The sequence below is a fragment of the Protopterus annectens genome, chromosome 1.part2 (genome assembly GCF_019279795.1).
Source record: "Protopterus annectens isolate FY-2018-M chromosome 1.part2, PAN1.0, whole genome shotgun sequence".
NCBI lineage: Eukaryota > Metazoa > Chordata > Ceratodontiformes > Protopteridae > Protopterus > Protopterus annectens.
Window position 1 is genome coordinate 562,898,815 of NC_056727.1, and position 144,179 is coordinate 563,042,993.

Sequence of the window (144,179 nt, forward strand, 5' to 3'; positions counted from 1 at the left end):
ACAGCATTTAGTTAATCTCAGTATATTTTTAACTGACTGAAGAATTACTGTTCCCTAGTTACTTACTAAAGCAAGGCAAGAAGAAAGTGGATGAATGTCTTGTCAGGTCCAAAAACAGAGTGCACCCCTCACATATCTCATCAGTATTCAAATACATTTTCGGTGCTGGCTACAGAATGACATCGCATCTGGTCACCTGACTCTGTGGTTACCACACTACCCGCTGACTAGAAAATGACCCAGGATTAGGCACTGATGTGTCACAATACATACACAGGACTTTAGCTAAGATTTATTGCAGCATCTAGAAACTGTAAAACAATTCTGGCACTCCACCCTTTCTGTAGAAACTAACACACCATTCTCTGGCACCCCAGGGTAGCAGTTAGTTCACCACTAAGGACAATAGACCAGAAACCCAGCCCAGGCTTTTCACAGACATTGTGTCTCTGGCTGCATTCAGACCTGTGAGATAAAACCTCTATGACCTAAACCAAGTCATTTAATTTCAGGCTGTCTTTCTTAAGGTTAGCTGGGCTGAACTTAAACCCTTCCCTTCCAGTATGCTCTGTTAAAATATATACATTTCATTAGTTACAACAATACAATCTGACATACATGTGTATTTCTTTTTTGTCCATCAGGACCCACTGTTGATACATTTTTAATACAAGCAACTTCACAAATTACATTTTTAACACACACATGTGTACAAATCAGTTTGATATTCAAATGACATATAATTCTTTACAAAATTCCAGCTAGCTGTGCTGGCATATATTACACACTCACTGCCCTACTCCCCCTGGCATAGCTGGCACTACCTCACATCATCACACCAACTACCAAGACAGGCTTTAATCTCCATCCCTTTACTCTGTCTCTTATAGAGCTCTTTACAGTGATTTATGTTTAACTTGATCTCCTATACCTCCACAAATGTAACTGCTAAAGTCCTGACTCTCCATTGACATATAAATAGGGCATGCTGTAGGGAGAGATTTAGAACTCAGTGCTTCCCCATTTCTAGAATATTTTTCAGTTATATAAAAAACATAGCAATACCATTGCTTTCTTTAAGGCAAACACTGAACATTGGATGGAAACCCATACATTAATCTCATCCATGACTTGTTTTGCCTTCCTGAAGTCAGGAAGTGCCTTATAATGTTGGGCATTGGCAAGGTGCTTACAGTCCATGGACATACTCTGTCTTGTAAGCTCTAGGAATCTACAAATTTATTTATGTGATAGCTGGAATATTACTGTGTTATAGTATGAAATTCATCCTTGCAAGGTTTACTGTAGATACTGCAGATATTGATAAATCTTAGTTTTACACAAAGTTCAAGCAGCCACTGAGTGGATATGAAAGTATGACTGTATAGCTGTGGGCCAGGCTTAGGTATACATTTGTATCTACTTCAAAAATAATGTTATAATAAAATATTGTATAATAAAAGAAAAGCAAGCAATATAAGAAAGTAACAAGGATGGCTAGAAGTACACTAAAATGCATAGGAAGAGGCAATGCTTTTAGAAAACAAGACGTTATGATTTCTTTATTCAAACAGGTGGGATACTACATGTAGTTATATAGATTCCTTTTTTGCAAGAACATATAGAAAGTAGAAGCAGTTCAGAAGACAGTGACAAAAATGGCACACAGCCAGCATCAAGAATAATAGATGGACAGAGAATACTTGAGCCACAATACCTCATAATGCTAAATGAAGGTATGCTTTTAATTATGGACCTGCATACTCCTGTAAGATTGTCTCAGGTCTCAGCTTGGAATTAAGGCAACAGCAAGATGATACACTTTCTCCTAGAGAAAGAGAGTTATTTAGTAAGAGGTTTGCCCTTACCTTCTTAAATGATCCTTCAGTTTCCCATAAATACTTCTGAAGCCAAGTGACTGGTGGTATAGGCTAATCCCTTGCTATTTCTGTTGGGAATGATAATAAGGCCTTCATCTTAAACTGTCATTACAAACATTTCTTTATACTAGACTAGGGTTTGAGATATTTTATCCCGAAAAGACTGAATATCAATCAACCCTAGAGTTAGCTACTCTCAGGTACCTTGGAGAGTATTTAAGATTCAAGACAAATGCGTATTTTTTAGTTTTCTTTAGTACTCCAGGTGGGATTTTAGTTAGTTGCTGGAGATTCCAAATGCCTGCAGCCATATTCTAGGATTTACTTTGTGCAAAATATAAGATATTTTAGATCAGAAAGTTCAGCTCTAGGTCAACTTTCTTATTTGAAAATTGTACTCTGATCTTGGCAGAATCAACCCTCTTCAGCTGCTCATTTATTTTAACATATTGTTTTGGTTACAAGCATATCTCTCAACTGTCCCAAATTTCTCAGAATGTCCAGATTTTTGTCTTATTTTTTTGTGTGTTCCTCATCCTTGAGGATTAAAGTCACAAAATAATGACAGACATTTGAGTTTCCGACTTTACATCCTTCAAAAAATTCTTGCTAATGCAAAACTTGTTATTCTTTCAACATTTTAAATGTATAAGAAAAATGTTTAAAATATGTCCATAATTTAAGGCCTTTGTCCCTGTGTAATGTTTGGCTTTGTTCAGAATTCTTGTGTTAAGACTGAGATTTATGGTTACAGCTCCGATAAAAAAGAATATGTAGTGGCTTATCCACTATTAGAATCACCTGTCACTGCATAAAGTCTGGGTATGTTGCTGCAGTTGTGAGTACGGCATAGAAAAAGTTTCATTAATGTAGATTTGTGTACACTCTCCTTTACATGGAAAAAGGTCTGCTGTCAAGGAGGTTGATATGTGACACTGATTTCCCATAATGCCCAAGGTGAACTCAGTTTTCTTTTCAGGAAGACTGACAAACCCTATAATAGCTTTCTGAAAAAAGCCAGTTATGCTGTCCTGTGCCAAAGGGAACCAAATGAATATTGTAGCAATTCAGTCCCTGTTTTGTGCCTACTGTTCTTCCTAGCAGTTCATCAAGTTAATTTTCATTATCCCAGGCATCAAAATGTAGGTATTAAATATTTTCTTACAGTACTATTAAAAAAATCTCCTTTTCATCAGTTTTATTCCCAAAATGTGTGTTTGGAGATACTGCCTAACTTACCAGAATGTTTCACCTCAGACCTTAGAATTCATGAATTACCAAATGTCATGACACTTGAATGAAGAAATGAAGTGTGGTTCAAGGCTGTTGAGAGCACTCATCCATACTGGGCTACATCTCCTTCCACATGTGCAGACCACAAACTGAAGACGTGCAAACCAAAGGAGGCAGTGGTATCAATATTCATTAAAGATACATACACCTCTGGATTGGTTAGACAGCATAATTCCCTAGAGGTACCTCAGGTGCAATTAACTGCTGGTAGGACACCTGTTCAAGTCATTGCCAGCTACAGGACCCCCTTTATGAATCAGGACACCCACTCTGCCTACTTGGATCTACTTGAGTGTATCAAGATACATCCGAGCACCATGCTTTTGGGCGACTTTAACTACCCTTCCATTGACTGGGTAAATTACTCATGTGTAAACTTACTTGTCTAAAGGTTCCTCAACTTCATTAACTCCAATGCCCTGGAACAGCTGGTTGACACCCCACAAGGGTTGCCAACATCCTGGATCTGGTGTTTGCCAATATAGGGGACCACTGTAGCACCCCCCCCCCCGCTGTGAGGTATTCCCTGTTGAGATCAAATCAGTCTCATTTGAAGTAACTAACACCCCTGACCCCCATCCTAGCAACAACTAAACTAAAAAACTTCTCCAAAGCACATTATAACCTCTTACGGGATGGTATAAATAGCTTCACTGCACCTCCCTCCTCAGATGGAACTGGAATCTATGCTGAGTTCAACACAAATGCATTATACAAACACCTGTATAACTGTATTGGCTCAGCCTTACCTGATAGGACCAAAACAAGCTCCTCAAGGAAGAGCAAACCTGCCGGGTGGGCAACTGCCATTAACAGGTTTTACAATAAGAGGAAGAAATTGATGTCTAAGAGTAAGAGGGAGCTAGCCCAAAACTGGGAACACTCTCTCCTCAGCTTAAACAAGCAAATACGACTTCTTGTGAAGTCTTCCAAAGCTAACTATGAATCCAAATTAGCTTGCTTAACTAAGAACAACCATAAGGTGTTCTTTAGTTACATCCATAACCTAAAAGGAAAGGTCCAGATTTGTGCTGAACTGGTAGTTAATGATACCACATATAATCTGCCTGTGGACATTGCTAACCTGTTAGCTGACAGGTTCTGTGAAAACTTCACTCCCCTGTCCCTGCCACATGTATCCCATGACATCCCTACCTCTACCTTGTATCTCTAAACAGCAGGTTGTGAACGCCTTCTCTAAGGTCAAAAACACAGCATCTATGAGAACTGATAACATCCCAGGCTACATCTTAAATGGGCTCAAACAAGAATTAGCAACACCATTGGGTACTCCTTTCAATCATAGTCTAAACACCGACTTCATCCCAGCTGAATGGAAAAAGGCCACCATTACCCCCATGCACAAAGGTGGTGCTTCCACTAACACTGGGAACTATAGACCTATTAGCCTGACTAGCCTTATCTACAAGGCCATGGAGCGTATCATCATGAACCTTATCAACAAAGATATAGGTAGTCTCCAGACACCTGATCCTACTAAATTTTGATTTGTCAAAGGGAGATCATGCCTGTTAAACCCGGTGGACTTCTTCAAGACAGTCACCAAGGCTCTTGAGGAGGGGAAATCTGTGCATACAGCCTACCTAAACATAGCCAAGGCTTTTGAGACTATGGCCCACTCAGGCATCATTGACAAACTCAACCCTTATATCATTAGATGGATTGCTAATTGACTCACTGATAGAACCCATATAGTCAAAATAAGAGAATCCACCTTTAACAACAGATCTGTAACCAGTGGTGTTCCACAGGGATCAGTCCTGGGACCTCTACTGTTTGGAATCTATTTCTCCGAAGTACAAGCTGAATCTAAAGGTCTGTGGCTGACAAAGTTTGCTGATGACTGCAAACTGAGAGTGGTCATAGAATCTCCAAACAATATCAACATCCTACAAGAGGGTCTTACACAAACAAATGATTGGTGCCAAAGTCATGACCTTAAACTCAATGCAAAAAATGTATTATCAGCCCTTTCAGTAAGAATGATGTTCCTGCTAACTACCACATCAATAACAACATGCTAAGTACACAGTCAGTGGTAAGAGACTTGGGCACACAGGTTGACAGCAACCTTTTGTTTGATCACCATGTCTCCACAGTGGTAAGAAGGGCATTCTGTATTGCTCATCTCATAAGTAATGGCATTGCCTCCAGAAAAAAAAGAAGTTCTAGTCTCCCTGCATGCTTCCCTCATCAGGCCAATAATTGAGTACAATGCCCCTTTTGGTATGTACCTTTTCAAGCACCTACAGCAATTGAAGAGACCACAAAGGTTCTTCACAAGGAAACCTCAAGCTCTTTAGCATCTGTCCTATGAGGATCGTCTGAAATCACTGTCACTTTATTCTGTTTCATACAGACTTCTCAGAGGTGATCTCTGCCTTGCACATAAGGCAATCTTTGACCCTGCTTTATTGGAAATGCTGCATATCCGTAAGTCAAATGTTACACGGATTACAAGTTGGAGGGAAAGATTTGTCTCCCAGAGGTTACCTCACCTTTGGAACAGACTCCCGCTTCATGTCAATCAGAGCACCTCATTGGCCCTCTTCAAATGCAATCTGGACGATTGGATGGGTAACTGTAAATTCACCCTGGGGGTTCTACCTGTGTCCCTCTTGGAAAGGGGTGATATATGCTGATCGTGAAAATAAGGGTAAAACATAGCTAGACTTGAAAGGACCCCAAGCCCATTAGCCTAGTAACCTCCTATGATCCTTTCATGATCCTATGATCCAAAGAAGTCAGGCATTTATTACTAAACACCATATGCAGGACTTCATGGACACATTCTGAATTTTACTTCTCTAATGTCATTATTGCTTTTTTGTGTTTGTCAATACTCTATGACAATATGCTTGTTTCTGTGAAAGATCATTTTGTATGACCACACTCTGCCACATTATTTCTATTTCTCAGAGAGATCACTTTGAATACCCACACATTGGCACAATATTCCTATTTTCCAGACTGATCGCTGTGTGTGCCCAGACTCTGTCACTCTATTCCTATTTCCTAGGGAACCACTGTGTATGCCTGCCAATGCTACTGTATTCCTGTTTCCCAGAAAGCTTACTGTGTATGTATGCACTCTGCCACAGAAAGATCATTGTGTAAACATATACTGTGCCACAATCTTCCTGTTTCTTAAATACTGTATACTCTGTCGTGATATTCTTATTTCCTGGAGAGACAATGTCCTGAGTAGAAATGTGGCCATTTTCATCTTCAAGTCAAAAAGCATTTTTACTTCCCTAATCAAAAAGCACATATCCATGAGTAATCCATTAGTTAGTCATATTTTTACACTTATCTGATATCATAAGACCATCACTCGCAATGCATGTGGACTTGGGTATGTGAATGTTATCCACGGTCTAATGTTGGATAGCCTTAACTCTCCTGTTCTGTGGGTCTTTAGTGAGCTATTAGTTCAGTAATAAGGTAGTTCCATGGACATGTTTAGATAACATTTTTCAGCCATGTCCTAATTTACTTAGGTTTAAATAGTCTTAATAGAGCTTAGCACAGTACAAAATCAGTAACCTTTTTCTCATCATGCGCAAGTTAAACTTTTGTACATTTCCTATTAAAGGCAAAGTAAAGATATAATGTTAAAAGCCATGCATTGTAGCTTAACCTGTCTTCTGCATGTGGATTAAGTTAGCTTATAGCAGGCAATTCTGTTTTTCTAGTAATATGATTCTTATTTACTTTCAGGCAGAAATCAGTTTGGCTTCATTTGTGTTGAAGTCCTAGTGATTCTCTTGACCACAATGAAAGTGTGTTTAATAGCATCATGGTTCTTAAACTTTCCAACCACAGGAAACCTGCAGCCTCTTTATCCAGTAGGCTGGATGAGGCAGAAATATAATCTAAAAAAAAAAAAAAAAAAACTATTGAGCTCAGTTAATGTTCTGTGCATGTTCTAAAATATCCACATTTCACATACAATAGGAGGTTTTGTGCGATGAAGCTTTCTGACAAGGTGCTGTATAAAGTCCTTTCTTAATAATGTACATTCCATGGATTCCCCAGGCATCCCATGTAAATGGCTTAAAGTGTAGTTTAGAAATGGCTCCTTATATTAAATAAATTGAATTAAATAAAATGCCTCATCTATTTTATAGCATTCAGTACAAACAGGCTTACTACCTAAAGTTAAGAGGAGTGCCTTGTTCTAGGAGTAGAAAAAAACCCATCAGTTCCATTCCATTCATCATCATTAAAAACCATCCCAGAAATTATAAGAAGTAACACTCTTTTCTGATCTCACTAGCTAAGTTAATGTAGAGCAGATCAAAGCTAAGCTACAAATAACAGACACAGGCATGTGTTTTACCCACAAATCATTGTAACACATCAGTATGCGTGTATCTGGCACTCCTAATTCAAGTTCAAAAATGCTTCTCGAACAGACAATACCTCAAAGTATCATAATATCTCCAAGCAGGACTCTCAGCAAGAAACAAAGAGGACAGATCCACATAAAGCAAATGGCAAGGGAGGGTACCAAGAAATGTAAACTAGGCTATTAAACATACGTGACTTAATAGCAAAACATTTATGCACATGGTAAAAACTAAAGAAAGCAGTGAGGAAATGTTTTCTACCACGTTTTTCCTAAATCAGTGCAAATACAGTCAACTAATACGCAGACATTCAATTTATGCAAACCACATGGTCACAACAATCTAATCAGTTCATAATTGCTTCATGGTTACATTTTTAATGTGCTATTCATATTTTACTTAAAAAAATGCATATATAAAATACATAGAACGATATATATATATATATATATATATATATATATATATATATATATATATATATATATATATATATATATTAATTTCATATTAAGTACACATAAAATATATATACAAAACATATAAATAAATAAATCATTAATTAAAAAACTTAGAGACTACAATTTCATCTGTTTAAATTTAAGTATGAGTTTAATACTAACTGTCGATTTTGTGTTAGGACATGAATAAACGAGTCTTTGTGGGTTCTGTTCAAGCAGCTTTATTATATACAAACACATTACTATTGTTGACTATAGACTATAACTTGAGTAACTTGTATACAATTAATGGCTATGATCATGCATGCTTACTCCCTAGCTGCTCCTTCAAAATGGCACGAAAGTTGTGCATGTGTCCGGTTTATTTATACGTGCACGTACAGCCTCTCCTGCTTCTTAAAGTTACAAGCACTCACACACTTTACACTCTGATCTACACTAACTGATAGATTAAGCCCTGGTGGTTTATCTGCTTGTAACCTCTCTATCCGTTTACACTCTGCAACTTCTGTTTTTGTTCATGACATCACCTCCTGTTATAGATAAAAATTTAAGCATGAAGCAAGTATAAACTGATTGGATTGTTGTGACCATGTGGTTTGCATAAATTGAATGGCTGTGTATTAGTTATTGTATTTGCACCGAATATAAAGGGTTTATCCTGAAAGCCTTGTGTTTTTATGAATAAACTGGAGTTTGAGATCCAGCATGGTGACTTGTGGTTTTCATTGTGTGTTCGCTGTCTGATCTCATATATCCAGCCCTGTTCCTTTGGACTATTAAGTTTTTCTAAATCAGGACAGATGCAGCACGTCAAATATTTTATGAAACAGTTATGTAAAAACAATATGATGAAATAACTTTCCTTCCTTAATTAAACATTTACAGTTGTCCTTTTATTAGAAAATAATATCAATAGACATAAAGAATGAACACACAGAAAAGCATATCCATGTTCGAAAAGGCAGCTCTGTCTGTTACTAAACATTTAATGCAATTGCATATTGCAAATAGTGTGCTATAAAACCATAGTTAAAAATATGCAACAATTATTTTTATTTATAAAAAGAATACTGCTGAATTTAAAAAATATAACTAGCTGGCACAATGAGGAAACCTTGAAACAACATGTCTGAATGTGCATATAGGGGGAATGCATGTTATCTTTAAAATGTCAGTTTCTCAGCATGTTCTCCCTCCTCTCTGGCACTGCAATCCTGGAAGTAGTGGTGAGGAGATTAGAGTTACAGTTACCCATGACAGAGGTGTAGAGGGCAAAGCCGCCCTGAAAAAATATTTTACAGATGTGCTTATGTGTTTCAAACCTCTTAGTTTCTTTGTTTGAACCACAGTTTAAATTTTGAAGCACCAAAATGTAAAGGATCAGGTGCCCCTGCATCTCTCAAAGTGGTTAGAAATATGTTATCATTGTTTTTTTCTTCTTCCTGAACCTTCCAAACATCAGCCTTTGTGCATCAAAACAAAGAGACAGTCATTGGTCTTTGGAGACCATCATCCAGGCATCCCACATGGTTTTTGTACTTTATAGCCCTAACCCCTCCCTTAGAAGCTATGTGCTTAAGGAGGTGCATGTTCCCACTCATGCTCCATGACGGTTAACATGCATATACCTTAGCAAGATATATAGCACATATCTCTACTGTTGCTACTTGCTAGATGCCTTTCCTCCAGTAGATGTTTGCAATGGAGAGGGTTTGACTGCCCAGGATAGATGAGGTGACATCAGTCACTCAGTCCTATCTTCCTTTTCCTGGCTCATTCTTGCCCCGTAGAGTAATAAAGTTTTAACTGTTTGTAGTTGTACTTTCAGATACTTGAGTGATGAACTACACAATTTTAAATCATCCCCAAAAAGTAGATGAGATGTCTTTAAACAAGGCTGGCTTCTGGAAGTTAAACTGTAACCAAAGCCAGATTCATTACATAAGGAAGCAGCAGCACTGACAAACAATTTTCTTTGTAGATGGTTATCACACATGCTTAAATTAATGTGTTTCGTATACGTCTGTGTGAGTAACTGTAGAAGCTGTAGCAGGTGGACCATTTATTGCAAGGCATCATTAGTCCATTGGTGTACAGTTTTCTTAGGAACCCCAATACAGTTACTCCCACTATATTTTGAAATTCCAAGCGTACATACAGATATCCTGCTCCTGCACTCCCTTTCAGGCCAATTCCAGCTGCATATAATTCTAAGACTTACCCTTTTGCCATCTCCTCAGACAGAATTCTCAAACCTATTTATGATGGGGTTTCTCATATTATAAAAGACTCTTTGGATTTTTTAGGCAAGTTAAAGGATGGATTATGAGAAAGAAACATTTTTTTAACCATCAATGTCATCAATCTTTTCTCATGTATTCCTGAAGACAATGGTAAAACATTTTTTTTTATAAAATGAACTGTGATTTCTTATCTTCTATTGAATTTATTTTTGTTATGAATTGTGCTGAAATTGTTTTGCAAAATAACTTTATATTTTTTTGAAGGGGAATTGTACCAATAAACCAAGGGTTTTGCCATGTGTGTGGCTTTTGCCCCTATGTTTACAAACTTGGTATTGATCAGTTGGGAAAAGAAATTTGTTTTTTCCTCTGAATATTTTGATATTGTAAGGATTATTTTAGATGTTTGGACAATGCCTTTATTTTATGGAATGGCCCACAAGAGATTATTAATAATTTTGTAATGTTCTTAAATCACACTATTGAATTTCTTAAATTCACTTACAAATTTCAAAGGGAAGGAATTAATTACCTGGATACACACATTTCCATTTACAATGGTGGGTTTATAATATATGCAGGAAAACCAAATTTAGCAACTCATGTTTGCATTTCAACAGTTCACATCCTTTAACGTTAAAGAAAGGATTGGTAAAGGGTCAGTTTATTTGTTTGGTCTTGTGGTATCCAATGATGGCATGTTTGTTATTGAGAGAACTACGTTAGAACAAATGTTTTTAGAAAGGGGATTCCCTAGTGATTTGGTGTAAACATTAGCACCCAAATTTCTAGGCTAAGGAAAACCAAATTTAGATCCCTGTTGGGAAATGGCCTCAATGGGAATCTTAGGAACAATGCAGAGCCCTCAGGTACTATTGGTGATACAGGTGCAAATATAAATTTCAACAAAACACTTGTTGTAGAGTATAATGTAGGTAGCCACAAAGTTAAGAGCATAGTTGAAGCAAACTGTAAAATATTTATGGCTAATGAAGACATTTTGCAATCAGTAGGACAAAAGTCAACGTTTGGTTACAAAACTGGGAATAATGTAAAACAAATTTTGAAAAGTAACAGCAAAATTGGATCTAAAGGGTCCAAGAAGCATACCCATAAATGTAGAGCCTGTACTCCAAAGTAAGTATATTTTAGATGGTGACAAGGTGAACATAGAGAACAAGCAATACAATTTTGTGACCCTACAAAACAGCAATTGTGGAAGTAAAGGCTTTGTATGCATAGCTAGATATACATTTTGCATTGCATTTTATGTGGAGAAAACAGAGTGTCTATTTAGGAAAAGAATATACAAACATTATTATTATACCGGGGGGGGGGGATATAATAAATGCACTGTATAAACATAGTCTTCTATGTCAGAAATCTGAGAAGTTCCTATTTGGGATTTTAGAAATTGTGGCTCCAGATTTTAGGGGTGGGGTGTGGGAGCATAAGTTAGAATATAAGGAACTACTATGGCAAATAAGACTTGATGGCACCATGCCACCATGACTAAATGAGAATGTATCTATAACCCCATTCCTTCAATTAAGAGCAGTTAGCTTATAAGTTCTAAATATAATATTTAAATATTGGTTGACACTTAAATTTGGAGTGTTTTATAGAACCATATTAATGGTATTAGAGTATGACAGAGTACTAATTAATGAAATTAATTTTTTTTATTCGATTTTTTTTTTAACAATTTCATACTTTGAAGTATATTTTTAAACAAATTATTTTAAAGCCAAAGCTTCATATATTTTTATATCTATTTTTGTATGACAAATAAAAATTTTAAATAATGAAAATTACATTTTTGGTAGGGATTTGAGCATTCATTTTATAGACCGGATAATGATTAACTATACATACACCTTTAACTCATTCACTGCAAAGGAGCTCAGAAAGTTTGCACTGTAACTTCCAATGGGTGGGGCCTAAGCCATTTGACAGAATCAAATCATGTCCTCACATTTCAAACAAATGTTCATATCTCTGGAACCAAAGGGGTTATGAAAAAGTATAAATAACAAACCCTTCAGCACAAACTATTTTTTAGTGGTAGTATTCTTTAGGTTCTAGGTCTTAAACTGAATTTTATAAATTACAGTAAATACTGTTATGTTTGTAATATTTTGTAAACAACTTACAGTATACTTACAATATCTCAGCAACCCCTCAAGTTACACACATACTGTCAGCAGCATTTTATACATCTAGCTGAGAGCTTTTATATGAGGCTAAGGAGTTCTGCCTATGTTACTTAGTTGAGATATTTAGAAAAATGTGAAAATTATATCTATAGAAATTAATATCTTAAAAACAACAGTTAATATTTCATTACTTGCAGTAGACAGAGGTCAAATATTAATGCAGTTGAATTTGCCATTGTGTAAGGTTTAAGAAGAAATCTTTTAAAACCTTGTACATAGCATGGTTTTGGAATTCTTCATGCAAATATGGACAAGCAATATTTGACACCTAGAGGTGTCAGAGTTAACTGCATATGCACATGGAGACGTCACTCAGATGTAATGAGTTAAGAAATGAGGTACTTTGTGGCTTCAATAGTATTTATTTTCATTATTTCAAACTCTTTCAGTTCTGATAAAGTCCCAATTGAAGTAGGGGATATAAGTGCTTAACTGATAATGATTTATGTTAACAGTATTGCTTGTTTTTTGTCTTTTTGGAGTGAAGATTTTATCTATTAATTTGTTGTGACTTTTAACCATTAATCCTGGCAGAGAAGAAATGTTTTGTGTGCTGAGTCCTTTTGGTTACTACGCTCTTTTGCCATACAAGTCATTTTTTCTTGGTTGCTACAATTTACAATCAAGTCTTTTTGTTTTACCCTTTTTAAGTCTGGAAGAACTTGGGCTTTTTTTTGTCTTAACTTCATGTTGAGTGAGCACGCTGTTTTTGGGCCATCTGCCATGATTTGTAAAGGCAGACACTGAGTTTCAATGTTTAGGTGTCGAGAGGTGCAAGGCAGACACTACAATTTTTAATGTTTAGATGTTGAGAGGTATAAGAACAACAGTATGATCTTTAATATTTAGATGTTGAGAGGTATAAGTCCGATACTACGATTTTTAATGTTTAGAGGTTGAGGTTGAGGGATATAGGGTCATCTGCTATCTGACAATGTGGTTGTTACTGGCATTCTCTTGTGCATGAGTACATTATGACCTTTCATAGTACCTGGCTAGTGTTCCATAATATCTTAAGCAACTGGTAAACTACAATCGTGAATCTGGCTTGTTTTTTTTTTTTTTTTGGATAAACCTTGTACGCCTTTCATGGTCTGTGTGTAACACTATGTGTATCTGTTATATACTCTCTGATAGCCTGAAGATCACACTCACATACTCTATGATGGCCTGATAGTGATACATGCTGTGCATTCCTATGTCACACCCAGCTTGTGGTATCCTGTACAGTGAGCCCAGCTTAATGTGGACCTTTTTGACAGTTAGAGCTAAGTGTTTGTCAGATTTTAGACTGCTGTCAGTTGTGACTCCAAGGAGTTTGGTGTTATCGACAGGTTCAATTTTAGTTTTATTGGAAGAGTAGATGGTGAAAGTGGGAGGGTGATCAGGTGTTTTGCTATTAGTGAAAAGCATGAGCTTTGTTTTATTTAGATTGAGTACAAGTTGAGAGACTGAGAAGTAGTTTTCGAAAGATTGTTGGATTATTTGTAGGAGCTCTGGTAGGCTGGGTGCTGAATATATGAGGGAGGAGTCATCTGTGTATTGAACAATGGTTGCATGTTGGGTGGCTGTGCTGAGTTTGTTGGTGAAAATGGTGAAGAGCAGCAGACTGAGAATTTAGCCTTGAGTTATACCTACAGCGACTGGTAATAGGGTAGAAAGTTCATTTTGCCACTTAACTGCCTGCTGGTGGTCTGATAAGTAGCTGAGAAACCAGGTGAGGGATGGTTGGGTAAGGTTTAAGGAGGTTAGCTCATTGTGTAGTTTTTTGGTAGGATCCTGTATTGAAAGCCTTTGAGATATCAAGAAAGATAAAAGAGACTTACTGGCTGTTATTTCTAAGCTGGTAAACTGTATCTGTAAAACTGACCAGAGCAGTTGTGGTACTGTGTTTTGGTCTAAAACCATGTTGGGATGTGGACAGGAGATTGTTACTTAGTAGATAGTCGAGGAGTTGTGTGTGTATACATGTCTCAACAATCTTATCTATGGGAGGGAGAATAGCAGTTGGCCAGTAGTTTGAGAACTCAGTTGACATGTCGCCTTTGTGCAGAGGGAATGATATAAGAAACTTTCCAGAGCTTGGGGTATATTGCTCAACAATGGACCAGTTGATTAGGATATAGTGTAGCAGATGGCACTAGCTACTTTTTGTTGTGGCTTTCGGCTTTTTCCTGGTTAGGGGTCGCCACAGCGGAACTCCGGTCCGCTAATGATTGTCAGTAGATTTTTACATGCCGAGTTGCCGGTCCTGATGCACAACCTTCAACGAAGGTATGCCCATTCACGCATGTCTCCACACAGAAGATGCTCAAGCTGAGAATCAAACAGGACAACGTCGTACTGTGAGGCGACAACGCTACCGCTGCTGAGAAAATCATTAGGGAGTTGGTCACCAGCTAGGGATGAGGGTTTTAGTTTGGAAAGAAGTCTTTTTGATGGTGTTAGTTTGAATTGGTTTGACTCGGAAGGAATTTAGATTTCCTTCTGATCATGTGGAGACAGATAGAGAGGTATTGCTGTCATTTTTTTACTAGGGATAATATAAAGTTGATGAAGTACGAATTAAATTGCAAGGCAGTGCAATCTGTGGAATTTGTTGTGGATGGAGCTGGAGTTGTGTTCTCTCCAGGTTTTAGCAATAGGTTAATGGTTCTCCAAAATTTTGGGGGATTATTTTGGTGCTTTTGTTGCATTGTTGTATAGTATAATTTTTTGGCATGCACAATTTATTTTTCAGCTTGGTTACGTATTTGATTGTAGGTGTGAAGGGAAGCTTGGTTTTGGTCTCATGGTAAAGGGTCCAGGCTCTGTCTCTTTGAGGAGCTGCTTGGTGTCATTAGTAAGCCATAGTGTATGTTTACATTTAGTATGGATCTTTCTAAGGGGAGCTAGGCTATTTAGGATGTTGAGGAATTTTCCATTTAAGTACTGAACAGCCGAATCTAGGTGAAGATGTTTTAAAGGGGACCATTCACATTTTGCAGGAGGGAATTGAAGTCATCGGGGGAGAAATTTCTTTTGTTGCGGACATATTTGAGAATGATGTTTTTTGGAGGGCATATACAGTGTCTTAGTAGGTAAATGGGTAAATAATCATGGTGACAGGGAGGGTTTATTTGTCAGAGTCCAGTCTAAGATTGATTGTTTTTTACTGTGTTTGTCAATTCTGGTAGGGGATTGTATTATTTGACTGAAGCCATGTAGGTTAATAAAGTAGAAGGGATTGTCTGTAGAACAGGTGGTCTAATCCATGTTGAAATCTCCCATTATTATGGTTTCCTGACTAAACGTCGAGGTACACCAACAAAGGAGGTCTTCAACAATGGATGGGCTGTTACCTGGGGGGATGTAAATGGCTATAATAATGATGTTTTTATTAGAGTTTAGTTTTAGGCTGGAGATTAATATTTCAGAATTCATGAGGTCTGAGGGGGTTGATTTCTAGATGTTCCAGTTTGATAGAGTCTTTGTATATTATAGCAATATCACCACCTCATTTATGAGTCCTGTCAAGTTTGTGGATATCATATCCATAAGTTAGGATTTCACTATCTTGTGTGTGAGATTTGAGCCATGTTTCTGTTAGTATTATTATTTCAGGAGAATACTGGGCAAGGGTTACTTGAAATTGATGAGTTTTATTATTTAGGATGCTTCTCAGATTCATTTTTAAGATTAGGAGATCAAAGTTACTGCGTGGGAGATTAGTGATGTTTGTAGTGAATGGATTACTTGGGGGGGGTTGTTCTGAGGTTTGAGGGCCTGGATTAGGATATATATCACCACTAAGTTTGATCTGAGTTGAACTGAACAGAAATTGATATGAGAGTTTGATAAATAGTCTAGCATATTTGCACAGTAAGTATGGGGACACTTGAGAGTGTATCTATTTAAATAAGAAGAGTTCTGCATTGGAGCTGTTGTAGAGGTGTGGTGATATAACAATATTATTTAAAGATGTATAGGCTGGGGAGATGAATGGGTTAGTGGGAAGTAGATATTAGTGACTTGTAGGTAATGGAAGGACATAGTAAGGGTTGTTGTAATGAGTAAACAGTATCAGTAAGTGTGTAGTGGACTTATAACATGTAAGGATATAACAAAGGCAACTAGGAATCTGTAACATGCAATGACACTAGACTTCTCATGTCTGTCCTCTGAGTATCTCTCCCACCTCTTCTTACTTAAGAATCATTGCATCATGACTGATGTTCCAGTACAAGCCATTAACTCATGTTAACTGTTTAATACCGTAACATTAATGGCCACTGACTTTGCCCCTTACATGTTGTATTCTAGTTAATACATAAAAAGGGTTACTCCCAGTAGTGGCATTTAGACACAAATAATGAAATAGTATACTGTCATGCTTCTGATCAAGGCACTTTTACTTTGTGCTAACATTAATTTAGGACAGCATATTGTGCATCAGCAGCTACAGTATACATCTTAAGGTGCTATTTATTCTATAACCAATATATTGTTCTGCTGCTGTATAAAGCTTGAATTTGGTAGATTACTAAATAGCAGTCTTATCACATTCATAAGCCTGGTCTTCTACCTGAAGTGCATGTGCTCTTACCAAGTAGCCAACAGGTACAGAAAAAAAACAATAACATCCATTTGCCTGTACATTTGTGCAAATATCCAGAGCCAGTGTTAGCAAAATTACACTGATATGTAAGGAATAACAGCAAGAAGCTGAAGAAATGCAGCACTGACCTCTCTATAGTGGGTTGTCTAAAACTGAGATTTAGGCTAGTATTCATACTCAGCTTGCATAGTACACAGCAAACTGTTGTGTGGGAAACTGTCAGCATATTGCAAATCATTGTAGCCATTAACACAACTAGGCAAGAAGAGAAACAGTTCAGAAACAGGTGCATGAAACTGACGATACAATGATATGCAGTTACATGAGTGCAAAGTGGGACTGTTTCTGAAAAGCAGGTTATAATTCCTAGATGCTGGGAGCCATAGGTGTTCGCCAAGTTGTGTTTCATTGTAAAGAATAAAAACATGTAATAATTTGTGGAGTGCAGCAAACAGTGATGCTCAGAGCAGCTGTGTTGTGCAGCAGCACTTATTACCTGTAAGTACTGATGTCTCTCACCTGGTAGTGTGATGATGTGGTGCACAGCATGAATGAAAATGGTCTTCTCAACCACAAAACTGTAGAACCAAAAAAGTACAGCATACAACCTTTAATAACAGTTTAGCACTTTCTTCCCACTTTGTAGGGGCTTCCTCAGAGCAATCTATACACCCCCTCACATCATCTGTACTATATGAGAAGTAAAGTTGGAACAGTACTTTTAAGCTACAGAAAAAAAAAAATAAACAAGGGTCTGAAATAAAGCTACAGAAAAAATAAACAACAAGGGTCTGAAATAAAGCTACAGAAAAAATAAACAAGGGTCAGAAATAAAGCTACAAGAAAAAAAAAATATTTCATTCCTTCTTGACAATACTCTTTTAGGGGGAAGGAAAAAACAGGTATTAGTGTATTAGACATACTGGTAAACTGGATTAAACCTTACAGAATAAGATATTTTATAAGTTGTTAATAGCTATCATAATGGTTATTATTGTATTGTTTAGTATTAAATTATATTTACAACCTGTTAAACTGTAAAGCTATACAAAAGATGGTTTAAAAAACAAGAGATGGCTTAAAACTGATTAAAGATATACAAGAGAAAGTAAAGATATGTATAAATTGAGCAAGAATGGTCACTATTTTTTAATATGTTTTTGACAAAGCAATGTTGGTATAAAAAAGAAAATAACAGGACATATGGATTTGGTATCAATTCCACTGGATATTTCTAAAGAGACATAAACATTTTCCAAGATTTGCTTAATATTAATGCTATTAAATTTGTAAGATTAGACTAAATGTACTTTATAGTCTTTGTATGCACAAATACAGAAGAATTCAGTACAAATTAAATTAATGTCTAGCAATGAATATGTGTGAAAAACCATGTTTTAAAAAAATTGGGTTCAGGATAGCTGCTAGGTTGAAATGCATGAATAACAAACAGTCTGTGTAAATACATACTGTACAGAATATTTTGTAATAAGTTTAAAAGTAATTTGTCAAGTTGTAATATCACTGGTTTTACCCCAGTAAAATAATTGCTTTCAAATATTTATTATATAAGCCCAGTTCAGCGCTTTACCAAGATGTTAATGGGCAGTTCAAAGACATGACCACAATGTTATAAATGTTTACAGTAGCACATGATTCTTGTCTCTTACAGTTAATTCAACAAGTTGCAAAGAGTTAATGAAACAGTTCTAAGTCATAAATTAAATTCTGTAATTGCAAAGGAATACATTAATCAAGTTAAACTAAAGCAGAGACAGCTCATAACTGATAAAATAATTTCACAGAATGGTCTACAAAAGAAAAAGTTGTTAAATACATTCAGTTTGGTAGTAATACTTTAATATCATTGTATTAACTATGTAAAATTGCATTTTGATTTGTTGTATCAAAAGACTATATAATGTGATAAAAAAATACATATCAGTATAAAATGTTTTGAGTATGTTTAAAAACAGAGGGAATTGTTAGATATTATGAATTTAAGGTTGAAATTAATTCTGTTGTAAATATGCTGAAAGAAAAAGCTTGCTTAAATGCAGAAATAGAGTTTAGTAATATGTGATCAGCAACCATACTAAATGACTGTGGCTTAAAAAAATAAGGAACTTGCTTATAAGTGTATTACACACACATCAAGAAAGCTGAACTTCTTACAGACATGATAAGAATGTAATCTGCTTTCACTGGACAACAGGACATGCTTTTCTAAGAAAGTTTAAAAATGTGCTTTTCTAATCCACAAGGCGTTTTCTTGAAGACAGTTTACTTATCAGCATTTGCACAAGAACAGATGTGTTAGCATTTGCGTCATCAAGGCAGTATCTTTCCAAAACCAAGAGGGTGTGTGTTTAACTAAAATATGTATAAAAAGTCTGTATTAAATCTAGTTATTACGCAACAACAATGTCTGAGAATCATAAAATATAGCAACAACTAAAGAATACCAGTGAGTAACAGCTCTACTTTCATAAAATTTAATAATAATAAACTACATAAATTATATGTGAAAAAACCAAAGGCAGATACAATTGGACGACCAGGAGGTCTTTCTAAATTCTTATGCACCTTAGGTAAGCAGAAGAATTTTGCTACCTTACTGTTTTTAATAATAATTTTACGATCTACATCTGGTTTAGTAAAGTAATGTAATCTAACACCCTTATTAAGTAAGGCTTTAAAATCTTGTTCCACTTTTAAAAGGGGAGCGGCATCTACCTTTAAGTAAACTTCCTTATTATTGAGATGGTTCATACACATGTCATAATAATCACATGAATTAAGGACAACTAATTTCCCTCCTTTGTCAGAGGGTTTAAAAATAATATCATTATTCCTACTTAATGATTGCAATTTATCCCATTGTTCTTTGGTTAAATTAAAACATTGTTTTTTACTTAAAAAGTCTTCAAGTTCTTTTTCTAACAAAATATTGAGCATAGCATCAAATCTTTGAATGTTAACATTTTACATACAGGCACAAAACAGCTGTTATTTTTTAAACTGTTAGTATCTAACCAGCTATATGCATTGTTATCACCCTCATTATCTGACATACAGGAATAATATGCATCCTCGCTATCTATGTCACTTTCTATGAATGCTTGTTTTTTCACATATAATTTATGTAGTTTATTACATGAATATCTGTTAAAAGAAGTCATTAAGCTGCCCTCATATATCAAAGACTCTTATGATTTTCTTTACAAAATACAGGATATTTGTTGGTTAGAAGGAATGTGTTTTATTACTACTGATGTTGTGAGTCTTTATACTAACATAGCTTATAAATTTGGTTTAGAAGCTATGTTATTCTTTATGGGTGATAGTCCGAAAACACATTATATATTGGAGCTTACTGAATTTTGCTTAACCCATAATATTTTTGAATTCAATGGTATTTTATACCAACAGTTGAAGGGAACAGCTATGGGGGCTGCTTTTGCCCCTGCTTACGCAAATTTATTTATGGTTTTTTTGAAAACGAATATATATATATATATAGACATCAATTTTTTAGGAAGCATGTAAATGGATATTATAGATTTATAGATGACTTAGTCTTTATTTAATATGGAGGTCATGATTTATCTATTAATTTCATTAATGAATTAAATAATAATAATTTAGGTATTAAATTTGATGATACTCATATAGGAGAAAAAGTAAATTTTTTAGACATTGCTCTGACTGGGGTGAATGGTAAAAAAATACAAACTAGTATACATAGGAAATTTGATCAAATGAATTGGAAAATGTGTGGAAGTAGTTGTCACCCTATTCATACTCTAACATATATTCCATATGGTGAATTTGTTAGAATTAAAAGACTTAGCAGCAATGTTAAACTGGCTTTTGATGAGGCTTTAAGGGCAGCTACCATGTTTATTGATAGAGGGTATAATGAATTTACTGTCATGGCAACTTTTAATGAAGTATTTAACTAAGACAAAGAAATTAGTTAATAAATATAAATTTATGAGTTATAATAATAATGAATTGGATTCAGATAAATTATTTTTTGTTACAAAATACACTAATTTTTCTCCTATTATTAATAACATAATAAAAAAATATTGGGACTTTGCAAAAAAGGAAATTATTTCACTTAGAAATGTGGAATTGGTTATTTCATACAAAAGAGGTAAAAATATACAGGATTTTTTAGTACATAGTATATATAAAGAAAAGAAAAATATTATGTTAACTAATGTTAATGTTAATGAGATAGGAACTTTTCCTTGCAATAATTGCTCTATTTGTAAATATATAAACATGGAGATAAAGGAAATTAATGGTAAAAATTCCCTAATAGAGCTAGATATTCCTGCTTGAGTACTGGAGTTATTTATGTCATTTTTTGTTCTTGCAAGAAATATTATATTGGTGAAACGAAAAGGACTTTATCTCATAGAATAAAAGAACATGTTAGAGATGTAAGAAACAAAAAAATGAGCAGCCCTATTTCTGAACATTTTAATAATAAACACCATGGCAACATGGAGTGTATGAAAGTTTCTGTATTGGAACATGTACCAGTGTATTTTAATAACGTTGATTTTCAAAAAAGTGTGTCAAGACAAAAAGAATCACTTCTTATTATGAAGTATAATACCTTGTGTCCATATGGACTTAATAAGGAGTGTAACTGGCATAGTTTTATTTGACTAGTATAGCTTTAACATTTTGAATTTTTTATGTAATTAATTGTTTAATTGTTTAATCACATTTGATCTGTTATATATATTGCTTAGAGTGAGTCTTGTATTTTTTTACTCTGTAAAGGCTGTGAGAAGTTGAACTGAAGAGTTGAACTGTTCATTAAATTTTATGAAAGTAGAGCTGTTACTCACTGGTATTCTTTAGTTGTTGCTATATTAAATCTAGTTATGTTAGAGGTATGGTAGGGACACAAGTCCTGAGGTAAATGTTATATCTCATATCATCTGTACTATATGAGAAGTAAAGTTGGAACAGTACTTTAAGCTGCAACGTTTGTCCAGTTTGGTTTATTATAAAAAGTTATTGGTTACTGCTCTCTAAAGTTGATGCTGCAAAGTATATTCTCTCATCAGTGTATATTCTGCAAGTTTCTGTCACAGACTGTGAATGCAAATATAACTAGACTTTGAATTTTAGCAGAATCCAGCCAGCAAATCCCACAGTAAGAGCAAGAAGCAGTAAGAAGCAGTAAGCAGAGAGATCTAAATATTTTTTCAAATAACACATCATTTAATCAATCAACAACTTAATTATATAAAGCAGAATTAATTAACATCATTTAAAACATAATTAATACATTGAAAATATATTTAAAACAAATACATAATATACATATATATATATATATATATATATATATATATACTGTAAAAATGTATGTGTGTATAGATATTTTATCCTAAAAGATTTTTCAATTTTAAAACACATGTAATAGCAGTGGCCTCATTGATATCCGGGTACTCAGTTGGGTTTAAATACAACTGCCATTTTAACTCACTTATGTCTATGTGTATATCCAAACTTCTTCCCTGAGAAGCCTTAATAATCTGCTGAATTACCAAAAACTTAAATTCATGGTCAGTTTATTCTCTAATGTGCCTACATAAAGCATTAGTCATCCTATCATGTCTAATGTCTAGTAAATGTTCACCAATTCTGTTCTTAAAATACCTACTAGTTTTTCCTACATAAAATATAGGACATTGTTGACACTTTGCTACATATAATACATTAAGACTGCAACAATTATAATGCCCATTAATAAATATAGGTGTACCATTTAACTTATAACAGTCGCCTGTTTCCAAAATGTGTGGACAAAATGTGCACATCCTACACATAAAATTCCCTTTGATTCTTCTTCTTCTTCTTCTTCTTTTGGCTGCTCCCGTTAGGGGTCGCCGCAGCAGATCATCTGTTTCCATTTCTTCCTGTCCTCTGCATCTTGCTGTGTCACACCAACCACCTGCATGTCCTCTCTCACCACATCCATAAACCTTATCTTAGGCCTTTCTCTTTTCCTGTTACCTGGTAGCTTCATCCTTAGCATCTTTCTCCCCATTATACTCTGCATCCCTCCTCAGCACATCCAAACCAATGTAATCATGCCTCTCTGGCTTTGTCTCCAAACCTTCCAACCTGGGCCGACCCTCTAATATACTTATTCCTAATCCTGTCCACCCTCGTCACACCCAGTGCACATCTTAACATCTTTAACTCTGCCACATCCAGCTCAAACTCCTGCCTTTTTATCAATGCCACTGTCTCCAACCCATATAACATAACTGGTTAAGGTATATATGATCAAGATGAAATAAATAAGTATGTTACCCTTATGGAGGTTGTGCTAAAAACAACTACATTTATTTCGAAGGACAATATTACAAACAGCTAACAGGAGTTGCAATGGGGGCAGCTTGTGCCCCCATTTTGCTAACTATGTTATGTCCTGTTGGGAACAGCAGTATATAATGGAAGGGGTGTATTCAAGTAAGATCCAATATTACACCAGGTTTTTGGACAACCTGTTTGTTGTATGGAAGGGTACTGAATTAGAGCTCAAACAATTCTTTGAGTATATAAATAATACAATGAATTTTTTGAAATTCACATATACTTATAGTGGAACACACATTACCTATATAGATGTGGACTTGACATTAAATATAGGGAAAAAAAAGTTGATGCCAGCCATTTATAGAAAGCCCACCTTCCCAAATTCATATTTGGAATATAATAGCTGGCACCCGCCCTATCAGAAAATAATCAATAGCAAAAGGGCAAATGGTTTGGGCTGCCAGGATGGTCACTTCTGGCAATGAATTTGTTGATGAGTTGTACTTTGTCAAACAGCTCTTTAGTAAAAGAGGGTACCCACATGAATTGTTGAGCCAAATCAGTGAAGAAGTAAAACAGAAGGGTATGATGGGCATATAAAAAACAATTTTGGCAGGTGGGGATGGTTTAGGTGTAATATCACACATTATAAGGTAAGGTGGTTTAAATAATGATTTTTGTCTGAGCTTTATTACAACATTCAACTTGGATACAAGTAATATAGTTGATATTATTAAAAATAACTGGGAAATTTTGAAATATGACCAAAATGTAGGGCCAGAGAGTAGGTAATCTACCAAAGATAGTTTACAGAAAGGATAGATCATTTAAGAATATTTTGGAGACAGCTGCCCATGGAAGTAATATTTACAATCATAGAATCAAAGGGAATTTTAAGTGTAGGATATGCACATTTTGTCCACACATTTTGGAAACAGGTGACTGTTATAAGTTAAATGGTACACGTATATTTATTAATGGGCATTATAATTGTTGCAGTCTTAATGTATTATATGTAGCAAAGTGTCAACAATGTCCTATATTTTATGTAGGGAAAAACTAGTAGGTATTTTAAGAACAGAATTGGTGAACATTTACTAGACATTAGACATGATAGGATGACTAATGCTTTATGTAGACACATTAGAGAATACACTGACCATGAATTTAAGTTTTTGGTAATTCAGCAGATTATTAAGGATTCTCAGGGAAGAAGTTTGGATATACACATAGACATAAGTGAGTTAAAATGGCAGTTGTGTTTAAACCCAACTGAGTACCCGGATATCAATGAGGCCACTGCTATTACATGTGTTTTAAAATTGAAAAATCTTTTAGGATAAATATGTATACACATATACATGTCATACAGTATATATACATATATATATATATATATATATATATATATATATATATATAACATATATAAATATATATATATATATATATTATGTATTTGTTTTAAATATATTTTCAATGTATTAATTATGTTTTAAATGATGTTAATTAATTAATTGTTTTGTATAATTAAGTGGTTGATTGATTAAATGATGTGTTATTTAAAGGCTGGGTGGGGGGTGTATAGATTGTTCTGAGGAAGCCCTATGAAGTGGGAGAAAAGCGCTAAGCTGTTATTAAAGGCTGTATTCTTTCAGTTGCTGTGCTGTACTTTTCTGGTTCTACTTGAATGAAAATGGTACCGGTACCCTGTCACTGACCTACTAACCAGCCAGCAACGTATAGACCAGTTTGGACTTGACAAAGATGGTTGACATGTACTGGCTGATGCTTTTTGCCTATTAACAGAATTAGTAGGAATACACGGACTTCATATACTGGCAGGCACTAACTATACTTAGCTACAGGAACCTTCTAGAAAGAAACAAAGGACACACTGGACGAATCACAGGCAAGGCCAGCAGAATACTCAATAAATTTCTTGATATGCTAGTTTTGCATGTCGATGAACATATGTGTTTCCCCAACACTCCAGGGGAGAGATCTACTAGCATGAATAGCTTCTATAATATCACCCACTTCTCTGAAGTACTAGGTGCCATAAATCATTTACTTGTGGCAATAAAGGCCTCACCTGGTGTTGAGTGCAATATTTCAGTAAGATGGATAGCCATTTTATCAACTGACAAGTAGTGTGCCATGATATAGCCATGTGTATGCCAGATGCAAATGCCAAATACCCTGGGAGTACCCTTAATTCTCACATTTGGCATACAAGTCACTATATCATGTCTTTCTCAACAGAGAAAGTCCACATGGCCCCCTAGTTGGTAAGTGCATGCATTGGACTAATGACACACATACAGTGCCAAAGGTAGTGTGCACAAATATCCCACTACCCATAAGTTCCCACTGTCTTTCAGGTGATGCCAGATACCCACTTGAGTCTGGTATGGAACCCATACAACATGGACAAAAAGCAGCATAACGCAACCCATGTGCAGAAACATTGTAGAATACATGGTCAGTCTGCTGAAGGCCCAGCCCCACTGCATGTGAACATCTGGGGAAGCTGTGCAGTATATTCTCCCACAGCCTGCAAGCATAACTCATCTGTCCATATTTTTAGGGACGTCTTTAATTTTGTATCAAAACTTTGTTGTCTCCATCCTAAAATCTGACATCTTTTGAGAAATTCTAAGTTAATAGTACCAGTGTTTCAAATGTGTCTCTAATCTGGGGTCTTTTCCCTTAATTATTAGTTGATTTGCCCCTGTTCCTCAATGTAAAGGTTGGGATCTATGTCTACAAGCTGATTACAACTTGCTGTATGCTGTCTAATATGAGTTATAGGATACATGCAAAGCACCATCCATCCCAGAACCTCTGGACCTACTACTGAAGCTACAGAAACCCATGTCACACCAGTCTCATCCAGGGATGACAGTAAGACCAAGAGAAGTGAGCATCAGGCTGCACCACACCTCAGGCAGAGATGGGCACATTACAGAGGAGCACAGGTGCAGCAGTGGTATCTAGTCCAGCTATATGACCCCATGACATGCACACAGTGGTACTGTAATATCACACAGCATAAACGTGATGCCTGTATTGTTAATTAAGGGCTATCCTGCATCATTCATAAATGAGTCATACTGTGCATCAGACATATCCAGATACACCACAAAGGAGGAAAAGTGGGTCATAATTTTAATCATATGCACATATGCCAAGAGACACAATGACGTGTGACTGACTTCACAACCTGTGTGGATGGCCATTGCACCAGAGGCAGAGATGGAGGTATATTGTGCCCAAGGGTTTTCTGTGTCATAAATAATATCTGCTGGTGACAGAGAGAGGGTGACCCTAGTAGGCTGTGACTGGCGGGGGCTGCCACTATGTACCCATGATGTGGCACCTCTGGGTGGACTTGATATGGTAGGATTAAAGACCCCTGATGTATTACTATTAGACCAGAACCTCTATCAGTCCTCTGGGTAAGTGTCCTGTCCTTGAAGACTGGCAGGCATCTACACGCAAGACTTGGGGTGATGGAGTGAAATAATTCTAGACCTGCAGGATCAGACTGTACAGCCTGTCATGACCACCCAATGTGACCATCCTGTAAACATATTTGTCAGGGACAGCAGGCAGTGTTGTTGGACAGGGCAGTGATGATAGCACTTGCTGTCCTTTGCACAGAGGTGAATATGGCAGTCATATGTGCCACTATAGCCATTATGAGACAAAGCTGGCCTCACCAAAGCATTGGCAATGTTGGGTGACATTCACATAGAAGCCACACATCACACCTGTTATGTCCATCTTGGCAGGAGCAGCATGATTACTCTGAATATCCACTGGTTGAGCCCTAGTTGTGCCTGCATATCTGGGACTGGCTGTGACATATGATGGTACCAATAACCCCTGCTAGGCTTCCATCCCTTCAACCTAAACAATGGGTAGAGAATCACCCAGGAGGGAGACAGACAGTGCCTGTATGTCATCTGACTGTTACTCAATTAGTGTCTCAGCATCACTGTCAAACCCTGTGCATGTGCTGACATTAACATGTTGTCCTGACCCAGCCTGCAGAGCTGTCACTCGAGCAGTAGCCTGACCTCTGAATACACAAGACAGAAGAGGGTGAATCTCAATACTCATGGGTGGTTACCTATTAAATTCGTTGGCTTATATATTTATTATAGCTTTTCCATAAAAGTTTGATTGCACAGCATTTAGTGGTACTGGATTTTGTTTTGTGGACTGATCGATCTGTTAACCTACATTTGAAGTTGGGTTAAATGTCCTTTCTTTCCCACAAGTAGGATGTCACTACTTACAGGAGATACAAATCTTTCAGGTAACAAGTACTCTTACTCAGTGCTAACATAAACTCCAAATAACATAATTTAAATAGGGCATAACTAGTTATATAGCCAATAAAAATTAAACAAATATAAATTTAAAAAGTCAGTACAAAACATTAAGGAACATGTAAGAAATATATAAGAAATATATATATATATATATATATATATATATATATATATATATATAATTTTAAAACAGTATGTTTCATCCTAAGTACAAGTTTGATCAATACAGTTTGATTCAAACCAGGTAAACGATCAGCCTGCAATTGTAAAATCCATTTATATTCTTTATTTTCTAACCTATTATTTGTCATCCCTCCTAATTGATTTGTTTATCCTTTCCATTACCCTAAATTTAAATTGATGTGAAGCATCAGTTTCAAAAACATGATTTGCTAAAGAATTGCTCATAACACATCTCCTAATATCGGAATTATGTTCAATTAGCCTGTCTTTCAAATGTCGTGTTAACTTAGCAACATAAAAGCTTGAGCATTTTCTACAGGTAGCAAGATATATAATAATGCCAGTACTGCAAGTGGCAAAACGTTTAAACGAAAAAACAATGTTAGTTAGGGGATGTGTAAAAACAGTATTTTTTCTCAACAGCACTCACTCACATATACACACACACACACACACACACACACACACACACACACACACACACACACACACACACACACACACACACACACACACACACACACACCATACCTCTTAACAATCCCTTATTGACTAAAACCTCATGATATTGTCTCTTGCGTTTTGCAGTTTGCAGTCAATAGTGCAAACATTGCAATTTCTTATTTCACTTCTGCATGTGCTATTAACTTATGTGCTTTAAAGAAATATTGAAAATGTTTTCCTGGTGTCTAGTGCCCCCCCCCCAATATTATGTCTAGGGGAAATTCAGAGGTATGGAAGCACCCCACACTGAACACACACACACACACACACACACACACACACACACACACACACACACACACACACACACACACACACACACACACACATTGTCACTGGACACCACTCATACCATTGTATATACTTGCATACACATTCACACACATTCACAAATGCACACATCCCCCAGTACTACCTGTCTGCTAAAGTCCTTGGCATCTACCTCTAATGTAGTCTCACCCACTGAAACAAATGGCTGAACACAAGTTTTGACTAAATTAATTAATGTGACTGTAGTGATTCAGGCAGCTGAGCAGTTCTATTAATTGCTATGATGCATAAGGCACTTAGAGCTGGCACTTCCGGGGGGAGCACATTGCTAATTATCATATGTGGTCCCCCTGTAATACCTCATTTACAGCTGTGGCAGGCCAGAGAGACAGCCCACTGTGGTGCTGTACATCTTTGAGGCAATTGTTCAAGTAGGGCTGTTTCTGAATTGGACATGGCTACTGCTAGCAATAAAAAATGCCTTACTGCTGGGTTTCACCGTGGGCAATAAGGTTTCTGAATTCCAGTGATAGTTGAGAAGCACTGACCAATTTTATCTAAGAGAATTTCAGAAACGTTAGGAGACAAACCAAATGTATTTTATAGGCAGAGCTGCAATTTAGATGATATAGTAGTCAACAAAAAATGGATCACAGAAAGCAATGTTTAAAATCTGAAATTCTTGCTGTAGTCATGTATTATACAATCATATGAGCAAAACCACTTTTTTTGCATATAACTACAGGGAGGTATTAAAAGTTTTGATTACTCTAGCACTATTGATTTGGTTTGCATAACAGTAGACTAATGTTCCAACTTTTATGCCGGAGACCAAACAAAACTACACCACTTAGGAAAATATACCACTTGCTAGTTAAAACATTTTGGCTAGTAAGTGGTGTGATTTTTTTTTGTGCATCACATTAAACATAAAATAGGCTCAATTAAAGAAAAAGCCTAGTCATATGATAAAATAGGCTAAATTTAAAGAAAAATAAAGCTCTACAGAAATTCTAAGAAAGTCAATATTTTAACCCTTTTCTTTTTAAGTACATAATGAATTCCTCTCTATTATTGAGACCAGGGTAAAAACATGCATTTAGTTTAACTTGCCAACAGTACTCTAGCCATCCCAGTTCTTCCACTATGTTAATAATATTATTGGTGTTACTCAATGCTTCTAATACTAAGCATTTAAAGTTAACTTTGCATTTACTTTCTTTGTAGTGTTTACACATAGCATTCTTTTCATCTCCATTGGCAATAGCATACTTATGCTCATAGATTCTTCTGTTGAGCTCCCTGGTATTTCTTCCCACATAAAAAGCATGACAATCAATGCACATTAATAAATAAACTATATTACATGAAAAGCTTCCTGGTATTCTGACTACATAGTTTCCCACTTCAATTTCACTAGAGTCAGTATACAAATAATTGCAGATGTTACATTTGAAACACTTATTCATTCCTTTTTTTTACCTTCAACTTGTATTTTTCTATTTAATTTACTCTGAAAAAATCTTTAATTTCTGGCTCTCTTTTGTACAAACCTGCGCCCTGTACCTATATTTTTGATAATTTCATTATTAGCTTTGAAAATGCCCCAATTTCTACTAATACTTTTTATAGCTTTAGAATCAACACTATTTTGCACTGCTAGTGCTGTCTTGTGCGTATATTCTCTTGTTTTTGTATTATCACATTTAGATACTTTTTTTTCTATTTCTTTCTCTAACAACTTATTCATATCCTTGTTAGGATACTCTCTACATTCCATTCTTTTACAGAAATATTCAGCTTCTTGTATGAAAACATTGTCATCTTTAATAAGATTGCTTATCCTTTTTAACTGGCCCTTAACAATATTAGATTTTGTTTTCTTGGGATGTAGACTAGAATAATGTAAGTACATATTGTTCTGAAAATCTTTCTTATAAATCTTAAATATCAGCCTATTGTCTTCCTTATAAATAATAAGATCTAAATAGTTAATTCTGTGCATGTCATAATTATAAGTAAATTTAAGATATGAACATACATATTAATATATTTCAGGAAATCATTAAAGATATCAATAGGCCCTCTCCAAATTAAAAATACATCATCAATTAAGCAGACCATCTTTAATATATAGTCATTATATTCACTATTGATGATGTTAGCTGTCTCCCAACCTTGCATAAATACATTGGCATAACTGGGAGCTAAAGCTGCTCCCATAGCCACTCCATTGGTTTGAACATACAGTTGTTCATATAATTCCAAATAATTGTAACTTAATACCAGATCAATCATTTCCATAAGCAATCTTACCATATCAGAAGAAAACATTATAGATCATTTCTGACTGTTTCCATACCATCTATGTTAGGAATCATAGTATAGAGGGAATTAATATCCAATGTAACTAACACATCTGTTTCATTCACAACTATAGTCTCAGTTTTACTCAAAAAGTCAAAGCCATCTCTTATATATGTAATGTTTTTAGGTACCACTCTTTGTAACATTTTGTCCACAAAAACAGATATCAGCCTGACTTTTAGCACTTGCAACAATAGGCCTTAGCGTAGGGGGGGGGGATCTTCTAAGGTTTTGTGGATCTTTGGTATACCAAAGATCGTACTTACTTTTGGGTTAGTATTACTTAGCTTCTTTCTTGTTTTTTCATCTATTCTGCCAGTGCAGAACCATTCTTCTATACAAGAATCTATAAGAGCATATCCCTTTTTTACATCTGAAAATGTCACTTTTTTATAGAATGTTTGTCTTTTAACAATTCTCTCATTTTATACTCATATTCTCCCCCATCTAGTACTACCAAAGATCCCCCTTTATCAGTCTTAGATATCGGTACTTCTTCATTTTTATATAATTTCTCAAAACATTCCTCATTTTTAGTCAAGTTGTAATACTTATATCCAGCTCTATTGTCCAATGTTTCAACTATTTATGCTTCACATCCATTTAAAAACATTTCTAACTCTTTACATAATGGTGTGTTAAAGCAACTAGGCTTATAAAATTCACTTTTTACTTCATTGCATTTGTTAAACATTATGTCAAAATTAAGGCTTCTAACATATCCTCTTAGTTCATTTATAGCAACTAATTTATCTGCTCTCTGAGCTGGAGCAAAATTCCAGCCTTTGCTTAATACACAACATTCCTCTCTAGGTAATTCATAATTAGAGAGGTTAACTATTTTAAAGTTTACAGTACCGATGTCATCCTTGGTTGATTTGATTTTTTCCAATGTCTCGTGTTGTGGTTCACTTGTGCATATCCATTTTTTGATTTGCTTGCTATAATTTTTGAACCTTCCGTTTCTGCTGCTTGCTGTTACTTGAGCCCATGCTCTCTCCTGGTTATTAACCCTCTGATATACTTCGACCACTTGTTGGCATTCGTTGTTGTGATGGGTAACTATTTCTTTAGTGTGAGCTGAGTTTGTGCAGGCATTCGCCTCCTTCATTTTAGGTCGGACTACTTGTTCAGCATTTTTTATTGCTGAAACTTATTGTTTCTCACTCACTTTTACTGTCTCATTTGAGCTCATAGCACCCTGATTTCCAGGCTTGCTATGTAGTCTCTCCAACCTTCTTAGTGAATTTACTTCTGCCTCACTTTTTAAAGTTGCATCTTCTCTCATCACGCTCGCTATATTCGCACTGTGCAGTTTCAACCCATATGCTCCGGCCACACCTCCTGCATAGTCATTCTTGTCTCTCAAGAATTTTTTGACTTTTCTTTGACATAAAGTATCATTGAGTTTGATTAGATTATCTTGACTTAAGTACATTTTGCTGGCAAAATTATCATTAGAAGTCACTTCTTTAAGTCTCGCATAGTGATTTTTCACGTTTTTAGTAATAGACTCAAGTTTGGCATTATTGAACTCACGTAATACTTCCATATATTGCAGACCGGCTCTTTGATTTATCTCGAGCTATTTATCTACCAGATTTTTGGGTAGATCATTGCCAGCAGGCAATTTAATTACTCTAAGTCCCTTTGGGCCTGTTGATTCAGTAAGCAGTTTTCAAAAAATAAGTTGTCCCATTGCAAGAGTTTGAGTGACACAAGATCATTTTCTATGTTCTTAAACAGTTCATCATGGTTAACCACTATATTTACAGGCACTGTTACACTATTGTTGTTGGTATTGAACAGATTAAAAGGTGTGGCAAGACATCCGTTCAAAATCTCTTCCCTGAATTTCCATTCAGGCTCGTCCTCCTTTGGCTCCCGGCTAAAACACTGCTAGTACCTTCAGAGTTAACTATAAATGATCCAGTGGGTGTGTCATTCAGCATACACCCAGTTGGTAAAGCTGTGAAGCTAGTTATCATATGACTAGGCTTTTTCTTTAATTGAAACTATGGGCTTAAGCTTTGATGGTATACAGCTTGGCCCACAAATTAATTTTTTAGACATAAGCTTAGATGGATTTACAACTAGTCTCCATAGGAAATTTGAATATAGAAATGTATTTTTACATGGGAGTAGTTGTCACCCCAAACATTTGGTCAAGGTACTGCCTTATAATGAATTCTTATGAATTCATAGGCTATGCAGCCTTGATATGAGTTTTGACAGAGAGATAGCAGAAGCAGAAGATATGTTCATTAAAAGAGGCTATGATGTCCAACTGGTTAGGGCAGCTAAACATAAAATTATGGACATGAGGTACCCTGTTATCTCTCAGGGAGATTCTTATGATGCCTGAGTTGGTGGGAAACATAAGGTCTGTACAAGTAGAAATAAATCCACTAATACATCTGTGAATAATGGAGACCAAAAGAAAGTTTTTTTAGTGATGACTTATAATGTCATCACCGAGAAAATAGTTAAAAAGCACGTATCTTGTGGCCTATGCTCCTAAGGAACAAAATTTTTAATTCCATACTACGTGATTTTGTTAGTATTGCTTATAAAAGAGCTAGGAATGTGTCTGATATTCTGGTACATAATCAGTTTTGTTTATCAGATATTAATGTTAGTCATAATTTAAGTACAAATAAGGGCACTGTTCCATGTGATGGTTGTTCCATCTGCCAATATGTAGTGAGCTCTTTTTCTTATATTAATGGTGTTAAATTTACAGATAGGTATGGATATAGTTGCAATACAGAGGGGTTGGTTTATGTGCTGAGATGTGGATGTAATACGTTTTACATAGGGGAAACTTACAGGGGTTTTAGGGTCTGTTTGCAGGAACATATTAGGGACATAAAAAAAAAATTAGAGAGTCGTCTTGGTAGCCACTTCTTTATAACACATAACTCCAACCCTGATTCCCTTAGGGGTTGTGTCCTAGAAAAATTGCAAGTTGGCATAGGTGAATGTGTGTCTTTAAAAAATAAACTTAAAAAAAAAATCCTCCTGATTTTAAAGTATGGTACTTTGGAGCCTTTGGGACTCAACAAGGAATGTAATTGGAAGTATGCAATTTGATTTACATGCTTAATTGATTAATTGTTGTATGCAGTATCCTGTATTTAAGCAAACAGTGTTTTGTAGTGTTTTTACTCTTGGAAGGCTGTGTAAGCCGAGGCACTAAGTGTTTCATTAAATCTGTTCATTTTCTGGATCGGTGGTCTTTATAGTATTTTTAAAATTTATTTTTTATTTTATTCTTTTCTTTTCTTATTTTTTTTAAGTTGTATTTGTTTTTCTTTAATTGAGCCTATTTTATCATGTGACTAGGCTTCTTAACTTAGATTGGATGCTGTTGGGTGATGTATCCCAGGTTTGGGTATTTAATGTACGTAACGAACAATGCATTTTAGTCTGAAGAAGTCTCTGAGAGTGAAGGGAGATGAAAGCGCTAACTGAAGTAATTTTCTTGTTAATAAAGTGCTGCTAATCCTACAGATACTGAAATTTATTTTTTATTCTGTTTTCTGACAGTTATTTGCTTTTGCTGTGCTGATTTTTGTTGGTTTATTTGACTTTATGGTATTCCTCATTACAATTATTTAAACAGTAGTTGGGTTTTATTTTTAAACTCTGATGAAACACTTTTCACTAGTTTGAAATGTACTTTGGTATGGTTTTGTTGATGATAAATTTATTTTAATTGACTGTTATTTTGTTGACTATAGTACTACATATACCTCACTGTGAAATTCCACAGGCTGGGTATAGTTAGTGAGCATCTGAAAATAGTTGTCTTGACATGAAGTTGAACCCAGACCATCAGATCACTCTGGACTTTAGGGCATAGGGTTTGCATGGACACCACTGAAGTATGGGGATCCAAATTCCTTTCATTACTTGCCTTGATGATATCTTCTCCAAGAGACTGGAGAGGGGGCTAAGGGCCAGCGGGCACGAGAGGGAAAGTATCCGTGAGAAGCAGCGTTGCTTCACAGCAGGAGAGTCAATAACTGTATGAAAATAAGAACAGCAACTTATACATGATATCTCTAAATATGGATGGATCACCAAAACATATTTCTCAGCTGTTTGGAGTTGTTTTTTTTAATCATTGAGTTGTTTTTTATCATTCTCACTCCAAAAAGATACAACTCTCTCTGGGCATATTTTTTTCTATTGTTTGTAAGACTGACCTATAAGCTTGTGTTGAAGGCTACAAGTTTATTAGGAGCCTGTGATTTTTTTCTGATGTATTAATTTGTAACTCACTTGCAGTATTCATATTCAAAAAAACTCCTCTTTTTGTCATTTAGTTTTTCAAAATTACTATTAATACTCTTATGTTCTCCTTATTATGTTGAATTGTGATATGGAAATATAGAATATGGTATGCTTCTGATAAATAATGGATTCCCAAAGCAAATAACAAACATTCTACCCAAATATGCAAAATGATAGACAAAGGATCACATGTGGACATGAATATAAAATTAATGGTTTATGTGAAGGTAAGCTCCCTTCACCCCATGTGAGGACAGGGTTTTTATTATTTTATTAAATAATATTTGATACTTTTCATGCAGAAATAAATTGATAGAAAATATGCAAGATGAATTCCACCAACCATGATACATTTTAGAACAGAAAGAGTAATGCCCTATTAGCCATATCCCTTTTCTGAAAATATATCATTCACCACATACAAAAATGCTTGTAGAAAACCCATAGCTTTCATAATAAATTATTAAGGAACTGCCTCTGTTCTATGGTAATGTAAAATATTTTAAAAAGCCATAAATCCAAAGCTGCAATTAACAGAAGTACATGTGAGTCTGTACCTGGAGTAACTGCATGCAGGGTCAATCTGAAGCTTAAAGAAGATGGCACACAAATGATTTACACTTTGGAGATGTGACTGAGTTTCATTGCTTTTCCCACAGCTCAGCTTCATTTCCAATGAAGCTTTTTTTTTCTTGTGTTTGGGAGATACATTCCAGTTTGCCAAGAATCACTGTACTGAGCTGTATCATACCTTTCATATGGCAAGACTCGGCATCTGTAATTCTCATAGATTGCTTCATAGATTCACACAAGGCTAACTACCCTAAAGGGCCTTTTTAAGCCTACCCAATAACCCAAGGTCAGAATCAAACTCTGCATTTTGTATCTAAGAGGTGAAGACTTTGATCATTATACCAATCAGCCACACCATGAAGTGATGACTCCTTCCAAAGTGTTTACTAATTTCTGCATCTGACATATTCTGTCCAATGCCCCTACAGAGCTCCAAATCCAAGATTTCCTGTCATCTGAGACCTAACATGAACAGTATGGGTTTTGCTACTAGTGAGATGATGAGAATTCCTCACTCCTTCTTGAACTGGGCCATGAACAGCACCTTTAGAAATCCCTGCTTCTGCATAACTGAGACAGATCCTACTGGGTTTTGAAATGTGTAATACAAAGAAAGGGCATTCAAGGCTTTAAAGTAAAGCATTCGGCTAGAAATGAATGCTGACCAGAGCCACGGCGTGCAACTACATTACCACTAGTGACCCAGATTTCATTAGTATACCTACAAACCACAGATATGTCTTGGTTAGGGAAATAGAACAGATACAGGCCTGCTATCCTATTCAAAGGTAGAGGAAGTCATGATCTGCTCAGCAACCCCACTCCCAGCCAAAACCAAAATAACAATACACAGAGGATGATGGTAATGTAACCTGCAGGCTTGGATTGTGCATCTTTTGAAATTGCTCGTTGCCACTTTTTCCGTAAGTGGTTTGTTTATTTCTTTGTTTGCTTTTCCATCGTAAATGCTGAAACCTTAACCCACTTCTGTGTAAATGTAGGCTGCAATGTGCACATTTCAGCAAGATGTTAGTTTAAGTCATGTCTTAGGTAATGGTTACTGACCTTTAACCTCAAGGTATGACAGATGAAACCTCAGGACATTTCTCATCTTCCCACTGCAGGGTCTGCATTCTTTTGTTAAAGTATACCAGTTAAGGAGTTAGACCAGCTAGGGATGGGTCATGTCATAGCAATGCAATAGTATACATTTGGAAGTATATAAGTGAATCTGTCAAAACATGGAGAAAAGTGAGACATGGAAAACAAGCAAAGCTTGGAATGAAGTCACGATGACAAGTCACTAGTAAAATGCTTGTGGTGAAGTACATGCTGTCCATGATTTTGCAATGACAAGTGAGAGCTGATAGGTTCAATTTATTTATTTATTTTTACAGAATTCAAGCAGTGAGATGTCTATTTTCAGCTGCAGTGAGCTGCATGGATGCAATTTAAATGTTCTGAAAATGAATCCAGAAAAAAAAAAATCTGTCAGCTATACCCAAAAATTCTGAAGACTTGTTTATTTTTCACTTAGAGCATGAGCACATTAAACTAGCAGCTTAGCAAGTGTTTCCTTACTGTTAAAAACAAAAGTATATCTTCTGTGCAAATTCATAAGCTTGTGTTTGTGTGTGTGTGTGTGTGTGTGTGTGTGTGTGTGTGTGTGTGTGTGTGTGTGTGTGTGTGTAGCTAATGTGGATTTACAAACATTTTGTAAGCACTTCTATTTATACTCTACAGCTTTGTAACTATTGGTTGATTTGAAATATGCACAAGTACATTTCTTAAGGTTTGTAAAATATGTATGGTTTCCTTACATCTTCCTCAATAAATGAGCAAATCACCAAATTAAATGCTTTCATTTTAAATTCCCTTTGATAAGAGAAATCTTGCACTTCTGTTAAAAAGGTCATTAGTAATCATTACTCAGTCCCTAGAAATCTGAACACTGGTATTTCAGAAAAGTTATAAAGGGTTTTGTGGCTGGTGGCTTCTAGAAAATGAAAACACACAAGAGTTTGAAAGTATGAGAACATTCATATTTTCCATGTGCCATATAAAATTTAAGAAACATATATCCATAGCATATATTCATGGTCATACTAAATGCACCCTAAAGACATTTTATATTTTTCCCACAAAAAGCTTTATCCACAATTTGCCCTCTACAATGCTTTAACATCAACATACATATGCAAACTGTACAAAACATGACAACCTCAGTTCTTAAAATGCTGCATAGTTCCAGAGAACTAGAGGTTGTTATTCTAATTTTCAAATTATTGAGATGCAAGTGATGCACAACACATGGCTGAATTTTATGTACATGACATCAAATTTTAAAAACAAAATAGTCCCAAAATATGTTAATACATTTCTTTTCACAAGTATAGATAGAGCTATACAGCTAGACATACACAGATAACTGGATAGAGATAGATAGATAGATAGATAGATAGATAGATAGATAGATAGATAGATAGATAGATAGTTATGAATGGGACATGCCTCCAGGTCTCTCAACTGATATTAATATTTACCTGTGGAAAATGAGGTGTCAGAATGTGGCAGTGATAAGTTGAATGCGCACTCAACTAATTTTTGTGCTTGTTGATACTGGAATTTGATGCATGTGAATGTCCCTCCTTATCAAGGTGTGCAGCTTTAATGCAGCCAGCCAATGTCCTAAATAGCTTTAATGTGCTTATAAAATTAATCTTTGTAATTTATGTTATTGACTTGATATTTTTAAAGTCATAAGTTTTAGAAATGGGTTGACCAAATGTAGACCTTCAGTGCCTTTAAGAAATCTATGACATTTCTTTTTGTAGCTACTCTTTTAGTATTAGTTTGAGTACATTACCAGAACCTCATATCTAAACATACCCAAGACTGACATGGACCCTAAAGATAATGTGAAGCATTATATTCATAACTGAGTTTTACATACCCATGTGCAAATGGGTGTACTTCTAATGAACAAAACTCCACTTACCCAACTTTCTTAACACAGAGACAACACCACCGAATCCACAGTTGAATGAACTCTCAGATCACCAATAAGGAACTACACGTAAGTAACCACTTGGCCTCCATGGTGAACTTTGCCCCTTTCCCCACTGTAGTGCGATCTCGAAGTTGGTATATTTAGTTAGTGAGTGTGTGTGTGTTGAGGGTGGGGGGGGCACAGCCCATGTGGGGGTGGGTTTAATTTGCTTCAGTTTTTATTTTATTTTGTGGTGTGGACAAGTGGTTACTTACCTGGAGTTTTCAGGTGGTGATCCAAGTGTTCATTCAAATGCGGTTTCTGCAAAGTTGTCTCAGTCTTAAAAAAGACAGGTAAGTTGGTTTTCGTTCATTAAAAGTTGACCTTTGCAAATGTAGTAGTATGTTGGAGGATTAATTTCATGTTTTAAGAATTAATCAAAGCAGATGGAAAAGATAACCTGAATAAATTAGCTGTATTTGGAAAACTAAGAGTTTTGATGCTAACAGACATATCAGCATTCACAGGAAAATCTTTTATAATCATGTCCTGTAAAATGTTCCAGTTTTAAGTTAAATGGGAGTCATGAATAAGTTCCCGTTACATATACTTATGTAACTGAGCAGGTTGACTGCTTGTATCAATATACCCTGTACCAGAATACATCTGAAGTATGATATAAACAGAGTTTAACATTTTAGTTACCATATGAGGTGTGGGGTTGCATCTGCAACTGGCATGTTCCTTTCAGAGTAAATCTATCCTTTGTTTCCTCAGTGAAGTAATGAGTCATTGCACCCAGGCAGTCGTGTTGTATTATTTTCCCATTTAAAAGTTACAACTGCCACATCCTTTCCTTGATGCTGTTCTCTGAGGAACACTCCTTGTGAATAAAACTTTGGGTGGTATTCATAGTCATTATGTGGATGCAGTAAGGCTATCCACGTTGTACCTGAATGAGCCCAGCTAAAAGGTGATTCATAGAGGCCACTTATATTAACGCCTAATGGCAACAAATGAACCTAAACAAATGAAATAATAATGATATATAAGTGGGAAATGATGTAAAATGACATATGCTAATGAAGCATTATCTCACGTATTTGGGATTTATGCTATTTCCAAGTGTGAATTGCTTGCCTTGGCTGAGCCAAAACCACTCGTATGCAGCAGCGCTCGCTGTCCAGCAAGGTGAAGATATAGGCTGAGGATAACTTATTATAACTTTGATAATCAGTCGATACTTGGTAGGTTCAGAGTGGACAGGGACATTATAAGGATCTTGGTGAGTATGTATGACCCCCATAGGGGTATTGGAGGAATGTGTGGACTTCCTATCCCTGTGGATATTAAGCTATGTAAAACCCTCACAATACTTGCCACAGAGACTTTCCAGAAAGTGATTGTGGACATGTTAAGTATCTCACAGGCTTCTGCTTTGAGGATACTGCAACATTTCCTGGATGTACTGTAAGCACTTGTGAATCAATGCATCTGTTTCCCAATGTCACCTCAGGACTTAGCCAGGACTGTGGGTGCATTTTATGGGGTGACATGTTTCCCTGAGGTACTCAGTCTGATACATTGCACCTATGTTGCAATTATGGCCCCTTCTGGTCCACAAGGGGAGCAGTACCACAATAGGAAGGACTACCATTCCATAAATTGCCAAGTAGTCTGTGATACATGGAGAGTGCATCACCAGCTTCTCTGCCCAGCATCCTAGCAGTGCACAGAATTTCCAAACATAGTACACTAGCTTACTCTACCATATGGCAGGATACCCAGTAGACATCTTGTTGGTACATGATTTTTTTTCTTTTTTCTGTTGTATTTAAGTAGCTATTCATGGTAAAATGTATTGCTGCATACTAAACCACTTTTCCTTTGTTTTTTTCTCCCCCTCCTATTCTTTTTCTTTTTTTCTCTCTATCTGTTTTTATATTTCAGGTGATGCTGGATACCCACTGGAGCCATGGTTCATGACACCAGTGACAAGTCTGAGTGAGGATGCAGAAGACACCTACAACACATCCCTGTCTTACACCTGTATTATCATTGAGAAGGTCTTCAGCCTCCTGAATGGTTAGATTAGCTGCCTTGATGAGTCTGGGAAGCCCTTCAGTATGACCCATTTACTGCTTGCAGGATATTTACTGCATGTTGCATTCTGCACCACATGATCATATGCCAGGCTGGTGGTGATGTGACCCATGATGTCACTCTAGCTTCCAGTTCCAGTCCCACTATGACTAATGATGACTAGAGGCCAGCAGCAGTAAGGGACCTCATGCAGCAGGCTCATGCATGGCATATGGCTGCAGAGATAAACAAGAAGTGTCTACTCTTGACTGATGGACCATGATATTTAGGGTAGTGCTTTCTTTGTTGTAAAAAGTACAGAGTATAATTGATGCATGCATCTATCTATGGGCTATGCTGTGTGGTGCATTGTCTGCTGTCACTGTTCATCTAACATTCCTTCTCATCTTTAAATAATTCTTTTTTTATTTTAGAACAGGTACTCATCATGCTTGGGTGCTAATTGACTCCTGTTCAGTGATGTCATAGGTAATAATCACATTTTTAACTGTTCTACACAATAACTTCTAGTGATGTGGTTTACCTAGGTATGCACATACTGAATGTCCTCAAGTGGCACAATTAGTAAAACCTGTTAAAACAGTATTTAACACAACTTCCTACCTTGCATTTGAGTTAAAATTTAGCATATTATTTTTTTCATATTATGCACTGCTTTCTCAGTTTAAATTACACTGTCTGTTGAGGTATTGCACATCAGATTATTTTATTTTCTCTTACATAATAATTTGTGACTTCAGAGACAAAAATAAATTATCATTTGTGCAGTGATGAGGGTGAAGAGACAGCAGTGTTTGTTTACATGACAGGATACTCATTTTAATCTTTAATATTTTTAACCATGTTTCCCTGAATACTTGTGTTTCACAACTTTTACGTTGTAGGTAATTGCCAGCTGTAGCAATGATAATGCATAGAGCATTAATGATGTTAATGACTGCAATCTTCTATTATGACATACAGCTTTCTTAACAACGTGCCCTGAGGTTTTAAGCAGTTCCTTTACAGCAATGAAATGCATACAGTTGACAAGTGTCTTAAGCACTCTCCATCCTCTTTTATTTATTTAATAATATATTCCCTTTTAAGTTAAATATTGACCTACATTTGTGAAGGTCATATTATAAGTAACAGAAATGTCACACTTGAATCACTGTTGGTCAACATCAAATGTGTCATATACATCTCTTAAAGATAGGGTAGGTGATTGTGGAAGTGAGTTTGAAGAGCTTCTGTCATGAAAGTTGGAGGATGAGTTGGACAGAAGTCATGATCTACTTGATGCAGGTGATCCTGCTGACACTGATCTGACAGTGCTGTGGGAATGTGAATCGATCACTTGTAGTGCCATTTGATCTCTCTCATGTGTCTGGATAGTACCCCATCCTCTTCCCCTTCCAAGAATGATTCCTGCTTGAGTCTGGTAAGTCCAACCTAGTGTAGGAATGGAGGTGGCCACTGATGCATGGTGTGTCACCATACTTCACATCAGTGATACCATAGCTTTATCCCTATTCTCTGTCATTTTGAGGTAGTGCTGGAAATCCTCATGTATACCCTGGAGGATTCTGACCATTTCCAGCTGACTCTCTTTGACAGTTCTCTGAGCCCTAACAATGTCACAGTACATCTGCTGCTGGGCAGCCAAAGCTTTTCGTGTTTCTTGGGGTAGCTGTAACAAATTCCTGCACCTGGCTTCCCTTTGTAAAGGTGCCTCTGTGGACACTGTTACCTCTGAATGTCTGCCATCATCTTGAAAATGTTCATCTGGGTTTGGAGATAGTGAAAAGGTGCAGGGGTTTTCTCTGTTTACAAGCTGGTGTGTAATGTCAGCATGTGTTTGACTTTGTGATACACTGTCACTTCCTGCAGAGTTACTAACTTACTGCGGGGTGAGAGATCCTGACATTAAACATGCAGAAACAAGAGCGATGTAGAAGAAAGATACCCAGACAGTTTCAACAGTGGTAGGTTCAATGTTTCTAATAAAAAATAATCTACAGTCCTGTTTAGGTATGCTACCAATACATGTAACTGTGTATGAATTGCAGGAGTCATTTCTGGGCACATTGTAGGTGCTGTGAAGAGCACTTTTGGCTAACATCAAAGATGGAAACAATACTAATTTCATGAACTTTAATTACACTCCGACTTAGAATCTGGTCCATTCCTGACTTGGTATTAAAATCCCAAAGGATATGGAGAAATTTAAAAAGATAGGAGGTATTCCTCATCTGGTGTTAATGGGATAATTGTTGGAGACTTCCCCTGCTTCTGGTATGGGCAATTGCATTCTGCCTTACCTTTCTTCTAGTAAATCCTATCATATAATTTGTCATATTCTTGTACTGTATTAATGTGTGGTTTCTGCCACCCATATCATTAATGACCAGAACAACTTGATTCCAGGCTTTTGTCCTCTCAGCTTGTTTGGGCCCTTTTTAATAAGCATACATTTTCCATTTGTCGTAAGGGCTGCCATGAAAATGTGATTTTCTGCATGGCTGAAATTGTCCTTTCTCTGCCTTGATCCCTTGTTTTGCATCATTACTATACATGAAAAAAAATCCACAGTCATACACTCCTATTAAAAAAATTAACACATAAGTAAATAGATATGCAAAATCTCAGTCCAACCAAGTAAAATTGTGGTACAGTAATGTGTGCAGTATCATAAATACATTCAGAACAGTAAAACAATCACCTTTTTAACAGCTTCATCCTTCCTCTAACCCCTGCCATTATTATGTATTCATGATACTGTCATGTTTCATTATTCAGTGACGGTTATAGGGATCTTCACATAAGGATACATGTATGTTTGGCCAACAAGGCATTCTTACTTCTTCAGTACTTCACAACTAAAACACAAATATATGCACAATCACTAAAGGACACCAGAGTAAATGATTTTCTCAGTGGTCACTTATCACTTCCCACTGCTGCTGTACTGAATTTCCACTTACAAATGACTGCTTTACACCATTCACTAATTTTACATCATTTTGAAGTGTTTCATATTAAATTTCAGTATTTGTATTATTTTTCTTACTTATTGAAGTCTGCAGTTTCCTAAGTCATTTGTTGACTAACTCTTAATAACAAGTTAATATGGTGGTGTTAAACTATTTCAAGTAAATTCAGGTCCATGTACATGTGCTGTATGCAATTTAGCCCCTTTATACTTAGCTCTATGAATCACAGTTATATGCACATGTGTAAAGCCACTAAGCATATTAGTAATTCTCTACTACTCAGGAACGCCACCTTGGGTTCACGTGAATGTGCTGTAGAAAGCGACAGGGTCCACAGCTGTCCTCAGCAGTCCCCAGCATGCCACAGGAATGCATGGATAGCCCCAGATATGCAAACATAAATAAAATGTAGTACTATGTATGGCAGTTTGCACAGCCATGACGTGTAACCTCTGTCTATCTAACATCATCTGGCACACATTCTCACCTCAGCCACTCAACACTTAGTAAAAGTTGGTAATCGCACACATAGCAATATGTATTTCTGCAACCCCCCCCCTACAAAAAATCTTACTGCTGCTGTACTGCAGCAGTAGATGTCATTCAGGTGTAATACTTCAAAAAAGTAGCTAAGGCAATAAACAGCAGCAGTAGCAATTGTAGGTAATGCTAAGAAAAATGATGATGGCATACTGTTTTTAATGCATCATACAAATTAAATGCGAATGTATTCCATTAACAAACATGTATGGGACAGAGCAGTTTGGTTAAACCAAAGCTGCCAATAATAACAGTACCTGGTGTAAGGCCCTTGCAGGTTATCTGGGTTTGGACAAGGTGGTGACACACCTCAAAGGTGGTGGTTCTTAACATGTGAACCACAGCCCTAAGCCCTATGTTCTTCATTCTGGTTTTGTCACTTCAAATTATGGCAGCACCTGTGAAGGCTCACCTTCAAGCTGGTCAGACGAGACCATGATACTTGTCCACCTTCTTAAGGAGTAGTATCTGGATAAGATCCAGGCATACACAAGAGGAAGTGAATGGAGAAAAACTGACATCTGGTAAGAGTTGGGTGAGCACCTGTCATCCCTGACAGGGATCACCCACTCCAGTCAATAGTGCCTGCACAGATGCAATGACCCACAGAAGCGTAGACACGACCAGCTGACTGAGCGGGTTGACCAGGTAGCGGTGAAAAGGCCAGTGTTCTATAGTAAGTATAATTTTTCTTAGGAGGGGGGTCATATTAAACATAGGTTTAAAAAAATGAACTAAAGAAAGTTGCATAATTGAAGGTATTTGCTAGAAGAAATATGTTTACCTGCAAACATGTCTCTGTAATGTCAATAAAATAATGCAAAAAAAGCATAAACATATCTGTACACAGAACTGCATCTGTATACAAATATATGGAATGTTTATATGCTACCAAAGTTGTCTATATGAGTACAAATGTAAGATATATATGAGTAAATTAATAATCTGCATATATATATATATGGCTGTAAATCACGGCTATACATCAGCATGAATACACTTACAGCTACTGGCTCATGTATTTATGCAGAAAGCAAAGGATGCTTGCATTTCTCATATTTTCATTTAGAATTGTATTACCTTATGTAGTAGATACAATGCATTCAGTTTGTGTAGTCCAGAAAATTATTTATTACTGTATTTATTGTAAAAAATAATAATTTGTTCTACAATATTAATTGATTGTACAAGATGGCTGAAGTCAGTCAGGCACCACCAGAGCTAGACCACTGTCAAATGGGGCCCTAGGCAAGATGATGGGTCAAGGCCCTCTCCTCTCTGGGCCCACACCCACCCTCAGTATTTGAGCCTGAGGAAAGTTACTTAACCAGAAATCCCCCTAACTGGGGCATTTTAGACACACACACACACACACACACACACACACACACACACACACACACACACACACACACACACACACACACACAATGTCTGTCTCTGAAGTATAATTGTCATAGTTTCAAATTCCACAAATTTTCTTCACTAGTATTTTGGTCCAATAAAATATATACAACATGAGCCCTGCATTCCACTGGGGGTCGTTTTGCTAGTGGATCAGCATAACACAGAACTGAATTTCTTCTTTTTTTCCTACCATTATTTCAACAAATGCAGACTGGATTGCTTCAGGTTCAGTATCATATGTAATAATCTGTGAGTGTGCATGAGCTCAGCTGTGCAATAAAGAACCATATAAAACATCTGCCCCATGATTTCTAGTTAAAGTATACATTTTGGATTTCACTGTATGAACATTGGTAATGGAAGGATGCTGCACTGTGAAACTCAACAGGACATACTGAAAGGAATGTGTTTTTTATTAATAATATAACATGCACTCAACACAGACAGTGTTTTTTTCTTGTTTTGAACATATTAACTTGCGAGACATAGTATTAATGAGTGAAAACTAAATTGGTATTTAGTGTTGAGCTTTCTGAAAAAATATTAATAACTATAAATATCAATGTAAATGTGTGATCTATAAACTAATGTCCAAGATAATTGAATCATAAAATACTACAGACTCTGTGAACATGATTTAAGTCCTAGTCCAGTGCTCAACACTTGTTTCTGGTAAATGAACAAGCCACAAAAGGATATGAACTGTCCAACTCACCCCAGTGCAGAAGTCCTTCAAAATGGAAATGCTCTGCTTGGCTGCTCTGTGTCTCTCATGAGGTCCTAAAGCCCTGTTGTGTTTATAGAAGTCTTCCACACTGGAGCTTTTATTTTATTTAGGGAAATCTTTTTTTTAAATAAATCCAGGCTCCCCCAGAAAACAAAGACCAGCCCAGCAAACACAAGTCCCAGGCAGCTGCCTAGGTTGCTTAGTGCTAGATCTGGCTCTACTAACAAGGTTCTCTGGACAGATAATGATGGTGTCATAGGGTTCTAGTTCTATCCAGGCTTGCCGGGCTTTCATCGAACAAGTTAGCCTATGGGATGCAGATAGAAGAACTACTGGGCAAATTCCTCATATAAGAGAATTAGGAAAAGTTGTACACTTGTTGCATCACTCAAAACCATATATAGGTAACAGAGCTGAGCCATCTAAGGATTTAATCCCTACACTTTAGGCCCATCTTTCCTCATCACCTGATGGCTGCTATTAGTAAACCAAGTTTTGGGCTGTGTTTGAATAAACAGAATATTACTGAGAGCTGGAAATATCCAGGCATTTCAGGACAGAGGTCTTTGTTGGTGGGAGCATGTGAAGAAGTAAGAAAACACATGTCAAAAATATGGCGGACAGAGAGCAGGTGATAATGTTACTATGGTTACCCAGTAGTTTTATGGTGAAAGCATTTGTATGATAAACACTAGGGATATATGCACTCGTAAAATCCTTAACAAATTTAAACTTCTAAATCAGGTAGCACCTGAAATATTGAATATCCTAACCTACACCATCAGATAATAATTTTAAATCTGACACTGCTGGTATATAAATGTACTGACTGAACCTATTTCAAAATCTATGGCTTACGCAGTGGCATTAGCTACTGTACTGTTCATAGGAACATAGGATCATAGGAGGTTACTAGTCCATTGGCCCTGAAGCCCTTATAAGCCTAGCCAAGAGTTTAGCCCATATTAGGCAAGTCAGCACCCAAAGCCCCTGTCCAGCAGGTACACAGGTGGAATCCCAGAGGTGTACTTTCTGTTTCCCATCCAGTTATCCAGGTTGCACTTAAAAAGGGATAATGAAGTACTCTGCTTGACGTGAAGAGGGAGTATATTCCACAGATGGGGGGTCTCTGGGACACAAATCTGTTCCTCCAATGAGTCCACAGACTAAGCTGAGGTCACGTGTATGGGTTACTCGAGTGGAGCTTTTCTTGCGGATATGCAGCAGTCCCATCAAGGCAGGGTCTGAGCTTGCTTTGTATGCCAGACAGAGGTCACCTCTGAGGAGTCTGTATGAAACTGAGTGAAGGGACAGGGCTTTTAGCCTGTCTGTGTAGGGTAGATGTTTGAGGCCCTGGATGTTTCTGGTGAGGAACCTCTGTGGTCTCTCCAGCTGCTACATGTGCTTTGCGAGGTACATGCTGAAGGGGGCATTGTACTCAATTGGCCTTATAAGGGAAGAATACAGGGATGTTAAGACCTCTTTGTCCCTGGATGAGATACACTTACTTATGAGGGGGGCCATGTAGAAAGATTTCCGTACAATGGAAGCAACATGGTGGTCAAAAGTCATGTTGCTATCAACCTGGGTGCCAAAATCCCTCACTACTGATTGTGTACTTAGCACATTGTTATTAATGTGATAATATGTGGGGACATCACTCTCGCCAAAGGGGATGATGATGCATTTTTTAGCATTCAGCTTGAGGCCATGTTTCTGGTACCAGTCATTTGCTTGGGTGAGACTCTCTTTTAGGATATCCATATCACTTGGGGAATTGATGAATGCACCCAGCTTGCAGTCATCTGCAAACTTGGTCAGCCATAGCCCACTGGTTCTGGCCTGCACCTCAGAGAAGTATATCCCGAATAACAGAGGCCCCAAGACTGATCCCTGGGTATGCCGCTCATTATGGGTCTACTGCTTGAGGTGGCTTCCCCTATTTGATTAGGTGGGTTCTATCAATGAGCCAGTTTGCTACCCATCTGGTAAGATATGGATTGATGCCTAGTTGAGAGAGTTTATCTATTATGCCCGAGTGGAGAATAGTGCAGAAGGCACTGGCCAAGTTAAGGTAGGTGGTGTGTACCATCTTCCCCTCGTCCATGGCTTTGGTGACTGTCTTAAAGATGTCAACCAGATTTAACAGATACGACTTCCCCTTGTCAATGCCAAACTGTGTGAGGTCAAGTGTTTGGAGGTTGCCAATGTCCCTGTTAATGAGGTCCATGATAATCCGTTCCATGGCCTTGCAGATCAGGCAAGTTAGGCTGATGGGTCTATAATTTCCCGGATTGGTGGATGATCCACCTTTGTGTAAAGGGATGACAGTGGCTGTCCTCCACTCAGCTGGGACAAAACCAGTAATCTGGCTTTAGTTGAATAGGGTGCCAAATGGTGCTGCAAGTTTGTGCCTGAGTCCATGTAGGAATTTAACAATTGGCTTAGTTTCTGCTGTCATTGCAGGGGGATCCAGTACCTGACAGCCTGGGAAAATATGATCGACAGACCACAATGCTTTGCTAGAGATGGCCTGCATCTGTCTTACTTGGACTTCAGGCATGTGGCAAAGGCCCTTGCCTCCCCCATAGTGCCTTTTTTAGGAAAAGTAATGAGATTGATACTACCAACATAAAAATTTCAACAAAATGCAAATTAAAGGTTATGCTGCTAAACTCTAGGAGTCTGAACATGAAACTGCACTCATTGCAAGCATTCTTAACCCTGGAAGATGCTGACATCTGTGAAGTCACAAAAACCTGTTTCAAAGCTGCAGAGAGCATTCCAGTCTTACCTGGTTACTCATCCTATCATACATTTAGACACCAAACTATGGGCAGCAAAGCCAAAGGAGGTGGAGTATCAATATATATTAAAGACACATACACCTTCAGGCTGTCAAACAGTATGATGCACAGGAGACACTCCAGGTGCAGTTAACCATTGACAAGACCCCTACTGAAATTATAGCTAGCTACAGGCCCCCAAATTTGACTCAAGATGCCCACTCCACCTATCTAGGCCTCTTGATATCTATCAAGAGTCAACCCTTTACCCTGATCCTGGGTGACTTTAATTACTCAACCACAGAATGGAAAAACTACTCATACCAGAATACAAATGCCCAGAGATTCCTCGATTTTATCAATGCAAATGCCTTGGAACAGCTAGTCGATACCCCCAAAAGAGGTGATAATATCTTGGACTTGGTATTAACCAACATGAGTAACCACTGCAGCATCCCTACAGTATCATCCTCCCTTGTAAGATCTGGCCATAAAGTGGTCACTTTCAAAGTCACCATCTCTCCTGGTCCCCCTCTAGCTAGGTTCAAACAAAAAAACTTCTCCAGAGCTGATTACAACCTCCTAAGGGATGGTATAAACAGCTTCACAACCCACTCCCCCTCTGTAGGAACTGGCACCAATGTCCAAATCTACACCAAAGTACTATATGAGCATTTATATAGATCCATGGAATCAGGAATACCTGACAGGACAAAATCATCCTCTGCAAGGAAGAGTAAACCTGTCTGGTGGACATCTGCAATAAATAACCTATATAACAAAAGGAAAAAATTGCTGTCCAGGACCAGGAAGGAGCCTGAACAAGCAAATAAAAGCACTAGTGAAATCCTCTAAAGCCAACTTTGAGTCCACATTGGCCATATCTACTACAGACAATCATAAGGCCTTCTTCACATATATTCGCAAGCTCAAAGGAAGCACCCACATCTGTTCAGAACTGATGGTCAAGGACACCACATACACAAATGCTGTAGATATAGCCAATCTACTAGCTGACAGATTCAGTGAAAACTTCTCCCCTCTGTCCCCCCATCAGTAAATCAGGACATCCCCAGTACCTGCCCCCCAACCCTTATCTCTAGGGAACAGGTCATCACTGCCCTCTCAAAGGCAAAAAATACAGCCTCCATGGTACCTGATAATATCCCAGGCTGCATCCTACATGAACTCAGTCAGGAACCTGCAGCACCATTAGGCACCCTATTCACCCTAAGCCTGAGTACCAGCTTCTTCCCAACCGAGTGGATGACAGCTACTGTCATCCCTTTGCACAAAGGTGTAGCATCCACTGATCCAGGAAATTATAGTCCCATCAGCCTAACTAGTCTGATCTGAAAGGCCATGGAGCGGATTATCATGGACCTCATTAACAAGGACATTGGCAACCCCTAGACACTTGATCTGACAAAGTTTGGTTTTGTCAAGGGGAGATCATGCCTGCTAAATTTGCTTGACTTCTTTGAGAAAGTCACCAAGGTCATAGATGAGGGGAAGATGGTGCACACCACCTACCTTAACCTGGCCAAGGCCTTCAATACTATTCCCCACTCAGGTATAATAGATAAACTCTCTCAACTAGGCATCAATCCATATGTTACCAGATGGGTAGCAAACTGGCTTACTGACAGAACCCACCTAGTCAAAATAGGGGAAGCCACCTCAGGTAGTAGACCCGTAACAAGCGGTGTACCCCAGGGATCAGTCTTGGCGCCTCTGCTGTTTGGGATATACTTCTCAAAGGTGCAGGCCAAATCTAGTGGGCTATGGCTGACCAAGTTTGCAGATGACTGCAAGCTGGGTGCTGTCATCAATTCCCCTAGTGATGTGGACATCATCCAAGAGGGTCTCACCCAAACAAATGACTGGTGCTAGAAACATAGCCTCAAACTGAATACCAAAAAATGCATTATCATCCCTTTTGGGGAGAATGACGTCCCCACAAATTATTACATTGATAATAAGGTACTAAGCATGCAATCAGTCATGAGGGACTTGGAAACCCCTGTTGATAGCAAACTGACATTTGACCAACATATTGCCTCCATTGTACAGAAAGGTTTCTACATGACCCACCTTATTAGTAAGAGTATCTCATCCAGGGACAAGGTGGTCATAACATCCCTGCATTCTTCCCTTATAAGACCGATTATTGAATGCAAAGTACCTCGCAAAGCACATGCAGCAGCTGGATGGACCACAGAGATTTCTCACCTGGATAATCCAGGGCCTCAAACATCTACCCTACACAGATAGGCTAAAAGCCCTGTCCCTCTATTCAGTCTCCTACAGACTCCTCAGAGGTGAGCTCTGTCTGGCATAGAAAGCAATCTCAGACCCCCCCCCCCGATGGGACTGCTGCACATCCGCAAGTCAAGCTCCACTCTAGTAACCTGCACGTGAGACCTCAACCTGGTCTGTGACATCAATATGACTTGTTGGCAGGACAGATTTGTGTCCCAGAGACTCTCTCTTTTGTGGAATAGACTCTAAAGTTCATAGTTCATAGGTTAGTACTAAGCTAACTGCCCTTGCAAGCCATTTTAAGCCTAGTCAATTATCCCTTGTGAGACTCAAAACCTGCACCTTGTGTTTGTAAGGCAAACACCTTAACCATTAGGCCACCCTCCCAACCCTCTCCTTCTCCATGTAAAGCAGAGTACCTCATTACACCTTTTTAAGTACAACCTGGATAACTGGATGGGGAACATAAAATACACCCCTAGGATTCTACCTATGTCCCTGCTGGACAGTGGTATAGGGTGCTGACTTGTTGGAACATGGGCTAAATTCTTGGCTAGGCTTGTAAGGGCCTCAGGGCCAATAGTCTAGAAACTTCCTATGATCATATGAACAAATCAGTTATATGATACACTCCTTGGCAGGAAATCAGAGCAAACAAACAGATGCTTAGCAAATGGAGAAAATTTCTAGTTAATACCTTTCACACAGTGAAACTAGCTAGAAAATAAATGGATACAGGTTTAAATCAGAAATTTAATATACTTCACATAAACCTGTAAGGTAAAATGCTTCTCTACTCTGGTATGTGAGGCAGACAAGATTCCAGAGTGCTGCTGTTGTTTTATATGTTCGAATGTCCAGTGAAGAGTAAACTGTATTTGCTGAGTGGCAGAGAATAACATTATTTAAGCAAGCATAAGCTGTCACATAAAATATGAAAGAATACAACTATTAAAGGGCAATATACTGCAATACAGGATATACTAATGTGCGACTTCTAGAAGACATTTTCTTCAATATAACTTTTTCAGTGTTACAAAATTAGTATCATGGAAGAGAATGGCAGGGGCATGTATGTTAAATAGCACACACACACACACACACACACACACACACACACACACACACACACAAATATTTTAATATAGACAACACACACACACACACGCACACACACACACACACACACACACACACACACACACACACACACACACACACACACACACACACACACACACACACACACACAGTCTATGTCCTAGTTTGAAATAGCAGGAGTATGACATATTAGAATCCACAGCACAGAGTTTTGGCTCTGACTACACCCAGGGTGACCCAGGTTCAAGTAGTGTTCTCAGGGCTGGTGCAGAAAGCTGGGAGAGATGCAGGTAACCAGATAATTTTAGTTTGCTTACCTTGGGGGATGTAGCAGATTCCTTTCCAAGTGCATCATCTGGGTTGAGTCCCTGAAGTGTACCAGCTGTGGTAGGGACTTCTAGGGGGCTTAATTTCACTTTCATCAAAGGGGTAATATCACATAACTGTTGCTAGGTAGTAGTCCCCTAATGGCATATATTGAGATCTTACTGGCATACCTACAGCTTTCACAGAATCTGGTGACTCATTTAACACCAAGATCTATTTTCTCCTACTCTGTGCTTTTTAAGGTTGCTCCTCCCATGTGGTAGTCCACTTTCAGGTCAGGTCATTAAGACTGATGTGAAGCCACCTACACTTTCCTTCAGAAAACCTCCTTTGTCATTTCCTGGTTCACTTTGTCATTGACCTCAGCTCTCCTTGAAGACATGTTCCCACTTCCTACATCCTCCACTGTCTCTTCTGTCTTAATGTCATCTGCAAATAGGCAGATCCTGTTTTCAGTGTCCCTGATGATTCATAGCATTAAAGATGCTACAGAGCAGTTTTCCCAGGATTAATCCCTGTGAAATCCCAGTAACCACTTCTTCTTCTTATAGGTTCATAAGTTGGTAGCCTAGCCATAACAATTCCCTGACTATTTACTTCCCTGGAACCCTGTCTATCAGGGCGACTGACATGATCCCTAGGGTGAATTTCCTTTCTCCCATCCAATTGTCAAGGTTCCTTTTGAAAAGGGCTAAAGAGGCACTCTGCTTGACATGTATGGGCAGTCTATTCCAGAGTCTGGGGAGTCTCTGGGTCAGGTACCTATCCCTTCAGCATGTTTTGTTTATTGTGATGACAAGGTTTAGATTCATGGAGCATGTGGCTCTGAGGGATTAGGATTTCTTTAAGTGTAGCATGTCCAACAGCTCTGGGTTTGATATGGCCTTGTATGTTAAGTAGAGATCGCCTCTGAGTAGCCGATATGTCTCAGAGTATAGATGGATTTTTTTAAGGCAGTCAGCATAGAGCATCTGCTTTAGGCCTGTGATTCTTTTAGTGAGGTATTTCTGCGGCCTTTCCAGTTGTTGCAGATGTCTTGAGAGGTACATACCAAATGGGGCATTGTATTCTATAATGGGTCTAATGAGGGATGAGAACAGTGGGACAATGACCTTCTTTTTTCTGGATGAAAAGCTCTTAGTGATGAGGTGTGCCACATAGAAGGATTTCCTGACTGTTGTGGCGATGTGGTTATCAAAGCTGAGACCACTGTCCACCTGTGTCCCTAAGTCCCTTATCACACTTTCGGTGTTTAGTGTACTGCCACTTATGTGGTAATTCATGGGTACATGTTTTTTCCCAAAGGGGATAACTATACATTTCTTGGCATTGAGCTTGAGCCCATGGCTCTGGCACCAAGCATCTGTTTCTGTAAGGCCCTTTTGAAGAGTATCCACATCATTTGGGGATTCAGTAATGGCTCCCAGTTTGCAGTCATCTGCGAACTTTGTTAGCCAGAATCCCATAGTGTTGGCCTGTACTTCAGAGAAGTAGATGCCAAACAAGAGCAGTCCCAGGACTGAACCCTAAGGTACTCCACTTGTCACTTGTCTGGAGCTGGATTTGCAGTCAGCTACGTTTACAGTGTGGATTCTGTCAGTAAGCCAGTTGGCAACCCATCAAGTGACGTAGAGATTAATTCCCAGCTTAGCAAGTTTATCTATGATTCCAGAGTGGGGATGGTGTCAAAGGCCTTGGCGAGGTCCAGATAGGCTGTGTGGACTGTCTTACCCTCGTCCATGGCTCTGGAGACTGATTCAAAGAAGTCAATCAGGTTCAGGCGACAAGATTGGACTTCACAAACCCAAACTGGGTGGGGTCCAGTGTTTGAAGGTTGCCAATGTCTTTGTTTATAAGTTCCATGATAAAACATTCCATGGCCTTGCAGATCAGGCTTGTTAGACTGATGGGGTGGGAGTTCTCAGGATCCAAGTTGAATCCCCCCTTGTGGAGTGGGGTAACTGTACCTGTGCACCACTCAGTGGGCATGAAGCCTGAGGTGAGGGTATGATTAAACATGACATTTAGCTGAGGTGCCAGTTAATTTTGTAGTTCATATAGTACACAGCCCGGGATGTCATCTGGTACGGGTTCCTATTACGTTGTCGAATCCTTGAAACTTCGAACCTGTGAACATTGAACTCAGATGTTCAAAGTTTCAAGAATTCGAACATAAAAAAAACAAAAAACAAACTCCCCCAAAACCTACCTAACTGTTGCAAGCAGGGGGGCAAGCACCACTGCACCCCCACACCCCCCTCTCTTTAAATATACTAACTCTGAGATTGCAATACAGTGTGGAAAGGGACGATTTCCCTTTACCACACTGTAGTGCGATCTCAGAGGTGGTATATTAAAAGAGCGGGGTGTGTCGGGGCTGCAGGGCGGCGTGCCCCCCTGCTTGCAAGACTTTATTCTTAGCTTTTTGTTTTTATTTTTTTTAGAGTTATTGAAGTTCTGACACTTCAAACATAAGGGTTCGATCTTATGGTGTTCGAAGTTTCAGAACTTCGATAACATAATAAAAACCCATCTGGTCCCATGGATGCTGTATTCTTAGCTTTGGAGAGTGCGTTTTTTACCTGTGTGGCCATTATTACCAGAATTTGGCAATCTTCCGGTATTGAGATGGGCCGTTTAGGGGGTGAGAGGGGGGTGAAGTTGGCACTGAATTGATCTGCCAGGATATTGGCAATATCCTTGGGATCAGTATATTTAATGTCATTCTGTTGTAGCTCAGAGCAGATCTGAGTATTGCCATTTAGATTCTTGACATAGTTATAGAATGCCTTGTGGTTGTCTTTGGAATCTTTGGCAATTTTATTTATTGGAGGATTTTATGAGGGATCTCAGCTTCTTACTGAGGCTGGTAAGGGAGTTTTTTTGCATCCTGGGATTTTCCTCTTTTCTGCAACAGTTTCTTCCTTTTGTTGAAAAGTTTGTTTATAGCAGGGGACCACCAGATTGGCTTCCTTTATTTGGAGGAGAGCATCTTGGTTCTATTTGGGATGGCACTAATCATGCATGAGTGGATGTGCTCGTACAGTGTCTTAGTGTAGGACTCAGCAGTTGAACTTTCAGTTCCCGTCTGCATGGGTGTTGTGAAGTTTGTCACTTCTGACTTGAGTAGCATGAAGTTGGCTTTGGAGAAGTTTTTTTATGGAGGTTTCCTTACTAGGGGGTGGGGGTGGGATGTGGATGTTAAGGGTGATTGGCTTATGGTCTGACCTAACCAATGAGGGGATGACCATAGGTGTGGAGCATTAATTTCCCATGTTTTTAATGACCAGGTCTAGGATATTGGAGCCCCTGGTGGGACTATGGATTAGTTGATCCAGGGCATTGGAATTTATGAATTCCAAGAACCATTGGGCAAAGGTGTTGGTACATGAGTAGTTTTCCCAGTTAATGGCAGGGTAGTTGGAATCACCCAGTATTAGGGTGTTTGGTTGTATCTTAATATTTTCCAATATGTTTAGAAAGGTGTAGTGAGAATCTTGGGGCATGGTGGGGGATCTGTAGCAAGCTACAATTTGGATTGCAGTCTTACCTAGTGTTGGTCGCACCTGGAGCATTTCAGACACATTGTGTTGGGCAATTAGCCTGGTGTTGTGAATATCCTTGGTGAATATGGACACTGCTCCACCTTTAGTGTTTCGATTCTGGTTTGGCGGCCAAAACGTGTGGTAAGAGTTGTAGCCTGGTATTGCAGGTGGGCTCTCTGGAACCTTGAACCCCAGGTCTCAGTTACTGCACAGATATCAATGTTCTCCATTTTTAGGAGTGCCTTGAGAGAGTGCATTTTGAGGTTTAGACTTCTACAATTGAGTAGCATTACCTTCAGATTTTGCATGCTTATACCTGTTACAGTGGTAGTTTTGTCCTTTGAACTTTGCCTAAAAAAGGCACTATAGGGTTGGCAAGAGCTTTAGCCAGTAACCTGAATCCCAGGGGTGACAGGTGCAGACCATCTCTGGCAAAGCATCGTTGTCTGTCAATCATGTCATCACAGGCAGACAGATACTGGATCCCCTTTGAATGACACCAGAAGCTTAGCCAATTGTTGAAGTCAATCTTTTTGTCCTTATATTGTGGTATCATTCTGGGCAAAGGCAGGATGCTACTCAGAGCTAGGGTCATACCTGCCTGGGCCACATGATCCGAGAGCTCTTCCATGTCTCTTTTCATGTAGTCCAGGGAGGTACGTCTCAAGTCATTCACTCCAACATGGACAATGACAGAGTCATATTTGTACTTGTTGTGGAATGACGTGAGTGCATGCATTATGTGGTGGATCCTGGCACCCGACAGGCAGCTGACTGTAATTTTCTCCTTGTTCAGCCTGGTGAGTGGGACATCAGTGTGCCTGACTATAGAGTCACCTATGATTAAAATGTTAGGTACGTTGTCTTGCCTTAGGGGCTGTTGCTGGGTGGCACACTGGTGTTGTGACTTATGTGACACTTTGGTTGTGATTGGTGTTTGTTTGCGTTTCAGCTTTGGAGGTCCTTGTTGCTTGGGTAGGTTACAGTTAAGGGCCTCTGCATATGTGGAATTAGTGTTGCTATGTGTGGGTGTTGGTGGTGTGGGTTTAGAAGGGCTATCTGTTGCTTGAGGTGTAGTGCGGGTATTAACCTCCTCTTGACAGTCTAGCACAATCTTGGGTGGAGAGAGCTTTGCTTCCAGTTTGGCTATGTAAGTGCATCTCTCACAGGTTGCAGTATTGAGTGGTAGTAGGAGAGGGTTGTCTGTGTACATGAGGCAATTGCTGCATTGCTCTAGTATGCCCAGATTCACCAGGTGGACAGGAGAAATCACCGGAAGCACACCCTTGGACATGCCTGGTTTGGTGCTCTTTTTGTAAAGTACAGGAGCTGTTTTCCCTTACCTTGGCAAGGTACTTTGCAATTATAGGCTGTTTAGTGCCTATGATTAATTTCTCCTTATTAACAAGGAGTGTTGAGTGCTTGTATCACTTTAAGGCTTCCTAGTGCTTTCCAGCAGCTATTAGAGCAAGTGCTAGTCACAGGGATGCTTAAAGGTAAGATGAAAAAAAAAAGTGGTTTATCCTAAACACTGCAGTGTGCACTAGAGAAGTTAGATGTGAAAGTAGGTAACTTAAGTTTTACCTGTCTAAAAAGTTAAGTTTTAGTGGAGAGTCACTATTTTTAAAACAGCAAGATAGATTGAAAGGGGGTTGTCACTTTTGTATTCTGGTACTATGGAATACAGTAGAATGGCCAATAAATTTAAATAGTTTAAGGGGAGTGATTTCACAAAATGATAATTTTGTGCTTACTCACATAAGCCAGTGAAAGCAGAGAGGAAATGAGATATATGGTCAAATTAACATAAGAGGCAGGCATCTAGAAAGACAGTGGTATTTAAGAACACAATAGTAACAGCGTGGGAGGGTGGGAAAAATTTCTGCCTGACTCACAAGAGACAGAGCTGTGATCTCTTTTGAAGTTTTAATATGCAGTTAAAGCAGAATACAAGTAAAACACAAGGTAAAGAAAACAAATAACAGTATTCAAAATATAGAAAGGCAATAAAGTAATACAAAATACAACAAATAAAAAGCAAACTAACATTTTCTTCACAGCAGAGTGTAGCAGAGTCTGGGTGAGCCTTTCTATTAAAGATCTGAAATGTTTTCTTTTACCCCTTAAATAGAAGGGTTAGTTCCTCGCTCCACCCCCTCAGTTCACAAATGATTAACCTTAAGTGACCTCTTCTATCTTATGTATGAGTCCTTAATTGATCAGTTCTAATTTCTGATAAAGTCCTAATAGCCACTAGTGTTTGCTTTTAGCCTTCCTTATACCCAATTAGCCACGTTCTCTCCTAAACCAGCTTCCTTTCATCTGTCTGTCAGTTTCCTCTGTGGGTAGCAAGACTGCATAAGGACCCTGGTGCAGGGAGATCATGACGAAATCAAGTCAGCTACAGTACTGGGTAAAACAGAAACAAGAGGGAAATTCTGGTAATGGACGTGCCAGATTCCACCAATAAACCTGAAGTCTCCTGCTTCTACTTTAAGGAAGTGGAGTGTGGTAGCATTAAGAAACATGGGTGTGGGTGTGGCTTCAGTGCAAGATTAAGACACAATCAAGACAAAAAGCTTAGTAAATTTGGTACTCACGAAATGAAGGTGCAGGAGATCTAAGGTACAGGAGAAATTTGATAACAGAGGTTATGCCTGAATATGGTATGTATTTTCAGATGTAATGGAATAGAAGGTTATGATGGAGGAAATAAAAAAAAAGTACTGTAAAAAAGTGCTGTAAGTATTGGCGTATCAAACAGGGAAGATGTAAAGAGTATTAGAGGGTGGGAAAAGGCATGAACCCTGACTAACCTGTATATATATATATATATATATATATATATATATATATATATATATATATATTAAAGGAGGGGTACTGACACAAATAATGGGAATAATTAATTAAGAGAGAGAGAGAGAGAGAGAGAGAGATAGAATGTGAAGACACCACCATGGCTCAAAATGATTTGAGAAGTATTGTTAGGGAAAGAAAAGGGCACAAAAATATGAATGAAGGGACAATGGAATATGGAAGCACATGTCAGGAAATAGGCAATCAGAAATGTCAAAAAAGGCTTTCCTGCTCAGGGGAGAAAGTTGGTTACTGGGTAGTATATGGATACAAACAATACATGCAGAAGTATGAGACCTGAAATCAGGTTGCTAAATGATATGTCAAGGTGGATTATCAGGTGAAGGTACCGAATATTTTATCTCACTTCTTACTAAGGCATGCAGTGGTTATTTACATGCAAAGTGGAAGCTGTAAAAGGTGCAATGCAAATGGACAACTGAGGGGAGAGAGAGAAGAAAGTAGAGAAGATGAGTGAAGGCAGGAAATTAACATCCTCCATCAGCTGATGAATAGCACTATAAAAACTGAAATAATGTAAAGCTGAAACTTATAAAATAAATAATGTTTTAATTATTCAGTACTGCTAATACATCAGCAGCTAAATATTTCACATGTATTACAAAGAATTATGTTAATTCTTATTGGGTCTCCAGTCAAAAGCTTTTATTTGTTTTCAAAATTGATAGTGATTTAGCTGTCACGCTTCAGTCTTAAAGTAAATTTCTTGAACTCTTTCCTTGAACACATAACAACTTGGCTATGACTGGATACTAGTCATAATCTTATCTGTTTTATACTTCTGTACATTTTATTTATTTAAGATCTAAATCTGGCAGTTGGTGCAGAGAATTAAGGTTGTGAGCTTAATTCCTCTACTATTGTGTTTGATTCTTTCGGTCTTCATTTGCATACTGTATGACCTTAAGCAAGTCACTTAATCAGACATTTCTCCCAGGTCACCTTGGAAAAGGGACTGTACGGCAGTACTGTTAATAAATCAGTAGCTAAATATTCTTCATGTATTATAAAGAATTATGTTAATTTTGATTGGGTCTGTAGTCAAAACCTTTTGTTATTTGCCCTCAAAATGGAGTCAAGAAGTAATCTTTTGTTATTTGTCCACAAAATGGAATCAAGACATTTACCCCTGAAAAGGGACTATGTGTCAAGTGGACTTACCTGTTTAGCAAGTGGGTATTATTATTATTATTATTATTCACTGCTACTGCTATGCATATAGGTGCTTTGTGATTCTGCAGGTAGAAGCTACATAAAATGGAACTTCTCTGTGCTGTTTTGTGCTTATTTATTTAACAGCTTTGAGTATCAGGGAGGGGGCTGTTAAGGAGAAGGGGAGTATGAACGAGTGCATCAGAAGCACTCCACTAGCTTCTGGACAATTAATGGTTAAAGAAACTCTATCAGGTTGCAAGGCATAGATAGAAAAATAAAGAAGACAGTAACCAGACACCATTCATAAGGGATGCTAGCAACAACTTGCTCACCAGTCCACAGGATATCAAATGCAGATGGAACGAGTACTTCCAGCAGCTTCTGAATGAAGAAAACCTCACAGAAGCTGTACCATCCGAGACATGGCCTATGTTGAAAGAAGAGATAAGAAAAGTACCAAGGAAATGAAATCTGAGAAAGCAGCTTGCTGAGATGAAGTCATGGCATTTATGATTAAGATGCTGGGTGAGTGACGGCTCCAGGATGTATCTGAGGTCCCATCTGCTTGAATTGATGGTTGCTTAGGTGGATGTAAAAGATCCCACAGCACCTATTAAAAAGTATAGTATAAAGTTTCCCAATAACCTAACCAAACCTCCCTTAGTAGTGTGAATACCACCTCAAGTCTACCCTGAAAATAGGCTAGTAGCCTATTGGGACTAACCCTGTCAACAAAAGATGGATGAAAGGGTGGGTGAAAAGGCTCTATCCCAGGCTTGCAATGAATAGGTTGTTTGCATACAGGTAGTATAGCCATTACTTTTGGGGGAAGTATGGACAAAGAAAAAATCTATAGCAATGGAGTCCCATTTAAGCATGAGTAAATGTATTCATGTCAGTGAATTTCTGTTTAGTCTCCCTTTCTAGGAGTTAGCTGTCATCTCCTGCTTCTGGTTAAGGATTCACCCTGGTAAAACCTATGTGAGCCTGATAAATGAGAGCTCTTACTGCCAGGACAGATGAAGTGGGAATGTTATGGCCATACCCTTCTAAGATCCTGACTTCCATATCTAATGGAAGAATTTCTAATGATTAGGACTGTCTTTGTGGGGTGTATCATCAAATCCACTTTATGGATCCAGCACAATTCTAACTAGTTTTCAGGGGCCCTGCATAACTTATCAGGACACTTGGATTTTACATCTTGAATATCTGAATGGTGAGCAGAGTTATCCATAATATCCTTCATCTACAAAGGAAAAAGAAGAAGAAAGAGAAGAAATTTTAGAAGTAGTAGAAATAGAAGAAAAATTTGATGAGAAAAAAACTCATAAAGAGGACATAGAAGAAGATTCTGGAATAAGTGATGAATAAGACATAAATTGTGAGGTAGTAAAAGAAAAAAAAAACTATTGGTTAAAGGGTACAAGTCATAAAAAGAAAATTTAAAGGGATAAGTACAACAGAAAAAAGAAAGGAAATATGTGAAAAAGAATATATACAGCTAATGATTGAGGGTTGGTATAATGGTTAAGTTGTTTGACTCACAGACACAAGGTACAGTATTTGATTCTCACCTTTAGGAGGTAAACTGGCTAGGATTAGAATGGCCTATTAAGAATCTAGCCCAGCATTTCGTCATGAAACCAGGAATCAATGGAAAATGAAAATGTTAGCGTGCTTTCTGTAAATGTGAATAGTATTAAGAATATAGTAAGAAGAATATGGATTTTGGAGTGGTGTAATACATGTGACATAGATGTAATTACATTAGAAGACACACAATTTGTAACAAATGAAGAAAGATTACAAAAAGAGAAACTATGGGGAGGAAAGATAATCTGGAATTTGGGAAATGAGAGATGTTCTGGAATAGCTGTATCCTGTAGAAATAGGTAGTATATTAGATGCAATTTTAGCAGAAATGGGAAGACAAACCATTGTAGATTTAAAATGGAAAGAACAAGTATATGGAATTATAACTTTATATGTTTATACTAATTGTAAAGAAAGGGAAAGCATATTTTGTCAGATTTTAGACTATGTAGTGATACATATGAACACTATAATAACAGAAAAGTTTATTAAGAGGCAATTATAAAAAGAAAGGAAATGATATAAGAAAATTGTTAGAAGTTATAACAAGCAGTAAATTAAAACTTTGGAACAAAAATTCCTGGACTTACAAAAGGGGTATGTGTAGAACTGAAATAGATTATATTGTAGTATCAGAATGTTTAGTTATAGGAGAAGGGGAGGTAGTTGAAACAGGATTTTCTGGTCATCTTGCAGTATGGCTAGAGATAAAGGAAAACAAGGAATATATAAACATAGGCAAATGAATACAAAGGATAAATGAAAAAGCATGGAATAAAGAAGGAAAGAGAGTTATAATACAGTTATGGAGAGATCATATTACTATGAGAACATTTTATAAAAAATGGCCTGAATGGTGGATGACATTTAAGGAAAAATATTAAAAAAAAATTACAGTGGCAATATGATGAGAGAAAAGATGAGAAAGAACATATAAAAGAAAATATAACACTGAATTGGAAGATTTAGAGCATAATGATAGAAAGTACTTTGAAAAAGAAAAATAATTATATGAAAGAAATTAAGTAAAAATGCAGGAATTGTTATATAAGCAAAGATATTTTTACAAGGAAAAAGAGAAGAAGTGTCAAGTTACTTAAGCAGATTAGTAAAGGAAGATGGTAGCATAATGAGAGAAATAAAAAATGTAAAAAGAGAAATAGAAACAACTCAGGAAAATATTATGAATAGTGCTGCACAGTATGTACAAGAAATGTTTAAAGAAAAAGAAGGCAGTAAAAAACATGGAAAGTAAAAAAGGTAACAGAAAAACAGAATAAAGGTTTGGAAAAGGAGGTTCCTTTCAATGAGGTAAATAAAGTATTAGGACAAGTAAATGTAGATTCAGCTGCAGGACCAGATGGAATAGGGTATGAAATGTATAACAAATTAAGGTATTGTCAAATATATATATATATATATATATATATATATATATATATATATATATATATATATAATTTTTGAAATAATGTTTAAATTAAGGTGTGAAGATGTGGGGTATTGCCAGCTATGCCAAGAGAAGTAGGACAGTGGATTTGTAACATATGCCAGCACAGCTAGCTGGAGTTTTGTAAAGAATTATATGTTATTTAAATATCAGACTGATTTGTACAGATACATATGTTGATAAATGTATTTGTAAAGCTGCTTGTATTAAACATGTAGCAACAGTGTGCCCTGCTCATCAGAAAAAGAAATATATGTGCATTATTGTAACTGTTTAAATATATATGTTTTAACAGAGGAAACTCGAAGAGAAGAGATTAGCCTCAAATTCAAAAATAGTAAGAAATTAAATTACTGGGCATAGGCCATAAAAATGTTATCTCGCAGTTTTGAATGAAACCAGAGATGCAGTGTCTGTAAGAAGTATGGTTTATTAGCTCCTGTAGGAAGGGTGGAAGTGTTTTATGGTTTTATGACTTACAAGATCTACAGCAGATCTTAGCAAGGCTCTCTCTGTGCATATTATTGACACATAGGTGCTAAATACTAGTAGTTTCTAGCAATGGTGTTTGCATAGGAACCAGAAGTCAGATGATCAGATGTATGTGATGTCATTCCGGAATCTAAAACAATGAGTATAAAGGTCACACAGGAAAACCAATTGGTTAAAAACACAAAAAGAAACATCTAGCAAAGCTAGACTTTCCACTGTGTGATACCTTAAACCTCTTGCATCAGAGGGAATATGGGATATATGCAAATTACCCATTAAGGATATCAGGTGTTTCAGCTAAATGGCAATTCTGAATGTCCATCACTTTTTCTTTAACTTTTACTTTTAAGTATATTTATGGACAATTTCAGGCCAATAAAGACAAACCCTCTAGCTGTGGACATATATGTTTCGGCCTTTTTATGGCTTTTAACCAATTGGTTTTCCTGTGTAACCTTTATATTCATTGTTTTAGTTTGTTAGTTGCGATATTTTGTAGACAACCTAATGTTCATGGATATTAGTTGGGGATGACAACCCTATGTTTCCAAAAGGCAAACATCCCTCTTATGTTGTGCGCAGAGAGAATACCGCATTTGGAGGGTGAAGAAAATGAGAGACTGAGGTATTTGGAGGCTGAAGAAAATGAGAAGCAGAGTCAATATGAGAGGGAGATGCTGACTCTTCACCAGGGTCATGGAGGTAATGAGGAAGGGAATAACCAACCCCAGGAGCAATAAAGGTCAGTTAATTTCTTCTACAATTTACAGAGGGTGATAATTTTGATAGTTTAATTCATATATTTGAAAGAGTATGCAAACAGTATAATCTTGATCAAGGGCTCTGGGTACAGTTCCTGACCCCCTTACTCCATGGTAAAATTGCAACTGCTGTTTCTAAATTGTCTAAAATTGATTGTTTAAACTATGACAAAGTAAAGAAATGGTTACTTGAATGTTTTAAAGTTAACACCTGAAGCTTAAAGAAAAAGTTTTGTGAGCATAGATGCAAGGCAGATGAAAGTGTGTGTGATTAGATTGCTGAGTTAAGCACTTATTTTCATAGGTGGGTGAGTAGGTGTCAGTTCACCTCTTTTGAAGGACTAGCAGACTTTCTGTTGAGGGAACAAACCCTTAGCACTTTACCTGAGGACATGAGAATCTGGTTGGCAGATTGAGAGTGTAACTCTGCAGAGGAGCTGGGGAAAAAAAGAGGATCTCTACTTTGCAATACAGAACATCACTGCACAGGAAAGGGATACTCAGTGCTACACATGAATATATGGGAACCCATGGTGGGCAGCCTAAACCACCCCAACAGAGTCCAGCAGTAATAGGGGAAGCCACTAGTTCAGGTACGCAGTCAGGATCAAGGGTTAAATGTTTTAAATGTAACCAGTTGGACCATGTACCATATAGATGTCCATGGAGGAAAGGTGGGGAGCCAGCAAGTGGGAATAACAGTATGCCAGTGATAAGTTGTCTGGAGACAACAGGGGTACCAAACTATCATCAGAGTTTATAGCTGATCTTAGTGGATGGAAAACAGGCCACTGCTAAGAGAGACACAGCTCAGACATTACCATTGTGAAGCCTGCAGTAGTTAAAGAAGAGAAGTACTTGCTTGGGCAGTCCACTCCATTCAGACATTTAGGAGGGATCCCATTCCAAATGCATTGGCCAGGGTTCATCTTGACTAGGAGTTTGGAAAAGGAAGCAAGCAAGTAGGTGTGTTTAAGGATATCCCTGCAGATGTATTGATAGGGAATGATTTTCATAATGCAGTACCTTGTGTGCATGCAGTTACATGCAGTCAGGCTTGGAGACAGGCATGTGTGTCTGGTAGCCTGAGGGAGACCTAGACAGACCTCACACCTGAAGGCAGGTGAGGTGACTATTTTATGGAAGGAGCTATTCTGTAGCAGTGAGCCTGAATGTGAGCCATAGCTTCTGGTAGGTACTGATATTCTCTTGAACAGAGTGACTGCAAGGGCAGAGGTGAGTGGTAGTACTGAGGCTGACATGAGTCACTGCTGTCAGAGGTTGCCAAACTTCCTGTGGAAGGGGAGCTGGGAAGAATTACAAAGACAGAGTTGAAACAGGTACAGCTCTTGGACCCTACACTAAGAGCCTTGAGGGAGGTAGCTAGGGAGGCACCTCTCAAGGAAAAGGGGATTCTGTATGATGGAACAAAGGGTTACTGTACAGAGAGTGGACCCCTGAGAGAGGACTAGAGAGGGAAGTAATACAGCAGTTTGTAGTGCCTAGTCCTACCATCTGGCACTTCTAGCCATAGCCCATTACATACCTTTTGCAGGTCATATGGGCATAAAGCATACCAAGAGACATATTATACAGAACGTTTACTGGCCTGGGATTGCATGAGATGCAACAGGATAATGCAGGACCTGTGAGCAGTGCCAAAAAGTAGGCAAGCAGCAGAAAGGTCTGGTATGACAGGAATGATTGAGCCCAAAAGTATACTGTGGAACAACAGGTGATGGTTTTCATTCCTGCCAGGCACAATAAGCTGCAGGCAGCTTGGGAGGGCCCCTTCAAAGTGATAAGGAGGTTCAGTGATGTTAACTACATGGCAGAACTGCAAGGTAGGAAGCAGGGGCCCAATCTGTACCATGTTAACATGATGAAATCTTACCATGAGAGTTAGGCCCCAGTGCTAAGTATTTGCAGTAGGAAGTAGGGGCAGTCTGAGGGGGATCTATGGCTACAGTGAGCCAGCCAGCAAAATGCCAAATTACTATGGTGGAGCCTAGGGTTGCAGGCATATGATTTGACAGTGCAGCACTATATTGGGGTCAGCAATGCCAAGGCAGATGGGATCTCAAGACAGGGTATGGGTTAATGTATTCCCAGATAGGCACATTACTCTCAAGAAATGTTTCTCAAGGGTCACTTGAAAAACTAGCTTGAGTCTTCAAAGGGGGAAGAGATGTGATGATGCGAGGTATTGGCAGCAATGCCAGGAGAAGTAGGGAAGTAGAGCAGTGGATGTGTAACATATGCCAGCACAGCTAGCTAGAATGTTGTAAAGAATTATATGTTATTTGAATATCAAACTGATTTGTACAGATGCTTGTGTTGAAAAATGTATTTGCAAGCTGCTTGTGTTAAAATGCATCAACAGTGTGCTCTGCTAGTCAGAAAAAGAAATATACATGCATTATTCTAACTGTTTAAATGTATATGTTTTAACAGAGGATACTGGAAGAGAAGAGGTTAATCTCAAATTTAAAGATAATAAGAAATTAAATTACTGGGCCTATGCCATAAAGATGTTATCTCACTATTTTGAATTAAGCCAGAGATGCAATGTCTGTAAGAAGTATAGTTTATTAGCTCCTGTAGGAAGGAAGGAAGTGTTTTATGGTTTATGAATTCCAGGAGCTGTAGCAGATCTTAGCAAGGCTCCCTGTGTGCATATTATTGAAACATAGGTTCTAAATCCTGGCAGTTTCTAGCAATGGGGGGTTGCATGGGAACCAGAAGTCAGATGACCAGATGTATGTGATGTCATTCTGGAATCCATCATTAAAATAGTGTTTAATACTAGGTGAGACTGAAGTCTCAGCGCAGTCTGTTTTTGAAACCTGACATCGAAGGATAACTCACCTACTTCGCCTTGCCTTGCTCTAGTAAGTAATCAGCCAATAATAATTCTTTAGATCAGTCAGGAAAATATAGTGAGATTACTTAAGTATTGCTTTTTCTGTGACTGTGTGAACCTGCCCACCTGTGTTATTTTTAATATTTCCTGTAAATGAAACTCAGGTGTTTATTGAAAATAGATATTTAGCATTTTCATGTTCTTTTACTATTTATAATTAAATATATTTAAACTTTTCATTGTGGCTGGTCCTTTAGAGAATATTTTAACCTTTGAGAGTACGTATATCTGTTGGTGACACTATGGCTACTCCTAAAAGCCTGGCTGTTTAGTCAGCATTACCATTTGTATTAGTATTCACACAGTATAATTGTGTACTCATGTAAGAGCCTTGGAGTAGCTGGCTTGGGAATACCTGGTGGCACTAACTACCTTATCATCTGGGCAGAAAGGGGCATAGCTAGTAAACCTGTGCCAGCCTTTACCAGGTGTGTGTGTGTGTGTGTGTGTGTGTGTGTGTGTGTGTGTGTGTGTGTGTATGTGTCTGTGTTGTGCAACTCTAATGTCAAACAGTGTGTGTGTGTCAGCTACTTGGAGCAAGGCCAAAAAACACTGGTTTCACAGAGATAGTGGTGGAGGACCTGGCTTGAACACTCAGCTGAAGACTTAACTCTGCAGCTGTGCCAGTGGGGAGCCTTACTGGGGACCTGGGAAGAGACAGAGAGAGAGAAACATAGACTCCAGGCTGAGTGTGTTCCCTGTGTTGTCTTATAAGAAATTGAACTTGATGCAAATAGCTGCATCTGGAAATAATGGGTGTATCCATTTTTGTTCCAAGTGAATGCCCCTCTCCAGTGTCAGTGGTGAGGATTCTGGGTCCTTGATTACTGGCCCAGAGTGGGGACATCACAAAAGGCTTTATGTATAAAGAATTATGTAGTGAAATACTTACCTTCTTATGAAATAAGGAAGCTATAAGACAAATACAAAACTGGAAAGTAATATTATTGAATAATAATCAGTATAAAATCTTTGATTTGAAACTAAAATGGAAAACATGATGGTAGATAGTACATAAAGTATAAAGAGGAAGGGTTGTCAAGAATTATTAGTGATGGTTAGAAAAATTGTAGATGACATTATGACTAGAAAAGAAGTGAAAATCATCATAGGAGACCTTAATAAGGCATTGCCACAATTGGACATGAAATCTTATGGGTAATAATGAAATAATATAATATAAGTTAGAGAGTTAGGAAATTATGTATGTCAGTACATATTAATAATAAAGTCAAAATACTTGTAAATTGCTGGTTAAGCCAAGAGGTACATATGAAGAATGGTGTAAGAGATCATGTCCAATTAGTCGCATAATCTTTGCATTAGTTATAAATGTGATGGTATGTGAAATAAATTGCAAAATGATGGAGGAGGGCTATATAATACCTGAAAGGTTAAGAATTCCAGTTCTGTTAACATATACAGATGACATTATAATAATTGAAAAAAATAAAATTTGGATAAAAGAAGTAATAATTTGCACAAATGAATGTCTAGAGGTGATAGGGATGGCTTTAAATAAAGAGAAAAGTAAAGGTTTAGGTGATCTAGTAAAGATAAGTGGTATATATATATTTTAAAATGAATGAAATTTTTGTTTTAGGTATAAAATTTGGGGAATAACAATGAAAATAGAATTGAATGGGAAAAAAGACAATAGAAGAAATAAAACAAACCTGTCTTTTCTGGAGAACAATTACATTATCTTTCAGAAAAAGGCTTATTTGATAAATTCAATACTGATGGGGAAAACAGCATACTTAGTAAGTTTAGTATGTTGCCAACAGTATTTGAAAATGAATGATTGCCGATAATTTTTTAATTTATATGGGATTCTAGATTAAACCCAGTAAAAAGAGGTGTTTTATGTAAATAAAGAATAAGGCAGTTTAGAGTTAACCCAGTGGTATATGCTAACTGCTTCTTTAAATCTGTACAAAGTGCTAAAGTGGATAAATGAAAAAGATGAGAGATTAGTAGTAAAATTGTTTAAATACAAGTATGATAAATTGAGAGGTATAGTAAAGAAGAATAAAATATTGTATAAATGAAGAAATAAAACATTACCAATAGTTTTTTTGTGGAAAATAAAAACTGATGATATAGAAAAATATAGAAACTTATGGTATAAGAATGTAACAATAAAACATTACTATGTAAAACCATAGAAAATCTAACAGATGAAAAAACATTTAAGTTATAAAAGTAAGAAGCAAATGGTATAATTAGAAAGTAGAATGTCAAGATTTTTCTTTGTAGAGACTGGTAATAGGTAAATTGCCAGTAAAAGGAAATATGCCATATAAAAATAAAAGTGATAGAATATGTTTACATTGTCAAGAAGAGGAAACTATGGAACATGTGTTTTTAAATGTAAAAGAGTAAAAAAGTTATGGAGAAACTATAAAGTAGATTTTTTGAAGACAAACAGCGTTTAAAATAAACATGGATATGATTAAATATGGACATTATAAGAACAGAAGAAAATAATATGTTAAAAGAATAAATAAAAAAGTTATTTTATGTTATATGGGTTGTATGGAATGAAAGAATAAATGAAATTATGTTTAATGGTAAATGGATTTTAGCAACAATATTACATAAAAGCAGATGGTCATTATGAAAAAGTTCGGTCTAATAGGGATGAAAATTTAGTATAATTTTAAAGGGAATTATGAATATGTGTAAAGAGATTTGTATATCTATATATTGTACATATGTAAATATTTGTAAATATGTAAATATTTTGTAAATAAGAGTTCTTTGTATATAAATAAAGGACCCCTACTCTTTTAGATAAGCGCTGTGGGATCTTTTACATGCACCAAAGCTACCACCAACTCAAGCAGATGGGGCTTCAGTTTAATGGCTCATCCAAAGGACAACACACTCAGGAGTGCAGCAGTTCTCTTATGCTGCACTACAGTCTCAGCAATTGATCTACCTCTTGTGGTAACAGAACCCAGAGCCTTCAGAATAAAGATGACTGTGCTACATGTTGCACCACTGACACTGATTTTTTAGTGTATTCTACACCAAGACAAACTGAAAAATTAGACAGCACATGTGGAACTTCTTTGGTGGTAATTGTCTTCTACAAACAGACTTTATTTCAATATGTGAAAGATAAAGAACTTCTTCAGTTTTACAATGGTAACTGAAAAGGCAGCATTAAATAAATAAATGAGTGAATGAATGTGTGTGTGTGTGTGTGTGTGTGTGTGTGTGTGTGTGTGTGTGTGTGTGTGTGTGTGTGTGTGTGTGTAAAATACCACACACACACACACACACACACACACACACACACACACACACACACACACTCAGATGCACACACAGAGTATACACATACATATTTGTTTACAGCTCATTTATTAGAACCCTGTTAACTGAATCCTTCCTTGCATGTTAACATGTAAAAGTAAACACTTCTGTGCTTAATTTCTCTATTGCTTGTTTATTAAGTCAGCAAGTACCAATAAATGCAATGCAAACGTCAGTAAGCAAGGAAATAAACAAGCAAGTAAACAGATAAATAAGCACATAGCATGGAAGCAGCTCTGTTTTGTATAGCTTATACCTGCAGAATCACAAAGCACCCCTATGCATAGTAGTAGCAATGAATGATAATAATACATACTTGTTAAACAGGTAAGTCCACTGGACACGCATTACCTTTTTAGGGGTAAATGTCTTGAATCTATTTTGAAGACAAGCAAAAGGTTTTGACCAGAGACCCAATTAAAATTAATAGAATTCTTTGTAATACATGGGGAGTATTTAGCTGCTAATGTATTAACTGTACTGAATAGTTTAAACATTATTTATTATATAACATGCTTCAGTTGTATTTTATTTCAGTTTTTACAGTTCTTCTGTTCATTAGCTGATGTAGGATGTTTATTGTTTAGTTTCTATACATTATTAATTTATTTTATTATAGTGAATGGCTACATTTTCTGCTTATTGCACTTTATAATCTCTTAGTGTCTTTGTTAGCTAACCAGTATTCCTTCTTAGTCTGGTATATCCTTTCTATCTCCCACTTTTTTCCTGCACCCTTTCTTTGTTTTGGTGACTTCCTGAACTACTGCAGTACACCAACAGATTTCCTTATGTACATACCTCTCAACCTCTTACAGCAAAAAATCTGGACAAAGCCTAAAATTATGGGGGACAAATAGGGACAGATTTTAAATATTGCTGTTACAAACTTAGAAGATTGTTGGAATAATAGATTTTGCATTAGCATGAATTTTCTGAAGGATGTAAAGTCTTAATCTCAAATGTTTGTCATTATTTAATGACTTCAATCCTTAGCTGTTTGCCAGAAAAGAGAGCAGCATGTTCTGACTGTAGACTTAGACCAAGTAGTATATTTAGGAAGATACTGAGACACAAATTCCAACCCTTCTCCTTGTGAAATGCAAGTATATAAAGAAACTACATCAGCAGTTAAAATGAAAAACTCTGTTCCATAACAACTAGAATCTAAACAATGTTTATGAAACAGTCTAATTTTTCCAAAAAGGACCAAGAGTTCTTGATGAAAGAAGGCAGTTTCTGAACTAAAGGGTTTAAAAGTGAGTCCAAATACAATGATAGACCTTCTGTGATGCTACTTGATGAAGAGACAATGGGCCTAAAAGGTGGATGAGATGTATTCTTATGAATTTTGGGTATACCAAATAGTATGCCCAACCTAGGATTATCATTAACCAAAAAAATCATAAATATCAGCTGTAATCTCACCATTCATTAAATGGTCATATAGAGCATATTTAACAAATCTATAGCTTCTACCTATGAAGTCTCCATTAATTTCTATGTATTCATTGTTGTTATTTAAGAGTTGTTCCATTGCCCTAATGTAATCAATTGTAGACATCACTACTACACCACCTGCTTTGTCAGCTTTCATAAATCTGACACTATCAGTATGTTGTAGCTCATACAGAGCTTTCTTTTCTTCACTATTTAAATTGAAATACAATTTGTCAGGCTTACTATTCAACATTGCCCGAATGTCTTTACTACAGAAGGCTTCAAACACTTTTAGTGTGTTATGCAGGGCAGGATTGTAAGTGGATGGCTTTCTAAAAGTATTAATACAATGTACAGCCACATCTTTAAAAATGTATGTCAGGTTTAGTTTTCTAATATACAATTTTAATTAAGCAAAGTATTTGCTTGATCAGTTCTATTACTAGGAATATAATTAAGTCCTAGTCTAAGCTCCCTTAAGTGAGCAACAGTTAGAACAAAATTAGAAAGATTATACATTTTTATATCACAGTGTACATTAGAAATAGGTCTAAAACCTGAAAAATTGTCCATAACTATTTCCAAAAATGTCTCTGTCCACTTCCCTGCTTCACTCGTACTGCCGTGGTTGTTCCATTGCCATTTTTTGAAATTTCATTATGCTTATTAGAACCAGAAGCAGCTATCTAATAAATATATTAATAAACTTGTCCATCTGTTCACCCTCACAGTAAGGCATCTGCAGTCTATTCTTTTGCACTAATATTGTGTAGGCATGTAGCCTAGGTCATGAAGGTCATCCCTAGCAACAACTAACTTGCTTTGTTAGGCTAGTAGAAATTGTCTTAATTGTATTGTTTTACCCAGTGTAGCATTAGGTGAAAACATCCACAAATCTTTTTCATGCTTGTTAGATTGGGTGCCTTCTTACCTGAAATACATTTATTTTGTTTTTAATATTTTAGAAATATTTTGATAAAAAAGAAGTTACTATCTTCAGATCAGTAAGCCCACTTCAAATGCTGCATTACACTTTAATCACATGTTTCATTCAATAGAAGTAACAGAAATACTTTTCCTTAGTGACCAACGTACCCTAACATGCCTACCAAGAAAAGGCATATAGATACTGTCAATACTAATAGCGAATACTCCAGAAACAGATACTGAAATCTAAATTGAAAATTACTAGTAATGAAGTATATAAATGTCTAGTCACCATGCATGCGTGTGTGGCTTGTTCTGCATTTCAGCCATAAGTTCATAACTAGTGTCATAACTGCTGCTCAGAAAGAAATATCTACATGCAGAAAACCCATTTCAGCCAGTCACTGTCTTCATTAACAAGTGTGCCTCAAGCTCTTTCATTGGGTTCTCTGTAGTGGTCTTTCCATTTCAGAATAGCCAACCCTTTGATTTCCTTCCACCCCCTTGAATCCACATAGCGTAACTTCCAGGCAAATTATTGTATCCTGTAGAGCACATCTGCATCCCCCTACCCAGTGCAAACCAGTGACTAATATTTAAATTTTAATTGTCTGTATGGTTGGAAAGTTTTAGCTGCTATGGCACAAAAAATAGCATTTTGGATATCATTGATACCTGCAGTCATTTATTCTGATCAGTGAGTCACAGTTTGCAACAGCATATCCTAACACAAGCCTTCTCCTTGCTGATTGGCTGGACTTTCTGACAGCACCTCGTTTTATATAGGTACATGGATTCATAGGTAAGTACTAGTCAGCAAACCATTTCAAGCCTAGCCAAAAGCTTCTATTCAAAAGTTTCCTCCAGCCTATATTTTTTGTCTGTGAGTGATAGAGCTGCTTTCTGTTTTACCTGCTCCATTTTATTTTCTGTTTTAATAAATCTGGTGTTTTTGTTCTGTGTGTGAGAGAGAGAGACAGTTACATTATATAGGCTACACATTTGACATGTGTTCATTGGTTCAATTATTTCTTGAGTGATACTTAAATACACAGTGACTTTCTGGGCCTTTGTCTTTTTCTGAAAATATTTCAAGGCTGCATAAACTAGAAGCACTGTTGGTGATTCCCTACTAGTTTTCCCACGTGTCCTCCCCTTCATTGATCTGCTTTTTAAACCTGGTGATTTTAAGCTCCTCCCTTTTTGCATTGCTGTTGATATCTTGAGTTATTTATTTGCCTTTGCATTTTGCCTCTCATTTTCTGTTCTACTGATTAACTTGCTCTGAATTTATTATCTAGCTAGCTGTTGGATAAAATGGTGTAGAATATTTTTATACTCTAGCAAGCACTTGTTTTTATACCAAGAGGTCAGAGGAGTTTTCATTTTGTGAATTGGGAGGTAGCCTGGTCTGCTTAGGTAAGGCAAACACTTGAGATTTTTGTTTGTAGTTTTATTGGCTGGAGGGCCTATTAATCAGCTTATCTTGTTTTACTACCTTTGTAGATTCTGTAAAATTGAGTGGCTGTTGTCTCATTTATACAAAGCAAAGTACTTTTATTGAATAATCAAACTTTCATAAGCTGTTTAAAGTACACTGCTGTGCCTCTATCTTTAAGTGTGTTAGTGGTATCATTTTGTATCTTTTAAGTTTGTTTGTGGTAACATCTCACTCCAGACACTCCTTTACTATGCTTTTACATTAGGAGGACTGGAATTATTCATCTAGTGGAAGTAGGTGTTTACCTGGTCTATTTGAGCTGGGAAACCCCAAAAGGGCTCCAAGTATTTTTTGCACTTCTCTTATATACTGTGACTGTACTTTAGCAGTTAAAAAACTGTACTGTCTGCTGCTGCTTTAAGAAGTTAATTGCACTATTAGTTGTAGGGTTGTTGTAGGTAGTTTGTGTAGCTATTCTATATTAAGAAGGTGTTTTTTCTGCACTCTTGTGGCAGAAGTGTGCTGATCTAACCTGAGTTGGAAATTGATGGGGAAAGGCGTATTGTGCACTTTCCTGATTGGTAGTTAGCTTACAACTTGTTTCTGTTTGCTAGTATTTAAGCCTCACATTTGTGTGGTGCTGTTCTTCATGTAGTGGTGGTTAGCAGTGCCCTGTATAGCCGCAAAAGCCTAGAAGCTCAGTTTTTCCTTAAACAGCTGTAAGTGAAACCCTTCCAAGCTTTTCTGCTGCTCTAGGAACAACTGAGCTGTGCACTGAGCAGCGTTGTTGCTCAACCTTAATCTACAGAAAGTATAGGTCTCTCTTGTAGTCTCGGTGCTACCAGCACAGTCCTTTCAAATTAACGCATTCCCTTCCCTAATAAAATATACAGTAAGAGCCAACTATCACGAATGGGCAGTATCCCATCATCTCTCTGGCCAGACTGATAGACGTGGACATCCTAAGGCAATGCAACAATTGTCTCATGTATACTGACAACCACTTAGTCCTGAAGCAAACAAATACTTTATGTGAGAGATGTAGTTACACTATGAAATTGGAGGCAAGACTCTCACATAAGGACAAATCAAATGGCAAACAGGTTGTCAGCACACACACACAGACACACACACACACACACACACACACACACACACACACACGCACACAAACACATACACACAGACACACACACACCAGTGTCTCAACAAATAAGCCCATAAAGTGTAACACCACTAAACCTAATGTATTTGTTACAAGTAACTCCACTGTGAGACACACAAATGTTCCCCTCACTAGACTGGATAAGGGACAGGTTATGGTTAGCTGCCTGTCAGATGCCAGGATCTATCAAGTCACTCAAGCACTCAAGTAACTCAACCACAAGCACTGGTATGACTCTGTCATAGTCCATGTGGGGGGAATGACTTAAGAAGTACCTCACTGGACTATATGAAGAGAGACATGACTGAGCATTCAGATTATGTGTAACAAGCAGGTATAAGCCTAGCCTTAAGCAGCATTCTACCTTCGCCAAGGATGATGCCACAATACAAACAAAAAATTATTCACTTTAATAGTTGGCTTAGCTTCTGGTGTCAGTCCAAGGAGATCCAATATCTGTCAGCCTGGGAAGAAATAATCAACAGGCCACACTGCTTTTCCAGAGATGGTCTACACCTGTCTTTTCTAGGTTTTCTGATACTGGTAAAGGGATTAGCCACCCCTATTGTGTCTGTTTTAGGCAGTGTCAAAATAACCAGCCTCCTAACATAACAAAATCCTCTCTAGGTAAACTCAAGGTACTGCTGATTAATGCTAGGAGTCTAAACAAGAAACTGCAGTACCTAGAAGCACTCCTCACTTTGGAAGATGCTGACATCTGTGCAGAAAATGAGACAAGTTTCAATGGTGTGGAAATCACCCTGGACATGAACGGCTACAATGCCTTCTATACACCCATTTGACAAACTGAGCAAGAAAGAACCACAGGAGGAGGTGTATCCATCTTCATTAATCCACCAGCAATCCTCAGCATAAAAACAATCATGAAATATATTGGATGGCACAGTGGTGCAGCAGTAGCATTGCCACCTCACAGCAAGAGATTCTGTGGTTCGATTCTCGGCTGGGGTACCTTCTATGTGGAGTCTGCATGTCCTCCCTGCATTTGTGTGGGTTTCCTCCAGGTGCTCCAGTTTCCTCCCATGTTACAAAGACATGCATCTGGAGTGTTTCTCTCCAGGCCTCCGCTGAAAATCGGCTTTGTTCCAAGTTGGACTTTCCCAGTAAACAAATGTTAAATAAAACAAATAAATAAATATAATAAAAATGCTGCTGTAAACCTAATTTAATTTATTAAGACATAAAAATAAGCACTTTTGTCCGTTTAGTACTAGACTTCATCAGACATTCCAAAATTAGATTTATGGCAGCTTGGCAGCCTTTTTATTATATTCCATCTTTGTTAAGGATAAGTACACCGAAAGACTAATCAAACAGCATGACTGTCATGAACTACTCCATGTCCAATTAACTATAGGCAAAGCACCCTACCACATTATAGCTAGCTATAGGTCCCCCACCATGAAACAGGAAAAGCATACCACATACCTGGACTTACTAGAGTCACTTGCCATACAGCCCAAAACCTTACTCTTGGCTGATTTTAATTATCCTACCATCGACCGTGAAACATACATGCTCACAAACATGCTGGTTCAGAGGTTCTTGAACTTTGTCAATGCAAATGTTCTGGAACAGCTAGTCAGCACACCCACATGAGTCTCAAATGACCTATACATATAACGCACTAACATAGGAGAGCATTGCCTCTCCCTTTCTTGATGTCCTCCCTGGTAACATCGGACATTAAATCAGTCTTGTTCAATGTAATTATAAGTCTAGATACCCCATCAAGCTCAAAAATGCTTACGAATTTTTCAAAGACCAATTACAGCTTACTAAGTTATGGTATAAGAAGTTTCAATGTCCCCTCAAATGCAGATAACATAGATTCCTATGCAGAGGTGTACACCAATCCCCTGTATAACCACTTAAGCAGTTTTATAGAATTCACTGTACATGACCAGATTAAAAACAGATCTTACCAAAAAAAAAGAGAAATAAACTAATGTCCAAGAACAAAAGGGAACTGGCTCAGCAGAGGAAGAAGTCCCGCTCTAGCTTAAACAAACAAATTAGAGATCCTGTCAAGTCCTCCAATTAATTACTAATTACAAAGCAAATATAGCCTGCCCAGCTGAGGAGAAACATAAGGCATTCTTTAACTACTTCCAAAATCTAAAGGGAATACCCAGCTATGCACTGAACTGGTTGTGGATGGCAAAACCCATACTCAACCATAGGAAATAGCTAACCTGATAGCTGTCAGATTTGGAGCAAACTTCACCCCCCATCCCCTCCAGTCATCCCCTGAAGTATACCTGCCACCATTCCTCAGCCTACTATCTCAAGAGAGCAGGTCATCTTGGCACTCTCCAAGGAAGAAACACAGCATCAATGGGACCAGACAACATCCCAGGTTGCCCTTTAAACAACTTAAAGCATGACCTAGCAGACCCACTTGGATCCCTGTTTAACCACAGCATGTGAAATGGCTATGTTAGAATGGAGGACAACAACAGTAATCCGTCTGCACAAAGGGGGACCATCAACTGATCCTGGAAGTATAGGCCTATAAGCTTGACTAGCCTAATTTGCAAGACCATGGAATGAATCAGTATGGACTTTATTAACAAGTACATAGGTAATCTGCAAATTCTGGAACCAACCCAGTTCAAATTCATAAAAGGTAGATCTTGCCTTTTAAACATGGTTAAGTTCTTCAAGAAAATCACCAAGGACCTGAACAAGGGAAAGACAGTGCATACTGCCTATCTTGACCTAGCCAAGACATTTGACACAATCCCCCACTCAGGTATTATCGAACATTAATCCCTATATTGCCAGATGGGTAGCTAACTGGCTCACCGACAGGACACTTACTGTCAAAGTGGGTGACTTCACCTCTAACTTAAGACCAGTCAGTACCACAGGGTTCTGTGCCGGGCCCTTTACTGTTCAGAATTTATTTCTCAGAAACGCAAGCAAATTTGGACTGTCTCTGGCTGACCAACTTTGTCGACGATTGGAAATTGGGAGTAATCATTGAGTCCACCAGCAATGTTAATATACTGCAGACAGGGTTAATGTAGATAAATGATTGGCACCAAAGCCATGGAAAAATGCATTATTATTCCCTTTGGTAAAGCTGACATCCCTGCTAATTACATTATAGACAGCACCCCTAAGTGTAGACCCAGTGGTACATGATCTGAGTACTTAGGTTGATAGCAACCTAAACTTTGATCACTAGTTATCCACAGTAGAAAGGAAATCCTCCTGTGTGGCACATCTTATAAGTAAAGGCATTGCATCTAGATGTAAGGACACTATAATTCTATTATACTCAGCCCTCATCAGACCAATAATTGAGTATAATGTTCCCTTTTGCATGTACCTCATCAGACATCTGCAACAATTAGAGAGACCATAGAGGTTTCCCACCAGGAAATTACAGGGTACACAAAAGTCTTACACAGAAAGACTGAAAGCCCTATCACTGTATTCTGTCTACTACAGGTTACTAACTGTTGATCTGTGCCTGGCTTATAGGGCAGTCTCTGACCTGGCCCTGATGGAAATGCTACATATTCATAAATCAAACTGCAAGAGGGTTACTCACTCCAGGGATCTTAATCTAGCCTCTGACATGAACAGGTCATACAGGAGAAATAGCTATATCTCCCAGAGACTGCCACTTCTTTGGAAAAAACTTCCAATTCACATGAAACAGACCACCTCCTTGACCCTCTTCAAACACATTCTAGATCAATGGATGGGTGACCACAAATTCACTACTGGGATAGTACTCATGCCCCTCCTGGACAGAGGAAGTCGGTATTAACTACCATAGATTCTTACCTCTGCAAACCTCACTCACCTAACCACTGACAACTAGGGCATCTCAGGATAAATGTGGCTAGGCCTGTAAGGGCTCTAAGGCCGTTAGCCTAGTCACCTTCTATGAACATGTAAGTATGCGTTCAGATAGGCCATATTTTGCACTAATAATCAGGCAACCTGTTATATTATCAGGGCTCATGGATGACATATTTATAGCTTTTGAGAGGAATAAGAGAACTTGCTCTATAGTAATTAAAGGGAGTGGCTGGGACTGTGGAATCTGTGGAACAGCTATAACTGTAGGTGGAATAAAATTTGCACTAAGTTTGTCTACTTAGATATTAGCTATTTCCTTTGACTCAGAGCATACAGTATTTATGTGAATTAACTACAAACATCGTTGGGTCTTAGTTCTTATCTTCCTGACATCGTTAAAGAAAGATTTATATTTATTTTTTGGTTCCTAGTCAGCTTTAAGCTTCTTAATGGTTCTCTTAAAGGGCTTTACTAGTTTGCTTAAGTGTGCTCTTCACCTAGGTAGAATGAGATGTATTTAAGCATTAAGTAATTTCTTTCTCTTGTTATATAAGCTCCATCACAGGAGGTTGTTTTTGCATTTCTCATTAGATTAGGTGCTGCCTTATCAAAAATATTTAAGAAGCTTTGTTAACTTCCTGTCACAGACCGCTACTTTCCTGAAATTTGATGTAAAAACATCTAGAGAGATGATTGACTTTCTGGATGTGAGATTATCTCTTGATCTGGGGAAGGGAATAGACACTTGCCTCGATAGGAAAGATATGTGGCGAAACCACATGCTCCATTTTTCCAGTATGCATCCCAGGCATATTTTCTCTAACATTGTTGAAAATCAAATTGCAAGGATTTCAAAGCTATGTGCAGAAGAGGCAACCTTTCTCCAGGAAGAAGAGAGGCTTATTAATAATTTCAGCCAATGAGGCTATAGAAAGAGACGTTTAGAACTAAACAAGACCAGAATTAATGACATACGTAAAGGAAAAGGCAAACCTTTTTATTCCTCTAAGGTCAGAGAAGGTGAAAGTACACCATCCCTAGCTATACCTAAAAGAACATCTAACTTAAGGGTCAATTTGACTTATACTATGGACCATGATAACATATGCCAGGTGATCAGAAAGTTCTGGCCGATTCTAACTTCGGATAAAAAGTTAAAAGAGATTGATGGAGATAACCCAAGTTTCCTTTTCAAAAATATAAAGAATCTCAAAAGGATTTTATGCTCAAATGATGGGATATGTAACAACTACGTACATAATAATTCATCAGGAACAAAGAAATGTGGCTTCTGCAAGGTCTGCAATGTAATCAATTGTAGCAACACATTTAAGCATCCGGTTACTAAACAGACATTTGTTTTTCATGGATTAGCTAATTGCCTAACCAGCAATATTGTTTACATAGTTACCTGCACTTCCTGCACAGCATTTTATGTTGGAAAAACTAATATGAAGCTAAAGGAAAGAATTATCAAACATCAATCTGATATACGTAACAGAAAGGAAACACATTCTCTTTTCCTTCATTTACGTGAGCATGAGGGACATAGCTTTGTTTTCATGGTCATTTCAAAGATACATTTTACTTCCAGAGAAGGAGACCTGACCAATCTGACTGAGAGAGAGGAAGCCAAATGGATAATGCAGCTGAGGGCAGATAACCCCCCTGGCCTTAATGGCTGTGTTCCCTTAAAATCTTTTCTTAAAAATAGACAAGCAATGAGCTATGCTCACTTATGACCTGTTTTCATTGCCAGAAACCTTAGGTATACTGACTTAGGCTCTGATGTCCCAAAGAAACTGCTGGAATGAAATAAAAAGAAGCACCCTAAATGACCATTATTATTTTTATTTTTCACCTTTTTCTCTCAAATCTTGTCTTTTATGCAGAGCTTGTTCTTTTAACTAGAACCTACTGAAAAGATTTTACTAGTATTCCTTCTGAAGATATGTCTGAGTCTGTCTTAGAAACATGAAACTGTCATGTTGTTTTAAACAAAGAGTTTTAAATAAAGAGTTTTAACTTCAAGCTATGGAGGTGTGTACCAATGGACTAACTTGATTGGTTAACATTCATCATTCACGGTTATCTGCCCCGGGCCCTTTCCCTTTCTTCGGGTGGCCCCCCTTGGGAAAAAATTTTTAAAAAAAAAAAATTTCCCCAAAATAAGGAAAAAAAGGTTTTTTTCTTTAATAATTTTTTTTTTTTCCTTTTTTTTTTTTAAAAAAAAAAAAAGGGGGGAAAAAAAATTTTGGGTTGGTTTTAAACCAAAAACAAATGTCTGTTTAGTAACCGGATGCTTAAATGTGTTGCTACAATTGATTACATTGCAGACCTTGCAGAAGCCACATGTCTTTGTTCCTGATGAATTATTATGTACGTAGTTGTTACATATCCCATCATTTGAGCATAAAATCCTTTTGAGATTCTTTATATTTTTGAAAAGGAAACGTAGGATTTCTCCAACAATCTCTTTTAACTTTTTATCCGAAGTTAGAATTTGCCAGAACTTTCTAATCACCTGGCATACGTTATCATGGTCCATAGTGTAAGTCAAATTGACCTTTAAGTTAGATGTTCTTTTAGGTATAGCTAGGCATGGTGTACTTTCGTCTTCTCTGATCTTAGAGGAATAAAAAGGTTTGCCTTTTCCTTTACATATGTCATTAATTCTGGTCTTGTTTACCTCTGAACTTCTCTTTCTATAGCCGCGTTGGCTGAAATTATTAATAAGCCTCTCTTCTTCCTGGAGAAAGGTTGCCTCTTCTGTACATAGCTTTGAAATCCTTGCAATTTGATTTTCAACAATGTTAGAGAAAATATGCCTGGGATGCATACTGGAAAAATGGAGCATGTGTTTTCACCACATATCTTTTCTATAGACGCAAATGGCGATTCCCTTCCCCGGATCAAGAGATAATCTCACATACAGAAAGTCAATCATCTCTCTAGATGTTTTTACATCAAATTTCAGGAAAGTAGTGGTCTGTGACAGGAAGTTAACAAAGCTTCTTAAATCATCTTCTTTGCCCTTCCATACAATGAAGGTGTCATCCACAAACCAATTGTAAAGAATTATCTGGTCATTCCAAATGTTATTAGCATCCTTGGACCAAGCTCTCTCCCAGCTGGCTAAAACCAAGTTTGCATAACTATTGGCACAGGGTGTGCCCATGGCAACCGCAAGCTTCCATATGGAAAATGAAAATGCAGCCTTTAAGCTAAAGAGATTACAATGGCAAAGTTTCCATATGGAAGCCTGCCTACAGCATCAGGTTATTCCTAGAGGTCTCAGGGTTAGATGTATGCCCAGTTATGGAAACACCTACCCTGAGCTTTTGGCCAAATGGCAACCAATTAATATACAGACAAGTTTCAGTTATGTGAAACTCCTGGTAGACTTCTTCAAGGCACAAGAAGAAGAAATGAGCACCTTGATAGAGGAGAAACAAAAAGAACCTGAAAGTATGAATTTGTCTGATAATAAATTCATGAAATTGGAGAATTTACAGGATAGGCTAACAGCATATGAAGTTAAGCTAAAAGGCATTAAAAGTCAGAAATTAATGAGAGACTTTAATGATATACAGAAAGGCCATTTATTTGAATGGCCTAAACTCAGAAACTTCAGTGAGCATCCACGGAAAGAAGATAGAAATCCTGAGCAGAGAGGTACAACTCTGCACACCAATAATAATAACCGTAGATCTCAAGATCTTTTGGTTAGTGCACAAGTCCATCACATGGGCAAACAAGAGCCTATAGTCAGAACAGTCCCAAATGGGATATTGTCACCAATGAAAATGCTTGTGTTATCAAACAAGAGACAGAATAGGATTTGTTAACCTCTTGTCACAGACCACTACTTTCCTGAAATCTGATGTAAAAACATCTAGAGGGATGATTGACTTTTTGGATGTGAGATTATCTCTTGATCTGGGGAAGGGAATAGACACTTGCCTCTATAGCAGACACCCAAGAAACCGCTACCCCAAAACAAAACACGTGCAACACATAGCTCACAAAGCCAGTGTGCCGAACAGTCACAGCCCTTAAGGCTAAACAACACACCTGATACACTTGTAATAGGTGACTCTATCGTCAGGCACACTGACGTCCCTTTCACCAGGCTGAACAAGGAGAAAGTCACGGTGAGCTGCCTGTCGGGTGCTAGGATCTGCCACATAACACAAGCACTCAGGTCACTCTAAGGCAAGTACAAATATGACTCCATCATTGTCCATGCTGGTGTGAATGACCTGAGACGTACCTTCCTGGACTACATGAAAAGAGACATAGAGGAGCTCTCTGAGCATGTAGCCCAGGCCGGTATGACCCTGACCTTGAGTAGCATCTTACCCTCACCAAGAATGATGCCACAATATGAAGACAAGATGATTAATTTCAACAATTGGCTTAAGTATTGGTGTCATTCAAAGGGGATCCAATGCCTGTCAGCCTGGGATGACATGCTCGACAAGCCACGATGCTTCGCTAGGGATGGCTTGCACCTGTCACCCCTGGGCTTTCGGATATTGGCAAAGGCTCTTGCTAGCCCCATAGTGCCTTTTTTAGGCAAGGCTCAAAAGACAAACCCACCTCCATAGGTATCACAAGGGATAAGAAACTAAGAGTAATGCTACTCAATGCTAGAAGTCTAAACCTCAAGATGCATGCACTCTAAACTCTCCTTAGCATGGAGAACATTGATATCTGTGAAGTAACAGAAACCTGGTTCAGGGCTCCCGAGAGCACCCCAGCACTACCAGGTTATACCTCATACCATGCTTTTCGGCCCCAAAACCTGGACCGAACCACAAAAGGAGAAGGAGTATCAATATTCGTCAAAGATACCCACACCTCCAGGTTGGTGGCACAGCACAAAGCATCAGCGACTATCCATGTGCAACTAACAGTGGGTAAAACTGCCTTCCAGTTTATAGCCTGCTACAGACCCCCCTCCCAAACCCAGGAACCCCACTCGGCCTTCCTGAGAACACTGGAAAATATGAAGGTCTCTCCAAACAGCATTACATTGGGCGACTTCAACTACCCAAACATAGACTGGGAGCATTACTCTAGTTCCAACACCATAGCCCAAAGGTTCCTAGAATTTATAAACTCAAATGCTATGGAACAACTTGTTACCACTCCCACAAGAGGGGAAAACATACTGGACCTGATCATCACCAACATGGGGACTCTATGCTCCAGACCAGAAGTGTATCCCTCACTGGTAAGATCAGACCATAAACTAATCTCACTGGATATTCACATCCCGACCCCACCCCCTGCCCAGAAAACCACAGTGAAAAACTTCTCTAAAGCAAATTTCACACTCCTCAAAACCGAGGTGGAATCCTTCAAAGCCCCCGACCTGTGGAACATACGACCCAGTCCGCAGAATCCTTTATAGACGCATACTATGAACACCTTCAGGAATGCATGGATCATCACAATCTCAAATAAAACCAAGACCCAATCCTCCAAAGGCAGATGTCCTGTCTGGTGGACCCCAGCCATAAACAAACTATACAATAGAAGAAGGAAGCTACTACATGATAGAGCAAAATCCCAAAAGGGAAGGCATCTCTGATCAGTGTTAGCAAAAAACTACGGGCACACATAAAATCGTCTAAGGCCAGCTTCGAGAGAAAAATTGCACAGGACACTAAGGATAATCACAAGGCTTTCTTTAGTTATGTTAGGAACTTGGGTGGGAATTCCCAGATATGCTCAGAATTAGTCCAAAATGACAAAAAATACACCGAACCCACAGACATTGCCAAATTCCTAGCTGACAGGTTCAGCGCAAACTTCTCCCCCCCAACCAAAAGGGCAAATATCTATCCCAGCAGAGTGCTGCCCCTCTGACATCTCAGATGCTCAGGTAAGAGCCACCCTCTCCAAAGCAAAAAACACAGCATCAATGGGACCAGATGGTGTCCCGGGCTGCGTCCTACATGAACTCCAAGAAGAGCTAAACCCAAACATAAAACTAGTGTTCAATCTCAGCCTTACCACAGGATATGTACCCAAAGAGTGGCGTACAGCAACAGTGGTCCCTCTCCACAAAGGTGGTGCCTCAACGGATCCTGGAAACTATCGCCCCATAAGCCTGACTAGCTTGGTCTGCAAAGCTATGGAAAGGATCATCATGGACCTCATAAATAAAGATATTGGGGACCTACAGACACTGGATCCTACCCAGTTTGGCTTTGTTAAGGGCAGATCCTGCCTCTTAATCCTGGTCGATTTCTTTGAAACAGTCACCAAGGCCATTGACGAGGGGAAGGTGGTCCACACAGCCTACCTGGACCTCGCAAAAGCCTTCGATACAATACCCCACTCTGGCATTATAGATAAGCTCACCAGCTTAAATATAAACCCCTATGTCACTAGTTGGGTTGCAAACTGGCTCAAGGACAGAACCCACATGGTTAGAATTGCTGGAGCCATGTCAGACTCCAAACCAGTTACAAGTGGTGTCCCACAGGGCTCAGTCCTGGGACCTCTCTTGTTCGGTATATATTTCTCGGAGGTACAGGCCAACATGGAAGGACTGTGGCTGACCAAGTTCGCAGATGACTGCAAACTGGGCGCCATAATCGACTCTCCAGCCAGCACAAGCATCCTCCAAAAGGGCCTCATAGAAACAGACAACTGGTGCCAGAGCCATGGCCTCAAGCTAAACACCAAAAAGTATATAGTCATCCCCTTTGGCAAAACAAAGTGCCCACAAATTACCACATAGGTGGTAATCCATTAAGTCTGGAAGAAGTAATTAGGGACCTGGGGACCCAAGTTGGTAGCAATCTCTCATTTGACAACCACGTGGCCAAAGTGGTTAGAAAAACATTTTATATGGCCCACCTAATCATGAAGGGATTCACATCTAGATCAGGGGAGGTCATCGTGCCTCTTTACTCATCCCTCATCAGGCCCATAATTGAGTACAATGCCCCTTTTGGGATGTACCTTACCAGACACCTGCAGCAACTGGAAAGACCCCAAAAGTACCACACCAAGAGGATCAAAGGGCTCAAACAGATGCCATATGCTGCCCGGTTAAAGAAACTCCAGCTCTAATCAGTGGCATACCGCCTGCTCAGAGGCAATCTGTGCTTGACGTATAAAGCCATGTCCAATCCAGAATTAGTGGACATGCTGCACCTCAGAAAATCCAAATCCCATCGAGCTACGCGCTCGAGAGAATTGAACCTCAGCACTGAAATAATTAGGACATGCTGGAGGGACAGATTCATAACCCAGAGGCTCCCTTCACTCTGGAATAAAATCCCAGTCCAGGTTAGGCAGAGTCCCTCATTGACTCTCTTCAAGAGAAATCTTGATGAGTGGATGGGGGATCGTAGGTTTACCCCGGGTATCACTTCTGTGTCACTGTTAGACAGAGGCACAGTATACTAACCTCGAAAAAGGGCATAGCAAAATTAATTTAAAATGGGTGGCGAAAGCCAAACACACTCTGGCTAGGCTTATAAATGCCCTAGGGCAGATAGCCTAGTATGAACCTATGAGCTATAGGAAAGATATGTGGCAAAACCACATGCTCCATTTTTCCAGTATGCATCCCAGGCACATTTTCTCTAACATTGTTGAAAATCAAATTGCAAGGGTTTTAAAGCTATGTACAGAAGAGGCAACCTTTCTCCAGGAAGAACAGAGGCTTATTAATAATTTCAGCCAATGAGGCTATAGAAAGAGACGTTTAGAACTAAACAAGACCAGAATTAATGACATAAGTAAAGGAAAAAGCAAACCTTTTTATTCCTCTAAGGTCAGAGAAGGCGAAAGTGCACCATCCCTAGCTATACCTAAAAAGAACATCTAACTTAAGGGTCGATTTGACTTACACTATGGACCATAATAACATATGCCAGGTGATCAGAAAGTTCTGGCCGATTCTAACTTCGGATAAAACGTTAAAAGAGATTGATGTAGATAACCCAAGTTTCCTTTTCAAAATTATAAAGAATCTCAAAAGGATTTTATGCTCAAATGATGGGATATGTAACAACTACGTACATAATAATTCATCAGGAACAAAGAAATGTGGCTTCTGCAAGGTCTGCAATGTAATCAATTGTAGCAACACATTTAAGCATCCGGTTACTAAACAGACATTTGTTTTTCATGGATTAGCTAATTGCCTAACCAGCAATATTGTTTACATAGCTACCTGCACTTCCTGCACAGCATTTTATGTTGTAAAAACTAATACGAAGCTAAAGGAAAGAATTATCAAACATCAATCTGATATACGTAACAGAAAGGAAACACATTCTCTTTTCCTTCATTTACGTGAGCATGAGGGACATAGCTTTGTTTTCATGGTCATTTCAAAGATACATTTTACTTCCAGAGAAGGAGACCTGACCAATCGGACTGAGAGAGAGGAAGCCAAATGGATAATGCGGTTGAGTGCAGATAACCCCCTTGCCCTTAATAGCTGTGTTCTCTTAAAACCTTTTCTTAAAAATAGACGAGCAATGAGCTATGCTCACTTATGACCTGTTTTCATTGCCAGAAACCTTAGGTATACTGACTTAGGCTCTGATGTCCCAAAGAAACTGCTGGAATGAAATAAAAAGAAGCGCCCTAAATGACCATTATTATTTTTCTTTTTCACCTTTTTCTCTCAAATCTTGGCTTTTATGCAGAGCTTGTTCTTGTAACTAGAACCTACTGAAAAGATTTTTACTAATGTTCCTTCTGAAAATATGTCTGAGTTTGTCTTAGAAACGTCAAACTGTCATGTTGTTTTAAACAAAGAGTTTTAAATAAAGAGTTTTAATTTCAAGCTATGGAGATGTGTACCAATGGACTAACTTGATTGGTTAAAATTCATCATTCACTGAGGTTGTTTCATTGGATGATACCAACTTTTAAACACTGAACCCAGCTTACCTACTTGGATCTGAAGAAGGCTTGAATAAGCTGAAAGCGCTTGTCCATTTTTTACATGAGAAGGGTTCTTCACTTTTATGTTTGTTTTTTCTGTTTTTATGACATCCACATGTTTTAAAGCTGTGGAATTACGCCACTTGACTTTTACAACAGCAAAGCTCTATATTTCATATATTGTGGATTCAACATGGTAAAAGCCTGTTATTGAAGCTGTTGTTTTGAAGCTGTCTTTTCACCATTTTGGTTGTTTAGCAAGTTTTGAATACTCAGATGAAATACTAATACTTGTGGTGCAACGTTTTTTTAATATTTACATTGTTTTTGTTCTGCTGAGCATTCTTTAGCGGAATTCACTTCTTTTTCTGGATTTAAATATGGATACTCGCAAGAGGAAGTGTCAACAGTTTTATTGGAAAACATCACTGATTTATGGTCTGATTTAACAAGGAAAGATGACGTGAGGTATGCAAGAAGTGGTTTTATTTGTGAAGATAAAATCAAGGGTATTAGGGCCCATAATCAAATGGTTAATTATTTGTACAAGGGAGTTAGCATTTATGAGTTCAAAGAAACACTGGGCATGCTGACCATTGGTGGCACAGGCCATCCTGTTTATAAATGGATAGTTAAAATCCCTCAGTAAAAAGGTGTTGGGTCTAATGTGGATTTCAGATAAGGTATTAAGATAGCTATCATGGTCAGAAGGGGGCACAGACAGTGTTCTATAGATACCTATGAAGTGGTAATTAATCTTTTTTAGGGTGATTAGTTAATCAAGGAGTCAAAATTTGGTGTCCCATGAAATCTGTTGTGAGGTGATTATATCCTTGCAAAACACTGATCCTCCCTCACAATAGCAAGTAGGTCTGAAGACATGATAGGCACTAAACATATAAAAAGAATATGCTTTCATTGCTTTGAAACCATGTCTCTGTAACTACACACATATATGAATGGGTTCAGCTTGTAGGAAAACCTCAAGTTCTTGCATATTGTTGTTTAGACTCATGGCACTTAGTAGAGCTTCTTTAATGTGTTCCAAATGAGAATTTATTGGGTCACAATGTTCATAAGATCAACTCTGCTTAAAAAGGTGGAGGGAGAAGCAAAACGCTTTAGTCAGAATGTGAGCGCTTTTGTACAGACCATCTATGGCAATGTTGGAAGGCTTGATAACCATCTCGTTTCAATTTTACACCTAATAGATCCCCATAGAATATCACCAGCTACACAGACAATTTTGAAAACCAATTATCTTGTCTTTGCATCTCGGCACCATTCTGGATGTTGACAAAATAGAACTCAAGACCAGTGTTATTCCTGGGCAGTCATATCCTTCTGCATGTCTCTCTGGATCGAACACTTAAGGTAATTTTCCTCCATGCGGGCCACTGTTAGGTCATACTTGCATTTGTCAGGATGCAGAGTTCTAAGAGCCCTTATTATGTGCAGGATCCTGGCTCTGGAAAGGCAACAGATTACTCTATTCTTTTCCAGCCTTGTGAGGGTGGTGTTCAAATGCTTGACAATAGTCACCTATTATTAAAACATTGCTGTGTGCAGATAGACTCTCAGTGACCCTTAAGGCCTTGGAATCTGTGCATTTATGACTCTTAGAGGTATGTGCATTGGTTGTGAATGTACAGGATGAAGATGGGTGTGTTTCTGTTTGAACTAATGCTGAGGTTTCTTAGTCTTTAGCCTACCTCAGAGTAAGTTGGTTTAGTGGAGGTGCTTTGTGCTGTATGTGTGTGATTGTGTGTGTGTATATGTGTGTTGTGCTTACTTAATGTGTTCTGAGGTGGCCTTTAAGTTCAGCACTTACATCTCTCACATGTTAAATCATTGTCAGACAGCAGTATCAAGTTTTCAATAAGCAGGAGGCAGTTGCTACTCTGTAATCAGAATATTAAGTGCTATCAGGCTGGCAGTGCTGCGGTAGTGTTGTCACCTCACAGTAAGACGTTGTCCTGTTCGATTCTCAGCTAGAGCGTCTTTTGTGTAGAGACATGCGTGAATGGGTGTACCTTCATTGAAGGTTGTGTGTCAGAGCTCACACTCGGCACGTAAAAATCTACTGCCAATCATTAGCAGACCGGAGTTCTGCTGTGGCGACCCCTAACTGAGAGAAAGCTGAAAGACACAACAACAAGGCTGGCAGCAGAAGTGCAAAAGCGGACAGAATGACCAGTACAGATGAAGGGGTATTAGAAAATAGGATAGCTTTCAATCTCATTATAGGAAAGTGGGTGATTATATGGGATGTTGCTAAACAATACAAAAGTATGTAATGTGATTACTGTAGTATTTACAAGTTCACAGAAATAAGTGTAAAAATGACAGAAACAAAAAGCTAACCAGTACCAAGTGGCACGTTTGCATAATACAGATTTATCCAGTAGGCTAATATGTTTTTTACCTAACTAGCAGCAGCTGTGAGCAACAGACAGCCTAAACCAAAAGAGTTATGTACAGCAACTATAAAACAATGGCTGTACTTAGTCTAAATGAATATTTTCCTAATACAGTAAGTGTAAAGCAAGTAGTTTGAATGCAGCGTCGGCAGAGCAGACAGTCAAATAATAAACATTTATCAGACAGGTAATCTAGTACTGTCCAGTGCAGTACCTGTTTCTTTAAATGCAGTAACAGTGCAGCAATGCAACAACACAAATGATCAAATGTTGCAATAAGTAACAGAGATAGTAAGTTAATTTGTTTTTTATGTACCTACTGTCAGTAACTGGTAACAATACAGTATTATCTAGATATTGTCAGTAGTGAGCAAAAAAGATCAACAATAATATGTTATTTAAAGGTAAACAGACTATCCTCGGCAGAATGGTTCCAGAAGAAGTGTGGTCAGTAGGTTCATAGGTAAAAAATGAGAAAATGATTTTTCTGTATGTACTAATGCAATACTGAAATCAATTAGAGCAGCACTACTAATTTAAGACAGAGCTGGCAGTGAAATTTATATGACCTGCAACACGAATGCAGAGATTACCTTATCTGCTGCAGCCAGCATTGTTGTGTGCTGGTAAGTGGATCAGACTACAAAAGAAAATACATATTTTAATATGGCAACAAAAGGAGACATTCAATACCATAAGCAGATGACAAAGCAACTCCCACAACTTTTGCTAGTTACTTAATGTTTTGTAAAATTACTGGATGGCTTGAAAGCTTTTAAGTATTTAAGCAAACTGTCAGATTTCTTAACTGTCATGTTTTGTAAGGAGACCCATTTAGTCATAATACAAAATGTTATTAGTGTAGATGCCATGGGTAGAAGGCCTAGTTGTATTTAACTATGAGAAGTATGCAAAAGATTCTAAAGAGCTTGTTGTCATGCCAGTTACTTAGGGCTTAGATGATGTGGGCCTTGCTCATTTTGTGCCATAGTATCCCACAAACTGTAAGTGTAAATTCTGAAACATTTAATGTCCCTAGAAAGTAAGGAGAATGCTGTGTTTTTGCAGAAGTCTTATGTAACTCATAAAGAAGCTATGTAACACCTTTAGAAACATTTATTCCCCTCATTGTTTCTACAGTTAAATCTTTTCAAATGTTCTGTCTATGGCACCTGTACTGAGACGAAGCTCCACGGTACACAATGTTTGATTTTATAATTGTATAATACAATTTCCTAATAAACAGCTCAACAAGTGGTCCTTTCTTTTTTCCTGAACAAGAAACTTTACTCCCTACAAGCCCTTCTCACCATGGAAGACACTGACGTCTGTTCAGTAACTAAGACATGATTTAGAATATTGGAGAGCACTCTGGCTGTACAGGGATATAATACCTTCCACACGTAAAGCAGCTACTGTGCAGGAGGGGAAAAAAGGTGGAGGTGTATCGGTCTACATTCAGAATAGATTCACATCAAGGCTAGTAGAGCAGTATGATGCACTAGAGCTTCGTCATGTCAAAATAACCATCAGAAAGGTCTCATACCACATATTAGCTAGCTAAAGAATTCCCTCTTTGACAAAAGAAAGCCGCAGTACCTACCTACAAGATCTTGAATCACTCAGTATTACACCCAATACCATTTTCCTAGATTATCTAAACTATTCAACAATAGACTGGGAAACCTACACCATCACTAGTGCACAAGCACAGACATGCCTAGACTTTGTCAATATAACTGCCCTGGAACAATCAGAGTACTCACTGGGGGAATAACACTATGGATCTTCTCCTTACTAATATGGGAACATATTGCCTCATCCCTTGTGTATCTTCATCACTTGTTAGATCTGACCATGAAACAGTCTCCTTCAAAATAAAACTGAAACCAGAGATCCCTTTCTCCCATGGAACCTTTAGAAATTTCTTTAAGTCAAACTACCTACTCCTAAGTGATACATTGGCAAGCTACAAATCCCCACCAAACCCACTCCACTGAATATGCAGTAATGTACAAAACCCCACTAAACCAGCATGTAAACAACTGCAACGATGCAGCTGTACCCCATAGGAACAAGTATAGTGTAAACCCCAGAAACAAACCAACATGGCAGAACTATAAAATCAACAAGCTTCGTAATAAAAGGAAAAGAATTTTGACCAAAAGTAAGTAGAGTAATTCCCAGAATGTTGGAGCCCTTGTCAGTGAAATAAAACAACTTAGGAGCTTAATAAATTCCACAAAGCCAAGTTTGAGGCTAAAATAGCTATCCAAGCCAAAGGCAATCACAAGGCATTTTTTATTTATGTTTGTAATCTCAAAACCACAAGACAACAATGTGCTGATCTTATTGTGATTGATGTTACCTGCACTGAGACTGAAGACATAGCAAATCTACTGGCTGATAAATTTAGCTCTAACTTTACCTCTCTCTCCCCTCTATCTGTCCCTCAAGATATACCTGAAACTGTCTCACTTCCAGCTATCACACAAGACCAAATCCTAAAAGTGCTATCAAAAGCCAAATATACTGCATTGATGGGTCCTGACAATATCCCCGGATGAATCTTGAATAGTATGAAGCATGATTTTACCAAATGCCTGACAACACTGTTCAATCTCAGCCTTCATACACGTTTTGTACCAAGCAAATGGAGAACAGATACAATCATCCCCCTGCATAAGGGAGGATCTTACTCCAATCCAGGAAATTACAGACCAATAAATCTGATCAGTCTCATATGCAAAGCCATGGAAAGACTTATCATAGAATTAATCAATCAGGGCATAGGAAACCTCCAAAGACTAGACCCATCTCAATTTGGATTTGTCAAGGGCAGGTCATGCTTACTCAACATGGTGGATTTTTTTGGAAAAGTCACCAAAACAATGGATGAAGGCAAAATGTTACGCATCACATATCTCTACCTGGCCAAAGCTTTTGGCACAATTCCCCACTCAGGCATAATAGAAAAACTAAATAAACTGGGAATAAACCCTTATGTTATCCACTTGATTGCCAACTGGCTCATAGATAGAGCACGGATAATCAAATTACAGGACGTTACCTCCACAAAGAGACCAGTTACGAATAGAGTCCCTCAGGGTTCTGTACTGGGACCTCTCCTGTTTGCATCTACTTTTCTGAAGTAAATGTCAATACTAAAGGGCTCTGGCTGACCAAGTTTGCAGATGACTGCAAGCTAGGAGCAGTCATTCAACCCCCAAATGACTTAGCCATCCTGCAGGAAGGTTTGTTTCAAATAAATAACTGATATCAAAATCATGGTCTGAAACTAAATGCCACAAAATGCATTATTGTATCCTTTAAGAAGTCATCTACCCCGGAGAGCTACCACATTGATGATACCCCAGATGACTCAGTTCTTCGTGATTTTGAAACTTATGTGGACAGTGACTTAACGTTTGACCAACATGTGTCTATTGTTGTAAGAAAGTCCTATATTGTACAGCTTATAAACAAAGGGATTGTGTCTAGATCTAGGGATGTTATTGTTCCCCTTTACTCAGCCCTCATTAGGTCAGTCATTGAATATAATGCCTCCTTTGGCATGTATCTGTCCAGACATATGCAACAACTGGAATGCTCACAGAGATACCTTACTAAAAGGGATACAAGACCTAAACAACATGTCCTACATGGACCGACTGAAAGCCCTGTCACTATACTCGGTATCCTACAGACTGCTAAGGGGTAAATTGTGTCTGGCATGCAAGGCATACTGTGACCTATTACTGATGGCTTTACTGCTCATCAGCAAGTCAAATGGCATCAGAAATACTCTCTCCAGGGATGTAAACCTCTTCTGCAACATCAACAGAACAGTTTGCTGGGAAAGGTATATTTTGCAGAAGATACCGCTGCTATAGAACATTTTCCCTATCCACATAAAACAGACTTTATCCCTGTCCACTTTCAAGTGTAACTTAAATCCATTGATAAGAAACAGAAAATTTACCCAGGACTGCCCCCTGTAGCACTAATAGACAGATGCAGCTCCTAAATGCTTTATTCCATGCATGGGGTCCCCTCGAATTATCTATGGTATGATTCCAGTTATTCTCATTAGGGGTAATTTATAATTATTGACCATGGATGGGTAAGACCAATGTATGACGAAATGGGGCACGAAAAGGGAAATTGGCTAGGTTTAAAATGGCCCACAAGGGCAGCTAGCCTAGCACTTACCTATGAACCCATAATGTATGTATTGTCGTACTTTATTACATATTGAAATGAAGCAATCACCATACCCTGCTATTTTACTGTTCTGTAGTCTGCTGCACACCACTTAAACATTTTGGTCTAAGACCTTTGAATCGTCATTAAGGGTTGTATTCTCTATGCTCCCGCTATCACAAGAAATACACTCAACTCAGTGCTGCTCAGGTTCAGCTCATTGATTAAAGATGATATGTTTTCTTAGAAGACTATAAGATTAACAGGCTTACTTATCAAATATATATATATATATATATATATATATATATATATATATATATATATATATATATATAAAAAAATGTCATACCCTTATCCTGATTGCCAGCTTCCTAGCCATTATTTGACACATGAGCCCAGAGCCCACATATCACTGGGTGTTTGATTCTAATGTTAGCAGCCTAACGACTGGGTTGTCTGATGGTTTAAATAAATGCATCCCAGTTTCTACATCTGGTAAAAACTAAAAGAAAGACCCAGCCGATATAGAATCTTCAAGATTCCTCTAAGTGGAGGTCCATGGGATATATGGAAATTACTTCTTAAGGACACAGAAGTGTTTTCAGCTACATAACTTCTGAATGCCAATAATCTGTTACTTTTTAAGTGTTTGATAATGCATTCAGGCCAATAAAGTCATAACCCATTCGCTGTAATTATGCTATATCTCCCACTTTTTCGAACTTCTACGTACAGCATAAGTAGACTGTTTGGCTACACTTTGGAAATACAGAGCTTAAAAATAAGTCTGATGTCAATAACATAAAGGTGACTGCAAAGTATCCCAAACAACACTCAAATCAAAGGGTAGAAATGCCACACAGACAAACCATTTAGTAAAAATTACAAGAAAGATCCAGCCAACATATTATCTTCACTGTGTAATACCTTAAACCTCCTCAAATGGAGGCTCATCAGATATATGCAAGTTGTTAAGGTGTCTATCTATGTATCTATCTGTCTACCCATCCATCCATCCATCATCTATTTGTCAATCTATCTATCTATCTATCTATCTATCTATCTATCTATCTATCTATCTATCTATCTATCCATCTCTATAGCTACTCCTTTGTGACTTTGTCCCTGATTCTCATGCTAAGACGTTGGAGCTGAATACTGTGTGTTTTAAGAATGTCTTAAAATGAAATTGTGTTATACAAGTAACTGTGTGTGTGTGTGTGTGTGTGTGTGTGTGTGTGTGTGTGTGTGTATGTGTGTGTGTGTGTGTGTGTGTGTGTGTGTGTGTGTGTGTGTGTGTGTGTGTAAATGGATGTATGTGTGTGTGTGTGTGTGTGTGTGTGTGTGCGCGCGTGTGTGTGTGTGTGTGTGTGTGTGTGTGTGTGTGTGTGTGTGTGTGTGTGTGTGTGTGAGAGGGGCATTGTAATAGTTTGGACTATATGTGCCGTGTCAACAGAGAGCTAAAATATATTACTATGGCTAATATTTATGCATTTATTTATTTGTGTGCAGGTGTGTGTGTGTGTGTGTGTGTGTGTGTGTGTGTGTGTGTGTGTGTGTGTGTGTGTGTGTGTGTGTGTGTGTGTGAGTGATAATTTGTGCTGTGTAACCTGAAAATAATGAGCTGAAATATATTACTATGGGTATTACTTATTCACGTTTGTGTGTGTGCATATCATACTGTATGTGTCTGAAAGCAACTAGCTTTACTTCATTATGGCAGCTATTATTTATGAATTTCATTAATTTGATAACAAAAATATATTAGAGTTTTAGACAGTTAACATAGCTGTGTGTGTGTGTGTGTGTGTGTGTGTGTGTGTGTGTGTGTGTGTGCGTGTGTGTGTGTTTGTGTGTGTTGTGTGTTTGTGTGTGAAACTTTCTGGGTGTATGTAGTCTGTGTCTCTGTGTCTGTGTGCATCTGAATTTATATGTATGAGAGACTGTGTCTGTACCTCTTTATCTTTTGCATTTATATATATTTGGCTGTGTGTGTGCGTGTGTGTGTGTGTGTGTGTGTGTGTGTGTGTGTGTGTGTGTGTGTGTGTGTGTGTGAGTGTGTGTGTGTGTGTGTGTGTGTGTGTGTGTGTAGACATTATTAAGCACTTGCACAGCTATTTTTTTAATGTAAAGCACTTCCGTCAATAACAATTAATATCATATACCAAGTCTGAAACATTAAGTGGAGTAAGTATTTTACATCCAAAACATCAAAACAAAACAAATTCAAAACAGTAAACTTAACAGGTAGACATTTTCTTAGTGTAATACTGTCCTGCAGGGTACGCATCAGGTCTCACAATACCCTGGTTGGTCCATTATTTACCTGTAATGCCCACTGTGTCAGGAATTGTTGACAATTTAGCTGAATTTATTGAATGCCAATGTGGACCTACACCTTCAGAATGATGTTGTAATAAACAAACTACATTTAACATTGATTAAATATAATGCACATTTTTCCTCAGATTCTGTAGACACTGTAGATGCTGCTATTTTGAAAACTGACACTGGAGTTTTTTGTAGTGTGTTATAGTCATACATGCCAAAGCTAATTGTTGCACTCACAATCTGGCAATGCGTATTTTTCTTTTATCTGGTCTGTGGAGTTTATTGAATACCATTTATCACTAACATATTGCCAGCATTGCTGTATGAAGTAAGGTATGGGGTTGACTAAACCTGATAGCAGAGTTTGCTTTACTGTACAAGGGTGACATTTTGAAGAGTCCCTATCTTTGGTTATGTCAGATTGTTAGTAGAAACTCCACTTTCAATCTCATAGTGGGCAAAAAAGCCTCTCTTCCAACCTCTCCACCTGGCTCCTACAAAATACTACATTTCTTCAGCTTAAGGTTGCGTTGTGAAATTTACTGGGTATAGTGAACAAATAGCTGTGTTTCAGTTTTGTGCATATAATTTATAAACTTTAAGATAATGTGTTCTGAAATTATTACAGTACTAATTAATGGAGTGGATGTCTGTAGTGCTAGACCAATTTTCATCAGCAGCACAGCCCTACCCCCAGTGCAGTTTTGTTGTTATTTATTATGGGAAGCTTATTAGGGCTAATACAAAGCAGGACATCGGGGGGGGGGGGCCTTTGATCAGTAGGACAGACTGCTAGTAGGTTTGGGTTTAAACTGAATTGCTCAACAGTTAATCTTGAAAATAAACTATGATTTTTTTTTTTTTTGGCAAAGATTATTGGTCTGTACTGAAAGATTTCTGTGCACAGGCTGTGCCTGTTTTGTGACTTACCAGCCTTGGGCATCTTTACACAACTTTATGAAGCTTTTGAAGATGTCTTGTAACTTTAAATATCGAGAGCTTATTATCTGTATATCTATGCCTCGCTTTACTTCTATAATGAAACTTTTAAGACAGCCTAGGAACAGGAACTTATTAAATTCTAGATTTAGTTTGATTCATTATATCACTGCTTGAATTTGATTGATTTGCCATGTAAAGATTGTTTTAACTGTGACATATCTATTTTAACATTTGTTTTGCTTGGATGACTGGTAATTTCCACACTTTAAAAGGTTTTCAGCAGTATGGGTCATTATTTTTGTCTGAATTTAATTTCTCTCATTTTAATTTATGTAACAGCACTATCTTTATATGCAAAATTAAATGTGTGCTGTGAATTACACACTTTTATGCTGTATTCGTAAGTAGATGGACATCATAACTAAGACTGAGCTTCAACATATATTTACATTCTCATCACTTTTGATTGCATTACTGTAGTAATGGTTATACCTTGGAAACTAAAGTGAAATAATTGTATTTGTTTCTGTTCAGAATAACTCTGCAGTGCTATGATACTCCATCATATATATATATATATCTTTGTAGAAATGTGGGAATTTTGCCATGCATTTCCATCTTTATTACATGATGCTGACTGCTGAAGAAAAATGTCATTAATGCTTGCACCATAAACCATCTGTCTTGTGAAGGAGTATTTATAGTGCATTCATTTTACAAACAGGCTTAATGGGAATGTATGTGGTGAACAGTGTTCGCCTGACCCACAAAATTGCAATGGTTTTATCACTGAAACCCTCTTTCAGTGAACATGTGATATTGCCTGTTCTCCATTATTATTTGACTGTGGATTATGTGGGGTCTCCTCTAGCATTAAGAGAACTTGCTCTCCACCAAAAAAAAAAGCTTTAGTTCATGTCTGCTGAAAGTGTTTTTAGTGATTTGTTTCACTGTTTGCCTGTCAGACAAACATTGCTCATTAAATAATCACAAATTTGGCTTAATGCTCATATTTATGCAAATATTTCAGACAAGAACTGAAAGTGGGGTCATGGTCTGATCCACATTACAGGGTCAGGTTTTTGGTTTGCTGTCACTTCAGTGGTTGACTGAGGCAAAGGCTGTCTTGTTATACAGAAGTTCCACCTCAAATAAGCGATGTCACTCAAGCCATTCACAAGTGAGTTATTTCACAGTTTTGGTGCAGCTGTTTTTTGTTTTCAGTGGCATATTGATTGTGGACATTCGTGGTATGTTGGCGGCAGGATTTAATTATTAGGAAGATACTAAGTAAGACATCAGTGGGTGAGAGCTAAGGAAGTAGTGGGCTGACTTCTTATAGTGATCTATTATTTCAGTTTGGCTTTTTGGTACAGAGTTCCTTGCAACTTGAACATTGATTTTAGGTCATTTTCAATAAAATAAACTTCTTGAAGTAAAGGGCTCAGTTTAGGTTTATGCCATGTTTAGTGTAAAAGGAAAGAAAAAAATATACATATAGAAAGGAAGGCAAAATTAAAAAAAAATCAGTCACTGAACATTAATGAGTGTTTACCTTTGTTTTGTTAATATTTCACTTCAGTCTGTCTGTATTACACAGTGAAGCTATAGGTCCATAAATTAATTTCACTATTCCAGAGATCCTGGACAATGCCTACAACTGACTGGGCCAGAGTAACTTGGAGCCAATGCATGCATTCTGTAAAATATGCATCTCTGATTTTACAGTTCATTGTAGAAGTTTATTCACGTCTACAAAAACAAAAGAATACAACAAAGCATCTTCACCACACAAAACAAGAAGCTTGAATGAAAGTGTCTGAACTTTTTGCCACACAAGTTGACACTAAAGTTATCAAACCAGAGGTAGCCTTTGTCTATGTGAGTAGCAGAGCATTGCTTATCCTTTGCTGTGGCTAATCACATTTTCACATACAAGAAAAATACTGTGTAGACCATACAATTGCAGATGATAACAGGGTCATTTCAGCTAGCCACCCAAGGTCTATGCCTTTGAGGGGGACATTGGCTTGTAAGATTGCAGGAGTAAATACTGCAGTGCTGCATTTCTGCTTGTCCAAGTGTTTATTCCTGCTACGGGTAGCTATACTTTGTGATCACAGATGTAGCTGCCTGTTTTAATTTTTTTGTTGTTTTTTTTTTTGCTTGTGTGCAGCAGGCAACCAATCATTAAGCAACAAGGATGAGAGATATGAGATTTGAAAGAAGGCACATTAGTCATCAGATTCCTTTCACATATTTAGATGTGAGAACTGCACCATGATATAGAGTCTCCATAATTTTTCCTCATATTTTTGTCCTGTCACTCTAAATGTTTTTTATTTTCTTGTAAATTTAATGAGAAATGCAGTCAATAATTTTAGACATTACAGACTCACCTTTTTATTGTGCAGAAAATATATGTTGATACTAAAAATGTTGATCTTTAATATTTTAAGTAAGTTATAGCAATGTTTAAAATTGTCTCTCATTTTGTGCCTTTGTTCTCCCAGTGGCTTTAATCCCTGTTTCTTGAGCAAAGAATTTGAGAAAGAGGGGAATAGCTCTGATGTTAATGAAAGCAATGTGCCCTCTTCATTGTCTCGTTTTAAAACTTGTCTGGCATGAAGGACTAGTGTGTATTTGTGTGACATAACCTGGAATATTTATTTTGTAATACTCTGGCAGTCATCCAGATTAGGTGGCAGCTTTGCTTTGGAAGAGAACAATGTCTCTGTTCATTTTCCCAGTTTAAAGTCTGGTATTAAGGGTTGTTGTGGAACTGTGTGAAATAAACTACAATATTTGTCTTTTCTTAATATGTTTGCAATCATCCACATAAGAGGGTTCTAGTTGTGTTGTGGGTAAAATATATTTGCTCTGTTCGTTCATTCAGCTTAAAGTCTGGCATTCAGTGCTGGTGTGGATTTGTATGAAATGAACTGGAATATTTGTCTTTTTTAATATAATTGCAGTAAACTTGATACTAGGGACCAAGCTGCTTTGTGGGTGGAAGCAACCTGCCCTTCTTATTTGTTCAGTTTAAAGTCTAGCATTTAGGGCTGCTATGGATTTGTGCAAAATAACTTAGAATATTTATTTATTTTGTTTTTTTTTTTATTATGTTGGCAGTCAACCAGACAGGTGTAGCTAGCTGTGCTGTGGAGAAAAGCAACTTTCCCTGTTCATTCATTCAGTTTATAATCTGGCATTAAAGGCTGGTGTGGATGCTTGTAAGTATGTTTTAAAGATGCTGGCAGTCAACTAGAAAAGAGGGGGCTAGCATTTGCCTGGCTGGAAGCAACTTCTCCTCCTCATTTGCTCAGTTTAAAGTCTGTCATTAAGAGATGGGCTGGTGTAGATTTGTGTGACATAAACAGGAATATATATTTTTTAATATGTTGACAGTCCACCAGACTAGGAAAGGTGTCTAGCTGTGCTGTAGAGAAAAGCAACATGCATTGTTTATTCATTCAGTTTAAAATCTGGCATTAAGGGATGGTGTGAATTTGTGTGAAAAAGTGGAATATTTATTTTTCTTAATATGCTGGACATCAATCATATTGTTAGAAGGTAGCCACTGAGTGCAACTCGCCCTCTTCAGTTTCTCAGTATTAAGGTTTAGTATGTATTTGAGAGAAGTAAACTGGAATATTTACACTTTTTAATGTACTGGCAGCAACCAGATGGGGTGAGTTGCAGACCAAGAGGGGCTAGCTGTACTGTGGATGAACACAATCCAGCTTCTTCATTTCCAAAGTTTAAAATTGGACATTAAGGCTACTGTGAATTTGTGTGAAATAAATTTGAATATTCACTCTCTGGCCACTCCTTCAGTAAAACAAATTGAAAACCATCCATGATTTCACAGAATGTCCTTGTCTTTACTTAATATTTTGGTCTGCAACTTCCTATCTTTGTGTTTGTCCTGCTTGCCAACTGACTTTATTGAACTATTGTGCATTTATTTATTTATTTTACATTTGGTTACTGGGAACGTTTGACTGGACAGAAGTCCTTTTTCAGCGGAGGCCTGTGGAGAAATGCTCCCCATATAAGAGATTAAAAATAACATTTTGCAGGTGTAGTATCAAGACATTTTACATCACATCAAATTATGATAACAATAGATTTTAAATTACAATACAAGTCAAATTTTGCTAATATATGTTTAGATGACAATACCTATGATTATGGTAAAAAATAAAATGAATTCAAGCAGAGGGTTGAAGTACCATAAGCTGAACAATTAAATAACATCAGTATGCAATGGTATTTTAGTAGTATAAGGACTACAGATGTCTATAGCTGGAAGAAGACATAGTGGTTGAGAGGAAGAGAGAGGTATGAATACGGAATCATGCAAGTATGAAGAGAGGTGTACTGTCTTAAGAGTAAGGGAGGGGGGACCCTGAATGTAGCTATATAGTGTGAATAGAGGGTGGCTCTGGCAGAGATGTCGGCTTTCGTGACTTGAAGGAGAGGTTTGTTATTGGAGCATAGGACCCTGGTACTGCTGTAGGGATGTGTTAGATTTTGTAATGCTGGGGTTTTCTCAGGGTGATATAGAATTGTAATGCTTAGTATAAGTTGGTTGCAGAGCAGGAGATGTGGAAGTTCAAGCCAGTTGAGTTGTTTAAGGGCTGAGCAATGATGTGTGGGATGTGAACTTTTAGAGCCAAATTTTGCAATCTTATTATAACATGCCTCAAGTTTAAGCATATCTGATTTTCTAAGATTGGTAAGGATAGGGGAGGTGTATAGAAGTGTGGACATAAGATGTGTTAGTGCTATTTTTGCCCTAGTGCTGTCTGTGAGAAATTGTTTATTTCATAAAGACTCCTAATTTTTATGTACTTTCTTAATGGTGAGAGATATGTGAGTATCAAATTTCATGTTGCAGTCTATCTCAACTCCTAGAAGTTTGGTATGAGTGACAGGAGAGCTAGCTGTTTTTATTGTTAGATATGATAGTAAACGAGGATGTAAGAGTGGCATGGTTAGTCGGTTGGAATATGAGGAGTTTGGTTTTATTGGGGTTTAGAATTAGTTGAGAGTTGGTAAGCCAGTTTTCTACAGAAAGGAAAGATGCTTGAGTAATTAGTTGCAGTTCTTGGAGAGAAGGAGAGGAACATATTAGAGTTGAGTCATCAGCATATTGGATGACTGAGGCATGTAGAGTAGAGTGTTTATATGAAATATGTAGAAATGTTTACCCTCTGGGTGCTGATTGTGTCAGACCAAGTTGAAACTGTTTATTACTTTGCAGAATGCACCTAAAGTTGACTTATATTTTTGTCTCTATGTCATAAAATTTGGGGCTTCCTAGCAAATCATTCAGGTTTGCAGTCACTAAATGGGAGAAGCTGGCTGTGGATGAAGGCAAATTACCCTCTGGTTGGTTAATCAGCCACAGTGTGTCTTTACAGGAAAATGTGCATTTGTATGAAATAACATCAAATATTTAATCTCTGGATACTGTTTGCATGAAACCATGTTGAAATTGTTCTTGATTTTGCAGAATGCTCTTGAATTTGTCTCATATGTTCTGCACTGTGCCTCACAGAATTTGTGGTTTCCCGGCAAATTGTTGTGGATTGAAGTCACTACGTTTTTTTTGGGGGGGGGGTGTCTGTGGATGAAAGCAACTTACCTTCTTGTCATCTGCTCAGCTTACAAGTATGGCTTTAGAGGACTACTGTTTATTTTTATGAAATAAACTCTGAATACTGTTTGCACGAAAAAAGTTTTAACAGTCTCTAATTTTACTGAATATACCTGACTGTGTCAAATTTAGATTTGTTCCTCATAAAAAAAAATGTGGTTTTCTAGTGGATCCCCGAGGATTGCAACCACTAAATAATGACACATATTTGAGATTCAGACTTCATATCCTTCATAAATATCACGCCAAAGTAAAAATTTGTTACTTTAGAAACTTTCTTCGTAAATAAGAACAATATTTAAAAATATGTCCCCAGTTTTGGGTCCTTGTTCCTCATTATTTGTGGCTGTGTTCCTGATTATTGTTTTGTATTATTTTTTATCACAGTCAGATGAGATATACACAACAAACTCACTTTATCCACTAAGTGGGAGTAGGAGCTGTTTGTGGATGAAATTTGGTTACCATCTTGTTTACTCAGTTAACCATCTGGCTTTGCAGGAATATTTACAGATCTAATGTGCATTTATGTGAGGGCTGTCAACTGTTTATTTGAAAAAAAGTTGAAATCACATAGCTCTGAACTATCCTTGCGTTCACTGAATGCTCTTCATTTTGCCTCAGGCTTTGGTTTGTTCCTCATAAAATCTGTAGTTTTCTGGCAAATTGTTGAGGAATGCAGCTACTAAATAATGATAAACATTTGAGCTGCAGGCTTATTGTTCTTCAGAAAATGCATGCTAATGCAAAAAACTTGATTCTAGTAACTTTATAATTATATAACAGCAATATTCAAAATCTGTCCCTGATTTGGGTCCTTTGTCCCTCATCATTTTTTGACTTTGTCTTAATTCTTGCTCTTAGAAGTTGTGATGTATTTTGTGAATTGGATGAGCTTTACATGGCAAAGTTACTATCACTGCTAGGTTGGTGTTGGATTTGTCGGTGGAAGAAAGTAACTTACCTTCCTATCATTTGATCAGTTTAAACAGTCTGGCTTAGCAGGACTAATCTGAATTTATGTAAAATAAGCCAGTATACTTGGGATACTACGAGTTAATGTGAAACAAACCTTAAATACATTATTATGTCAAAAACTATTATTGTTACCACAATCAGCGACTTAAGAATATGATTGCTGAGAATGGGGATGTATGTGGATAAGAATAGCTCATCCTACTGTCATGATGAAGTTAAAAAGTTGTTAGTATGGCTTTTGAGGACTAGTTTGTATTTGTGTAATACAGGTTGGAATACTTTACTGTGGCCATTTGTGGATTATGACTGAAGATTGAATGGTTATAAAACTGGAAGATAAAGTCAAAAGAACAAATGTATGTATGCACAGTCTCTACCTCAGAAAAATGTGTGTTTCTGTGTGGGGAGGTTGCAGGGCTCATGGCATGAAAAACACCTGGGGTCAAAGGCACACTTAATCTGGCACTGAGACCATGTATACCATGAAGTAGAAAAAATGTCATGTGGTGCCACAAAGCAATTGTGTATAGCAAGAGATGTGCTGGAGAAGAAATATCAATGAGAAGATGATACTATATGTATTTAACAATCCTTCTGTATTTGCAATGTACAGACGTGGGTTCAGAAATTACTGATTATTTTTGCTGGGTTACTTTGATGAGATTTCCAGAAATAATGGAATAAAATGTATTGATATGGTGCAGTGTACTTCTGGAACAGGACAGAATATGATGATGCTGCATGCATTAGAATATCTAACTTTCCTATTGACAATCTAGTTACTTTTTCTTCTGACAGTACAACATTTTTGATACAAAGGATCAAATCAGTGGTTTCTAGGCTAAAGATGGCTAACTCTGACATTGTCAATAGCAGCTATATTTTCCCCTTGGCATTATTTCAGAAATTTACAAACACTTCTCCACAAGTGCAGAAAGGCTGGAGTTGCTGAAAGACTTAGAAATGCTCACTGAAGGTGGACTACTGACTATCATCAATCATGTCCATTCTCAGGAGTTAAGCCTAATAAAGTTGTAAAGTACATGCTTACTAATGGGCAACTTTATTGTCTTATTTCTTATCATTTCAGAATCACACCTTGAAAATACAATTGATTTGTGAGAGACCTGAGAGCCATGATGTGAGACTTATTTTTCTCTTTTTATAAATAAAGATTGGAGCCCTTTTATAATTACAATACAAAGATACAGAGCATACAGAACCAGTTACTGTAGTGTTACTACATAATGATTCTGTAGCATTACCACAGGTATATGCTGGCAGGCCGCTATGACTTGAAACTGCAGTATCTATACTTAAAATGACAGATCTCTCTCTTTTGGACAACTGAGGGCGTCCTTACAGGTGATAAAAGTGCAAATTGGACCAAAGATGGAAGACAACTTAAAGGAACATGAGGACATTGTTGTGGGATCTGCAGGTCAGAATATTTTTTATACAAAGGCTGAAACATTTATAAAGTAGTTTTGACCATAATGGTTCAGACATCTCTGTTACAAAACACTACACTGAAAAATGCTTCTTCATTGCTTAATCCTAGATATGGGTTACAGGTCCTTAGGAAATATGTTATATATTTGGTCAATAGCGAGTTGCAAACTGAGAGAATTCCTAACATATCAGTTGTCAGACTTAAAAGCTTGTTAATCAAATGCTGATGTATTGAAATGATGGGGAAAACGCATTGTTCCTCTGATAAAAGCAAAGAGTAATGCATGTTTAGAAGACTTATGTTGACAGTTGTTAAGCTGGCTGCATTCTAATGCTAAATGTTAACACTTACTTAGCGTGGTAAAAAAAATCAGGTCAGGTTTGTGACATTTCATGTTTGGCAGTCCTTAATGGACTTATTTCCATGGAAATTAAGTAGAATGAGTTTGTTTCCATGATCAAGAGGTGCACTGGAAATAGCAAGAAGAGTAGTTATGTAGCTCAATAATTTCAATATAATGATCATAGCGCATAAACAATTGCTTAAAGTGCTGTCCAATTCATTTCACTATCTTATTGAAGATCAACTGTGTAATATGTACATTTTGATACTGATGTATTCTGTTTCACTTTGCACTATTGCTGCTTGATATGTTTCGTTCTACACTTCATTTGTGACTGTGGTTGTTGCAACGATATATGTCATATGTGTGAATTGCTCTGTAATAGCATGTACTGACAATAACTTTTTGAATCAGTAAAATGTTTACATGTTATTGAAAGCGCATTGAAGATGTACCTTTCAACAAAATGGCCCAGAAGTTATAACAAGACCAGTACTAAGCCCCCTAATTATGCAGTCAAACAATAAAAAAATCATTAAAATTCTCACACCTTTACTATAGTAATGTCTAAGTTACAGTTCTCAAGTGAATTTAACTAGGTGGATAAAATATTCTAAATCTTATCCTGCTTATAATTTTAAATCCCTTTAAACTTATTCCTATCAATTAAATAGTTCTGGCCTTGTGCAAACCCCATTAAACAATTATCACAAAATTCTCACGTCTATTGTAATAATCTCCTGGTTATAGGTCTGAAATGAATTTCACTGTTTGGCTGAAATATGCAAATGCCTCATTTGCCTCCTGTGTGCTAAAATTACAGTGGAAACACATACATACAAAATAAGGATGAATGTCCTATTGATATGTATGAGTTTAGGATGCTATATATATATATATATATATATATATATATATATATATATATATATATATATATATATATATATATATATATACCATCTGTGCATGTAACATGGTGATCATCTGTTAAGTTACAGATACTTAAGTGCTTATATTGTATAATTTTAATGTTAGTTCATGTAAATGTATGTCATATGGAGCTTTTGTGCAGAGCCTCCAGGCCTTTGACTACTCGAGATTTACAATAATCAAAGACAAATAAATAAATTGCAAGGGTGGTGGATGTCACTTGGCTACTTTGTACTATATGAATGCATGCATCTGTAACTTTTCACAGTGAAGTAAAGATACATGTTTCTGATATATCAGTGCAGGCATACATCTGTACACCTGTTAGCACTACAAGGTTCAAATGTAAATATTTAGCCACATGTAGGTTCATAGGTTTATAGGTGATTACTAGGCTAATGGCACAAGAACCTTTACAAGCCTAGCCAATAATACTCAGGATATGACAATATTATATCTTAATTTCCTAGTTTTTGGAAGGGGTAGTATCGGGGTAGTGGGTTTTTGGATGTTGGATCCCTGAGTCTTTTTACAGACTGCCTCTGTCCATAATGGACATGAGCAGTAACCTCAGAGTAAATTTACGGTTTCCCCATCCATTTATCCAAATTCTTTTTGAAAAAGGTGAGGAGACAGGCTTTGTTTTACAAAGACGAGAAGCCTGCTTCATAGACAAGGTAGCATATGGGATACAAATCTGTCTCTTCGACAAGTTCTGTTAGAGTCACAAATAAGGTTCTGATTCATGGAATGCATAACCCTGATATAATTTTTTTTGTGAATATGTAACATTTTCATTAGAGCTGGACCAGAGAATGCATGCATAGGTTACCTTTAAATTAATGATATGAGCTGGAGTAAAGCGATAGGGCCTTTAGTTGATCTGCATAAGACATGTGTCTTATACTTTGTATTCTTTTAGTGAGAAACCTCTGGGGCCACTCCAGCTGGTGTAAGTGCCTGGTTAAGTACATTCAAAAGGGAGCATTGTACTTGATTATGGCCCTGATGAGGGCAGAGTGCAATATCACAATGATTTCCTTTGATCTTCATGCCATGCCTTTACTTGCACGTCAAGCCACACAGGGTTTCCTCACTACTGTAGCTATCTGGTGTTCAAAGTTTAGGTTACTATCTATCTGTGTTCCCAGTTCTTTCACCACCGGGTCTACCTTCAGTGTGCTATCAATATTATAATTTGCAGGGATATCTGATTTACAGAAGGGTATAATTATACAATTTTTAGCATTTAACCTCATTTGATGAGTTGCAAGTATATCTTTTCATTAAGAATAAGGAGGTGATGTAGATAATTTGTTAGGTAATACAGGCTAAATGGCAAGTATGACTGGGTGCATGTTTAACACCAGGGGTTAATGAAAAGGCCCCGAGTGAAGGGATGAGGGCAGCTCTGCCCAAGCCAGTGTAGCAGCCCATACAGAGGCATGTCAAGGAGTGAGCACATCTCTTTATAAGGGGAATATGAATAAAGAGATCAGTTCGACATTCCTAAACATGGAGAATGCATATAAAAAGAGATAGCTTATTTGGTTCATCCTGTGATGGTTCAAGGTCTTCGTAATAATGGGCAAAATTACTGGAGGCTGTGTACTGGAGATAAGAAACTGGGCGTTCCAAGACTTGGAGAAAGAATATGAGAGTCTACCAAAAATGCTGATTCTGGCAGTCCTACAGTGCTTTAAAGTGCCAGAAACATTAGTAGAAATAGTGCAAGCTACATACAAGGACCCAGTGACTCATGTATGAACAGTGTTCAGTCTCACAGTGGGGTTGGAGCTGGAGTGAGTGTGCATCAAGGTTCAGCTCTGAGCCCACTACTGTTCATACTGGTGATGGACTACATTAACAAACACATCGGTGAGGACAGATCAACAAAGTTGCGACATGCAGACGACGTGGCACTTCAGGCAGACTCTGAGCAAGAACTTCAACAAAGGATAGGGGAATGGAATACAAACCGAAATGCACATGGGAAACTAAGTAAAGATAAGACAGTTTTAATGGCAACAAAAGGGAAATACCAGAAGAAGCTGAGAACTGAGATAAAAGGGAAAATAGTTGAACAGGTTAACAGCTTCAAGTATCTGGGAGGGGTGGTTGAGGAGAAAGGAAGTCTGAATGAAGAGGTCAAAGCCAGAATCAGAGGGGCTGCAGCCAACTGGCACAAAGTGTCAGGTGTAGCATGTGACAGAAAAATACTGAAGAAACTGAAAAGTAAAGTGTTCAAAACAGTGGTGTGACCAGTACTACTGCTTGGTTCAGAAACCTGGGTAGTAAAGGCAGAGCAGTTGAGGAAGCTAGAGGTGTTGAAGTGCCTGAGATGGGTGATAGGATGTACACTATGGGATAGAGTAAGAAATGAGGACATAAAAGCAGAAGCCAAAGTAGCTCCAACTGCATAAAAAGTCAAGGAGAATAGATATGGGTAGTTTGGGCACATGTGCAGAAAAGTAGAAGACAATCCAGTGAAGAAGATTTGGGACTGACAGGAAGAAGGTAAGAGAAAACTAGGGCATCCAGCATAGAGATGGATAAATTGTGTCAGGGAAGACCTGCGACAGTCAGGCATGAGTGTTGAAGAAGGCAGGAGGGTGGCATTGAATAAAGATGGTGACAGCTGACATAATGCCATGACCCCATGTAGAAAATGGGAAAAGGGGGTTGATGATGATGAAGATGATAGTGATACTTGAGGCTATGTACATAGATCTAATGACACAAGTATAAAAAGTGTTTGGACTCACAGAAGGGTGCCCAGTGAGAATAGGTGTGCATCAGGGTTCAGCTCTGAGACACTCCTTTTCACAATGGTAATGGATTACATCAGCAAAGAGGGTGGAGGGGACCAATCAACAAAGATGATGTGGTGCTGTATGCAGACTCTGAACAGGAACTTCAACAAATCATAGAGGACTAGAATTCAAAACTGAAGGCACAAAATATGCAACTGAGTACAGACAAGATAATGATTATGTCAGCCAGTGGGGGCAATCAGACGAAGCTGAGAATTCAGAAAATAGTGGAACAACTTTAGATATCTTGCAGGTAGGGTTGAAGGGAAGGGAAGCTTGCATGAGGAGTAAGAAGCTATTATTAATATTAGAAGTGCTGCAGCCAACTGGTACAAAGTATCAACAGGTAGACTGAGGCCAATGAAGATAACAAGTGAGGTATAAAAAGTGCTGCAACCTAATGCTTCTGTACATCTCAGAAGCTCAGGCAGTGAAGGTATAGCAGCTGAGGAAGCAGAAATGATAGAGATTTAAGTGCTTGAGATGGGTACTGGAGTGCAAACTATTGTACAAGTGAAGAAATGAAAAAATCAAAATAGAAGCAAAAGTAGCTCCTATTTTTCAGAGAAGGTGAAGTAGAACACGATTCAGGTGGTTCAGTCTCATGTGCAGGAAAGCATAAGGTGATTTGGTAAAGCAAATTTGGGAGTGACAGGAAGAAAGCATGAGGAAACGAGGATATAAAGTCAAGAAATAGCTGGAGTGTGATAGAGACGACCTGCAAGAGTCAGGAATAGCTGTCAAAGCAGGACAAAGAGTAAATCTGAATCAGATAGGTTGCAACAGCTGATGCAACAGAACAAACCCATATAAATATTTGAAAAGGGCATTGGTGAAGATGCCAGATTTATTTCTGAAGCTTTCTTCTCCTTAGGCCTTTATTTAGTTCATTGTCGAAAGAAGGCAGATCACTGGCAAAGCTTCTGCCAGTAGTCTAGGCAACAGCCAGGTATATTTGCTGCTTTTGCCTGCAGCAATGTCATATAATATTCTTTTACTGATTTTCAGCGGCTTTGTTTACCTTCTTCTCTTGAAATGGCTGTGAAATGTGATTGTAGAAGATATTCTTTCCTCAGACAAGCATGCCTCTCATTATTTTGTCTTAGAAAGGGCTGTCATGCTTTTGAAGGCAATACAAGCACAGCTTTACGCAACACAATGATTTCAAAAAGCAAACATAGTTTTGAGTGGTTTTAGGCAAAAATGAAGTTGCTACCTGTTGATTTTGTAGCTAATAACCAGATTTCACCTACCCTAAAACATATTTTAAAATGACGGTCTTAGTTTTCAGACACCTGTGACTCTAGAAAGACAGGTAAGCAAACAGGGCTTCTGACAGTCTGATAAAAATCAAGGAAAGTCCATCAAGTGATTTTTTTCTATGTCCTAAGATATATCCCCATTCATAGGCTATGGACAGCCTTCAGCATCTGAACATGCAAGTCTGAGTGTGTATTCAGCAGGGATGTCTAGTATACCTGTCATTTTCCTGCTTCCTGTCTATGGATATAATACAAATCACAGTTCATTTTCATAGCCCACTGTTGTCTACACCAAAAGGGAAGTCATTAGGTTTCTGCTTGGAATAGTCAAATTAATGCTGCTATATATCATGTTTTATGACTTTATGTCTTAGTTTTGTTTCACCCATGGCTTCTTCTTTTTTCATTCTGTGCAGAATAGGGAGTATTCTCCTGCTGGGTTAAACTACAAACAACAATCCCCATTTCCCTGTTTTTTTTTTTTTTTGTTATTAATGTTCTGCTTTATCAAAAGAATGTTTTGATTTCTTAAAGTGGAAGACTGATACAGTTTTTAACTAGTCCCTTCCCTCAGTTTTGTCTGCTTTGCCTGGGACATCTGTGTGTCACAGAAATATTGCAAAACAAAAACCAGAACGTCAGTAAAAAAACACTTTAATAGCGAGCAAAGCTTTCGGAAATAATCCTTTCTCAATACTAAAATACATGAGTACATTCTCAATATATATAGGTCCCAAGATAGTCACATGACCGACAGCCAAAATCATATGACCCACATTAAAGGCATAACAAGACATATATTAAAAGCTCTTAATACAAAATTTTTTTAAAAAAATATATAAAAAATACAAGAAAAAAATAATAATAAGAAAAATATAGATCAAATCACAGCTTAGTTCTACTAAGCTTAATCAATATAGGTTTAATACTAACCATACTGTTTAGGCCAGGAGGTGAGTCACTAGCCAGTCTTAAAATCCATCTATATTCTTTAGTTTCAAGGGCATTATTTATATCCCCACCTCTAACCGAAGGATGTATAGAGTCTATAGCCCTAAATTTAAATGTATGTCCATCTCCACAATCCGAAATGTGTTTATAGAGTGCATTTCTATCTACGTGCCTCCTAATATCTGATTTATGTTCTGTAATTCTTTCCTTCAGCTTCCGTGTAGTTTTGCCTACATAGAAGGAATCACATACCACGCAGGTGGCTAGATATACTATGTGTGTAGTGATGCATGTTGCAAATGTGTGAAACTTAAATCTCTTATTAGTTACTGGATGCACAAAATGGTTGCTGTTTTCACAAAAAATATTTTCACAACAGGAGCAGCTATGGCATTTAAATGTACCAAATTTAGATGAAGTGGGAACATAGGTATTGATAGGAAAGTCTTTATAACATAGGACACTCTTTAAAGTCCTCATATTCCTATAGGCAAAGTGTGGTCTAATGCCTAGACAAGCTTTCAACTCATCACTAGCCATAAGAATTAACCAGTTGTTACTAATAATCTGCTTAATTAAAGGTGTTTTCAAATTAAATGAAATCACATATCTTATAGATGTTTCCTGTGTGGTGAAAGTATCAGCTTCCCTTGTCTCAGATATAGAGCTAGAGAAAATCGGTTTCAATGAAGTCTCCCTGTCCTCTAACAACTTCATCTTCTCATTATGTACATGCACATCACTATACCTTGTCACAGAAATATTGGCATGTCGACTCACATTTCATCTAGGAAGATTGTAGAACGAGGCAGGGAGTATCTTGCCTTGATCTGGTTGAGAACCTTAAGCATTCTGATTTTAAAGAGGATGGTTCAGTTGTTCTCACTAACTTTTCTGCTGCTATTTCCTTTGCTTAACTCCTTCGTATTATGAAAGCCTATTATATATGGGCTATTGTGTCTGCCAGTTTCCCAAAGAGAGACATGCCATTTTGAATGTCTAATGTGTTTTTTATTTCTGCTCTGATGGACTCTTTAAAGATTAAAGCAGTGCCAGTGGTACGACAGGTAACATACTCTCCTTTGGTGCAGAAGGCTGTAAGTTCTATTTATACACCAGGTAGATTGATTGTTGATACTGTAGTGTAGCATAAGAGGACTGTTGCACTCCTGGGTGTGTCATCCTTCAGATGAGATGTTAAATCGAGCTCCCATCTGCTTGAGTTAGTGGTAGCTCAGGTAAATGCAAGAGATCCCATGACACTTATTAAAAAGAGTAGGATAAGTTCCCTAATGCCTTGGCCAAATCCCCCCCACCCCGTAGTATAAATGCCACCTTGGGTCCCACCTGAAAACAGGCGACTATTAGCTTATTGAGACTAACCTGATTAACAGAGGATAAATACAATCATTACAATGTCATCACTTATAAGATATAACTCTTGACACTTTACTAGCTTTTACAAAGAAATTTGAATGATACTACAGTACACCTGAGAATTTTCCACTTTTAAAAAGCCAGTTTACAGTTGTCTATGCTACAACTGCTATGCTCCTATCTAAATGTATCAGAAAATCTATGGTTTTGGTCCCTGCTTTGTTTATTAAGGAGTTGAAAACTTTGAAAATTATTGCAAGGCTTTCCAAATTTTCATTCTTCAACATTAGCAAATTACAGATACATTTAAATTCTTATTTGTTAGATTTAAATCAATAATCAAGAAAATGATCCTTGTTATGAGTGATACTAATTTAAGGGATGCCTTGTTGTGGCTGCTTTTAAATTAGAATAATATCATCTCTCATGCTATTAAGAGTACTTGTGATTTGACGTATCCCTCTGTTCATCCTTTGGCTACTGGCATAGTTGCTGGGCTATGTCTTCATTCCATTTCAGATATTTGCCTCATTAGACTTTCTTTTGGATTCACATTTTCTTTTTGTTCCAGTATAGGAAACACATTTACCGATAAGTATGAAAAGAGGAAAACTATTGCTGGTGTTTGCGAAAGAACAAATGCTGAAAGTTCTAACACTACATCCCACAGAATAGCATATAATCCCAGAGATTTACCCAAAGCAAAGTTTGTAAAAATGGAATTTTAAATAAAGGAGACAGTTCCAAAATTCTCTCTACAATGATCAAGGTTTTCAGACACAGACACATAATAGGTGACTGTTATTCAAATGACTATACAATATTGTTTAATCAACTCATAAAGCATTTGCTGTTCCAGCTTTTTGGAGGAAAGCAATCTTTGTCTGCAAATCAGTAAGAGTGGATAACTCCATACAAGTAAGTAGGATGGGTGATCACGTCATGTTATGCAAGAGTTTTCATCAATTCTTGGTCTGGGTCCAGAACTTATTATGCCCTCTAAATCAGTTACAATTGGATCTTCTTGCACTTATCCATCTTTTCATAGTTTCATAGGTTGTTTCTCTGCAGTTGACTGGGTAGATCATTTGTAGTCTATCCACAACAATTGTTACTAGTTTTTATACCTTTCCATGAAAGTTTGTGCAGTGAGACGGGACATATTTGCAGTTATCTATCCATTCATCTAGGATGTGTTTAAAGAGGGTGAGTAAACTTTGTTTAATATGAAGGGGGAGTTTGTTTCAGAGTACAGGAATTTTTTGAATGACGTATCTGTCATATCAGCAAGTTTAATTTGTGTTACAATGAAGGTTAAAGTCTTTAGTGTGTATTTTCATGATGTTTGCCAGTTTTGTCAGTGTGAAGACAGTTACTCAGGACAGGGCCATTCTAGGCCTAGTAATCCTGAGATAGATCACACAAGGAGTTTACATGAGACAGAGAAGAAAGTTAGAGCATTAAGGCATTTCACATAGGTAATGAAACTCAGGCCTTTAATTTTTTGTGAAGAAATGTTGGGGTATTTCAAGCTAGATCATATGTAGATAGGTACATTCCAAAGAGAGCGTTGTATTCAGATTTGAGCCTAATAACGGGGAGTAGAGAGAGTATGATAACATTCTTTGTCCTGGAGAGAATATCATTATTAATCAATTGGACTAAATATAATGATTTGCTGGATGTCCAAGTTGGCTGCACACTAATAAACAGCTTAATTTCAACTCTTACAGTGTGAAAACAGAACTGAAAATAAAAAAAAGTTCAACTGAAACTGTTTTATGGATACAATTCCATTAATGGCTAGTACATACACTGCCTGGATGCCAGGAAAGGTAAATAGAAAACACTGTCTGGGAAGAATTCCAGAGCTGGTCAGCAAAAAAACAGTTTAAGCTTCAGCTTTGGTTTAAGAGATGTCTTCCAGTAATTTAGGGGAAAATAAATCAAATGTACTTAGACATGATTAAAATAAATGAGAAACACTGAAGAAACGTATCAACTCAAATAAGAAAAGGCTGGAAAAAAATAGAGCAAGCTTTAACTAGCTATTCAGATGAACTGATAAAACTGCAAAATCAGAGTTTGGAATGAAGAAAAAATTGGCTGAGTATGAGGGTTCTTAAGAAAAGCTGTTTCAAAAATATCAGAGTTAGAAAACAGAGCACATAGTGAAAAACTAAGATTTGTTGCTGTACAAGAGAAACTGGAAGGATCAGACTGTTAATTTTATGGAAGTGCTAATAAGCAACTGGACTGGTTTTCCACAGCAGGATTTGTTAATTGAAAAAGGTACATTAATTGTATGCTCCAAACCTGACCATGAGAAAGCAGCCAAGACCTATATCAGTAAAGATGCAATTGTATCAGCAGAAAGAGTTGATCCTGACAAAACTGTGACAGAAGGGAAAGGTATTGAAGACAACAGAGTGTATGTGAAAAATAATTATTCACCATACGGCAGGAAGAAGAGAAGCAAATTTATTCCAGCAATCAGGTAATATCCAGAGGCATGCAGAGATACAAGCTGCTGTATCCAGCTGTCTTCAGAGTATTTTTTCCTAGAGGATCAAAGACATTTTTGATGCAAAACAGGCTAAGGAAAAAACAAAAAAGCTCATCTATCAAAAAATGAGCCAACAAGTAGAAAAGGGCTCTGCTTCTCAATCTTCTGACAGCAGAGATACTTTGCCAGTGAAACCTTTTCCAATGTTCCAAAGGAAAATGATTTTGAGAGGGTGTAAAAAGCACAGGCATTGTCTAGAAGAATGAGGAGTACCTTGGTCTTAAACCCTAGCCTAGTGTTGGTATATGAAGATGATCAGGAAGAAGACCAACAAATAAAAGTGATGGAGAAAAGACTGGACTTTTGTTGACTTTGTTAAACTTGTGGGTGGGCAGATTCCCTAAACAAGCTCAAAGAGAAATTGTTTGAGTGTCAGCAGCTAACAGAAAAAAAAAGAATGACATAATACTGAGTGATTTTCTCATAGGAAATCATTGCCAATGGGATTTTTAAGTGTGAAGTGACAATGATTCACCTTTTAGGGAGATTTCTCTCTCTTCTTCAAGTCAGTGCAACTATGGTATTTGTGTATATCAGTATATCAAGAAAAAATAAGAAATGTTTTTTTTATTGTTTTGTATTTCAGACATTTTTTTTCATCCCTTTGAAATGACTTTCAGGAAGCTGGTGTTTCATAGCAGAACCTGGTTGGACTGTATTCTACCTTATGCCAATAATGTTTAGAAGGACACTAATGGGAAAAAAGAAGTAACTTTGAGTAAAACAATGTTGTTCCTATTAGAATTTATATAAAATATTTCATGAAATAAACTGTATATTATATTCTAAAGCAGTTTTGTATAGTGTGCAGTCAGGGAATTTAAAATGTGTGAGGGAGATCTTTTCAGTGACTGTTGTATGTGTTAAATACATTAAAGCAAGCAAGTACTTTTTTAGTTGTAAGAAATATAACTTTTGCAGTATAAACAAGAGAAGAAAGACCTAATAGAAAGAAGTTAACTTAATATAATGCTGTGATCGTGGCTGTTGGGGTGGGGGTTTGGGATAAGAGTACTTATTATATTATGTGTAGAACTGATAATTTCCCCAGTTTTTACAAGGGCAGGTGTCTAGATTAATGTCTTTGGTTTAAGCTATGGCTAAGTTTTTTTTATAAGCAAATAGGCTTGAAAAATAAGACAAATTTTTGAAAGTCATGAAATTTTTTTTTTTTTTGGCTCTGAAAAGATATTAGCTTATTTTTCCATATGCAAATGTTCTCAACTATAGACAAGAAGTCTGTAGCTGAGGCAGTTAGCCAAGGAAATTGGGTACATTCTGTTCTGAGTGAAATTTACAAAGATTCTTTCAAGCATCTGCAAGTTGTTAGCTGTTTTTTTCATTGCTAACTACTTTTGACATGGAGACAAGCTGTTTGCAGGTGCAAGCAATTAGTCTTTAAAGGTATTATGACAAGCAGTTCTGTGAAAAATAAAGTCTGAAATATGAGAAGAGAATAAGAGATTGCAACCTCCGCAGCAGCCTTAATACTTTAATGCATTTAACAAAACAGTACATAATTTAGTTTTATGTAAAGGTAGCCAACGCACTTTATTATTTTCTGAAAGCACAGAAGCTGTTTTCCACATCTGGGAATGGAATATAGATAAGAAGAGAACAGAAAGCAGTCAGTGTAAATGGAAACACAGGCTGTAACATGCGCTTCAGCATGGGTAACTTTAATTTTAGTTTAGTATATTCCCGTGGGTGCAGCTGTTGATTTGAGGCAGTCATCCCTATCTGGAAGGTTAAACTTTATTTGTTAAAACTATATATAGTTTTCTGTGTTTGATCTAAATTAATAGGAGACAGGTTATTCTGAAAATGTATTTCATTTTTTTATTTACTTCTTGGAAGTAAAGGCTAATGTGAAGGACCTTTCTTTGGCTGACCAAGTTCACAGATGGCTGCAAATTGGAAGCTATCATAGATTCCTCCCCATGACACAATATCTTACAAGACGGTCTTACACAGACAAATGACTGGCGTCAAAGTCATGGACTAAAACTCATATCCACAGAATGAACTGCATCAGAACTACTAGATCCAAAGATTTAAAATTTGATGGTGACATAAATAAGACATGTTGGCAAGACAGATATGTATCTCAGAGGATCCCCATGCTCTGGAACTGGATCCTTATTCATGTGAAGTAGAGTCTGTCTGTAACCCTATTTAAGCATAACCTTAATCGATGGCTGGGAAACTGGAAATTTACCCCAGGTGTGACCCCCTATATGGAAAACAAAAAAGTACAGAAGCTAACACAGCTGAAGGTAAAACAATAAACTTTAATGCACACAAAAGAGAGTAAGCGCTTTCACGGTGTGCTCTCACCGCTTCATCAGACTGTTCTAAACTAGTAACAAATGCAGTTAAATAGCATAAGTTAATTAGTTAATTAAGGCACTGATAAAAGCATTAATTATCTAAGAGAAAAATGCCACAACAAGAAAGCAGGCAAGTAAAACATATAAAAACATAAAAAAATATATAAAACATATGTATAAAAAACAATCCTATACTCAGTGTTTCAGAGGTCTAGCTTTTAAAAAAGGCTTAAGAGAGACAACTTCATTAAGACCTGGTATTATATCAGCATTAAGAGATGGAATCCATTTTTGCTCTGCAGATTCTGTGCAATTCCTAAGATCTTCCCCTCTTAAACTCTCAGGAATGATCTCTAGCACAAGGAATGTAAAATTGTGTTCCTGTCTATGGCACATAATATGCTTAGCAAGAGCATTGTTGTCTTTCCTGTTTCTAATGTCTCTCTGATGTTCCAACACCCTGTCTTTCAGTTGTCTATTACTCATGCCTACATAAAAAGCATGGCAGAAAGTGCAGTAACTAAAATAAACAATGTTCTTAGTCATAAAATCATAAAGTTTACTGTTTTACCTTCAGCTGTGTTAGCTTCTGTACTTTTTGTTTTTCTTAGTAGTTAGTTGTTACTGTACTGGTCTATTTTTATTCTCAGTATACTTTTTACACTTTTGTGACCTCCCTATATCTCTGATAGAATAATGCCCAAAACTAACATACCCCTTATATAACCTCTAGAAACTTCCTAAGTAACATATCCCTCCTAATAAACATGCATGAAACATAGGGACACAACTGGGTTAGATTGTACAGCTAGGCTTAAAAAGCCCTGGTGTTCATTAGCCTAGTATACACTTATGAACCTATGAATCTATTTGAGGGTTTTCATTGAAACAAAAAGTCTTGCAAAATGTGACTTGGGTTCAAGTGTGGATAATAACAAACAACATTACAAAATAACAGCTTGTCAGAGATTAGTATGTGCATGTAAGACAAAAGTTGGAAATGCATATTCAAAAAAACTGTCATATATAATAAATGGGAACAACAACTTTTTATCATAATGCCTACTCTGTCCATAGTATCTTGGAATGCAAATGGCCTTACAGGTATAGACAAAAAGAAAAGAATATTGAATTATATTAATAAATGCAGAGTGCAATTGGCAATGCAACAGGAGGCACATTTGGAAAGGAAAGAAATGAGAAAGGATTTCAGGATGGATATTCAGCAGAATATCAGGAACAGAGGAAAAGTGTAATAATACTGATTGCTACAGGTGCTCCAATAGTGATAGAATAGGAAAAAAAGACAGTATTGTAGATTTATAGTGGCTATTGGCAAGGGGAGAGAATTATGCTAGAATTCATTTATAGTCCAAAAAAAAAACTTCTATTATGGAGCTTAAGAAAATTTTGGGAGAAATAATTAACTTTCAGCAAAGAATATTACTTATGAATGCGGACTGGCATTTGGATTGAAACAATGAGAATGTATTAGGGGTACCTGGAAAAGAAAATATAACAAAATATGGTGTATTTCTGAAGAAATTTATGAAAATATTTGGATGGAAGGTGTGAATACAATAGCAGGAACTCAGACATTTACATATTATTCTCAAAGGTACACTAACTAGGTTCAATTGGATAGAAATTATATTTCACAAGAACACATGCATTTAATTGAAAGCTTTGTCACATGCCCAATAACTATTTCAGATCATACACTGTTAAAATACTAAGTTAAAATACACTATTCCACCTACCTGTTAAAAAGAGAAAAATTCAAGGAATGGGTAGTGGGAATTATTCAAAAGTTATTGGGGTAGATAGAAGTTTCTTTAAAAGAAATAGCTAGTGAGTGGGATAAAATGAAAATGGAGTTCAACAATGGGGTAGAAATAAAAGAACAAGAGATATGGGTAAGAAGTAATAGGAATTATTTAGAGGGGATGACAAAGTTTAAAGTACTATGGAATAAGGAGAATCTCTCAGAACAAGAAGAGGAACAACCACTGAATGCTAAAAAGAAAAAAAGGAATATTTAGATAATATGCATGAGTACAGAATAATTGCTGCTAAGCAACTATTTTTTATAACAACTCCAGAGAACAAAAGTCTTTAGACAATGACTCAGGCAACAGAAAGTAGAAAGTGTTGTCACCAAACTTAGGTAGCCTAAGACAAGAAAAATAACCAGAGATCCTATAGCAGTTTTATAAATATTTAGGATATTTTATAAAAATGTTTATAATGCTGAGTAATGTGGAAACCAAGCAAGAGCCCAAATGGAAATATTTATCAGAGACTTAATTATGCCAGAATTAGGGGAGGATCAGGCCCAAAAACTATTCGTTAAGATAGGAGGAGATTAGATAAAAACAGTGATGCATAATCAAACTACAGGGAAGTCTCCAGGAACAGATGGCATTCCTCTGGAAGTTTGGAAGTTAGGAGGAAAGAAAGTGATAAAGTTCTGGAAGATTTTGTTTAATAGTATTTTAAAAAACAAGGTAAGCACTAACATCTTGGGGGAAAAAAAAAACTTTGGTGGCTGTATTATCCGAAGAGGGTGAAGACCCATCAGACCCAGTCTCATAAAGACCCATTTCAGTTTTCAAGTGTTCATGTCTCTACTAGCTAAAAGAATGGCAAAGGCATTGCCAAAATTGATAGATAAAGATCAGTGTGGTTTTGTGGAGGGTAGGTAAACATTTGACAATATTAATAAAACAATGATCATCCAGAGAGAAGTAGAATCTGAGAAAACACTGCTGTTGTTGGTGGGTCTTGATGTAGAGAAAACATTTGACAGAGTAAACTGGGATTTTATGAGTAGAGCAATGGAAACATTTGAATTCCCTGATACAATCATATGGTTAATTAGGAGGATACAAGAGAGATCGGAGGCAAGAATTAAAGTGGGAATGTTTCTCTCTGATAAGTTAGTTTGAACAGAGGAACCAGGCAGCGTGTCCTCTTTCCCCTTTATTTGCTTTATATTTGGAGCCACTGGCAAAGAAAGCAAGGGACTCAGAAATATAATGATATAATTGGTATGGTATTCAAGAAAACTTGGCTTTATTTGCAGATGATATTATTTTGTACCTGATAAATCCAGAAAAAAAATCTTAGTATTGTGGTGCTTTTTGAGACACTTTCAAGTCTTTTTAGGACATAAAATTAATAAAGATAAAACAAATGCTATAACTATAAATTATATACTCATTCATGATCTGGTTCAGCAATACTTATATTTATGGGGACATCATAAGACAAAGTATTTGGGAGTATGGTTTAAAAAAGCTTATTTTATGGCAGCTAAGGATAAGTGGGAAAAGACTAAACAAAAGATAATACAAAAACTGGGAAACTGCAAGTTCGTTTTATGGATTTTGATAGTAAGATACAAGCAGTGAAAATGTGTTTAGTTCTTTTAGTTTTATATACAGGTCAGGCATAATTTTATCAATAAGAGGAAACATTGTGAACAAAAAATAATATCAACAAGAGGAAACATTGTGAACAAAAATTAATAAAGAGTTGAAGGAATTTCTCTGGGAGGGAAAGAAAACAAGAGTAAAGGGGATAAAATGATTCTCCCAATAGAGCAAGGTGGTTTAGGAATATATGATATGAACACATATTTTAGAGCTACACAGTTAAAACTTATATACATAGCACAAGCAGAAGGTTACAATTCAAAGTAGAAAGGGATGATGGTGAAGTGAGGGTGGAGTTCAAGAAAGATGGAAGGAGTGGGATTTTGAATGCAGATCCTTAAGGAAAATAATAACCACCATACAGAATATTATATTCATAAAGCCGCAGAAAGTATTCTAAGAACTAGAGTAACACATGGATGAAGAAAGGTGATTTTGCCAGTAAGAATTACTGCAAGCAGGGCTACAGAAAATAGGCATGTGGGGGTGGGATTTATTGGAGAAAACTGACAAAGGAACCAAGGTGTTAGGGGCAAATAACTAGATAGGGAAAGGTAATAGACTAGGATGGGGCTAATAAGTTTGGACTGCTGGATAGAGACTGCCTTCCCTATCAAGGTTTGATATCAGAGTATAGGCAAGCAGAAAGGGATTGGAAAGTCATAAGCGAAAGACCTGATCTGGTAAAATGTTTAGTTAAATCTAGCATGGAAGCTTCTATTACAAAGGGGATAATTAGAAGGGAATATAAAATATTGCATGATAACTATAAACATCAATTAGAGGAGGTTAGAAATGATTGGGAAGAGAAACTAGAAAAGCAATTTACAAGGGGACGGTGGAAGGACATATGTATGGCTTCCAAGTACAAATCCAGAAGGTTTAGGATGTTTGCTTGGAAGTATTTGAATAGACATTTTTATTCCCCAAGCAGACTTGAAAAAACTTTTCCTCAGATAGATAGCACATGTTGGAGGTGTGATGGGGAAGAAAGAGATAATTGGAAACGTGTTTTTGGGAGTGTAATGAGTTGGCAGATTAAAAAAAAATCTACAGAATACTCTTCCAGAATTATTGGGGGAATAAATGGTTGTAACTAAGGAAATGATTCTTTTGAGCTGGGACACAGGATCTGACATTGTCTAGGCATATTAAGGCTTTATTAAGTTTAATTCTGTTGGCTGCCAAAAAAGTAGTCACTAGAAAATGGAAACAAAAACCTAAACCTACTGTATTTGAACTACTGAATGCCGTAAAAGAGATCCAATAACTCAAAGAGGGATCTTTAAGAAAGGGAAGGAGCAAATTGCATGGAAATAAATGGAATTTGTGGGAACAATACATGTAGAATAATGTTCAGGAGGTGGAGTTAGTTTTAATGCAAGACAGGAATTGGATAACTGATGTAATTGACTGAAAGACAGTTATTATAAAGAAAGAGAAAATGTAATGTATAATGTGTGTAACTGGATAAATGTTAATATGGTTTGTTTTCTTTTCTGTTAATATATGTGTGTGTATGTCTTAAGTAATATTTTAATAAAGGTTTTTAAAAATATGATGATTTCCTAAGAAATATGGCTTCATGGTGGTCAAAGGAGAGCTCATTTTTAACAACTGTACCTAGGCCCCTGATATAAAAGGTTACCATTAATGTGGTTGGAATGAGGGTGCTCAAAAATTATACCAAGGGTTCCAGTACAAGAAAGAGAAAAGAGGCACAACTTCATATTGTTTTCTGAATCTTCATAAGGATAGAAGTGAGGACCAGTTCTAGAGTTATCAGGCTTAAGCGACTTTGGAAAGCCAAATAAGTTTAAAATGCTGTCCTTATTGTCTCTACTTCAACTGTTATCCAAAGGGCTTAGATTTTATCTATTGATCTTAAAGATGCTTATCACTATCTACCTATCAAGATATGCTACATGTAATTCTTGAGATTTAGGGTAGAGAAACAGCATTTTGTATTCATCACCTTACATTTGCCACCTCAGCTGCATTTAGTTCATCTTGCAAATACCTGATCCCAGTGTTTGTTCATCTCAGAATCCAGATAAATCATATTCACCCATACCTGGACAACTTTATTATGTAGGCAAACAGCATTCTAGTGTTAAGGAAGCTCTGAGGATTTTCTGTAGCCAAGAATAACCTCTAAGCCTAGAAAAGGCAAATGTATAACTATCCTAAATAAAAAGAAAGTTTTGGCTGCTACACTGATCAGTTTTGTTTTTTTATTTCATATGGCTAGAACATATGTTGCAATCCTTCCAGTGTGCTATAATTCAAGAAGTTCTGTCAGCTATGATATTTCTCAAAGCTCTGGAATTCATGTTTTCAGCTAGTTTAATAATACTAAGTCCCGGACTTTATAAGATAAATGCGCAATGCTAACTTAGGAATCATTTTAATCTGAATCAATATTCATCAGAGATATTTCTCCTATTAATTCCCTCTGTAATGCAATAGTTGTAGTAACAGTGTCTGCAAATTCAGTCAAGTCCAGATAAACTCTTTCAATAGGCACTTTTTGTTTTAGAATTTCAAAGTTAGATGTTTTAGAAGTGGCTTGAGGAGCCCATTTCCTGCATCTCAAAACCTAGAATACATTCTTTTTCCTCAATTCAAGACTACATATCAATGAAAAGGAGATGTTAGATGTTCACAGTGAACTTCTTTTTAGCAGGCCCTGAAGCCAGATGTTCTATAAGTCACCATAATGACCCCTAGTTGTGTGAAACCTGAACAGACACGGAGAAATCCATCCTTACCAGTTATGCAGTTTGGCAATCATACATCTGCTGTGGGCCTAAGTTACCCACACCTCTGCTCATCTGAAATTATTCATAGATTCTCTTAGAAGTGAGTTAAACATTATGTTGTATATTTCATCTAGTTCCTCTCATTCAGAAAGTGTCAGTCAAAGCACTAAACACACAGTAATCTAATTCAAATAGCTCCTTTTGGCAAAAAAACAGCCTTGGATGTTCCTGGTCCAGCAAATGGCACAAAATCAAATGTTTCATCTGCCAGTGTGAATAACAGTTTATTGACATTACAGCACAGTAATTTTTTACATCCCGATCTGAAATATTTCCAACTCACAACTTGGATGACTTACAATTAATACCTAATAGTCAGTTCTTTCTTGAAAATATTTATATATTGAAATTTTATGTATTTCAAAGGAGTCTAAAACACCTTCTGCCAAGAAACCCAATTTAAAAAATTGGATAAGTTTTTCCATCTGTTGCCATGCAGATGGCTTGAATAATTTTTACAAGTTCTGCACTTCCAATTTTCCTATCTAATCTAGTCTGTTTGTAACTGGTCTTTCATATTCCTGAATTAGTATTAATTTGTCTGCTATTTTTATAGCTTTCACCCAACTTCTTTTTATAGATTATCATGAAAAAGATGAGCAGTGTCTAAGAGGTGTTTTACATCTCATTCCTCTAAGATAAATATTTTACTTGCCTGGAATTTGAACTTTATAACTAAATAGCTGAATTTTAGCCCATTTGAACATACAGCTTATATGGATTTAAGGTTTCAAACCTGGAAATTCAACAGGAAGTATTTCTGAATTACATATATCAGTATAGAAATATTTCCTTATACACTTGTCCACATACATTTGAAAACATATTTTTCTTTTATTATGATAGCTATGATACCTCATTCCACCTTGCACCTTGCACTAACTCATCCAACTACCTCTACTATTATTTCATCCCACCCAAAACATATCAATCCCCTACTAAAAACTAATTTTCTCTCTAATATCTATTGTACTATACTCTCCAATCTCAAATATAATATTACCCGCTCCATATATAATATTTTCCTAACATACAAATGGCTAGTAGCTATATATTTTGAAATGTTAAACCTACAACTGAGTTTATAACAAAAATATTCACTTTATGTAAATGTTGAAATTTCTGTATTGAATTATGTCTTTTCATTTTTGTAACATTGTGACAAGCTAATTGCAAATATCATGGAGCTTATCTGTAAATGTTTAATTAGCTGGATGAACTATGTCCTTTTGTAACATGTGAAATGTAACTTGCAATTATTGTGGAGCTTTTCTCTACGGGCCTCCACCAAAAACGGCCTCTTCTTGGCCCAGTGGACTTCTCCGGTAATCAAACTTAAATAAATAAATAAATAAATAAATACATTTCTTTAGTATCTTGGAATCAAACCATTCAGCTTCTGGTTTTCTGTCTATAATAGGAGAATGAACAGGAAAAAATTTTACATACCTGGATTTATTCATTTATTTATTTACCAAGTTGGTACAATGGTCCACTGACCATTTTCAAGTACTGCCTGGGCCTAAAAGGCATTTCACAAAACAACATTTTTGTAACATTGTAATAGGAAGCACAATATAAATTCTTAAAGCAATTAATGAAGCAGACACTATTCAACAGTAAGAAAATGCAAATATATAGTTTCAAAATTGTTTGTTTGTTTACAAATGAGGTGAGTCTCTTCCAAAAGAACAAGAAATACATTTTTTCTAATGTTCAAATGATTTTGCAAACCTTAGTTTTAATCATATATTGTAGCATCTCAGTGAAATGAAAGTAAATGAAGTATTATACTGAGATGACTAAAGAAATCTCACATGAATAAAGAGATCCCACATTATTCTCAGGTGAGTAAAGAGATCCCACATTATACTCAGGGAACTAAAGAGATCCCCCATTATATTGAGGTGACTAAAGAGATCCCACAAGCTGATCTGTTCCTTGTTTCATTGGTGAGAGGGAAATAAGGATGATTAGGTTAGCAAGCAAATCCTTTTCCAGATGGCTATGAAATCGCCTTGCCTCTTGTTACATCAAATTTTACAGGACCCTGAATAGACTAATTAGACTGTACAACACTAGGGCAGTGGTCACCACAGCTGCTTTCTTTATGAATGTGCTGGATCATCATATTTTTAAGGCTTTGTGTTAGAGATTTGCCCACATGTTGACCAAACATTATATAGTCGATTGTCAGGCAAGTCCAAAGCAGATTTGCCTCATCTGTAATGTAAGACTTCGTCCATTTCTAAATTCCTCCCTTATTGCTTTGGGTTGGGCATACTGCTCTCTATTCTACCCAAGATTAATGAATCAGGAATAGCACAGCTATGTCAGCTTATCACTGCAGCATATGATAACACTGCTGCACATGCACAAGCAGGTATGCAAGTACATGCCTAAATGAATTAACCTAGCCAGGGGAGCCATTCCTGAAAGTACAAACATCAATACAGACACATTAGTCCACTCTGCTGAATCTGTGTAAATTATTTTCTTAAAATAACTGTTTGTCTGTCACCACCCAGACCATACAGCCTCTTTGTCAGCCTTCTGACCCATTCAGTCCCCCAACAGCTGGCTTAGCCACATTGTCAGCTGGGGTGGGCTAAGGTGAGTTGTTATTCTCAGGTGCCTTAGCTATTTCCTTAGCCACATTTCTGCGCCCACATTCAGTGTGCAATGATACCAATGTGAACAAGCAAGGAATGATCTGCTGGTGTGCATCTCCATTATCTGATGCAGGGTTTTAGTCTACATTATCTGATGCAGGGTTTTAATCTACATTATCTGATGCAGGGTTTTAGTCTACATTATCTGATGCAGGGTTTTAGTCTAGGTCCCTAGTCTCCCCCATGAGCTGTACCACTTTCATAAATGTCATCCTTTACCCCTATATAGGTGAGCTTAAAAAAAAGTGCTGCTCCTTTCTTACCTCTCCATTTACCTCTTCTGGAACTGAATTGGCTAACTGAACCCACATCTCCTGGGTCACATTCAGGGCTCTGTCGCTCTGTGCCATGTAGGTGGCTGACATATAAAATTTATCAGTGTTTTGTATGGTACTCAAATACCAAAAATTTAACAAACTGTAAATGAGTTTGATTTAGTGTATGCTAATGAAGTTTGTTGTAAACATGCTACAGTCTAGCGAGAGAGAAGAAAAAGAAAGAAAAAAATCTAGAGCAGACAGACATCCTGTGCTGAGCAAGTACAGAATTTGCCAGTCACACATACAAATACTGTTTTGATGTAGAAATTTTGACACCAGAAGTGTAATCTTTGCAATAAAAGATGCAAGTTAATTATGGTATCAGAGGAACGATTACATGGAATGAAGTTTATAAACAGTTTATTTTTAAATGCTATGCAAAAACTTTAATAGTGGGGCTCATGGCTAATGAGTTCATGCATATATAGTTGCAAAATGGATGGTAAACACCAAAGATTCCTTTAAAGATTAATTACATATATGTGAAATGCACACAATATTGGTGTATGCTGAAATTCTGGGGGTTGTAATTGCAATCTATGGAAAACCAATATTGAGGATGTAGATTGTGGGGGAGGGGGTTATGATATTTCAGAAGTGGCAGTACATAGTAGTATTTTCTCTACTTATAGGAACAGCATTCTTGGAGTTTGTATATATAAGTAGCATGGTTATGTGGGATCTCAACTTTCTACATTTGGGGTGCATATCCCCCTGTGAAAACACTTTAAAGGTGTAACAGTGAGTGTTGGAATTTGCTATTATGTGTTTGGATTGTGGTTAAGTTTTCACAGGGCCAAGCTTGGATGCCACTTGAAAGCATGCAATTCTCTTACTCAATGATGGTCAAGCAAACTGCTTCAGAAAGTTAAACAGGTCTGTAGGTTGAAGCTTACCATTTCAATTAATTTTATTTTGGTCTTCATGGCTGAAAATCAGTAAAATTAGATTATTTTGAGGCAAAGCAACACATTTTCAGTAAAAGCAACATACACTGAGCTCTGTAGTGTCTTCTAAACTGTTTTTTATTGTTTCTAGCTTTGAAAGGCATTTTTGTGATGATTTTTTTAATTGAAAAATATCCCATGTTGACACCATTAGCATGAGTTATTAAATAATGGCACCAGATTCAGGACTGCAATGTTATAACTCAACTTTAATGCTTAACAAAATGGTAGCATAGTCAGAATGCAGTTACTACCACAGTTTCTTCTTCTTCTTCTTCATCTCAACTGACTGAAAGACTATATGTATTATGGGTATTCAGTAATCTTAATGGTACAGATGCATACATAAGGAAGCTGTACATAAAACGACTAATGCTAGTGATATTTCCTGAAATGTCTGTGTTGACAGTGATCTCATCTGAATAATAAGACTCAACCATGGAGTATGTTGCATACATACCTACATACATACTAGATACATACATACAAAGATTTCAAGCATGGGCATTAATGCCCTTCTAGCTTGTCAATATACCAAAACACTTGTTCCCATAATAAGTGTTGAGGCTGTTCTTAAAAATATCTAAAATATCTAAACTAGTGCTTGCTTTAATGTAGTTTGGTAGTTTGTTCCCTGCATTAGCTGCTCTCTCAGAAAACCAATTAGTACACTTCTCATTTCTATAGAATCTTCTATATAGGTTGTCTGATGATTCTCTACTACTTTTTGATAACCCCAAACATTCCCAGAAGTAGTTGTCTCTAAATGCCCTATATACCTAAATAAGATCTCCTCTTAGATATCTATAGGAGACACTGTACAAGTTCAGACATTTTAGTTTTTCATAGTAACTTAAATTTTCACATCCATGGATGCCCTTGGTATATTTCCACTGTACTTTTTCCAGTTTACTCATGCTTGTTTTCTTATAGGGCTTCCATATTGTTATTCCATACTCAAGTTTGTGTCTAATGTAACTAACATCATTTTTGATTTCCTAAACTTTATAAATCTTTTTATAAAACCTATAGTTCTATGACTATCATTAACCAGTTGGTTGATATGATTAGTAAAGAGACAAAATGCTAATATTTTTGTAATTTACGTTGCCACTGTGGTCAGAAAGTCCTTCTATGTGGCATATCTCATTACTAAGGGTTTTGCATCCAGGAAGAAAGAGGTCATTGTCTCCCTCTACCCTTCCCTCATTAGGCCAATCATCGAGTACAATGCTCCATTTGGCATGTACCTCACTAGACAGCTGCAACAACTGGAGAGGCCGCAAAAGTACCTCACAAAGAGAATCCTAGGCCTTAAACACTTGTCCTATATGGACAGACTCAAAAAACTCAAAATATTCTCTGTCTCATATCGGCTACTTAGAGGTGATCTCTGCTTGACTTACAAAGCCATGTCTGACCTAGCACTGTTATATCTAAAGAAATCACAATCTCTCCACACCACATGCTCCAGAGACCTCAACCTCACTACCACAATCAACAGAACATGCTGGAGGGACAGGTTCATAACGCAGAGACTGCCCATGCTATGAAATAGACTTGCCATACATGTTAAGCAGAGCACCTCACTGACCCTCTTCAAGAGAAATCTTGCTGAGTGGATGGGAAATAGAAAATTCACCCCAGGGATCATTCCAGTGGCTCGACTGGACAGAGGTACTAGGAACTAAGGTTGGGTGGCACGATGCCAGGGTAATCCTATGGGCTAGGCTTGTAAAGGCTCCAGGACCATTAGCCTAGTACACACCTATGAACCTATCAACCTATAACTATAGCACATAATTTGTGAGATTAAAAAAGCAAAAAAATAAATGGCAAATTCAGTAATACACATAAGCATGAAAAGCAGAAAGAGAGCAGTTTTGGCAAAATGCATAAGATGTAACCATTCACATAGTGGATCAGAGCAGTGTGTTGCAAATGGTAGGAGGTGTAAGAAATGCAGTAAGATGGGACATTTTACTCTTGTGTATAAAACCAAGCTGTGATGCCTGTACCCTGGCCCAGCAATCAAGGAGCCTCAGTCCTCACCACTAACACCAGTGAGGGGCGTCTCATATAGGAGGAAAGGATAACAAATACACACAGTAAAGTGCAATTTCCCTTAAGAGCACACAGAGATCACAGTCAGTTTGGGGCTGGTCGCTCCCTTGTTCTCCAGGTCCCCAGTAAGACTCCCCACTGGCACAGCTATAGGGTCCAGATGTTAGCCTAGTGGGCAAGCTAAAACCTCCAGCACCCTCTCTGTCCAACCAGTGCTTCGTGTCCCTGCCCAAGTAGCTGACACACACACACACACACACACACACACACACACACACACACACACACACACACACACACACACACACACACACACACACACACTTTGAGAAGAGTTTATACAACCACACAGACACTCCTGGGAAAGGCTGGCACAGGTTCTCCAGCTGTGCCCCTTTTTATCAGACTATACAATAGTATCATCTGCCACCACCCACTAATAATTATCAGCTACTCAAAGGCCCTTAAAAGGGTGTCCAATTATTACTGCGCAATATTATTATCCAACTGTTAAGTGTGAGACAGTCAAGGCTTATTAGAGTGACTTGGTACAGGATCACTATATACATGCAATGTACTCTAGAGCTTAAATTATCTCTACACAAAACAGCCACAGTTAAAAGTTGTAAAAATATTTAATAATAAATAAAAACACAAGACAATACTTCTTACTACACGGTGGTAGTCAAGAGTTCAGAGATCACAGAGAAATACTTAAAGTAATTCAGTAGTACAGTTCTGACATCACAGAAAAACACTTAGTCTAATATTTCTAGTTTCTAGCTATTTCTAAGACAAAACACAAGTCTAAGATAAACTTACATACAGAACACAGGCAGAGTGCTGATGAGTTGGATGGTCAAGACAAAAATGCTTAATGCTCTCTGATTCTCTCTGTTTTTAAAATCACATCCCTGGTTCACATTATATCATTCTTCACACTTCCCTAACAGAAACTACATTTACATTCTTCACCTCTGGACAGAAACCAGAGCAATAAAGGACATTTATGCATGCAAATTCTGGCCATTAACTTCTGGCCTTAAAACAATAGCAAGAATTCCTTCATCTAGACTGGCCAGAGTCAACTTTAAAGATCAATGCTTAACTTAGCTTCCATACAGCAGAGTGCACTGGTTTTACATTATTTTTCATTTCCACATGTAACACTATTTTTACCATTTAAGACAACAAGCCTGTGGTTTACATTAATATTTACAGATGACAGAATTATCTATTAAATTCTATCTGGCTAGGCTGGCAGCCTTCACATCCCCCCCAGTACTCAAGCTAGTTTTTCAAGTGACCCTTGAGAAACACTGCTTGAGAGGGTTAGGTCTATCTGAGTATACCTTACTCCATTCTGAGGAAGTCCACACTATAGTGGATGAAAGCACTAAATCTGAACATTTTATGCATTAAACCAGTGGAATTTTATCTTATCGGTGTCCGTTTTTCTTCTAAGGAATCCAGCATTCTTGAGCGTTAAATCTTTATTATATTATCAAGTTGCTGCAACACTTTTGTGAGGTTTATTTTGTGAGTATACCTTACCCCATTCCTTGTCTTGAGAGCCCATCTGCATTGGCATTGCTAATCCCACTGCGGTGCTGCATGGACATATATGCTTGCAACCCCAGGCTCCATCGTAGCAACTTAGCATTTTGCTGGCTGGCTCTGTTTAACCATGTTAGGGGGTTGTGATCTGTCATAACAGTGAATTTCCTTCCATACAGATAAGGCTGAAGTTTCTGCAGTGCCTACACTATGGCTAGAGATTCCTTTCCTACAGCTGTATAGCATTCCTCCCTGGGTTGGAGCCTATGACTGAGATGAACCACTGGGTGCTCTTCTCACCCTGAAGAAATCTGGCTAAGTACAGCCCCCACCCCATGGTTCGAAGCATCCACCTGTACAACAAATTATTTGCTGTAATCTGGACTGGCTAACATAGGAGGTGCTCCCAAAGCTTCTTTAAGCTTCTGGAATGCCTGCTCACACGCTGGGGTCCACACTACCTTATCTGGCCTGTTCTTCCTTGTCAGGACTGTGAGGGGAGCAGCTATGGTACTATAACTGGGGATGAACGTTCTGTAGTACCCTGCTGTCCCTAAGAATGCCCTTACCTGCTTTTTAGTAACAGGTGCAGGCCATGCCTGAATGGCTCCCACTTTGGCAGGTTCTGGCCTTATCTTACCACTCCCCACTCTATGTCCTAGGTAGGAGATCACTGCCATACCCACCTGACATTTGCTCGGCTTAATGGTCAACCCTGCCCTCTGTAGTCTGCCCACCACCTCCCTGACATGCTGAAGGTGCTCTAGCCAGGAATGGCTGTAGATGGCAAGATTATCTAGGTAAGCAAGGGCAAACCCTCCTGCTCCTGCTAGGATATGAACTACCAGCCTCTGGAAAGTCGCTGGGGCATTCTTATAGGTTCATAGGTTCTTAGATTAGTACTAGGCTACCTATCCTTGTGGGCCGTTTTTAAGCCTAGCCAGTTACCCCATGTGAGACTCAAACCCTGCACCTTGTGTCTGTAAGGCAAACACCTTAATCATTATGCCAACCTCCCACTCCCTTCTTCATCCCAAAGGGCGTCTTTGTGAAATCATACAAGCCAAAAGGAGTCACAAAGGCTGACTTGTCTCTAGCACTGGGAGTCAAGGGCACCTGCCAGTAACCCTTGGTAAGATCAATGGTTGTAAGATACTTAGCCCCACCCAGCTGCTCTAGGGACTCACCTGGGGGTAAGTATCTGACTCTGTATGACTATTTAATTTCCTGTAGTCCACACAGAACCTGGTGCTGGCATCATTCTTTGGAACCAGCACCACTGGGGAGGCCCAGGGACTGTTGGACTCTTGAATCACCCCTAGTTCCACCATCTCCTGTACCTCTTCCCTTAGAGTCTGTTTGACTCTCTCAGGCACTCTATAAAGGGCCTGCCTAATAGGCCTTTGGGGTCCTGTATCCACCTAGTGCTGCCCCAGGTGGGTGCACCCTGGTTTCCCAGTGAACATCCCCAAATTCCTCCAACACTGCTCGGATTTCTCGAACCTGAGTAGGAGATAGCTGCTGGGACATGGCTACCCCTTCCACTGAGGTGTCAGCCCGAGCCTCACTGAGGAGATCAGTCCCCAGATCTCTCTCAGACTCCTCCTACAATCTACTACAGATGCTCAGCACAAGGGCCTCCCTATCATGGTAAGGTTTCATCATGTTAACATGGTACAATTTGTGCCCCTGCCTTCTGCCTAGCAGTTCCACCATGTAATTAACATCACTTACCTTTCTTACTACCTTGTAGGTTCCCTCCCAAGCTGCTTGCAGCTTGTTGTGTCTGACAGGAATGAGAACCATTACCTGCTGCCCCACAGCATAGTCTCTAGCTCAAGAATTCCTGTCATACCACATCTTTTTCTATTGTTAGACTTCTGCCAGGTTCTCCTGGGCCAAGCCCATGAGTTTCCTGAGCCTTGTCCTGAGGTTTAGGATGTATGCCACAACAGACTCCTTGTGAGACTTGCACTCACCTTCCCACTCATCTCAAATGAAATCTGGAGGTCCCCTCACCCTATGCCCATACAGCAACTCAAAGGGCGAAAAACCTGTGGATTCCTGGGGAACCTCTCTGTAAGCAAACAACAGATGGGGCAAATATTTGTCCCACTCCCTCTTAAACAGATCTGCAAATACCAGTAGCATGGACTTGATTGTAGAGTTTAACCTCTCAACAAGACCATTATTCTGGGGATGGTAGGGGGTAGTTTTCATGTGCTTCACCCCACAGGACTTCCACAGACAAGCCAGCAGGTCTGACATGAAATTGGCACCTCTGTCAGTCAGTATTTATTTTGGGAAACCTAGCCTGCTGAAAATCTCTAACAAAGCATTTGCCACCTTCTCTGCCTCAATGGAGGACAAAGCCACTGCCTCAGGGTATTGTGTAGCATAATCCACTACCACTAGAATATATGTTTTCCCTGTGGAACTTGGGGTACTCAGAGGACCCTCAATATCCATAGCTACTCTCTGAAATGGGTCCTCAATCATGGGCAAAAGCATCAAAGGAGGTCTCACCTTGTCTCCTGCCTTGCCTACCTTTTGACACTGCTCACAGGTTCTGCAGTACCCTGTTACATCTCTGAAAATTCCAGGTCAATAGAAGTTCTGCATAATACACCTCTTTGTATGTTTTATGCCCATATGACCTGCAAAGGGAATATCATGGGCTATGGCTAGAAGTGCCAGATGGTAGGCTCTAGGCACTACCAGCTGCTGTACTCTCTCATCTTCTAGCCCTTGCTGAGGAGTTTTCTCTCTGTATAGTAACCCTTTGTCCCAGTATACAGATTCCACCCTTTCCTTGAGAATCAGGTGCCTCCCTAGCTACCTGCCTCAGGCCTTGCAATGTAGGATCTGAGAGCTGAGCCTGTCTCAACTCTCTCCTTGTAACCCTTCCCAGTTCCCATTCCACAGGAAGTCTGGCATTCTCTGATAGTGGTGCCTCACTGTCAGCCTGGGTACTCCTACTCACCTCTATCTTTGCAGTCACTCTGTCCAATCGACCATGAGTACTCCCAAGCAGCTGTGGTTCACCTTCAGTCTCACTGCTACAGGGTAGCTCCCTCCCTGAAGTAACCACCTCACCAGTCCTGGCTGCAAGTATGCAGTCTGTCTGGGTCTCCCCCAGGCTACCAGACCCTCATGCTTGTCTCCTAGCCTGACTGCATGTAACTGCATAAGCACATGGTACTGCCTCATCCAAATCCTTCCCTAACAGGACATCTGCAGGATGGTAATTTGGTACCCCTGTTGTCTCAAGGCAACCTACTACTGGCATTTTGCCTTTCCCACTTACTGGCTCCCTCACCTGTTTGTTCCCCACCTTGCCCCTGTGGTCACCTGTATGCCACATGGCCCCACTGGTTGCATTCAAAACATTTAACCCTAGCTCCTGGATGTGTACCTGGACTAGTGGCTTCCCCTGCTACTGGCAGATTCTGTTGGGGCAGTCTGTGCTGCCCACCATGGGTTTCTTTAGACCCATGAGCAGTACTGGGGGTCTCTTTCCTGTGCAGGGCTGCCCTGCTTGCCAGGTATAGGTCTCCCTTCTTCTCCAACTCATCTGAAGTAGCACATTGTCTATCAGCTAACCAGAGCCTCATGTCCTCAGGCAAAATGCTAAGGGCTTGTTCCCTCACCAAAAGGTCTGCCAGCCCTTCAGAAGTGGTGACCTGACATCCACTCACCCACCTATGGAAATAAGTGTGCTCAGTTCAGCAACATATTCCCACACACTTTCATCTGCCTTCCGTTTATGCTCATGAAACATTTTCCTATATGTTTCAGGTATTAGCTTAAACAATTCTAACACGTGATTTTTAACAGCAGTATAATCAAAACATGCAACATCAGCCACTTTTGACAAAACAGTTACAGCTTTACCATGGAATAAGGGGGTCAGGACTCGTACTTTGGTCAACACTATACTGTTTGCATACCCTCTCAAACATATGAATGAAACTATCAAAATTATCCCCCTCTTTAAACTGCGGAAGAAATTTACTGACCTTTTGTGCTTCTGGGGTCCAGTTACACCCTTCTCCATTACCTCCATGACTCTGGCAAAGAGTTAGCATTTCCCTCTCATGCCTCCTCTGTCACGCCTTTTCCTCAGCTTCTCTCTCCAAATGCCTGCCCTCCAACTCAAGTCTCTTTAGCTCCAGATGGATTTTTAAGTCCTCTGCAGAAAGGTTAAACTGTCCATTCTCCTAGGGTATTATATCTCCACTACCAGTCTGATTGTCCTCCTGGTTGCTGTTTTCTGATGGAGCTGTAACCAAGGCTGCAATCAGGTCTGCCTTAGTCAGGTTTCCATGCACCAGTCCCCTAGCCTGGCACATCTCTGCCAGTTGGCTCCTTGTCAGCTTTGTAGAATAAAAAGGCATAATGGCTGGAGAGTAAAAACACACTTTTATTACCAATAACGTAACGAATTAGGTAAGTGCTTTCGAGGTTGCCCTCTTCTTCAGACCTTAATAAAAAACTTTTACAAAAACACACAATAAAATTTAATGTGGCAAACCTCTTTTTCTTAAGAGAGGTTTTAAAGAAACAGCACTGTTCAAGCCAGGTGGAACATAAACCTTGAAATCAACAATCTATCTCAGCTTAGTGTATTCAGTTTCATTGCATAAATCACCTTCTCTTAAGTTCTCAAGTTTTTGCAGAACTAAAAACTTACAATTATGGTAAATACCATAATCAGATACATGTTTTGCTAGTGTATTTGTTAATTTATTATTACGTATGTCATTCAAATGTTCCATGACGCTCTCCTTCAACATACGATTCGTTTTGCCTATATAAAATGCACTACATAAATTACACTTGGCCAAATATATTATGTTCTTAGTGCAGCAGTCTGCATAGAAAGAAAATTCTATTGATTTTGAGTATACCGGATGCATAACCATACAGATTGACTATATATTACAGCAAATCTTACAAGCCCTGCAAGCATATGTTCCTTTATGCTGCAAGATGAATCTTTCACTTGTTCTGTTGTTTTTATAACATAGACGTTGCTTCAAATTCTTACTGTTCTTAAAGCTAAATCTGGAAGTGGACTCTACAACCCTGCTAATTTGGGGGTCTGTTAATAAAATAGGCCAGTTATTTTTTACTATCTCACAGATCCTGTTAACATCACTAGAAAAAATCAAACACAGCCTATTCACCATCTCAGTACCCTTACTCCCTTCATCATGTACATTGATAGGGGGCTCTTCAGAAAAATAGGGTCTAGTTTTATTATGTTCAAGAGAACTCACTTCTTTCATAGCTTTATCAATTTCATAAACTTTATAGCCCCTATTCAAAAGATCTACACGTAGATCATCTAACGCCTCTTTCAGGTCTCCCTCATCAGTATGTAATCTCTTACAACGTAATATTCCTAGTTATGTGCCTGGGGTGCATGCTAGGACGATGAAGAATGTTGTTTTTCCTACAACTTTTTCTATATAACCTAGTTGAAATATTACCAAACATATTCTTGTTCAAATTAATGTCCAAGAAATCAATCTTAGCTTGGAAATACTGTAGGGAAAAAGAGCGATAGGAGGTGGTACTCCCTAAAAATCTCACAAAGCTCTCTAACTGTGTCTCATTGCCATGCCATGTAAAAAAGATGATATCAACAAAACGTTTATAAAAAGTGACATGTTGCTTAAACATGTCACAGCAAAAGACCATCTCTTTTTCTCAATGGGCCAGCATGATATTGGCATATGTATTCGTGCATGCTGTACCCATAGTGATCCCCACTTTCTGGAGGAAAAATTCATTCTCAAAGAGAAATGTTATTTTCTAAGATCAAATCCAATAGGGCACAGATCATATTAACCTTAATGGAAGAGAAATTACTCTCTTTAGTTAAAAAGTGCCTTACATTCTCAATTCCCTCATCATTGGGAAAGCTCACTGTACACAAGCTACAGGAATTCACTCTACCCATACCACTACAAGCCAGTTAGTATTTGCCAACCAATTAATATGTGATGTGGATATCCCACCACTGCCAAGCAATTAATATGTGACACCCGTGCCCTGGCCCAGCAACCAAGGAGCCTCAATCCTCACCACTAACACCAGTGAGGGCGTCTCATATAGGAGGAAAGGATAACAAATACACATAGTAAAGTGCAGTTTCCCTTAAGAGCACACAGAGATCACAGTCAGTCCAGGGCTGGTCACTCTCTTGCTCTCCAGGTCCCCAATAATACTCCTCACTGGCACAGCTATAGGGTCCAGATCTCAGCCTAGTGGGCAAGCTAAAATTTCCAGCACCCTCTCTGTCCAACCAGTGCTTTGTGTCCCTGCTCAAGTAGCTCACACACACACACACACACACACACACACACACACACACACACACACACACACACACACACACACACACACACACACATACACACATACACACTTTGAGAAGAGTTTATACAACCACACAGACACTCCTGGGGAAGGCTGGCACAGGTTCTCCAGCTGTGTCCCTTTTTCCCAGATTATATGGTAGTATCAGATGCCATCACCCAATAATATTTATCAGCTACACAAAGGCCCTTAAAAGGGTGTCCAATTATTACTGCACAATATTATTATCCAACTGGTAAGTGTGACTAAACAGTCAATACTTATTAGAGTGACTTGGTACAGGATCACTATATACATGCAATGTATTCAAGAGCTTAAATTATCTCTACACAAAACAGCCACTGTTAAAAGATGTCAAAATATTTAATAATAAATAATAAAAACACAAGACAATACTTCTTACTGCACAATGCTAGTCAAGAGTCCAGAGATCACAGAGAAATACTTAAAATAATTCAGTAGTACAGCTCTGACATCACAGAAAAACACTTAGTCTACTCTTTCTAGTTTCTAGCTATTTCTAAGAGAAAACACAAGTCTAAGATAAACTTACATATAAAACACATGCAGAGTGCTGATGAGTTGGATGGTCAAGACAAAAATGCTTAATAGTCTCTGATTCTCTCTGTTTTTAAAATCACATTCATGGTTCACATTACATCATTCTTCACACTTCCCTGGGTTCCCAGGCTAACATAAACTACATTTTCATTCTTCACCTCTGGGCAGAAACCAGAGCAATAAAGGACATTTATGCATGCAAATTCTGGCCATTAACTTCTAGCCTTAAAACAATAGCAAAATTCCTTCATCTAGACTGGCTGGAGCCAACTTTAAAGATCAAAGACAGTCATAAAATGTTTGCCTTACCTTCCTTACAGCAGAGTGCACTGTTGTTACATTATTTTCCAGTTCCACGTGTAACACTATTTTAGCCATTTAAGACAACAAGCCTGTGGTTAACATTAATATTTACAGATGACATAATTATCTATAAAATTCTATCTGGCTAGGCTGGCAGCCTTCACACAAGCTAATAAAGAAAAGTAGCCACTGAGAATAAATCTAAGGAAGGTGTTCAAAAAAGCATTTTCCAGGGTTCAATGGCAGGTGTATAAAACACTAAATCAGACTGGCAAGTCAAGTTCCCATTACGTATAACCCCGGTAAGCTTCTTTAAAGCAGCTAAAGGGGCTGATGTTACTTAGTATCATGCTTTATAAATAAAAGCATCTCAATGTGGCCATAGTTGCATGAAGCAAAAACACAAATGGGAAGGTTTCTATCACTGTCTCACTAGAAGGGGCACAAGTATGAGGTTTGAATCTATGAGCTTCTGCAAGGTCCATATGTAAATAACCTGCTTTGTAGAACTGGGGCTAATTGCCAGAATAAATGAAATTAATGTGGATGTGTTTGGAAAAGCTGGTCTGTTTAACTGTGAGACAATTAAGATAAAGTTGCTAGATGCTGTCCTATATGCCTTGGCCACACCTAGAAGAGCTCAAACAGATGCAGACATTTTTTTTTGATTGAAGGTATTACTGAATCTACCTGAATGGTATGCACAAGTGATACTGGTTATGTAAAAGAATGGCAATGTGAGAATATGTGTCGATTTAAAAAAGTTAAACAATGTAGTCATTATGGGGAGGTTCATTCTACCTACCTTTATGAGTGGTGTTACACTAGTGTGCATGGGAACATGGTAACTTTATGCCTTGGTGAGTGCCCCAGTCTCTGGCATAGTAAAAAATTAAAACATAAAGTTCTCTGTTTTTTAACACATGAAGTTCCACACAAAGGTTTTGCTCTTTTCTTTCTTTTTTTAACAAGAAACATCTTTATTAAATTATGTATGACATAGACAATCTTACATTTATATAAATGAAAATAAACCATACTGACTCAGTCTCAATTGCAAACATTATACATTATAAACCATGCTGACACAACTGCAGCTGCAAACATTACACATAACTTATACCCAGTCCTTGTCAGTCAACCATTACATAGCTCATTCAAGTCCTGCCTTCTTTTAAACCTTGTTCCTCCTCTGCATGTATTGATCTCACACTTCCCATATTTTTCTACCCTTTTCTACAGATCCCAATTCCAGTTGTTTTTATCTCTGTTACTATTGCTACTTCTAGTAATGTTGGTTTACAGTCTGATTTCCATAGTCTAGTACTTTTTGACAGCCATCATAATTAGACTTGTCAAGGCCTTAATATGTGTAGGCAATTCTGATTCTGTATCTTTGCTCAAAAAATCATTATTTTAGTTATACCAATATGCTCACCCAGCATCTCCAACAGACCAATCTGCAGGGAATCTTTAAAGTCTGCCAACTCATTGCACTTACAGAAAATATGTTCTCACTTACCTCTTTCTTCCCCACCATGCCTACAACAGTTGCTGTTTACCTGAGGAAAAATTCTTTGGAATCTACTTGGGGTATAGAAATACCCATGTAAACACTTCTAAGCAAAGATACTAAATCTTGTAGACTTTGCTGCATATTTGGGAGACATACTTATATACACCCCATTGCTTCTTTGTGAATTGTTTATCCAGTCTCTTTTCCCAATCCTTTCTAACCTCCTCTGATTGTTCTTATAGTTAGCATGCAATATTTTTTATATGCTCTACTAATTATTCCTTTCTCAACAGCGACTTCTGTTCTAGATTCTACTAAAAACTCTACCAGTGCTGGTCTTTCATTTATGTTTTTGCTCTTTTCTTATGTACAAGTCAATAATCAAGTCCACTCAACTGCTCTGGGTTCATCACCTTGAATGTTAACCAATGACAGTAGAGTAGCAGAAATCACTGTATGCTAATTGTGATTTAAGCAGAAGTATGTGCTCTTTCTTTTTAATGCATTTGCCTAGAAGAGAAAGCATGCATGCCATACTTGCTTTCACAGGCCATGGTTGCTTTTACTTTTAATGTTTAGGGAAACGAGTAATGTAAGCCATGCTTGCTTTTAATTTTAATGTTTGGGAAACGTATTGCAAGTGCAGGGTCTTCCTTTTTAAAAATACTTGCTTAGAAGGGGAAATATACATGCCATTCTTGCTTTTACTGGGAAATGCCTTGGGGAAATATGAAGCTGTGTGTGTGTGTGTGTGTGTGTGTGTGTGTGTGTGTGTGTGTGTGTGTGTGTGTATATACACTGAAATTAAGTGACCTAGAATGACTTACCACAAGTAATAGCACTGAAATTAAAATCAAGACATCAGAACTGAAATCGAGAAAATGTATGTTACAGCATGGATGCCCTTCTAGAGGGAAAACATTTTCAGGTAAATACTGAACATGCCATTAGTGTTGTCGCCTCACAGCAAGAGGTTTTCCAGTTTGATTCACGGCTGGTGTGCCTTCTGTGTGGTCTGCATGTCCTCACTGCGGTTGCGTAGGTTTCCTCTGGGTGCTCTGGTTTCTTCCCACATTCCAAAGACATGCAGTAGGTGGACTGCACACTCTAAGTTGGACGTAGGTGCAAGAGTGTGTGCGAGTGAGTGGTACGGATGAACTACCATGGCAGGGCTAGCTATTCAGTGGTGTAAACCTTGGTTTGAGATGATTGTCACTGTTGAAGTGAAACTCCAACCCCATGTGCAAAATGGGAAAAAGGAGTTGAGGTTGGATGGCTGGACTGAACATGCCAGTTACCAGAAAACTTCAATAAAGGAGGGCAGTCCAGTAGTATTGCCTGGTTAAACAACTTTCTCAAGGTCACACAGTAGGCAGAGGGATGTTGCTAGAATCAAACCATGTACCACTGACTGCAGGAAGCAGTTCACAAAGCACTTCAAGCCTTAATCTTCTGCAGCATCTGCCAGATGTTCATTAACTGATTTTTTTGAGGAATTACTGAGGATTACAATTAGCTAGTAATGCCACTCATTAATATTTCCAAGTTTTTGTTGTTCAGAAAATGCACGTGGATGCAAAACTTGTTCTTTTTTCAACTTTTTAAGTGAATTAGGGTAGTTTGTCTTACATTTATGCATTGTCATTTAGTAACTGGTTTGGCAGTTAGTACAGAGGACTAAAGCTCTGAATTGTAATGAGCTGTTCCCTGTGCCCAGAGTACAGGGTTTGATTCTTTCCACTTTCATTTCACTACTGAGTCACCCGCAGTAAGTCATTTAACTAAGCAGTACTCCAGGATCACCCCATAAAAAGGGACAATTTATCCAGTGGGTTTTCCTAGTTAACAAAAAAGTAAAAAAATAATTATTTTTTTCTGTTTTTTCTTTCCTGGTAAATCACTGAGGATTGCAGACAGTCAGTAATTGTTATCATTAAAGTTTCATACTTCTAATTAGCTAGCAAATGCATGGCCTTGCAA